Raw genomic sequence first — 135,907 nt, forward strand, 5'->3', positions numbered from 1 at the left:
GGTGTCAATGAACTAAAAGGGGGCAGAGAAACAGATAAATCTTGGCCTTTACTGCTTTAGTCCTTAAATACATAGTCCTTAAATATAATTACAATATATAGTATTTTTTCCCTAGGAATAACCAATTTAATTTGCCTTCAATTGAGTTTGAATTTTTAAAAAATATTTTGACTATTCATATTCATTTTTGTCTTACAGCCTGCATTTATAACCCTCATTATCTTCATTTGAAAGCACGTTATTCTTCACTGACGATGACAAAAATCCACGCTGAAAAAACTCAGTCTCTCAATTTTGCTACATAATCCTTTACTTTCTTGAAGGTGTTCTTAGACTGATCTGCAAATGAGCTTGGTAAAGTTTATTCTTTAAGAGTATTAAGAGCTGCAAGCTCTCTTACAAGAGAGGGAGGTAACGTGTATCTCCCCATCACAGCACTGCTCTTCTTAGGCAGAGACTGAAACTCAGTGAACATTAATTCCACTCCCAAATATCTAGTTTTCCTAGAGGGAGTGAAAACAAAATAGGGTAGAAACTAAGAAAAGCTGAAGATTCTAACCAGAAAACTTTTTTGTTACCATGTAATATTGAAATTACTGTAAAATTTTTGCTAAAACACATTTTTCAAAGACATTTTGTAACAGGAGTAACTGCAGTCCTGTGAGCTGGCCACAGAAAACTGAAGCTATTCCGGACATCTCTTCACCCAGAGAGGTAAAACTTCAAGGAAAGACAAAAGAGCATTTGGTTGTATCGTAAAAACCTATTCCCACACACTGAACCAAAGTTCCTTTCAAGTAATAAATTACTAATGATTTAAATATTACACATGTACCTACATTTATATTATCTAAAAATTATTTAAATCTGTTTTAAAAATATGCATACATGTGGAAATTCAAAATAACTTGTTAATAATGCACAATCTCTACATTACAATTATGTAAATTACAATCAAACAATTTTGAATCTGTTATTAACTCTCCTGTAAATACCTGAGTGGAAAGTGATATCCTTTAGATAGATATTCAATCACAAATTCTATGTAAAACACCATGCTTAAATTTCAATCTGTTTAGGACTAACAATTGGTTGAACTATCCCCACTTGATAATGTAAACATTTAGTTAAAAATTACTTTTGTTAAAGAATGTGAAGATTTTTAAAACAGCAAAAATTGCAAATCAGGAACTGAAAGGTACAATATTTTCCTAATACAAAAACAATTATGAGAACCAGAAATTATAGAATTGCCCATGGCAATTACGGAGATGTTTTTTAATAGAAATTTTTTAATTTTTTAAATTGTTAAAATATGTATCATCGCTGTTTCATCCAAGTTAATTTTCTCTGACAACTGTACCAAAAATTTTCATGAATAGACTAATCTTGTCAGATTCATCAAATTAACAAACATCCAGAAATACCACATGATCAAATACAAGTACTTAATTAACATTTAATAAAAGGCAGAAGGCGTTTTTTAAATGTTAAAAAGGCCAGGTTGTATTTCAACACTTTGGACAGAGGTATTGCTTAAGTGGCCTACTGGTGATGAAAAATATGTAAACATTTCGAGAGAGAATTTTTCAAGCTTATTTTACATCAAGTTATCATGAGATTATTCACATTTAACACAAGAAGCAAGCTTCCAGTAAACACTTTTAAAAGATATCCCCTATCTTTAATCACTTCATCTAACACTCCTTGTGGAAAGTATTCAGTGCTCAGGAGATGGGCAAGCTTTCTTGACACGTTTTCAAAATCACCTTGGGTCCTTGCAGCAGACTTTCAATCTACCACACTGGGATATTTGAAATGCCAAAGCCTTGACATGATTCAGTAATAAATTAGGTAGCTCTATTTGGATATGATATACCTAAACAGTAACAAAATTAGTATTTTTTCCAGTAAGAGAACTTACATTTACAAATGAATAGTCACTTGAACAGACTCTACGCTTGTTCCGATACACTATCACTGGAGAAGGGGAGTTTCCACTTTACAGCAGTTTGATGTATCTCAGGAGGAACTCAGAGTTATTCCTTCATAACTAACATATTTCCCCCCTAAACCATATTATCCAGTCTCATCACCCGACTGACACCTGACCATTTCTGACAGACAAATACAACCTCAAAGGCAAGAGGGCCCTGCCATATAATCAAAAGAACATGGCAGAATCTGAAGGTACCAACTACATTGGGGGAAAACACTCTGTCAACACTCTTGGGTATTTTGCTTAAAAAAAAATCTGAGGTGTTAAAAATATTACTTTAGAATCAGAATAACTAATAAAAATATGTTCTTCAAATATTTTGTTTTTCCTGTGGGAAAATATTTATGCATGGTAATCTAAGGGTAGCCCCACAAATAAGAACTACAAACTTGCTTGAATTCATCTATGCTCCATCTCATAAACCTGATCAATAAATACATTTCAGACACATAAATCGCAATTTTACATGGGAAAAGAAAGGAGACTGGTAACATGTACCTAAAATGAATTTAAATGTCCCACATCTTTTTATTAAAATGTACAAAAACCAGTACTTCTAACTCAAAAATATATCAAAGAATTATAAAAGATGCACTAAATTTAGAGTTTTACAGTTTATAAACTCTATACTAGTTAATTCTTAATAGGATCACAAAAAGCATTGATTTAACAAAGATCACAGAATTAGGGGGGAAATTATTTATTCTTACAGTCAATGTTAGGAAAGGCTAAGGCTGGTCTCTGATTAAAAATAAGCAAGTCCTGGTAAGAAATGAGAAAGCTGGGTTGAATTGGAAAGTAATCTGTAATTCTGCTTCAACTAAATTCCATTTTAATTTAATTTCTACCAAAATACCCAGTGGATCCTTCTTAAGTCATTTGGATAATCAGCCAATATTTTTTAGAAGAAAAACAGATATGATAGAAAGATTTCCACATAAAACATTCACCTTGAATTTTTATCTAAGATATTTTTACCTTGAATCTTTCTTTTGTTAAGAAAATTAAATTTAACATGGATGTGAATACCAGACAAAATACAAGTCAAAATATTAAAATACTTGTTTTAGATCCTGTCCAAAATACTTATCTTTAAAAAATCTTTTAAATCTAACAAGAACACTAGTAATGATTTATTTCCCAATCAAACATGTTTTAGTTTGTCCCAGGAACAGACTCTGACAAGGATTCAAAGACAAGAAGCTCATTTGGAATCCAGGAAACATTAATGAAGGAATGGGGAGTGAGACAGAGGAGGATGAAGATAAAGAACACACATTTAAGACTTTTCTGCTGTGAGCAACAAGGTCCAGTCCCACTGGAAACTCAAGGAGGCAATGTGCATCATGCCTCAGAGGATCACCAAAACTGGAATTATTATCCTCCAATACTTCCATCCATCACTGGCTGATAGCTGGCCTCCAGGGGCTTATCTTCCTAGCACTTCCACTCTGCCCTGTATACAGATGAGAAAATCCAAGGCAAAGTCGCAGGTGCTTGCAGGACACTTTATCATGGACTAGAATGGTGAGTGAGGCAAGTGCCTGCTGCAAAGTCTATCAGTAAGACTCCCATACCAGATAACTTAAATTTCATTTCTGTCATAATCTCATTACAAAGAAGCAGTGCAGTTTAATGATGTAAGCCACAGAACATAATTTTAAGGTGTTAAAAATAAACCTCCCAGCAAAGAAAACAGAAGGCTGCAGAGCCATTAGGAGAATTTTAACCTATTTTTGCCTGAATTAATCAAACTAGACATTTACATGAACGACTCCCATTTTTATTGAAGTTGCAAAACCCCATTATTATTCAATTCAGTAGGATATCTCAAATGGCCAGCACCAAAAACAAAATAACAGAATAACAGAATGGCATATAGTATTTGTAACCCACAGGACTGAAAATTAGAAGAGCTGAATTCTTGTCCTAGCTCTGATACAAACTAGCCATGTAGACGTATATAAGTCGTGTTATTTGTATGGACCTAAGGTTCTCTATCAGTAAAAATATGATAATTATGTCTGGCTTACTTATTGTTAAAATTCAGAGGGAAGAAAAATGTTATGAAACATTTTAAATTAAAAGTACAATATATTAAGTAAAAAGGGATTTTTATTATGGTCACAAAATATGAAAGGTCAAAGGCCCTTAGGAGTCATAGTATTCAATTCTAACTCATAGAAATAAAGAAATAAACTCTTCTCTAGAAGACAGCAGTGATTTATTCCAGCAAATCAGTAGGCGCTCCCTGGCAAAGCTGAAAATGGCTTCCAGTGCCAAGTTTCTAGCACTCCGTGGGCATCTTTCTACTTGACATCTGGCTAGACATGTCATGGGGTAAGCAGCAAAAAAGCACATTTTAATTAATTAATATAAAAACTCTGCAACACTTTTAAGTATCAGTAAACACCATAGGATATTGCAAAACATGAGCCAAGAATCATGGGCCAACGGTTTCAAATTTACCAGATCGCGTACATCACCATTCGTTTCATTTGGCATTACACAGACTTGGAATATTAAATCCTGCCATCTTTCAAAATTAGCGAGGAAGCTTGTTTTCACAACTAAAAACTAAAAATGGAAAAGAAAAGCAACTTTAAAAATACTTGCAATTAAAAGGTTTGTTTTCTGTCCTTTGGAAAACATTTCATGTGAAGAAGATTGCCTCCTGTTCTCCTTCTTTTAAAATTCAATTAATCAAAATTGAACAAACACCAACCAAATGTCTATTATGTGCTAGATTCAAATGATTAAATTTTAAATGGAAAAAACTTAGAAAAAATTTCCATTTGTAAAACTGTTAAGTTAAAAATACTTTTATTAGATCTAGTTCAACAGTCTAAATATTTGATTTTTAAAAATTCACAAAATTCACTGTCATATATCATTCTAGATTTTTTGTTTTCATCTTAATACTTTTTACTTAAATGTATCTAACATCACATTCAGTAAGTAATTCAGAGACTACCATGGTCAGAAAAATTAAAATATTTTCCAAAAGTTCACATTGGCAGATTTAAAAACCAGAACGTAGGTCTTATTCATAGTCGAATACACTTGGCCTTCAATAGCTTCTCAATAATGGTATTTATATTCTCTTTGGTTTCATTATCAGATTGACAGGAAAGAAAAAGACTACATCTAGTAAAGTTACAAACCTCACTTTACAGTATAAAATACGCATTTGAACATAATTTACAATTTGTATTAAAAAACCAATTGCATTACATTATGGCTTTGAAAATCAGGAGAAGTTGGCTTTTAAATTTTTTTCCATTGTTTTTATAGGGTGATTGGCCAAACTCTTACATTAGAATTACGCACACACACACGCACACAGAATAAATGTAATACACCCTGGGTACAAACCACTCTGGGATCACTGTAGGACCCTTGCACAAATGACAGATCTAAAAACCTAATATTGTTCACATACCCAACAACCAGAATATGTCAATGAACTCATGACAGGCAAACAAAACCCATCCAAAAGAGTGACTATTAATAGGCAGAGGCCCCAGTTACCAGCATTGGTGGAAGGTAACATCACCAAATACACAGCATGGTCAGTGATGACACTGTGACATGCCCTGCAGTTCTATTTACAGGGTAGGAGAGGAAGAGCACAGAGAAAACACCTGCCAGCTGCTGCTGGTGCCCCTTCTACTATGTTGACGTTAATAGCTATAAAAAGAACAAGCTCCCTCAATACCCTTTTCTGCAAATGATATGGCTCTGCTGTAGAATCAAGAAGAATCTGTGTTTAATAAAACTACGTTACTTATTCAAAGATCAACTTAAATTTAGTAAATGGTAGAACATTACCTTACAGTTAAATGTTTTAATTTTTTAAAAGTACATTAATTATTCTAAGGGTCCAATGTTCTACCACTAACAAGTAACAATCATCAATTTATAATCTGTGTTGAGGGTTAGTGTTAAGTGATTAAAATAATTTTTTACTTAAAAATTAGTTTCCTTAAAGAGTCTTATACAAATGAAGTAAGTTTCATTTTACTTACACTAATTCCCTTGGTTTTTTCCAGCTTGGTGACCCATGATTTTAGATCTACACCAACACTATACCAGGCAATGCTGAGGCTGACCATATGAGGGATCCTACTTGGGAGCCCCCCAGATCTAGCTTTTGCTTGAATACTTCCGATGATTTTATGAGAACAGAGTCAATTTTCACTTAGAAATTCTCATACAGAACATTAAATATGGAACCAGAAACTTCTACTTCTTACAATTGAATTTTCCTTCTAAACAACACAGAATAATTGTATTCCTCCTTACACATGGCAGCCATGCAAATATTTGAAGAAAACTCCCTCTCTTTAAACTTTTCTCCAAAATAAATCTCACTGACTTATTTGACTGCACGCCCCTTTCCAAGGCACTCAGGCCTTTCAGCATTCTGGTTGCCTCCCTAGCGTCCCTCGTAATGTGTGGCACTTAAATTTAACAAAATAATATAAAAGTTTTAGTCTGAATATCAGTGTGCATGTGGTATATTACATCTCTTAATCAACAACAGTTTTCTAACTACATTAGGCCTTTCGGCAACTACATCACAGCACTTCCCAAAAGCCAGTCTACGGACTGGAGCTTGATGAAGTTTCCAGTGATCTGGAGTAAATGAGAAAAGAAGAGGGTAGTAATTTTTCCATCAACTTAAAATTATTCAGGTTAAACAACTCTTTTATTCTAAGTGTTATGTCCTTCCTAAATACTGGGACTGGGAGTAAATAAACTGTTGGTGATACAAAATAGTAGTTGTTTTTCCAAAAGTCTTTACGTGTCAAAATAAAGTCTCACATTTCACAATCTCTCTTAAATTATTGGTTTAGTGTCCTAAAATGCTCAGATAAAAAGGTCCATTTGATCCATTCTTTACTACCATTTAGGTAGCCAAGTGCTTGGAATAATTTACATAATTTGCAATAACCAATCAGAACGCCCACTTGTCACTCTTAATTTACAGCAGCAAAGCAAACCTCCGATGGTCTCTGGCAAATAAAAGGGCTTCAAAGTGCTTTAACACAAGTTCCTAAGAGTTCCTAGTTTCCCTTACCCACTTCCCACTTACCTTTTGCAATTCTAAATAACACTCAAACCCAGCAAACTAGACTGCATCATATTAAGAGGGTTAGGATTTTACAACCACTTGTTGCAGTTTAAATTACTAGCCAATTATTTTAACTGCAAGTGAACTATACCATCCAGGGCCAGGTACAGCAAGCTACCAAGTATGAACCAAATCCAGCTCAGTGTCTTTTCGTGTCTGAGTGAAACACATCATCTATGGTTGTTTTTGTGCTACAACAGCAAAGGTAAATAGATGAAACAGAGACCATTTGGCATGCAAAACCCAAAATATTTACTAGGCCATATCCAAAATATTTACTTCGTGGCCCTTTACCCAAAACATTTGACAACCTTTAATCTAGAGTAATGAACAATTTGTTACCAAAGAAAAATTTGAGATCTGTAACAATAACCATTAATTAACTCAGGATCCCTACCAACCATATTGAAATATCTAAATATAAACACGAGAATATCTGAAAAGTCCTTTATCCTACTCTGTATGAAGATCTGTTGCCCACCCAAGATGAAGAATTACTTACCTGCTCACTGAGCTAATCTTTAACATACATCTCAAGAACTCACTAGTGAAATAGTGAAGAATCCATGAATACACTGCTCTGTGTAATCTAAGGTTTTAAAAAAATTTGCAAATAACTCAAAGTAAAAAAAAAAGAAGAAACTATATAGAACTGCATAATAATTTCCTTTACATTTCAGATTTCAAATTCAAACACTTTTAAAGGCACTTAAAGTAGGAAAGCTTAAGTTCAACAATTTAGGTAATATTAACCACATTAAATAGCACATATTGATTTTTCTTTTCTGTTAAAAAGACTTTTCATTTTCATGTATGTTAAGCTGAAATCAAAAGATAATACTTCTAATTCAATCATGTATATTTTTAACATGAATGACACCAAAATCTCTAAAGACTAAAGTCAGAACACTAAAGTGTTTTGAAACTGGAAGTGCTTAGGAGATCACTTCCACATTTCACAGACGAGAAAGTTTTGATATAACATGAAATATTTATGGTGAGAGGATTAATTAGTAGCAGAGGCAGAACTAGAACCCAACATTCAACTATCAATTTGGAACTCTTTCTACTTAATGACTAAGTATGAAAGATACACTCATATTTTAGGAAAGAGTGGATGATGTTAAAACATTCTAAAGTTTTCAATGCACAGTAAACATACTAATAAGGCTACTGCCCACTCAACCTAAGCAACCCTCTTGTGTTTTTTATTAAACAATCAACTAGAAAATTACAGAAGGAAAAATGATTCATTGTAAAGCCACTCATTAATTAGAATAGTCAAGAGAACAATCATTTGCTTAATAAACTGTCAAAGATTAAAAAAATAATAGTGGATAAGGAGCAGTATGAGTACTCATATATTGCTAATTTGGCACAAAGTTTCTAAGGGGGAATTTGGCCATATTTTAAAGAGCCTAAAAAGTTCTCAACATCTAAACCAATTATCCCATTCCCATGAACAGACCCTATAGAACTAGTCTAATATCGAGCTCAAATTGCACATACAAAGATGTTCATCCTGCTATTACGTATCATTGTGAAATATTAGAAACAATCTAATATCCAAAAAGAGAACGGGTTCAATTATGGTATAGTCATACAACAGAATATTAAGCAGCCATTTTTAAAAATCACATTTCCAAAGACATGGGGAAGTACTTATGATGTTAAGTTATAAAATGTAGGCTATACAACTATCTGGTCAATATAATCTCAATATTGTTATTATGCACACACACAAACACATAAACACATTCATACATATAAATAGCATAGACAAAGTCTGAAAGAAAATACAAAATATTGTTAACAGTGTTATCTCTGATAGTGAAATTGCAAATAATTTTTTCTCTTCTTTAGACTTTTCGGTATTTTCTAAATTTTCCATAATAATAATGTATTAGTTTTATACTCAGAAAACATTAAAAATTCATTTTATAGTCAATTCTGAAATTTTTATAGTCTATATAATAAATAAGGAATAAATATTTATAGCACTCGAAAGTGTATATAAATGACAGGAAATAAATCAGTAATATGTAAGAGTTATAATTTCCACACATGTATAAGTGGATAATTTTGAATCCAAAAGATAGCATTATTTTATCTCAATTCTTGCACATATAAAGTTGATATTTAGTAAATAAGAAATGCAATCTTAAAATAAAAGTGGTGCAAGGCATCTAAAAATTGTGCTATTCTGGCATAACACTGGAGATATAAACATTCTCCAATGTAATGAAGGTACCCAGTGTTAGATTCAAATAGGTATAATATATTACATGCATGGTGGCCAATAATTAACTAACTGAATTATACTTTTTCCCAAAGTGACTAGAATTGGTCTATGCTAAAGAAAGAAATACAACACCATACCATTATTTTAGTTGGAAGAGCCGCACCAAAAATTATGACAAAAAAATTTTAGAGCTATAAGAAAATCTGGTGGCTTTTTGTTGTTATTGTTAATGATTTCTTACTAAAAATTCAAGTCAAATTGCTTAGAGTACTAAAAAAGCATAGCAGTAGTGTAAGGTCTGCAATGATTTGAAAAACTTTAGATCATGCTTCAGCGTTTCCTCATTAGCAGACCACTGCCTATCGAACACGATCTTTGAAGGGAAGGACTACATCTATGCTCTTTTACCAATCTTGAATATACATTATAGTAATGACACTAAGTGATGCCACACACACAAAAACAAACTATATGTCATTTAAAAAGTTAACTTTAAAATATGGTTCTGATATCTGTGATAAAAAATCACATAAATATGCAAAATATAAAATACATCCTAACATATTTTTATGTAAGAGCTGAAGTTTACCACTTTTAACATAAAAATTCTGAGATGAATTAATAAAAACAATTTTCATATATACCACAGAGCAATAAGTTTAAATCAGACTATTTTGAGTTGTGTAGCCCTTTATTAGCAACTAAAATAGAAGGTATCTGTTGTACAACACGGGTAGTAATGGACTATAACTGGAGAATTATTATATTCTAATACAGATCATTTATAAATGCAATTTCTTTATTAAAAAGCTTCCACCTTTTTTGTTTGTGTACAATTTGCAAAACTATTCTGAAAGCGGAATATATGTGCACAAGTCTGCAAAGAGTGCAAGTTTAGGATATGGTCAATGCTTTACAAGTTACTTTCAAAAAATGCCACAACTGGGCCATTACATTGCCATCTTTTTTGATCAAATTATTTGATGCCAGCCTTCCTTCCACTGCCCTAAACTATAAAGCATTTTTTAATGAGTTGAAATTAAGGAAGGACTACACCTACTAGAAAAGAAGAGAAGAAAGTTCTATTAGTTTGAGGTTTCAGAATCCCCCCAAACCAGGACCAGGATCTTGGTAAGGGCTGGGCTGGGACCCCGAACAGAGAATGAGCATGTGCAGGTGGCATCCCTGAGGACTCAGAGCTTCAGTGGACCGTGAGTGCTCCGGCTGCATAACTCACTGAACTGTCTTGCCAGTTTCTACACTGGCTTGACTGGGCATAATTCAAAAAGGAAAAGCTCATATTCATTCCATTCTTCTGGAGCTCTGTGATAGCCTGGGAAAAGAAAAATTTGGTTAAAACAGACATCATAGGCTGGGTGGGTGGGCCAGATTGGGAGTAAAAGGGAGAAAACTGTACTTGAACATTGATTAAAATAAAAAACAAAAAAACAAAAAAACAACAACAGACATCATAGAAAAAAATGAGCCATCTTTGAATGAGCTGGTGGCTTAACTTTTCCCATTTCACAGCTAAAGCCTAGATTAGATCTCTTTCACTCTTCACTTGTTTCTTGAATATCTTATTACCTCATATTAAATAGGAATAAATGAGAATTTACTTAATTCTATCAAAGAAGTTCTCCTAACATAGCTTCTAGATAATATCAGTCACCTTCCACCCCTACATGTCCTTATATTTAATAAGGCCACTTAAAAAAAAAAAAACAAATAACTCATAGAATCTTTCTCTCTATTCTCTGAACTAAACCTTAGCTACTTCTACTACCTTGCGATGTTGTAGTCTTTTCTTTGTCTGACTCGGCCTAAGTTTGAAATGTATATAAATTAAGTTTCAAGAAGTATACCAGGATTTTTACTTTAATTTTTTATTGGTTCAATTATATAAAATATGATTTGATTCAATTCAGATTATTAGTGTAGCTTATTCTAGTTTAAATTTCAGAAATTAGTTTAAGCCCTTAACAGGCTTTTCTTCCAATTAGTCTATACTGAGTTGGAGAAAACCCTCAGTAAAAATCATAACACACGGTCTTTCACATCACATTAAATCAGCACTGACTGGACTTCCACGCCCTACCCTAGACTATTTTAGGCCACCTTACTTTCTCCACGATGTCTCTGCCTTTCCAAACAATGAGCCCACTGTGACTTTCTCCTCCCATTCCTGAGTATAACTTTCTTCATTCTTAAACAGTCTTGTATTTTCTTTCAGAAAATCCATACTGTTTTATTAGTGGAAAAATTAATGTTATGATCTTTTTCAAAAGCCAGCTAACCAAGACTTCTGCCTATTACCGCCATTCCTTAAATGAACTGTTCTTCTTATAAAGAGAAAAAACATATACATGTCACATATCTTGCTTTATTATACATATCTAAAGTTCAAGATCAAAACCTTCCATTTATTTTTAGAGTCTAGGACACTAAATAAAAACCAAGGAATCAATAAGAGCATATCTCCTGAAAGGTTGCTTTGGTTTATATTTATAAAGAGCATACTGGAATTGGCTGGGGATATAGAGAAAATGGGTTTGTATTCTAAATAACTTTCTGTATTTAAAGGAAAGTACTGGCCTGACTTCCTGTGATAAATAACTGTATTCAAGTAACCAAAACAATGGAAATTCAAATTCTCTTAAATGTACTAGAAAGAAAATTGACTATATGTACTTAAAACCAATGCTAATAAGGTATCGTAGATGCCTTAAGATATTTAAGATATTTTAAAACATCATAGGATCAAATGTTAAAAATCAAGTCTTAGTGGATTGAGTGCAGGCCTGCCAACCAAAGCATTGCGAGTTCGATTCCCAGTCAGGGCACATGCCTAGGTTGTAGGCCAGGTCCCCAGGGGGAAGTACATGAGAGGCAACCACATATTGATGTTTCTTTCCCTCTTTCTCCTTCCATTCTCCTCTCCCTAAAAATAAATAAATAAAATCTTCAAAAAAAATCGTCTTCCAAAAGATACTCACATTTAATAACACTCCAATGGGATGTCTTCCACATATAGTATTATGGTATTTCTTCAAGTAATTGCTAAAAGATACAGGGTCTAATTGTTCTATAATACTCATACCCTAGAAAGAGCAAGAGAGACAGAGAGAGAGAGAGAGAGAGAGAGAGAGAGAGAGAGAGAGAGAGAGAAAGAACAGAAATGAAAGAAAAAGGACACAATTTATTACTTCCCATTACTTAGAGCTAAACACCATAACTTTTCAATTAGAAAGAAGTATATAAAATGCATTTAAAAAACCTTGTGAAATACCAAGACTCATTCCTTCAAAGCTCATCTCATTATAGTCAACTTTCAATAATATGTATATTTTATTAATGGAAAACTTTTCATTTCCAACTTAGTTTTCCCTGACCTCCTTGTAGGTTTCTACACCACCTTCACTAGTTTTTACTGAGCTCATAATCCTCAAACATTTCACAATTTTATATTTTTCTTATATGAATATGTTTACAAAAGTAAATCTATTGTGAAAATTTTCATTGGAATCTAAAGTTAAATTTGATATATGCCTTTTTTTATATACACTGTATTTCTCCTACCAGTGGCATAAATAATCAAGAATTTATTGTAATTTAACTATTTTCATAACTATACTTAAATATTAACAGTGTGCAAGACATTTTATATTATCAGTAATTATGTGGGTTTGCAATAAAAGATACTACAAACTAAAAACAGTTTACATATTTTTAAATTGACTTTCAGCCCATATAAGATTAATAAAAGATTGAACAAAATAGGTCTTTTATGAACAACTTAAAAAAAAATTTATCTCTTTACTACTTTAAACAAGAATACTTTATCTTCAAGAGATTTGTTCAGAATGACAATTTTTAGACTGCCATTAAAACAACCACTACGACTCGGACACCTCCTTACGCTAAACTCCCTGCTCTGCTGCAAATGCACTCAAACAATGTACTCATGATATATTAACACAGAGCAACTTTAACTCATCTGAATCGGGCAAATAAAGTAACAATTCTCACTCATTCATACAGCAATGACCTTACCTTGTTTTCTTATTCTGGTAAAATAATTTACATTTGTTCTCAATATACTGGGTTAATATCCTCTGGGATAAATGTAAATGGTAGTTTAACTAGGGAATTGACTAATATATTGTGTAGTTTTTAAATTATATTCAACATGTTTTAACAAAACAAGCAATGTGTAAAAGCACCCAGAGAACTCAGATGAACAATCATCTGAAAAATGACAGTAATCAATAGGTGACACATAAATATTGCTGTGGCAGGATCAAAATTTAAATAAAGAAACTTTTTTTTTCAGAATATTCAAGTTCTTCAAAAACACCATCACATTCTTTTACAAATATATCTAAAAGACAGGCATATACATGTATAACCAACGTTCAATAGCTCCCACATCAATTAGCCACCCTCAGACTTTTCTGCAACCAGTGCTGCTTTCCCTGCCAACTTGACTACGAGGCTTCCACACCAACAGTCTCCACGGACATTTGCTGTAAGCCCAGAGACACACGAGCTAACTTAAAAGTTAACCCTAAGGCCCTGACCACTGGGGCTGCATTGGCTGGGTGTTCTCCAGCAAACCAAAATGGGCCTGGTCCCCGATTGGGGTGCATGCAGGAGACAACTGATCCATGTTTCTCTCACACATCAATGCTTCCCTCCCTCACTTTCTCCGTCCCTTTCCCTCTCATTAAAAACAAATAAATAGTCTTTTTTAAAAAGTTATACCTAAGATAAACAATTAGTATTATATTTCTGGTACAAAGAAAATCACATATTTCTAAGTCAAGAATAATACAGAAATGAATTAATAAATCTCTTTCAAAAATACAGATAATCAAGCTATGACTACCTAAACATTAAAAAAAAACAGACATTAAAAAAGGGTTAAAAACTTCAAAATTTCTAATCCTAGGCTCTTTCTCATTGACTACTCTGCTTGATAAAGTAAAACAAGACATACTAATAATTCTTTCAATAATCTCTTTAAATAATATGGTATACATATTATTATATGAGAACTTTTAATGCTCTTGGATGAGTTGTAAGAGAGTTTAAATAGAATCCCATTCACTAATAAATTATGTGACACTGAGGTTCCAATGTATGTATTAATGTCAAAAGCTCAAAGCACACTTCTGAACTTATCAAATTTATATGTTGAAATGAAGAATTCAAAGAGAAGGAAACTAACGATCCCACTTTAGAAGAGAAAGAATTCAAAGCAACTGACCAAGAACTTTCATACAGAAAGATATAAAGTTATAAATGCAGAGAAGACACTACTAAATAAAGTGTTCAAAATGAAGAGATAGTGGTTAAATTACAACAATAAAAAATTGTGAGAGGACAATATGAAGGATTAAAGTTAAAATTTTAATTTCCTAAAGTGAGTTATATACCTACCAGGGCAAGAATCAATTTCACTACACTCAGTTCTCTGAAGACTATGATAGTTAAGAGTTATGCCTTTTTATAAAGGAGAATAGTTTAAGGTGTTACACTGAAAAATTCATGAAGTACACAAACAACAGCAATAATGGTAATAAAACTGCAAAATGGGACATCCATTAACTAATAAAGAACACTGGCAAATATGCTTTTGTATATATTTATGTTTTGATGCTAACAATTTTGAAATAACATCACCAAAATTCCAAAATAATGGAAAGTAAAATGCTTCTCAAATATGCTTAATTAACTTTTCTATTTCTTAAAATACTGGAAGACACCATCAGTGAATCTAAGACCCAGGCAATTGGGAAGCTTCACAGAGCCTGCATACTGAGTATTTGTTCCTACGAGTTTAACCTAATGTGAAGCAGTGAAGCAGGTCACTTATCCATTCAACTCTAAAATACAAATCGGACTGGATTTATAAAGAATTTAGTAGCTTAGGCAAGAAATCCTCAGACTGAAAACTAACTCTTTACCTTGAGGGGGACAAGGGTGGAGGGAATCTAGCTATCACTGTGCTCAGAAGTAATGGGTAAAAGCTTGCAACATCAAATCCCAGTGGCAATCCTAACGCAAGGGGCAGTTCTAACCATCAGAACTGCAAATTCAGGACTCTGGCAAAATAACAAATATCTCCCCCTTTTAAAATGTTTATATAGAATAAAATATTTAAATTTTAATTTTAAATATCATCATCAAGAAAAAATCTCCCTCTGAAATAAACACCAAAGAATAGCAAAACTTTTTTAGAGGCTTTTCAGAAATAAAAACTGGAATCATGTCTTTTAACTATGAACACATAATTACCATATTTTTCAGACTATAAGACACTTTTTAACCACATTTTTTGCTTCAAAATTTTTCTGCTTATTTTCCTCCTCTAAAACCTAGGTGTGTCTGGGGTCCTCACTATAAGACACACCTAGGTTTTAGAGGAGGAAAATAAGCAGAAAAATTTTGAAGCAAAAAATGTGGTTAAAAAAAAAAGTGTCTTCTAGCCCAAAAAATGCGATAATCACCATATTATCAAATCAGTAGGACTTAATTTTTTTAAGCAAAGATAGACATTTATGTTGGAGAGATGGGTACACCTTTAGGGAAGACACATTCTGGTCTCTGTAAGAGGCATCAAAATAAAATCTTAAAGTGAAAGAAATTTTATGGGGGAAAAAATCACCCTAAAGATAGCAATGCTAAGAAGCAATGTACTATCTTAAAGATGATATATAGTTATCTTAAATCATTATCCAAAATAGCTATTTGGATGATGTTTTAAAAGTACAGCAGTGAAAACTATTAAAGAAACTATTGGTCTACATTCAAGAGAAAGAAGTATGAGCAGACAAAGATGAAAAATTTCACTTTCAAAAGAGCAGAAGAAGGGAAGATATGTAATTGAAGGTCAAATAAAATGAAGTGACTACTAATAAATGAATAAGGTAAAAAAGTTATAAGGATGACTACAATGACATTTTTCACATTCTCTCTGCTAAATCATAATTTGCCAATGTCCATATTGAAACTTTGGTCTACATCAAAAGTGGTACAGAAAAAGTAACCTATGACTCATTTAATATATATATATATAAAATATAGCTAATGTTTCAAGTGTTGATCCAAAAAGTTAGCAAAAATCACTGTCTTAAAATATGCTCTGGTTTCTTTACTGTAATTACTGAAATTACAAAGTACTAATTACCAAAAAACATGGTCAGTACCCGACTGACCACGACTTTCGGGATCTACAGCTCCTATAACTAGTTACCTTCTCTCTCCCCCATCCATCATTTGGAAGATCCAATTAGTTTCCTCATATACTACTTTTATTTCTTTATGTGTTTTTTTTCACATAATTAATTTATAAAATATTCAAATGCTAGATATTAACATTTTGTAATAAAAACAGCTATTTTTCTTTTATATGGAAAATACTTCCATTTATTTTCAAGCTTTTTAATAACTACATTTAGTAAGACTTTTCTGATAACAAAAATAACCAAAACTTAATAAACACAAATTTTGAACAGGTTAAATGTAAAATTTTATACTTAAAAATTTCTTTTCACTCTATCAAACTTTCCAAATGTATAATTATTATAATTAGAATTATTCATGTTTTTATAATACTTATACAGAGAACCATCATACTATAATTTGCTCTAAAAGACTATACATAGAAACTAAGATATTGGTTCTCAAATGAGTAAGATTATTTATAACATATAACACAAACCGACACCTTAATAAAGGAATACAGAGAAGAATATTTACCATTTGGTTATATAAATCAATTAAGAAAACACATTATATAAGAGTCTGCCTAGCCCTGGCTGGTGTAGCTCAGTGGATTGAGTGCCCGCCTGCGAACCAAGAGGTCTCTGGCTCGATTCCCAGTCAGGTCTGGGTTGCAGGCCGGGTCCCCAATGAAGGGTGTATAAGAGGCAACAGATCAATGCTTCTCTCCCTCTCCTTCTCTCTCCTTTCCCCTCTCTCAAAAAGTAAATAAATCTTTAAAAAAAAGTCTGCCTGACAGTGAGTATACATATGTACACATATGTATAAAAACATATATATGAGTATATAAACAGAGCTAACCATTCTTAATCCATTGATTCTAATTCCCAGAATTGACTTATGACTTGAATTAACAACACGCTAATAAAAGAACAGAACACTTATGAGCCACTTAAAAATTCTATAAATAAATAAATGTTTTAATAAATGGACCACAAAAGTCAACTCCAGGTCAAATGTCATATCAAATATTAAAATCAAGTCCTGGCTGGTGTGGCGCAGTGGACTGAGGGCCAGCCTGAGAACCAAAGGGTCGCCAGTTAGATTCCCAGTCAGGGCACATGCCTGTGTTACAGGCCAGGTCCCCTGTCAGGGGTGTGCTAGAGGCAACCACACATTGATGTTTCTCTCCTTCTCTTTCTCCCTCCTTTCCCCTTTCTATAAATAAATAATAAAATCTTTAAATAAATAAAGTCAAGTATATTAACATGAAGCAAATGCTTGATACTTATTCAGAAATTGTATTTCAAGCTATTTAAGTAAATTTTTTAATGTTATAGTCTGGTAACTTTGAACAGTAAAGTAAGGGAAATCACATGCAGATTTAGAAGTCACCTAAAGCTCACCAGTTTGACTTAAACTTTTTGAAATTTCAAAGACTTAGCTAGCAGAAAAGGCAACATTTTCAGGAAAAGTTAGGAGAATCATGCTAATGGTAATGATACTCACTTTTGCTGTGCCTCAAAGTGAAAACCAAGGTCTATCTAACTAATCATATATATATCAAGAGAGACAAATAAAACTAGCCCTCTTAATATAAACTAACAATCAACATAGAGTTAGCAGAAAGGCTAAAAGAATTGTTAAGTATGGATGTTATATATACCACAAATGTAAAATAACAAAGAATATGAAAGTATTTAAATGTGAACACAATTCTAGAGAATTGCAAAGGATTCTACTATGTTCACTCACTTAAGAACAACATGTAAGTCAATGTTTTGAGGAAAACATCTTCCTTATGCTAAAAGCATCATTCACTGATTTACAAATTCCTACATTTGAAAAATTAAATGTCGCCTGACTAAAGTTCTCAAGTGATTTAAATAGCTAAATACTGGAGAAAACAAGGACATTTTGTTCTTCAACAGATCAGGAAACACAGTGGTAAAAACTTACCTACAAACTATTTAAGGAGTAAAGATTTTGGGACTGTTTCCAAACTACAAAAGGGGATCTCCAGGGGTGGGCATGAGCAAGCCGATTTTGAAAAAGTTCCACAGACTTTTCAGTTGTAAAAACAGACTGATGATTAATGATTACTACAGCAGACAATCTCATCTCTGCCCTGGCTTTCATTACCATCTACCCTCTCTCCCTAAACCACTGCCAATGCCCACTGTTACCATTCCTGACACTGCTGTAGAACCTACTCTTTACACCAGCCAGAGTAACCTTTACCAATAATATAAATTACATCATCTCATGGCCCACTGCACTTACATAAATTTCTTACCCTGGGATATAAAGCCCTGCATTACCTGATTCCTGCCTCTCTCTTTTATCACAACTTGTGCCATTCTTATCCTTAACTACTACACTCCTGCAACACTGGCCCTTTTTTTCCCTTCTAACACACCAGCATCTTTCCCATCTTAAGGTCTTTACACTGGCAGCTCCTTCCATCTAGAAGGTCCTCCCTCAGACCACTACTTGGTTTGTTGTTCCTCAACATTTACATCTCAGTTTAATGTTCTTCTTCAAGGAAGTCTTTATACAATCGGCCCTGAATCATTAACTATCTCAAAACCCTTTTAATATTTTCTGTACAGCACACACCACTTTTTGCAACTAACGTACACTCTTACCTTTTTTTAAACAATGCGTGTCTCCCTCCCATTAGAGTAAACTTTCTATGAGATCATGGCTGCTTGTTTACTGCCACATCTCCACCAGCACCTCTGCTGTAAGTGCACTAAAAGATAACTGCCAAGCCAATGTACTTTGGTATTATAAAGAAAAACATTTAAAAAATAATCTTCTTTTAAAATTAGGTGGTGCCCTGACTGGCTTAGACATCATCTTGCAAACCAAAGGGCTGCAGGTTCAATTCCTGTTGGGGCACATGCCTGGGTTGTGGGCCAGGTTCCCAGGGGGTGGGGGTGGGGGGGCTGGCATGTGAGAGGTGACTGATCAATGTCTCTCTTACATATCAATGTTTCTCTCCTTCTTTCTCCTTCTCTTCCTATCTCTCTATAAACAAATAAAGAAAGAAATGAAATGAAGAAATGAAAGAAAGAAGAAATCAATCTTAAAAAAATAACTGGCAAAATAAAAATCCAAATACCTACCTGATTGACATCTTCACTTGGATATCTTAAAGGAAACAGGAAATATTCCTTAATAGGATTTATGATCTCTTTACCTCCTAAAAAATGTGGGCCTATCTTTTTGTGTTTCTGACCTAAGTGAACAGCCAACACCCTAGCAGTAGCATAAATAAGATATTTGGGAGCCATCCTTGATACTTTCTTCTCCAAGTCCTATCATAAATTTGTCTTTTAAATATACTGAATACATCCACTCTGTCCCTCTCTTCTACCATCACTTCCCCACCCACTTTCTAAACTACCATTTCTCACCTGAATTACCCAACTAATCTCTTCACTTCTCTGGCATCCCCCCTCCTCATTTGCTCCACTGCAGCTCAGTGATCTATTCAAATACGATCTAATTTATCACTTGCCTATTTAACATTCTTTAAACAGTCTGTTCTAGATCCTCTAGTATCATTTCTCACCACTCCCCCATCCATTCTTCCATTGATTCATTCAACAATATATATACTGAATACCCACTGACAGACTGATATAAAATGGACAAAGATGCTGATCTCATGAATCTTATAATCTAATAGAGGAAGTTATCACCAACAAATACTAAGTCACGGTCACATAGTAATAAGTACTAAGATGAAGAAAAAAGCAGTGTAAGTTCATAGAACAATTGTTCACCATAGGGGCACAATGAAAAATTGGCCCCAATGAAAACGTGGCCACGTTTTTGGATTGTTCCAATAATGAGAAGATGAAATTGGGGGATTTAGTTGGCGAACTCCAGGGATGCTGACTGTCCTGTAGGAGAGGCCAGTCCCACACACAAAGTACTGTTCTCATCCACGACACTTTCACACATCCATGTAGGTGAAAAACCTGCTTGTAATTATCTACCTCCTAATTCCATTTTATATACAAACATAAAGGAGTTTTATACAATTCTAATACATAGGTTTCCCAGGAATGGAATTACCTTATAAAGTAAAGATGACTGTATACTGTGTTTAGTTTACAACTTTACTAAGAATTGATCACCATTTGAAAAACCAATTCACTCAGTAATGCAACTTAGTCACAAATACAAAATGACTGTGTACGCTCCCATTTGTAGTGCTACCTTAATGATACCATGTGTATAAGCATCTAACTATTTCATTATGTCTTTACTAATAAAAACTGTTCCTGGGTATATACATTATTAAATATATGTTAATTTGTTATAAATTACTTTTATTTCATGTCTTTCTCATTAACCTTAGGGTATTTATTTAATTATGTATGTTGGAAAGTCATATGCGATAATTCATTCATTTAAAAAAATTTACTGAGCACCTACTTATGTTCAAATCATTATTCTAAGCACTTCAGATACAGTAGTGAAAAAAAAATATCCTGACTAACATAACTGTAATAAGTAAGTCAAATTTTTAGTTTGTTAGAAGAGAAAGCAGAGCCAGGTAATGTGAGTTGGGAATGCTGAATGGGTTGAGCACGTAGGATGCAAAAATTAAACAGGGTGGTCAGTAGGCCTCACTGGGAAGGTGAAAGCTGAGCAAAGCCATAAGGTAAGCGAGACAGTCAAGTGCAAAAAGGGGTAAAGCTTTAAGCTCGGCACTCATATGGCATTTCTGAGGAACAGCAAGGAGACCACTGCATCCACACTACCTCCTAAATATTTCTTACATCTCTATATTGTAGTAACCTCTTTTTAAGTCTGTTCAAAGACTAGACTGTAAGCTTCACTAAGTCAGAGGCCATGTTTTCTCTTTTTAATATCATCAATACTGCACAGAGTGCCAGATACACAGTAGACACCCATTAAGCATTTGCTGTATGAAGAAAATAAGTGATGAATGAACCAGAAAAGTTTTCTGAAGCAACTGATAACCAAACCTCAAAAAATATTAGAACTAGAAATCAGAAAAGAATTAAATGACTGAAATGACAATATAATAAAACCAAAAGAAAAGTCAGTAAACTAAAATCTAGACAAAATCCCAAAGGTAAAAAATATTAGGCCATAATTGTTAAAGTAACAAGATGAATTTAAATATAATAAAATCTCGTAAGTAACTTACTCATTCTGTCTCTTAATAAAATGATGTACTATGCAATATAATCTATCTATAAGATCAGACCCAGATTTCTTACTAAAATGTTTTATCTACTTTAGACTAAATATTCTTGTACTAAAACATATGCATAAAGCTTTTTTAACACAGTGGTAAAGTTGATTTTAACAAATCACAGACTTAAATGCTGACAGACAATTTAGAGACCAACTACTCCAATTCTCTCATTTTAGGGATGACAAGTTGAGGATGAGAGAATTCAAAGGATCTGTCAAAGGTCACAGCAAGTTAGTGATATACCTGCTAGGTTTAACATTCTGTTTATGAGTAGATACCAAAATAACTTACAGGACTTTTTAAATACTAAAGAAGCACTATCACTACCATACTACTTCAAGGAAAATGACAGAATCACTGTCTACTATATTCCTGGGCCAGGTAAAAATAAAATCATTTTAAAATTCAATATTTAAAATAAGAAACTGAAATTCTACTTAAGAAAAAAAAACTATATGGCCAAAAATAGAATTAAGTAATAAAATAAACCAAAAATTTGCTCTGGTTATTTCTGCTTAACAGTAAGTACTGGCATTAGTACCCTGTTGTCCCTAAAACTAACATACTCCCCCAAATAGTATCTAAAATCCATATCTATTTATTATTAAGTAGTCTCATTAACCAAATAAAATGAAGATGAAGGAAATTTCTAGTAAGAGAACAGGGATAATTTTTATAATCAATATTCTTATGATTACAAACTATATTTTGCACATTTAAAGATAAAGAATTATGTCCATTGTATATTTCACCATATTAAGTCTTGAATCACTAATCTGAAATTAAAGAAATCTTAGAGCATTAAAACCCCACACCTGAAAGACTTACCATTTTATCTAGATGTTCAATGGATCTATAAATCTCCCCCTGGGATTCATCATAGTAACTGTAACGGAACCTCTGACCTTGAAACAAATATCATGTACAAAATAAAATAGGGAAAAATTAGAAGCTAAAAAGAAAGCAAGCGCTTACCAAATAATTTCAGTTCTCAAGGAAGGCAAAGCACAGCTTAAGCCTCTGAGAGAATCATTCCCAAAAGCCCTTGTATATAAAAATAAAAGGCATATTTGGGAAGGTAATAAAGAAATGATATATCACCAGTGTTTTATGATGTTAAAACTATTTCAAATTATAAAACTTTATAGACACGAGCAATACAAAAGACTAAAGAAACAAAACAGCTTAAAAGTTAGAAGCATTGTTAAATATATTATATCAGTCTACAATGAAAAGTAAACCCAAAGAATATGATGCAAGAAAATTTGGTTTACGGGAACTGTCTCAGTGTAACAAGTCAACGAAAGCTTAGCTTTTGCTTACAAACGCAAAGATTTGATCTCTATTAGAGAAAAAAATGTGTAGATCAGAGATATATGTGGTTTCTGTGATTTTCATGACTTCAAAAAATTTCATCTCATTTTCGCAAAACTTTCTACTTAGAGCAGTATCAATACAAGTGCCTTAACACAGGATTCACAAAAGAATACAATAAACAGTCCTACTCTGACAATAAAATCTCAGTGAGGGTACAAGCACAGAACATTCAATATCTAGCTGTTCTCCAAACAGAGGGTAAACTAGAAGAGGCCCAAAAAGAAGACAGAAAACAAAATACTGAGGAAATAAATTTTTCTTCATATTGAAGTCATAGAAAAACCAAAAGAAACATATTATAGACCTATATAACTAATTGTGGATTGTTATTATACCGATTATGGTGCATCTAAACCTTTTTTCCAGCAACATCTTTATTTCCAAGAACTCACTACTTTTATATTTCCTTATTTGAAAAGATTCACCAAAATGCATTTCTAAAGGTATTACAACACACCAGTCATGCTGTGTGCACACACTGTGTCTTGTGGTTCATTTTTAGAGTAAGCTCACATATTCAATTATTATCCTCACACTTTGCTAAAAAATACCATCTTATAAATAACGAGCAGTACAAAGTTATAAAGCCCTTTTGATGTCTTTTTGGAAAAACCAGACATCACAGTTCTTAAAACTTCAGTTACCTGCTGATGCTGGTTATCTTTGATGGTCACCTTTCTACAATATACATATTTCCTTAACTGTCACATTTTAAATTTTCATATACATTACTATGTAGCACTACTCAATGTGGCAGTTCTTATTTACCCCCAAGAGCCATTATTAAGTCAATATTGAATCTTACAGGGTATCCTAGAATCAAGCAAGATGTTCTGAGACAATTATCTGCATTCTGAATATAAAAACCTCTTCTGTAAACACTGAGGCCCAGTATAGTCCTTGCACTAAAACAATTCTTAAGCAGTGACAGTTCAGCACTCAATGTCCTTATATTAAATAATTCATTAGACATTTTCTTTCAAAATTTAGGATTAAGAATAGATTTGTTTGTCTTTAAAGGATATATGTACTTCCTTCTACTTAGTAATAGAAAAATATACAAGTCACCCCATTTTCCCTATTTGCCAGGTAGCTGTCAGTAGGCTCAAAGACAAATCTGAAGTCTGTCACAATAATTCATTGATTCAAACAGTCATTAACTTTTACTTCAATTTCAAATTCTTTTGATAAAGCTGCCCAAAATGTTTGAAGGAACAATTGCATGAATAATCTTAGACGAGGAAATTCTGACTCAATGTCACTGAAGTAAAAGTAATATCCTTATAAGAAATCAAGATGAACATTCTTTGAACCTGACCTGCTTCAGGTGTATACTAACGCATTTTTTGCTCTTTCTTCTGGAGATAGCTGTTACTTTTAACTGTCAATAATCCCTGTGACCAGGAAATAACTGTCTTTTTGAAAACTACTCTTGGGTGCAAAGAAAAACACATGTACTTTGTGATCACCATTTGCAACTCAAAAGTCTGTTTTGTTTATCTCCAATTTCAGAACTACTACTGTTTCAAATAGTTGAAGGTGGCCAAACCTGCCTTCATCCTAAGTGAAATGGGTAACTATATTTTAAAATGTTGTCTTGCTCATATGGATCATTTTAGAGTAAGTTGCACTTAAAAACTACTTCTGAAGTAAAAGTACATAGAATGTTTGAAAACTAAAAATGCTAAATCAACATGTAACTTAAGACAAAATACACAGCAAATCAATGAGTCAATAGTTCGGAGAACTGAGTAGAAATATTTGATGAGCTCTAAAGAATCTATCTGTTAAGAAGCTAAATTCACACTACGTATAGCTACTACACTGAAAAAAATCTAACTTATACCAGCTCAAACTGTCTCACAATTTTTAAAAACTGTACAGATATTTTAAAATTATTCCAGTAATTTATTCTGGTCAACACACATACAGAAAGCATCTAATTTAAAACGAATAACTGCCATCATCGCAGCCTGTGCGTGTGTGTGCACGCACTAATATGCACTCGATTTTAGATTTGAATTTGAGTTCAAAAGATCTTGTTTCTAATTACTAAAAAAATAAGTTTACCAAGATTTTACTTAATAAGAAATAAAAGAAATGGCAATAATATCACAATGCTCTAATCATAAATGTACCTTTAAATATTTATTGCTAATTTATAATATATTACCATTTCATGTACCTCATGTGCAGACATAGTTTGTTTTACAATAAATATTTCTAACATTCACTAAAGCTTACCCACCTAAACTGAACAAAAAATACAGTTGCCTATGCACCTGGAGAACTGGACTTGTGTACTTTTACAAGTATGAATAAAGCATATCACATAGTAAGAGAAAATTACTTACCTGAAACTTATCCTTTCAGAAGGTACACTGGGAAAATGGATTCTCTGAGCCCCTGTTTCAACTCCAAGTATGAGCTTTCTAGCTTTAAGAGCCATTGAGGCTGCCCCTAGGGGCAGCACAAGCTTTGAACTCCCCTAGTGAGTATGTCAGTAGTTTCTTCAGGTGCCTTCCCTCAGTTCTTTTCAAATTCAAATGATGAGAGAAAAAATAACCCAAGAAAAAAAATCCTGTAAAGTAGAAACCTTACTCTTTGAGGGAAGGAGGGTAGCTCATTTGTGAATCCATTCCAGAGCACGCTTTCTGAGAAAAAGAAATACAGGTAAGTAATTTTCCCATCTCCAAAGGTGACTGGTGATTAATGAGTGGATTCACAGAGTGTGGAGAATAAGCTCCAGGGATGTCTGTTTCACACACAACTAATGAGGACAAACATAACAATGAATGGCACAAGAACCAACACTACTTTTTAAGTACCCCGAACAAAAAGTAAAAGAATACATATACTAGATACCTCAACATTAAGCTATACACTGGATTGCGGAATTCAACGAGGAGCTTGGAACACTAATCTATAAAGCCCTCAAAAGATCAGTCAGTAAGGCAGACTTTCAGACATCTGTCCAGTAAACATTGCACTGTTACACATTCACTTAACCCCTTTATGTTTATATGTTAAGACATTTTAAAATATTTTAGTAAAACTTAGAACCTTAGGAGGTAGATTGCTAAAGAATTAAAACTGGGGACAGTCATAATTGAAATCACTATCAAAGAAAAATATATATTTCACAAAGGAAATATATTCTGAGCAGCATCAAATATGGTGATCATTTTTATAAGCAAAATACTATAGCCCTTTCCTTCTGAAATCTTAGTTATAATGTAAAAGTATTAGCCTTCTCTCAAACTTTCAAAAGATAAAAAACCTATATATGTGAACTCATTATGTATAAATATCAAAGCTAGGGTAAGATATATTTCAGGAATTAGCTAACTTATTCCTTAACCAAACTAAATATTTACAAAGTAGTAATACCCTCTCTATCCCAAGAGACTAACAAGAGAATGGAAGAAGAGTATGCATGAGTAATCACTTTTTAATACATGTTAAAGTAGAAATCTGGATAAAGATATAAATATTTAGGAGGATAGTTTTTAATAGATGGCACATATTTATGAAAAATAAATTATGTAAACCTAGACAAATATAAGTTCCTAGGTAAAAATTCAAAATTGCTAAAGTGACATAAGTAAATTTTATTCTTATTTTTTAAAATAATGTAATTTATCATTGATATTTACCAAGTAAATTTACTGAAATTGACTTGTACTTAAAACCACCATAAAAGGAAAATTAAATGAAAGCATGAATCCACTTTTAAATAATCAGTTTCTGTTAGATCCAGTTTCACTTAGTAACTTCTTTAAAGCTAACTGAAAATTGTCACTGAAAGCTGTTAATAATCTAAATTTGGAAACATAAATTTCAGGGAGCTCAGGAAAACACAAATACTAACAGTATATATGAAAAAGAACAAAATGAAACTTAGGAAAATAAAATAAAAATCCCACTAATTACAAAAACTGAAATAGGCCCAGAAAAAATTCTCTTATTATAGAGCCATCCTATAGAATGTAGAACTTGGTTAAGTATACAAATTATAGGGACAACCTTATTTAACCAGGATAAAACTCAAATATTAGCAGCAAATGTCCTTTCTCTTATGTCACTCTTCCTGATAGTAACAGGAAAGATGAAAAGAAGTGGGATCGTTGTAAGTGTTAGCAGAGAAACATCATCCTGTTCAGCTAATAAGATAAAAGGCGAGAGTTAAAGTGCAGGGTTTTTGCAAGTGAATTCAAATGAGGGGATAGAAGAAGAGGAATACAAAATCTAGGTTCCCACCTTTCCCTTAGCTCCCCTCACCCAAGAAGAAAATGAGACTTTCTACTTTGCATCTCTCTAATACCTGCTTCAAGTCTGAATAAAGTTAAATGGGATCTGAAAGATGAACACCTTTAAAGCAAGATACACTTTAAAAAAAAAAGGAAGTCATTCATGTAAATGGACACTGGCTAACAAAGTCAACAAGGCAAAATTCTTTCAGCTACATCTAGGTCCCCCAACTGTCTCTCTCACCAAGTTTCTCACTTTGTGTCTCACAGAAGCTGGACAATACACAAAAGGAAACAATGACTAGAAGGGAAAAATGTCACTGCCAGTACTCTTAATATATTACTCAATAAAAATTTAAAAATTCCGCTATATATATCTGAGTAATTTTATCAACTGTACCATACTCCATTAATAGACTTTTCTTCAAAAAGCCAGCTATTTAGAAATGTAGAATGTGTTAAGAGTCTAACAAAAAAAAATTTTAAGTCTCTTAAGTACCTGAGGAAATGAATCTTTTCTGTGGAATGACTTAGAATTCAGTGTTATCAGTACTTTAGCATGGTAAAATCAAACTACAGTATCTTTAAAAAAAGAAGAAACCACTGAGTATTATCTTCATGAAAAAAGTTAGATATCTGAGATGGGAGTACAGCACTCACTAATTCAGAAAAGATGACTAGCGCCACCAAAGCACAAATCTGAGAAATAAGAAACAACTTCTAAGACAGTTTAGCCCATAACTAGCCAATGATACATATTACTTCAATAGGCATGTTAAACAAAAAATAAATCTCACTTTACAAGAATAACAGCTACTATTACTACTTTAGAAAAGAGACTACCAATTTTTGAATAGCATTCTTGCAACACCTTCAACTTACCCCCAAACCTCAATCAAGCTTCCTAAGAAGAATCAGCACAATGCTTTCCATACGTACAAAGTAAACACTTGATGGATATTGTTAGTGATAGTAATAGTGAAAAAAACAAACAGCTGGAAAAGTTCTATTACTTAACCACCAAACATAAATATAAATATGCTTTAGTTATGTTTAACATTCCACGATCACCAGAAAATTGTATGTGATAATTTAAATACCAAATTTTCAAGACATTAGATCAAATGACTTAAATAATTTTCTGAGAATCTAGGTAGAATGTAAAACAAAGTTCATTTTTCTCTCAACACGATACTTAAATACTGTGGTGAGGTAGGGTCTGTTTACTCTCGAATGCAGTAATGAGGTAAAAAGGACGATGCCACAGAAAAGAGCAGTGTTAAGGGTTAAGGTGTCCACTGATGTGCCACACAAGTTTATGCTGTGGTTGCACATGGTGCCAACCTAGCAGAAGGGCTGAGACACTGAAAAACTGTATCACGAGAACCAACTATTTAAATCATAGAGTGATTTAAAGTGATTCATAAGAGCCTTAAAAGTGAAGAGGGAAGGAGCAAATGCTTCATGAATTTTTAATTTCTAAAACATTATTACCAATGCAAATTTACAATACCAAAGAAAAATAGCCCTTTTTTCAATATGACGCACCTTAATTTTTAAGATCAACTATTACTAAACTTCAAAATTCCCAAGAAACTCTTTTAAGCATCTACCTAGCCCTCAGATAGAAGTAGAGTCACACCTCGGTACTCGTCGGTTCAGAACTCATCAAACCCTGGACCTGTCACATTTTGACAAGAAGAAAATGTTTCAGCACTCTGCACTTGCTCAGGACTCGTCTCACTTGCTAGAACTTGAGTGAGTCATGACGTCACCACACCAGAGAAAATGCTTCATCATTTGGTAATCAGTACTCATGGGTTTTGACACTCGTCACAAGTTCTGGAATGAATTAACAAGTACCAAGGTGCCACTGTAATATACTTATAACCACATAAAATAATGTCTCCCAAAGGTAGCCAATTGAATTTGTCATTAAAGACCCCTGAGAACCTCTGAGGAAGTATGGCAAAGTAGCACAGCTACCTAAATACTCTAAACAAGGGCTTTCAACCTCAGCACTACTGATATTTTGGGCAGAATAATTCTTCAATGTAGGGGCATTATTACAGGATGTTCATTGAGCAGCTTCCCTGGAATATATTCACTAGATGACAGCAGCATTCCCACTGCCCACCCACCCAGCTGTGATGACCGGACATATCTTGAGGCATTTCCAAATGCCCCCTGGAGGACAATCCACCCCAACTGAAAAATTAGTGTCTTAAATAAAAATACCACTAGGGAGGATGGTTCTCTTGAACTGAAATTTCAAGGCCACTCATAGCACAACATAAGAGAAGAAAATACCAGCCTAAATAGCTCAGGTAAATGTTGAATTAACTCTAGTAATGAATGGACAAGAGGTAAAAAGCCAGGGCTCCCTACATCTCACTGAGGATGTTTTTCACGCCATTCTAGCACTCCACTTTAAAATTTATGGTCTTATGCTTTATGCTTTCTTTATATAATGGAAGAAATCTGAAGGATGAACAGGTAGTGACACCCTTAAACCAATGAACACACAAGTCAAAGATACATCCTACAAGGAATAGTATTCAAAAATATTCTAGAACAGCAAATGAGCAAATTTTGTCCAAAAAATTCAAAAATCAAAATTTACTGAAAGAGACACTGATAAATATCTCACTTTCTTTATAATCTATTCACTGTGAAGCTTCCCTATTGTTTTAACTCAGAAAACAATAAAAATCACTTAGGAGTCCTTGAACTTATAAAACATTCCCAAAGAAAACATTTGCTAACTGCCAACATGTTACAATCTTTGGAAGGTAGCTTTACAATGATGGCAATCATGGGCAAAAATTAAGCATCAAAGGAATACAAGAAAGAAAAAAGACTAATTACAAAAAGAAAAATGTGGAAAAGGACTGTTATTGCACAGAGTGCTCTTCCATGTTCTAAAGAAGAAAATTTGTTTTATCCACCGAAAAATCAACTTCGGGCATCCACCATACAACTCTACCTGGAAATGGGGTTAAAAGATTTTGACTCCCACTAATATAAGTGCCTAAGCAAGGATGCCCTCACGGTGTGAATCCAATTATACCAGTCGCCTTTGGAAATGTCTCCATAATCCACTATTATAATCTGATCCTTTTTAAATGACCAAGAGACTTTTTATTCACTTTTAAACATTGCTGCTAAAAGTAAAACTTTCGAAGAAAAGTGACAGAGAACTGAAAAACAGCTTAGAATGAAAAGATACCTTTAACCACAGTAATATAATAGCTACCATGATATGTTAAAATCTAGAACTTACCCCAATGGCAGAAATCAGAAGAAACCACAAAGAGATTACTAGGATCCGCTAGATATTTACTGAAGAGTTTTCCGAATTCCTGTTCTTTTGACTCACTCAGAGCTCCAACCAGTACAGGAATAATGGTAAACTCATCCTTATGGCTTAAAGAAAACAGAAAAAAAAGTCACTTAAGAAGTATAAGAATAAAAATAGTTTCCAATTTGCACTAAAAAGTGGAACATTTATTAATAGTGGTAAAGATAACACATAATATTGTTGAATTCTTAAAATATGTACATTAAATGTTTAAGGAAGACCATTTAAAATGAGAGGTACAAGAGGTACAGAATACTCAAAATATCCATTTAAATTACAGAAATATACGATACTTCCTTAGATAAACAAAACTATTTTACTACCAAGTAGAGTAAGATCATCAGACCATCACCAAGTCATGTTTTCTCAACTACCCATCAAAGCTAGAATCACCTGCCCAATCCTTCTGCAATTTTAAAAGAACATTAAACTCTTCCTCATCTATTTTAATCCCATCCTATTATTAATATACCATCATTTCTGGCACTTGTTCTATAAACTTGCCAAGTGAGACCTACAACACTTAATATTGGCTCCCATAAAATTCACCAACTACACTTCCACCTGTACTAATAAACAGATACAGGATAGGCTGAAAATACAACTCAAATTTTTCTGGCGTCTAGGGTGAATATACAATTCAAGGAAGTAGCTATTATTTTCTAGCAGCAAGAAAGAGACACCATGGCCACCCACAATGTTTATGGCACATCCACAAGTCCCTTTTTCACTCTACAGATTGACAGATTTATGGAAAAGGAACAGCACAGATTAATAAAGAAGAACTATGATGGGCTATAGAAATAGACGTTTATCCAAACCTTTAAAATTTTCATTATAGTGAAATTTTACTTACATATATTTGATATTATTTATATTCTAAATGATCCCAGATTTGTAATTTTAGAAGCATGAAATCATGTTTGTCTAACTTGTTCTGAACAGGACTTAAGGAAGGGAAAAAATCACCATTACAATAAATTCTTTTTAATATGACAATCTGACACTGATGTAGGGCAAACAGAATTCATAAAAGGGTTCTTTAAAGTACTAAGTTTAAGTAGTCCCAAAAATAAATGTTAGCCCAGCTTCATGAAGCTAAATTCGGGGCACCCAAGCGCCTCCCCCATAAAAGCCCCCTTACCCTTGTCAATTGCGAAATAAACAGATCATACAGATCTCCAGTCCCTCTGCAATGCAGGGGCTCCTTGGGCAGAATCTGCATCTATGGAGTAAGAAAAAAAGAGGAAGCTGGCAGAGGAAGCTGCCTTGGAATAGTTCTTTCTCTGACTCTTACCAATTTGCTTAACAACTGCATGAGTGAACAGGGGCTCTTCAATAAATTAAGAGTGATTATCATTTCATAAAAGAGAATCTGAGCTCTAGCAAAAGTTCAAGAAGATTGTTATGACCTTTTCTAACTTCAAATACCACCTACATAAATAAATACACTAAGATCATCAAAGAGTTTGCAAGTAATTATGGCATGGCAGCAAAGCAGTTTTATAGAATATAAAAAATAAGAAGTCAGAAGAAATGGGTTCAAGGGCTATCTCCATCACATACCAATGTTAATAGCATAGCTAACTCACTACCCTAACAATTTCCTGATCTGCAAAATGATCATAATTACAGTGTCTATTTCATAAAACTGTTACAAAGTGAGGAATACTATAGAAGTACTCTGTCAATAAGTTGGCTCACTCTAAAGAAACGGGTCTTCCTTCCACAAAAGTCACCAAACTGTTCCATTTAACCTGTTTGAGTTTGCAAATTGATCTATACAGAGATAAAAGTCTCATACTGAGAACTCTAAGCTTTGATTCAAGATTCATCCATCCACTTCTTTGTCATTCTCCTTTTTAAACAATTACTTACTGTTCTCTATCCCCACAAAGCATAAAGTAGAAAAAAGATCATTAGACTTTGATATGTAATAATCCTAGGTTTTAGAATCAATTTTTTAAGTTGGTCTTCCCTAGTGAAGGAATATGAAAAACAATGTATAAAACTGAATAAACTGTCAAAGACAACCATTTTGTGCTCTAAAAATAAACTAAAAACAAACAAAAAAAAGATCAGAGTTTATTCAATGAAAATGATTGAATTTCTTGGGAAGAACAGTGGAAGCCCAGCATCTTAGGAGCTGTCTCCATCCCCCTGTTCTACTCCACCAACATGGTAGTTCCAGCAAGGTTGAGGATGGCTGTGAAAACCAGCACTCCACTGCTGCAGGGGGCTGACTTTGACTTAAAGCAAAGAGCAGAAAACCCACACCCAGCAGGAAGCAGAAAGGCATGCAACTCTTGCAGCCTGGAGGTTACTGTACCACTTGAGGCAAGCCACAACTATGAGGTCTACTTCGAAATGTAACAGGAAGATCCTGGAAAGGAGAGAGTCACAGCGAGCTTGATAAAGTCACACATTCTGAGATGATTGATGCCCTCCACACAACCCTGGCTAGGAGGCACTCCAAAGCTCCCCAAGAGTGCCAGTTAGGAGGGTAGGAGCATGTCCAAGGAGAAGTAGAGACCTGAGAGAGACAAAGCTCTCACACATCTGTGGCTGAGGTGAAATCTGCATGCATGCAGTGGACATGATGAGCAGAGAAGACCCAACAGAAAGTAAAGGACGCAAACTTGAACACAGCCCAAACTTTGAGTGTGTGGCCCAAAACCTACACAATCTACCAGCAGATGGTTAGAGTTAGAGTTAGGGCTACAGGCTCCAGGTATTCAAGCACAACTGCCAATGACTTAGTGCTTAGCTAAGCACTAAGCAAACCAGACACAGGGACACACTCTAGGAAGCCAAGGTAAAAATATAAGTTATGAATTTTTTAAAAACTGAGGTGATACATCAGTAGCTATATACTATGGTAGAGAGGTTCTGCAGTAAGAATCCATGAAAGTTACTTTTTTAAAAAAATGAGTGAATGAAAGAAACTTCCAACACCACCACCTCCCACAGAAAAAAATTAACAGAATCAGAATCAAGTTGCTATAATATACTAAGTAAAAATTCTACCTTTTAATATTTTATCGATTATGCTATTATAGTTGCCCCAATTCTTCCCCCTTTGCCTCCCTCCACCCACTCCCTCCCAGCAATCATGTCCATGGAACATGCATAAAAGTTCTTTAGCAACACCATCTCCTAAACTGTTCTAAACATCCTCCTGCTATTCTATTAATACCAACGTGTACTTCTTAATCCCTTCACCTTTTCCCTCATTCCCCCAAATCCCCCTCCCACCTGGCAACCATCCAAATGTTCTCCGTATCTGATTCTGTTTCTGTTCTGCTTGTTTGCTTTGTTGTTTAGATTCAATTGGTGACAGATATATATTTATTGCCATTTTGTTGTTCACAGTTTTGACCCTCTTTTTCTTAGTAAGTCCCTTTAACATTTCATGTAATTAATGGTTTGGTGATGATGAACTCCTTCAGCTTTACCTTGTCTGGGAAGCACTTTATCTGCCTTTCAATTCTAAATGATAGCTTTGCTGGACAGAGTCATCTTAGCTGTAGGTTCTTGCTTTTCATCCCTTTGAGTACTTCTTGCCAGTCCCTTCTAGCCTGCCAAGTTTCTTTTGAGAAATCAATTGACAGTCTTATGGGAACTCCCCTATAGGTAACTCTGTTTTTCTTTTGCTGCTTTTAACATTGTCTCTTTATCTTTAACCTTTGGCATTTTAATTTTGATGTGTCTTGGTATGTCCCTCTTTGGGTCCAACTTGTTTGGGACTCTCTGTGCTTCCTGGATACGCATGTCTATTTCCTTCACCAAATTAGAAAAGTTTTCTTTCACTATTTTTTTCAAATAGTTCTCTAATTTTTTGCTCTTTCTCTTCTCCTTCCTGCTTCCTTATGATACAAATGTTGTACGCTTGAAGTTGTCCCTGATGCTCTTTACCCTATCCTCGCTGGTTGTTTGTTTGTTTGTTTTTTAGTTCTTTTTCTTCTCACTGTTCTGATTGGATATATTTTTCTTCCTTATGTTCCAAATTATTGACTTGATTCTCATTTTCATCCACTCCACTGCTGATTCCCTACAAATCATTCATTATTTCAATTAGTATATCCTTCATTTCCAACTGGGTCATTTTTATGCTGTTGAAACAACCCCTGAGTTCCTTGAGCACCATTATGACCAGTGTTTTGAACTCTGTACATGACAGATTCTTTAACTCCATATTGTCTGGCTCTTTTTCTAGAGTTTTCTTCTATTCTTTCATTTGGGCCATATTTCTGTCTCCGCATTTTGGCAGCCTCTGTATGTTTGTTTCTAGGTATTAGGTAGAGCTGCTTTGACTCCCTCTCTTGGTAGCATGGCCTAATGTGGTAGGTGTCCCGGAGGGTCCGGTGGCTCAGCCTTCCCTATTACCCAAGCTGGATACTTCAGGTGCAGCCTCCATGTGGGCTGACTATTCTTTCCTCTTGTAGCTGAGTCTTGATTGCTGCCAGCAAGTTAATAGGATGGATTTACCCAAACCAATAAGCTGGTAGGACTGGCTGTGAACTACCTCCATCTGTGGCTTGTGGAGGTGGCTGGATGGTGGTGCTCCAACATGGTCTGTAACTATTTGCTGGGTGTGCAGGCTCTTGGGTTTCCTGGGTGGTAAAGGCCAACATCAGCCACCACCTGTGCTTTGATGGGACCACTTGGCATAAGCTATAAAGCACAGGTGCCAACCACAAGGACAGCAAGCCAAATCCGGCCCTCCACCTTGTTGTATCTGGTCCAGCACCTTGTTTCTACCCAGTAACAGTGCCGAGCCCTCACTTTACTGTTGAGTAGTTACATTTCTACAGTCCTAAAACTACATTTAGCCCTTTGAAGGCAATGGAGAGGCTGATACAGCCCCCGGTGAAAATGAGTTTGACACCCCTCCTATAAAGCACTCTGCAGATGGCTGCTGCTGGTGCTGGGCCTAGGAAATTTGAGAATTGAGAGTATAATAATTGAAATTGAAAGAGTCACTAGATGGTCTGAAGAGCAGATTCAATATTACATAATGAATCAGAGATAATAAAGATAAAATAAACTTTGCTGTCTGAAGAAGAGAAGAAAAGATTGAAGAAAATGAACAGAGTATTAGGGACTTGTAAATAAAATGAAAAATTCATGCCAAAATTCATACATAGAGAGTCCCAGAAAAGGAACAATATAGATATTAGAAGAAATAATGGCTGAAAATTTTCCAAATTTATTTAAAAACATTAATCTACAGATCCAAAAAATGTAACAGCCCAAACTAGGGTAAGTGCAAAGAGATTCCCACTTAAATAGACCATAATGAAAATGATGAACACCAAAGACAAAGAGAAAATCTTGAATGCAGCTACAGGAAAATGATTCATAACTTATAGGCTAGCCTTTCAACAAACAGTACTGGGATAACTGCACATCCATATGAAAAAAAGGTGAACTTAGAACTTCACCTCATACCAGAGACACACAAACAAGTAACTCAAACTGGATCACAGACATAACTATAAGAACTAAAACTACTGCCCTCTAGAACAGGAGTAGCAAACATCTTTTGAAAGGGGCCATCAAGTATATATTTCAGGTTTCCGGAGCCATACAATATTCGTAGCCAACTAGACAACTGTGACCATAAAAAGGAAACAGCCACAGATAATACCCCACAGGGTGGGGCAAACATAGGTTTACAGTTGTAAGTACACAAAACACAGTTTATTCTTGTATTATAATTTATTAATTATTGTGTTATTTTCCATACCAGCAACTGTAAACCTACCTTTTGCCGACCCTGTATATGAATGAACAGGTGTGGCCATGTTCCAATAAAACATTTACAATAACAAGCTGTGGGCCTGATGTGGTCTGCAAGCTGCAGGTTCCTGGTTCCTGTTCAAGAAGGTAAAATCTTTATGACCCTGGATTAAGCAAATATTTCTTATATATGAAACAAAAAACAGAATCTATACAAGAAAAATGAGGGGAAATGAATTCATCAAAAACTTTTCAACAGACACCATTAAGAAAATGGTAAGTTGTATGCTGGGAGAAAATCTTTGGATAACCTATAGCCAGAATATATAAAATCTCTTACAACTCAGTAAAAAGACAAATTATCAAATTAAAACTAGAGCAGAAATATATGAACAGACTTTTCACAAAGGAACACACACAAATGACTAATAAGCACCTGAAAAGTTGCTTAACTTTTCAGTCATAGGAGATATGCAAATTAATACCAAAATGCAGTTACATCACACATCTATCAAAATGGTTACAATGGAAAAAATTGATAACAGGTATTGGCCAGAATGTGGAAAAACCAAAACTCTAATGCATTGGTCCTGGAATATAAAATGGTGCTGTCACTTTCTCAAACAGTTTGGCAGATCCTGAAAGAGTTACAACATAGACTTATCATGACCCAGCAATTTCATTCCTAACTACTTATTCAAAAGAAATGAAAACACATCTTCATATTCAGACTCTGTATAAGAATATTTATAACATTATTCCTAAAAGCCAAAAATGCAAATGATCCAAATATCCCATTAACTGATGAATGGATAAACAAAATGTGGTATATTCATACAATGGAATCACAATTTGGAATAAAAAGGAATATACTGATACAAGCCACAACATGAATAAACCCCAAAAACAGTATGCTAAGTAAAACAGGACAGATGCAAATGATTACATCTTATATGATCCCATTTATATGACATTTCCAGAAAATGCAAATCTATAGAGACAGATAGCAGATAAATGGTTGCCTGAAGATGAGCAAGAACTCACCCTCAAATGGATACAACTTATCTTTTTTGGGTGATGAAAATGTTCTAAAACTCAATTCTGAAACTGGTTACATAACTGTATAAATTTACTAAAAATCACTGAGTTTTACTCTTATGTGGGTGAATTTTATAGGATATAAGTCATACTTCAATAAAGCTGTTTGTTAAAAAAGAAGATCTATCTTTGCCACTTGCAAGCCAGGCTACCAGGAGCAGATTACTGACAACTATCCCAAGCCTCAATTTTGTCTTCAGTAAAAATAGAATTAGTAGTGTTTACAACAATACTCTTATGAGCACTTTAAAAATATAGAGGAAAGTTTTATCCCTTCTTTGTCTGTCCTATACCTTACACCATGCATCAGAAAATTAATACACCTAAGATGTATAACATACTAAAAAGAATTGGTATCCCAGAACCAAAAGTGGAGCACTGTCTTTAAAACCAAACAGTATTACTGTGTTACCAATGCTCCTAATGGCACAGAACATGAAAAATCTAAATTCCAATGTAAAAGTTCTAATATAAAAATGTGAATTCTACAGTTAATATATCGTTAACTCTATAGTTAATAATACTAATTGTATATTTGGAAGTTGCTAACAGTAGACCTTAAAAGTCCTCATGACAAGGAAAAAATATAAATTCTAATTTAAGTGATAAGAGAATAAATTGCCAGTGTTTTTCCTTAATTAGCAGTACATAAATAATTTAAACTTTAAAATTAATGATGTTTTAAAACAGATGAAGTACTAAACAGCTATTTGCTTAATGAACATGAGAATTTTCTTCTCTCTACAAATTCTTCCAATTTCCTAAAGATTTTAGGAGTCCAAACTTCTAAAGGTGAGAATTAAATAAATCATAACTAAGCCAGTAAGAAGGAAAATTATCCTTATCCCCAAAGGTGCTAAAATTGTTGCCACAATAACACCACTATGTGATTTTGTTCTCCTCTCTTCTTTTAGATAGAAAATAAACACAGGGGAAAAAAGACAACAGAATACACACAGACAAATAAATGCCCTATACTACCTCTTGTTCATCCTTTTCATAGTGATAGAAACTGAATTTGTTCCATTACAACAAACAAAAAAATTCAGCTCTATTCCAGAGATCCTCCATGTTCTATAATTCTAAATAACCTCTTACTCACACACACAGGTTAATATTCAAAGTATAAATGGACAAAACCAAGGGGGGTGGAATCAGGGGAGGGAGGTGGGGATGGCTGGGGTGGAGGGGGATGGCGGGGGGAAAAGGCAGAAAACTGTACTTGAACAACAATAAAATTAAAAAGAAATGGAAAAAAAACAAAATTGTCAATTTACTTTAAAAAAAAGAAAGCTCAGAAACATATAAAGAAAATCCATGTTTGCTCTAAAATCTCAGTAAATAACAAAAAAGATTTAACTATAGGAATGCAAAAATAGACACATAACCACGAGTATAAAAGCCACAGAATAAGAACACATTTGAAGACAGCACTGGTCTTGTGGCTGTCAGTTAAGCTCAACAGAGGTAGAATATTCTACTTTTTCCTACACCCAGAGACGAGCCGTTCCACTGTGTTAAAAACTATCTTTACAAGAACAGATCTTACTTTTCCTAACACTTGAAGACCTTAACTGAGGCCACCATCAGAAAGGGAAGTTAAAATCTTAAGATTTAATAACAAGCCTAAGGTATAATAAGGGTTAGGATGGCACAGAGTAAGTGAATTAAAAACTCAGAAAGTTGGAATGGCAATATGGCAGCCTGGAATTGGGAAAGAGGAATGGGAATTCTGCAGGACAGTTAACATAGCAGGTCTGTTGCGCAATCTTTAGGAGGACCTGTTTGTAAGACCATCGTCCTCCACTGATATGTGAGAACTTGCCTTTTATTATGTTCCTTGCTTATGATGATTGAGGCTGTTTTACCCCCTCGAGACACTGTACCAGCTTGCCCAGATTCCTTATAAAAATGTGGTTATGGCTAACATCTGCTTTCCTTCTAGGAGTATTTCCTTCCGTATTGTGGCTAGTTATGCCAGCAGAAAAGTGCCTACATCACCAGTCCCCAATAAAAACTGGGACTTTGAATCTTAAAAGCAAGACCACCTGGCCAAAAACATTATATACATGTTACACTGATGGAGAAAAGCAGGTTCTATTCAGCCCACCCCTATGGAAGACAGGAATGTTGGAAGCCTGCACCTGGATTCCTCCAGATTCTGCCTTAATGTGTCTTTTCCCTTTGCTGGTCCTGCTGTGTATTTTATCTTTTCTAATAAATCAGAATCAGGCATACAACTGTGGTCTAGTGAGTCTCCAAATGTGAAACTCTCAAACTATGTTTTAAATGCAAAGTAAAATAAAAGAATCATAACTACAAGAATTTTAGGGAGTCCTAGAGAAACAATTTCTCTCCTCTTTGCCTCCTGATCAAATTTACTTTCAGACCACAATACAAACCTCCAGACTTGATGTAGAATACCCTCATTGTGAGAAAGAACAAACTAAAGAGATCTAGAAAACAGCAGGCACAGCCAAAGGGCGGAGGAAGGGAAGAGAAAGAGAATAAGATAAGCCAGCTGTAACAACTAAAATTAACATTTAAGTTGTTATACATTTTTATACCATTTGATCAGTTAAGTGCATCTTATGAGACTCTCAAAATTAATCTCAAAGGGTATGTCTTTCTGAATTTCCATTTGAGTAGGAACATTGGTAAAAATTTTATAAGGGCAAGCATATTTCAGGTACTTGAGAGCCATACATACTAAACTCTACCATTTGAAGCTCAACCATTTGATAAATAAATACATATTGAAAACCCTATCATGACTTGGCCAAGTTAACTAGAGGAACTCCAGTATTTTGTTAGAAATAAGTCACCATTTCCATGTCCTATGTTCTCTTGAACTTGTACTTATTGCTAGCTTTACACCTTCTCTGATAATGGGACACTATCAGGCCTTAAACTTTTCAATTTTCTTCAAATCATCTTACTCCCCCACATATAAACATTTACCAAGTTTTCTTGGTTCTAACATTTAAATGTCTTCCATAATCTGCTCACTTTGCCACCCCATTCACCTCTACCTTAGTTCAAAGCCACCATGGTTTCTTTACTAAACTATCTCTATCAATCTCTTGTAACTCTAGTCCACCCTTCATAGTACCATCACACCATGAAGGAGTAATATTCCTATAGGCAAGCTCTAATCATCTCCCTCCCCCCTTTGCTAAGGAACTTTAACTTGGTCTGTAACAATCCTGGAATAAAATACAAATAGCTTAAAATGATATTCAATGCCCTCCATAATCTGTTCCCAACCTATTCCAAATTTCTAATCCTGTCCCTCTTACTCTGTGTCTCTACAGGTCACTCACTCAAATGCTGCCAATCCCATGTTGGTATCACATATGTGTGAAAAGTCAGATAAGGTATAACATAACAAGAAGTGATAGAACCAATATCCAACTACAAATATTCATACATATTGAAAAAATTTTGTCTAACTATGCAGGCCAAACAAGAAACATCTCTAGACAGACCTCAGTTATTATGTAAGACTTTTTTAACTTCCACAAAGGTTCTATTTCTTTCTCCTTTAAGAAAACATTTTTTTCATATTCTTCACAAAGTGTCCCCCCCTGATATTTCCAGTACCCATCTGACACCACACAGTTATTACAGTATTACTGACTATATTTCCTATGCTGCATTTTACATCCCTGTGACTATTTTGTAACTATCCATGTGTACTTCTTACTCCCTTCCCTTCAATGTTTTCACCCAGCCCCCCAAAACCCCAGCCCTCTGCAAAACACTAGTCTGTTCTCTCTGCACCCATGAGTCTGTTTCTGTTCTGTTTGTTGACATTGTTCTTTAGATTCCACATATAAGTGAAATCATATTGTATTTGTCTTTGAATCACTTGTTTCACTTAGCACAATACTCTCTGGGTCCATCCATGCTGTTGCAAATGGTAAGATTTCATTCTTTTTTATGGCTGAGTAATATTCCGTTGTATGTACATACCACCACTATTTTCTCCACTTGTCTACTAATGGGCAACTGGTTTGCTTCCATATCTTGGTTATTGAAAATAATGATACAATGAACACAGGAGTACATATATTCTTTCAAATTAGTGTTTTGCGTTTCTTCAGATATATTCCCAAGAGTGGACTCACTGATTCATAGGCAGTTCCATATTTCATTTTGAGGAACCTCATGCTGTTTTCCACAGTGGCTGCACCAATCTGCATTCCCAACAAGTGTGCATAAGGGTTCCCTTTTCTCCACTTCCTACCCAACACTTGTCTGCCCACAAGGTTCTTAAAATAACCCTTGGGCTTTCGTATTCCTGTATTTTGTGTTTCCAATACTCCCTTTCCCACAAAAACCTTCTGAATCATTCTGTGAACATTCGAGCCATCATCAAAGTCCATGCCATCTCCTCCATTAAGCTTTCTCTGTGCTTCCCTAATTCAGCTATTATCTCTTTGCTCCCATGATCCCTTTTTCTGCTCCCATAAGCTCTTCAACTGCACTTATTACATTTTGAATTATATCATATTTATTTATATACATCTCTTAAGTCTCCTAATAAGGCTATCTGCTGAGGAAACACACAATGTGTGCTTATTTTTTGTATTTCCCATCAGTCCTTGCTCAAAGATTAGTACAATAAGGAAGCCAATTCAGATTAACCAAAAGCTTAAAATTTTTAGAGTAAATATCATCTTAAAATCAATCCAATTTTTACATAAATTAAATACTAAATTTTAAGCGGGAAAAATACTATTTGGGAACCAAAATGAGGTTTGTGTACTAGCCAACTTAATTACTCCCATGTATAAAATGCATTATTGTTAATTTGTGATTAAAAGAAAGATCAGAGACATCTGGCCAAGATGGAGTGGTACATAGATATACTTTGCCTCCTCACACAACCAAAAGAAGGACAACAACAAATTTAAAAACAAAAAACAACCAGGGCTGACAGAAAATCAAACTGTATGGAAGTCTGACAACCAAGGAGTTAAAGAAGAAGCATTCACCCAGACTGGTAAGAAGGGGAGAGGCAAGCTGGCTGCTAGAGGACCAGGTGGACAAAGCACTGGCTGGTGACCCCAGAGCAAGCAAGGCAGCAGCTGGTGGACTGGGCAATCCTACATTCGTGTGCAGATAAACTGGGAGGAACAAATGGGGAGCAAAACAGACCATGCAACCCAGGGTTCCAGCGTGGGAAAACCCCCAAACTGGCTGTAAAAACCTGTGGGGATTGTGACGGCGGGAGAAACTTCCAGCCTTACAGGAGAGTTTGTTGGACAGACCCACAGGGCCATTGGACAGACCCACAGGGCCCTAGAACAGACACAAACCCACCCACCCAGGAATCAGCAACAGAAGGGCCCCTTTTGTTTATGGGTAGCAGCGGAAGTGACTGAAAGCCAGCAGAGAGCTAAGCAACTAATATTGTTTCCTCTCTGACTCCTCCCCTACCCCCACACAGCACAACAAGGCAATGTGGGTTACCCCACCCTGGTGAATACCTAAGGTTCTGCCCCTTACAATGTAACAGGTACATAGAGACAAGAAAATGTGACCCAAATGAAAGAACAGATCAAAACTCAAAAAATAGAACTAAGCCACAAGGAAATGCCAACCTATCAGATGCAGAGTTCAAACCACTGGCAATCAGGATGCTCACAGAAATGGCCGAGTATGGTTGCAAAATAGAGGAAAAAGTAAAGGCTATATAAATTGAACTAAAGCAAAATATACAGGGAATCAACAGTGAAGGGAAGGAAATCAGGACTCAATTCAATGATTTGGAACAAAAGGAAAAAATAAACATTCAACCGGAACAGAATGAAGAAACAAGAATTCAAAAATTGAGGAGAGGCTTAGAAACCTCCAAGACAACTTTAAACATTCCAATATCTGAATCATAGGGGTGCCAGAAGGAAAAGAGGAAGAGCAAGAAATTGAAAACTTACTTGAAGAAATAATAGGGAATGTCTCCAGTCTGGCAAAGGAAATGGACTTCCAGGAAGTCCAGGAAGCTCAGAGGGTCCCAAAGAAGTTGAACCCAAGGAAGCACACACTAAGGCACATCATAATTACAATGCCTAACATTAAAGATAAGGAGAGAATCCAAAAAGCAGCAAGAGAAAAGGACACAGCTCCTATAAGACTATCAGCTGATCTCTCAAAAGAAACCTTGCAGGCAAGAAGGGGCTAGAAAGAAGTACTCAAAGTCATGAAAGACAAGGACCTACACCCAAGATTGCTCTACCCAGCAAAGCTTTCATTTAGAATGGAAGGGCAGATAAAGTGCTTCTCAGATAAGGTCAAGTTAAAGAATTTCATCATCACCAAGCCCTTATTTTATGAAATGTTAAAGGGACTTAACTAAGCAGAAGACATCAAAACTATGAACAGTAAAACGACAACAAACTCACAACTATCAACATCTGAACCTGAAAAAAAACAACAACACAGAAACAAAAACAAACTAAGCAAACAACTAGAACAGGAACAGAATCACAGAAATGGAGATCACGAGGAGTGTTATCAGTGAGGACAGGGAGGGGAGAGAATGGGGGAAAATGTACAGGGAATAAGAAGCATAAATGGTAGATTCAAAATAGACAGGCGGAAATTAACAATAGTACAGGAAATGGAGAAGCCAAAGAACTTATATGTACAATCCATGGACATGAACTTAAGGGGGAAATGCTGGTGGGAGGGGGGTTACAGGGTGCAGGGGAATAAAGGAGAGAAAAAAATGGGACAAGTGTAATATCACAAAAATAAAATATACTTTAAAAAACCACCACCAATCTCCAAAAAAGAAAGATCAGAAAAGAAGTCTAGTATGTCTTCCCAAGGAAGTACTATAGGTAAAGGAAAAAAAAGTATTGCCCCTACCCAAAATAGCAAGTATTTTTTAAAGCATTTAGCAGCTAATTTTCTTTAAAAGATTGTATTTATTTTTAGGCAGAGGGGAAGGGAGGGAGAAAGAGAGGGAGAGAAGTATCAATGTGTGGTTGCCTCTCGCACACCCCCTACTGGGGACCTGGTCTACAACCCAGGCATGTGCCCTGACTGGGAACTGAACCGGTGACTCTTTGGTTCACAGGCCAGCATTCAATCCACTGAACCACACCAGCCAGGGTACAAGTTTTAAATAATAGAATCAGAGCTATAAATTGTTAAAAGTTCTTCTGAGAGAAGGAAAATGATACAGGGCAGAAACTCAGATCTACATAAAGAAAGGAAGCACATCCGAAAAGGAATAAATTAAGGTAAAGTAATACCTGTCATTTCATTTTTCTTGTTCTGTATTGATCTAACAGTTAACAATTCATTCAAAATAATAGCAACAATGTGTTGGTAATTATAACTTATGAATAATAGCAATGTTATAAAGGACAAGAAGGAAAAATTCAGAATAATCTGTTATAAAGTACTTACACAGTGAGGCAGGCAATGCAGTGCTACTTAAAAGTACACTTACATGCCCTGACTGGTGGGTTGAGTATCATCTTGCAAACCAAAAGTTCGCCATTCAATTTCTGGTCAGGGTACATGCCTGAGTTGTGGGTCAGGCCCCTGTTTTGGTGGGTGGGGTGGGGGGGATGCAAGGGGCAACCAATTGATGTTTCTCTTGCACATTGATGTTTCTTACCCTCTCTTTCTCCCTCTCTCCCCCTTTCTCTAAAAATAAATAAAATATTGAAAAATTAAATAGAAGTACACTTACATTAGTTGTAAATGTATGCTAGAAACTTTATTGCAACCAGTAAAAAAAATTTTTAAAGAAAAAGCATAATTAATATGCTAGGGGTGGGGAATGGAATCATATAAAGTAATCAATTAAACCCAGAGAAGAAAAAAAGCCAGAGAAGACAAAACAGAAAGAACAAGGGCAATGAATAGGAGACAGTAATAAATATGGTAGATAGTAATACAGCTATATCAATAATCTTTTAACAGGCAAATAGAGAAGCTGTAATATACCCATAAAATAGAATACTATTCAGCAATTAAAAAAAAAAAAGCTACCAAGCCATAAAAAGACAATGGAACCAACCGAAAAAGGCTACAAACTGTGACTCTAACTATACGACTGTGGAGACAGTAAAGAGATGGATGGTTACTAGGGTTGAGTTGGGGAAGCAGTGCATAGGTACAGCACAGGGGATTTTTATGACAGTGAAACTATTCTTTGAGATACGATAATAGTAGATACATGACATTAGGCATTTGGCAAAACCCATAAGCTATATATCACAAAGACTGAACCCTAATTAAACTAGAACTTTAGATGACCATGATATATCAATATTGGTTCACCAATTTTAACAAATGTACTACTTAATGAAAAATGTTAATAACAGGAAAAACTGTTCAGTTAATAGTATTTGATACCATACAAAGGCATCTGATAGTAGTGTTCTCACTCAGGAAACTCAAACATATAATTAACTAAATAGAGATAAAAATTATATGACTTAGTTTAACTATCTGGGCAAACTATGCAAAATGAAGATTTTTTTTAACAGTCTAAGTCCCCCAAGAGTTATCAAATCCTAACCACACTGAATTAGTAGGGTTGGACAGAACTTTTTTTATATACACTGTGCTGTTTCAAGTTATCCATGTTCCAAAATATCAGCAGTAACAAAAAGTATTATATAGCTAAGAGGACGATATTTTTATAGTGAACATAAACAGTTTTACAGTGCCATATTTCTCAACTGAACATTTACAAAATTACTAAAGCATCCTATTTACTCTGCACATTTTTCTGCATGAAAAGCAGTCAAACTGGGACAAACGAATTGGTCTATAGCTTGACTGTGTGGATATATCATAGAATTTTATGCCATAAAGAATAGATTCTACTGTATGTACAGGACAAACAAAAAAGTTTAACTGTAAACAAGCAGTGAATAGGAATGAACAGGAAAGGAGGAAAAGGTAACTGAACAGAGTAAACTACAGAAAGAAATGGGGGAAAGGCGGAGGACATATGTAATAGTGGCAACAATAAAAAGATTTTTTAATGAAAAGTTGGGATCCAGTCCTGTTCATTTTAATAGTTAACTAGTTTTTTTCAAAATAAATGCTTTCTACACATCCTAGCTTAACTCTTAAATACAATTACATGCAACAGTAAAAATTATGAATTTTGATGGTAAATACATGAAAAAGGATCAGAATAATGTAAGATAACTCTTATTTACGTGTTTAACAAAAACTGAACAAATAAACACATGTAAGAATAAATCTTATACAAACTATATGCATACACATTTATATGTCAGTATATGCATAATTTTTACTATCAGTCCACACTGGTTGAGGAAGCAGAGAGACTGTTCATTTTGCACCTCTTGATGCTTTTCAAATCATGTACATGTATTTTTTTAAATGTCAATAGGGTTAAATAAGCAAGGGGATAAAGGGTTATTTTTCATTTTCTCCTTTATACTACTCATTTTTTAAAACAAAAGCTCTAATGAATATCATTTTTAAAATCTTTTTACTTATTTATTTATTTATTTTTAGGGAGGGGGGGAGAGAGAGAGAGAGAGAGAAACATCAATGTGCGGTTGCTGGGGGTTATGGCCTGCAACCCAGGAATGTACCCTGGCTGGGAACCGAACCTGGGACACTTTGGTTCCCAGCCCGCACTCAATCCACTGAGCTACGCCAGCCAGGGCTTAAAATCTTTTTAAAATAACACATGGTATTACAAATAATACCTTAGATGTGCAACTTTTTAAAATTTTTTTTCAAGAATTTATTTAGTTTTCAGAGAGAGGGGAAGGGAAGGAGAAAGAGAGGGAGAGAAACATCAATGTGTGGTTGCCCGTCGCACACCCCCAACTGGGGACCTGGCCTACAACCCAGGCATGTTCCCTGACTGGGAACTGTACTGGTGACTCTTTGGTTCACAGGCCCATGCTCAATCTACTAAGCTACACCAGCCAGGGCAGATATGCAACTTTTTAAAACCTGTAATGATTATTCATAATAATGAAAAATTAGGGAAAAGTTCACTAAATGGTCAACTGATTAAAGTATTAAATAGATCTATACTAGAAAGTGTTAAGTATACCTGACAAAAAGAAGTAAAAATGGCATGGAAATATGTTCATGATATGAAAACCAGTCAAAAAATGTTTACATCATTTTTGGAAAAATATTCAATGAAAGCACTGAAAATGGGAAGGTTGATATTAATTCATTCAATAATTAATTTTGAAATCCTTTTGTGTACCAGGTACTGTGCTGGGTACAGAAGATACAGAATAGCCCCGTGCCCTTCGACAGGGAACAGATTAGGTAACTACCAGAGAAGGAAAAACACACTATATGTAAGTGATTACCCAAAGAACTATTTAACTGCAGTGGTACTATATGTTAAGCTATCTACAAATATAATCACCAGAAATTCCTCCCACCTCTGAATGCTCATGCTACTCCTCCCATCAAAAGTAGAGTCTAGCCCTGGCTGGGCAGTTCAGTCGGTTGGAGCATCATCCTGTACATCAAAAGGCTGCAGGTTCAATTCCTGGTTGGGATGTGTACAGGAGGCGGTCAATCGACTTTTTCCCTCACACTGCTGTTTCTCTCTCTCTCTCTCTCTCTCTCTCTCTCTCTCTCTCGCCCTCTCCCTCTCCTTCTCCCTCTCCCCCCCCCCCCGCTTCCTCCCTCTCAACTATCCTTAGGTGAGAATTTAAAAAAAATTAAGTTTATTATTCTCTCTCCTCTTAAACCTAGCTCTGCAACTTGCTTTGATGAGTAGAATGTGGCAGAAGTGATACTGTACCAGTGCCGAGCCTAGATATTAAGAGGCCTGAAACCTTCTACTTTTGCTTTCTGGCTACCATGAGTTGTTATGTACTTCATGACAGATCATGGCTATCCTACTTGCAAGGGATATCATGGAGAAAGAAGCCCTTAAGGATGAGTGAAACAGTTGAAGATAGCATCAAGATGAGAATTAAGTTGCCTCAGTAGATGGCCAACATCACAGCCCCAGACGGGAAGACATCTTGAAGCCTTCAGCCTAAGTCAACCTGCCTCAAGTGGCAAATGAAACAGAAATGAGTTGTCACCACTCCCCCCGACCCAATTTTTAGCCCACAGAATCGTAAACAAACAAATAAGCACCTTGAGGCGACTTGTCATGCTGCAACAGGTGACTGTGCCCAAAAAAAAAAGGGTACATATTTGGAAAGGGCACTATTGTATTAATAACAGAAACCTAAAAAAGTACAATATTGGCTTTTGACTCACAGATGTAGACAAAAGCTGATAGGGCAACAAAGGGACTTGAAACTGAAAGAGCAGTTTAAAAAATTGCTATAGGAGGCTTGAAGAAGGGTGACTCATATATAGGCAGAACAATTAGCACACCTGAAGTCACACAAAGTCACATGAAGTAACTGGAAAGATTAAAAATATACCTAGTGAAACTGTAGATCAAGCCACGAAGATTTCCAGGCAAGGTATTCAAGGTGCAAATGGCTTCTTTATAGCCAAGTATGAGAAGGTTTAAGATGGAAAACATGAGCTAAAGAATTACAAGAACTTTTTTTTTAATGCAGCTGCCCCTTGAACATCATGGATTTAAACTACACAGATCCACATATACATGGATTTTTTTTTCAATAAATATGTACAATACTGTAAATGTGTTTCCTCTTTTATATGATTTATTTAGGTAACATTTTCTTTTCTCTAGTTTACTTAATGTAAGAGTACAATACAGAGTACATGTAAGAGGCAAAATAAGTGTTTATCAACTGTTAATGCCAGTAATATTCAACCAGTGTGCTGCAAGAATTTTCTAAATATGCAAGACCTGACTATTTATTTAGTCAGGCGTACTGACCTCTTTTCCCTTAGATTGTCAAAAAAAAAGACAAGAGTCAACACAACAAAAGCCGTCCAGTGCAAATGAATCAAAATTATACCTATGTTTTCAGTCAGTTTGGCAAAAAAGATGTATTTTTGGTGTGCTGCAGAATTTTAGTGACTATTTTATGTGTGTCATCAAATGAAAAAAGGTTGAAAATCATTGGTTTATTTTATTGGTAAGGCTTGTGATCAACAGTGGTTACGAGTTATTAAGTTTGGGGAGCACCAAAAGTTATGAGGATTTTCTATTGCACAGGGGTGGGTGTCCCCAAACCCCAGGCTGTTATCTCTGACCTGGAGGTGCATGATTGGAAAATAACTGTTTTTCAAAACTAGCCTTCACACATAGCAAAATACTGTCAAAGAAACAACATGAAGACAAAGATCAAATCCAGAGTGCTGACAATAAAACATGGGCTCATGTTAAGTCCTCAAAAAGCTTTAAGACAGTGCTGGCATTCTATCTCAGATGGGCAAATGGGCTCCTAAGAAACTTAGAGGGCCCTAATTTGGGATCCAAAGTAGAGAGAGTCCTGTCTCAGAAAGAAATGTGAATGTGACTTCTGGCTAATACAGCGATTTTCAACCTTTTTCATCTCGTGGCACATATAAACTAATTACTAAAATTCTGCAGCACATCTAAAAACATATTTTTTGCTGATCTGACAAAAAATGGGTACAATTTTTTAAGGATTTTATTTATTCATTTTTAGAGAGGGGGGAAAGGAGGGAAAAAGAGAGGGAGAGAAACATCAATCACACCCTGACTGGGGACCAAACCCACAACCCAAGCATGTGTGTCCTGCCTGGGAACTGAACTGGTGACTGATCCTTCACTTTGCAGGATGACGATGAGCAACCAACTGAACCATACTGGGCAGGGCAAAATAAGTATAATTTTGATTCATTCACACACAGCTATTATGTTGGCTGTTGTCATTTTTTTATGTGATAATCTAAGGAAAAAGAGGTCAGTGCCCTTGATTAAATAGTCAGGTATTGCATGTTTTAAAAACTTGGGACACACCAGTTGAAAACTGCTGATCTAACAAATGTGCACTTATAATCTGATATACAGAAAAACCACAAAGTGTTCGATGGAGTTCTATTAGTTTGGTGGGGGAGGGGGGCACTGTCTCAAATGAAAAGAGGCCTTTAGGCTCTTAAACTGAGGCATATATCATGCAGTCTGAAACTGCTATTCAGGTGTAAATAAGACCCATTTCAGGGAGTAGAGTCAGAGCCCAAAGGACCCAGCCACAAGCTGAGAAAAACAATGAATTGTAAAGCTACTACCAGAAGATAGAAGTAAACCATAATCAAGGATATTCCCTGTTCCCTGGTTAAATTTCAGAATTGCTTTGGACCAAATACTGTTACATACCTTCCATTCTTTCACTCTCCAATAGGCGTATCTACTGTGGTTACCCGCCCTTGTCTCAAAATTATATATTGAGTGTAAGGGGAGCAGGCCGTACCTTAGTTAACAGGTATCCAAATCAAGAGGAGCTGTACCCAAGGAATCCTATCCATATCTCAATATAATGCAGATCATAAGATAACGAACTTTGAACTTGAGATCATTATTGCATGAGATTTCTAAGCATCTTAGGAATGTGTACTGCATGCTGGAGAGATGTGAATTGTCCACCAGGGGAAGAGCTGAAAGTCCATCTGCAAAGATGGCTGCCAACGACTCCTGCTATTTCTCTACACACACATGCTACTCCACCCCTGCCCCATCAAGAAGTAGAATCTGTTTCTCCTTCACTTAAACCTTGGCTGACACTGTGTTCTGCTTTGAAAAACAGAATGCAGTAAAAACGATGCCACGTAGTTTCAGTCTAGGCCTTTAATAGGTCAAGAAAACTGTTTTATTCTCTTGCTACCCTGAATCACCAAGTAAGGAAACTGACACTATCTTTCTAGAGAAAGACCAAGAAGAGAAAAAAGCCAGATTTGAAGAACAATCCACCTAAAGAACTAATGAGGTGTCTCAACTAAAAGCTGCACTAAGGCTATCTTGGATGTTCTACCCTTTTTGAGCCACCTCAGTCAACATCTTGTGGCAAGGCATTCCCTGAAAAAACTCCTGACCCCAAAATTGTGAACAACAAAATAGTTGTGACATTAAGCCACTAGGTTTTGCAGCAATTTGTTACTCAATAACGGATAGATGATACAGGTAGTGAGTGGAGCAAAAACTACAAAAGTAAAGTATTGGGTACTTTGTAAGAGTCAAGATTAGGGATCTTAATGTAATCTGTGAGACAGGGAAGGTTTGCTTAAAAAGTGATATACTTAACAGTGGTTATTTAACACTATTTAATAGAGGAGAAATTATCAATAGGCATTTTTTGTTGGTTTTAAGCTTCTATTTTTCTAAAATTTTTACAATGCAAATGTTTTACTCTTGAAATAGTAACAAAAATGTTATTTTGTTAAAACTTCCTTAAGGATTTTCATGGCAGCTTACTCATTCTATTGTACTGAAACCTATTAAGTCTAAAATATTTATTTTCTAATGACAAAATATGTAAACATTTCAGCAAATAACAAAAGTTTTCCATTATCCTATGTAGCTGAAGAATGAAATGTTTCAATTTAACAATCCAAGAAATAAACATCCCATATTGCTTTACAATTTCTGAAGAATTAGAATATATTAAAATGCAATTAACTTAAAATGATACTGCTTATAATTTAGTATCACACTGATTCTTAGAAACTTCTCCAGATTTAGATAGTTCCTCACAGTTATCATTGTGAACAGATATCAATAACATAAAACTGAGAGGAGTAATACTCTGATAACAGAATTAAGAGAGGAAATGATCCAAAAAGACTGCAATAATGTACTAAAACCAACAAGTCAAAATTACAGAGAAGCATATGTGTAGGGTTAAAAAGAAATCAATCACAAATGTACAAGAGGATAAAATAACCCGGCTTAACAACATGAAGAAGCCTTAGGTTTCAGCTGACCACAGTACATTTGCCACAAGAACACAAAAAAAGGTTAATGTAATCTCAAACAAATACTGACCAAGAACCTAAAATGCACCACGTACTTTACTAAGAGAATACAGTGATGAGAGCCACAGAAGGAATAATCTCGTCACATTTAAAACTAGTCACACTACATAAGGAACATTAAGTCCATAGAAAGGAAATGTTTGAAAAAATGAGAGAAATGTGACCTATGAACAGAAGACTTTCTAATTTGAATATTGACTTAAAAGAAAGCTCTTAAAACAACTATTTCATTGTACCAAAATAAATGAATAACTACTATGTGACTGGCATTGTGCTAGGCACTGAGCAGTAAGTGGAGAAAACAGATATTGTGCCTGTCCTCCCTCTGCTTACAGACTACTGAGCACCCTATCATGGGAAGACCTTGAGCAGATACCAAACAATAACCTCTGAAGCATATCATGAAAGAGATTCATGTACTCTGTGTAAAGCTGAAATAAATGGCCTCCAATATTGTTCCCAAATCTAAAATTTTACTAACTTATAGCACCACACCATGAAAAAATATCTTATTTTAAGATAAACAAATGTCTAATGAGTAAAATAGCAGGCAATCCGACACACACACTCGAGATTTTTTAATATTTACCCCTAATAAAACAACCTGTTCAAGTCGTATGTTCAGCTTTCATAGACAAACTATTTAAAACCAACTTCAATCCACATTAAGAAAATCCAACCTCAAATTTTTATTTCATTTCAAATAAAAAATATTTTCCAGAACTGAGAAAATAAATTTGTATTGTTTTAAGTCAAAAAATGTTTAATCTCCTTTACCCTAATGATTATCTTACCCTAATTTAAAAAATTACAAAAATTAGTATTTATCATTTCTCTGAGAATTCTTATATTAATCAATATACCTTTCCATGGCTTTAGCTGTATAAGGCAAATGCATTTCAATACTGTGTTCATCTTCATCTGTCTGCAGAGACATGCGTTCAAACATTCCTGTCTTCCATAGTTCTCCGTAAACTAAAGAAATTTCAAAATATGGTAAAACAAATATATTAATGTATATCCTCATCCTGTGAAACTCCACCCAGTAACACAAAACTGCATGTTTGGCAAAAGACAGAAGCACCACATAATATTATCCTTCATTTTTTTCCTCCACTTTTATTTTTACAAAAGAAAAAAAAAACTAGCTTTTTATATACCAGACAAAACAATAATACATGTAAATAATTTACTCAAGATTTTTATGTTATATGGTTATGTAGGTAATAATTTAAATTTTTCATCAGCTCCCTTTATTGTATCAAAAATTACCTCCAGGTCTAAGCCCTTCCTTAACTTCAGCCAGCACACACTGACAAGAGCATAATTGGTTAGGATTCCTACTGAAATAAGGGGAAACCACTGGCCTGCATACTCATGAAGTTAATAATACAGTTTTTTATTTGTTTTGTCTGTTAACAAAATGTATAAGATTATTATTTCACACCTCAGGTTCTGGCTACAGTAAGAATAGAAAATGTCCACTAAGAATGCTACTTCCCTCAAAAAAAACAAAACAAAACAAACAAAACAAAACAAAAACATGTGGGATAAACCAGAACATAAATTCATGACAGTACCATGCCATAAATAACGTTAAAATGATCTGGTAATTCAGACCCTTGTGATAAATTACACTTCAAATTGAATACTGTACAGCAAGAAATTGATGAAATTTAATAAGTAAAAAAAGTGATAAGAGTGTTTCTGTCTTACCATAGACTGGACAAACATTCTTATAACTACAGCAAAGAAATGAGGTCACCAATATCAAAAAAACAAACTACAAATGGTGCTATGACTTTTTTCTACAAAAACATATCTGATTAAAAAAATCTCCCATTCCTTCTCTGGCAGGCTATCCAATAAAGTTTGTCCCCCAAAACCAACCAGGGAAAAGGCTAGTAAGATTCCAGCTCTATTAATAATATGTATTGTAATAAATTGCTAATGCTCCATGATATGAAAAATCCCAAATTATAAAAATTTAGGCCTAAAAAATATGGAAAAATGAGGTGACATTTCCTGTGTAAATGGCTTCTTTCACTCTACAGAAGTGTATTTAGCAAAATTTCTTGGAACAATAAGCATTCAACATACTTAAAATACAAATTAATGAACTGAAAGGATATACACCAAATCCGTAAAGGTAGTTATTGGTGAGGATGTATACTGAGTTCAGATGAGGGGTAAATTGTAAGTCAATTATGGATGATGAGTACATGAGTATCTGTAACACTGTTTTCTGTACTACTCTGTGGTTTTTAAATTATGCTCCACTATTCCTCCAAAAATACTCTTCAAAGTCAAAAAGTTTTACCTTACACTTCAATATATAAAATGATACCACATTAAATTAAAAAATGTGATTTCTGAAAGCTGATGGAAAAAATAAATCAAAATAACATTTAAAAAATAAATACATTTTATGTAGCACCTTTCTTTCAAGAGTCTCCTAACTACAGTCTCATTTTTCCCCATAAAAATCACCTGTGAGGAAGTCAAGGTTGTTCACTATTATCTACTTACAGCAAGGAAAGTGCTACACATAGGGGTTGACTAACATGCCCAGAATCTTGCATCACATTGTAACGGGCACTAATTTCGTGTCTCATAGCACAGTGAGTGCATAGTTCTTTCCTGAGTATACATGCAGCCACTACCGTCTGGAGACTAGCTGATCTGCGGCTGGCAGAAAAACTGTGGTTGTCTTTTAGGCATACAAAAGATTTCCTTTCTTTTTATTTTTTTAAAAATTCCTATTGGTATTCTATTACAGTAGAAACATTTTATTTCTTAAAACAGACATTACTTTTGATACACATAAATCTAATTTTTTTAATTAACTTGTAATTCCTATTTAAAACTGTTGGCTGTTTAAAAGTCGTATGATTTCTAGCCCTGACTGGTGTGGCTCAGTTGGTTGGGCTTTGTCCCATAAGGCGAACTGTCACCAGTTTGATTCCCAGTCAGGGCACATGCCTAGGTTGCAGCCAGTCATGTGTGATAGGCAACCAATGGATGTTCATCTCATACATGGATGTTCCTCTCCCTTTCTTTCTCCCTTCCTGTCCTTCTCTCTAAAAATAAATAACATCTTTAAAAAATAAACATGAAATAAAAGCTGTACAATTTCTACATACTTACTCTTTTGGTCAATACGAAGGTCATACAGAGGTGTCCTATATATGTCCACACTGGAAAGTGCACATCGAGAAAGGGGCACATGATGAGAAGGCCCAAGGATGAAAATTCTCCGGCTAGGAGATACACAACAAAAAACAAGAACAATTGCACTTCTACATAAACCTTATTAAATCAAAGAAAAAATAAGTAAATTTTAAAAATTACATGTAAAACTTTCTATTGATTGCCTACTGTTATGTTATGTGCTAACTGCATTCCCCTAAAATTCATGTTTAAGTCTCACCCACCCCCATGCCTCAGAATGTAACCATATTTGAAGATAAGGTCTTTCAAGAGGTGATGAAGTCAAAAAGAGGCCATAAGGGTAAGCCTGGTGTCGTGTAAGAAGAGGGAGAGACACCAGGGGTGCACATAAGCAGAGAGGTGACCACATGAAAGGGCATCAAGAGGACGCCCATCTGCAAGCCAAGGATACAGGCGTCAGGAGACACCAACCCTGCCGGCAGCTTAGTCTCGACCTTCCAGACTGCAGAACTGTGAGAAAATAAATTTCTGTTGTTTCACCTGCCCCGTTTGTGGTATTTTGTTACAGCAGCCCTAGCAAACCACTAATATACTACTAGTGATTTTCTCCTCAGTTAATTAAGTTCATTTCTTTATCTCTTTTTGTTGGAAGGCCTTTAAAAGAACCATGTTCAACACCTAGAAATACCAGTTACTAATTATCTACAATAAACCAACTTGCTATGCTTAAAATTGTCTCTGTATTCACAATGGCTGCAGAGTTTTCAATAACTATAGTAATTAAATTTTAAACATTTCAGCTATTAAATAAAATCTCAAAATTCTAACATATTCTAAACTTGCCTTCTAAGGTCTACCACAACTTTAATAAAAATCCATACAAAATATCACTACAGAGAAGTATTCTGATAAAACTACTTTAACAGAGGAAAAAAGGAACCTTGAGAATTCTGTGTAATAAGCTTTCTCTGTTCCCATTCAAATAGAAGTCATTCTCAAAAACAAAAAGAGAGACTTGATTATATTATTTTATACCATAGGTTAAAGAAAAGAACTGGGCTAAACAGCAGCTTAAATCATTAAATCGTTTTATCCTGACATCAAGAATAAAATTAGCCCTGGCTAGTGTGGCTCAGTAGATTTGAGCATCGGTCTGTGAACCAAAAGGTCACTGGTTCAATTCCCGGTCAGGGCACATGCCTGGGCTACAGGCCAGGTCCCCAGTTGGGGGTGTGCAAAAGGCAACCAGTTGATGTTTCTCTCCCTCCTTTTCTCCTTCCCTCCCCTCTCTCTAAAAATAAATAATTAAAATTTTTTTAAAATGATTAAAATCAACTTTCATTTTATCTCAAACATCCCTATAATCTAAATTCTAAAACTGTCCATATTCTCTGTTCTCCCAGATGCACAGGAACAAAATTTACACATATCACACTCACACACAAATTTACAGACCCAAAATACCAAAATCCTGAGAGAGAAGGGAACATACAATTGGCTATATACCTAGAAAATTAAGGACTACTCATTGTTCAATTAATGAACAAGACTGATAACATTAGCTCATTCCTTCATATCAAAAATTTGCAGTCCAAAGAATGTATGCTTTAGCAATATATTTATTTTGATAGAATTCTATTAACAGCCAAAAAATTAACCTATTGTCTGTTGTATGTTACTTGCTCTTTGGAGGGAAGAAGTGGAGGATAAGAAAGATGGACAAGGAAAAGGAAAAAGAAATTCTCAGTTCAGAGTACCAAAACCTCCTCAAGACGTCACACATGACAAACATATAAGACTGCACTATTTCTAGTCAGAAACATAATCTCTTTTCCTGTCCCACCCCCACTCATAACACTCACTTCTTCTCATCACCATTATAACTCAATAACCATTTCAGAAAGGAAAGATCAAACCTAAATTCCTAAATGAACAAGAGACACCACTATGTTCTCCTATCTTAACAGCACATAAACATCAACATGATTTTTTAAATTAACATCTGTTGTGGGATATAGATAAAGTGACTTGCCTAAGGACACGTATTTATATGAACAAGAATCAAGTATGAAAAAGGGCATTTTTATGTTTGAGGAGTACATTTCTATGAAATGACAGAGGAGAGGGATAGAATATTTAATACCAGAATATTCCTAGGAAAGCCAGGGTACTTAAAATATGAATAGGCTTTTAAAGTATCAATCTAAACTCAAGGTATAGATACATTCCGCAGGTAAATGTAACAAGGTTCTCACAGTGGCCAAAAGATGAATACTAATCCAGAAATTTTAAAGACCCAAGGTCAGCTTCAAAAGCCTAACTGCCTCCTCTAATACTGAGTATTTTACCTTGCTTGCTTTTTGACAAACCCAGGCTAGCTGAAAAGATGAAGACTGCTGAGGAAAAGAGCTTCCTGCAGTCTGAATTATCCAACTGATAATTCACCCAACGGAATCTTTCCAGGTTGGCAGAAATTCACCCAAAGGCAATACAGTGAAGTTCCACATGTGGTTAAGAGAAATGAAAAAGAGGCTTAGGTGCCATCAACAAAAAACCCTTAAAAGTGATATACCCAAAAATAAACCAAAAAAGGCTAGGTATCACTGAAGAAGAAAAAGTGTATAATATACCAGTAGTAATCACAAAATGGGTCTCTGTTAGCCCTATGCTAACAAAGAATATTAACACTGTAAATAAAAGATAATGCTTTTTTTTTTGCTAGATTGCTAGATCCATAAACACCTAAGCCATAGAAGTATTTTGGAGACAAATAAGTAATAAGCACATTAAATAAAAGCCATGCCACTTTCTCTCCATTTAATAAATTGCAAGTTGCTTTGTCTTTAAAGAAATTATTTTTAGCCCTGGCTGGTGTGACTCAGTAGATTGAGTGCTAGCCTGTAAACCAAAGGATCACTGGTTCAATTCCCAGTCAGGACACATGTATGGGTTGTGGGCCAGGTCCCCAGCAGGGGCACGTGAGAGGCAACCACACACTGATGTTTCTCTCCTCTTTCTCTTTCCCTTACCCTCTAAAAATAAAGAAATAAACTCTTTTTAAAAATGACTTTTAAATATTAACATGTCATCACTGTTGTTGCACATGTAAAAGAAGCTTTAATATGAAAAAATGGGGGAAAATCAGTAGGCAGTCTCTTAGAAATAAATGTAGTTCATATATAATACCTCTAGAGAATTCATATTTGTGTATTTACTTACTATGAGTGTCATCCATGCACCCAACAAGTAAGTTACCTGAGTGTCTGCCCCCATAAATACTCAACTACTTATTCTAAATGATGTAACACAAGTAATTTTTAAAAGTGTTTCATGGCAAGTGTAGACATTTTAACTAGAGCATAAAAATGTTAAATAAAATTCCTTCCAGGGGGGATGGAAATGGGAGGGAAGTGGAGAGGGCTGGGGGAGCTGGGCTGAGCTGGGCTGGGGGTAAAAGGCAAAAAACTGTACTTGAACAACAATTAAAATTTAAAAAAAAAAGAAAAAAAAGGATTCCTTCCTTTTTACCCTCTTTTTTGTCATGCAAGACTTTCTGAAAGATATGAATTAAGTTACTATCTAAGTATATCCTGAGTTTATTTTTAATTACAGTTTTAGTAATAGGAAAAGACTTTGCAACTATAAATATGAGAAAGAACTTAACTAAATGTATCCCTTTTAAAATTTCTTGAACAGCCAGCCAGAGTGCTATTTTTGAAACACAAATTGGATCCCATCACTTTCCTGCTTAAAATGTCTTTCAATGGCTTTCCATGGTAAGAGGATAAAATCCAAAATTCTTAAAACGGGTTCTAAAGTCTCAAATAAACTGGCCACTTTTTGTAGTACTCTTCCCCTTAAACACAAAACTTCCTGTACACCAGTCTTTTTGCAGTTTCTTGATAACACAGACAACTTTGCCTACTTCAAAGCCTCCACCCATTCCTTTGGCTTGGCTTAAAAATCATCCTCAGAGATGCCTTCCCCAAGACCTTACCCACAGACCTCACCACAGTCTAAAGCCAACCACCCTGTATCACAGCAGTTCTCAAAGTGGGAACTGTGAATGCAAGGACCTTTCAAGGGGCTCACAAAATCAAAGCTATTTTCATAACAATAAAGAAGTTATGTGCTTTTTTTCACTGTGATGACATCTGCACTTACAATACAAAGGTGAGGCTGGGTAAACCGCTGGCACATTAGAGCTACGATCAAGGTAATGCAACCAAAAAGTATTCTTCACCTTCACCCACACCAAGTTTTTTTTTTAAAGCCAGTTTCTCTTGAATACCATTTTATAAAATTATTTTGTATGACAAAATGCATTCAATTTGAGGTGATAAATGCATAAAACACTTCTACTGCACATAGGAGTACGTCTCATAGGAAAGCATTAATATGATTATGAGTTGTGAGTGAAACGAGACCTTTTTTCCTGGAACACAATTTTGATGTCAAGAACTGACTGTAGACAAAGTATGGGTATCCAATTTAGGTACCGTATTTTGCCATTTATAATTTGCACTTTTTTGCCCAAATTCTTGAGGGAAAAATAAGGATTCGCATTATACATAGGTAGTGCTAATTTGTTACAGGCACATAAAATCTCTTGTGCCTTGTATCTGTTCTTGTGTTTTGTAAGTATTTGTTACATAAAATTTCTTATACCATAATATGTTCAAAAGTAAATGCCAAAATTCCTTTATAATATAAAAACCAAGTATCTAAATATAAATAAATAAATAACTGAATTAAAAAATTAAAACAAAAGATTTATTCGTAAACATTTGGGCCAAAAACTGAGGTACACATATACACAGAGTGCATTATGCATGGCAAAATACAGGGGTTGGCAGAAATTTTCTAAGAAGATGAACAAAATGAGCCTGCCGCTTCAAAGAAAACATTTAATATATTTATTGCCAATGACAAAGTTGAAGCTTTTAAGTGAAAACTAGACTTCTGTAAAACTTCTATTCCTATGACATTGACAGTTTCCCAATTCTTAAAGATTTTTCCAATGACACTGGTGGTGATATTAACACGTGATTTTCTGACAGTGTATATCAACGTTTTAAAGATTTACATAATTCAATAAACAACTACTTTCTAAATGTTCCATGCCAGATTTTAAAACAATCATGCAAAGTTAGAAGATCCCTTCAAAGGCTAAGAAGAGTACAAAACATGACCCTGGTTGACATGTAGAAAACAGATTCGTGTGAAAGGTAAGAATGAAAGCTAATGGTATAGAATTTAACCTTCTCTCTTGGACTGTTCTTTATTATTTCTCTTTACTTCTCATAGGATGCTCCCAAAAGGATGCTCTTTGCTTTATCAAAAGACTCTGAAGACATTGCAAATCTCAGAGGGGGGCACTTTAAAGAGAATACAAATATGACTGTGAATTGCTGTTTTTAACATTGAGACCTTCAAATTTATTTATTCTGTATTCAATTATTATATACTATTTGCCAAAAATAAACTGACTACATCTTTCATCATTTGCCTCTCTTTTTACTAATCTCCTTTGTCATATTCTTAGTCCTTGGATCTCTTCCCTTTTTACTCTTTATCTTTTTCCTTCGAGTCTCATTTTCCACCGACTTAATTAACACGAGCTGTCCACATCTACCAATATTGGCTCTATATCTCTCTATGAATTCTAAAGCCAAATGTGATTTGGAGGTACCCTTCCAGCACATACAGTCATCAATAAAGATTCTGTCAAATAAAAAGAAGATTTGGAAAAAGCTGCTACATGTACTAACCTTGATGACAGCTGGTTTATAGGTCCAGGGTCAAAAAAAGGAAATTTCTGAAAATATTTCCAATCTAATTTCTATTTGTTCTTATTCATGAAATAATTTAGTTAAAATTGTATATTAAACATGTATTAAGATTTATTAAAGACACCCCTCAAAACACCAAAAATGGGGCAGGGCTAACCAAATCCTCATCAATTTGCTAACATTATTATTTTATTTATTATTTAAAACTTTCTAAAAATAATTCTAAAAAAAGACATGGTACAATGTCCAGAGCACACTACATAGAAACAAAAGAGAGCAGTTTATCTGTTTTAAAAAATTGAACAAATAGCTCAAAGGAAAAAGAGTAGGCTGTGGGTAAGATTTTCTTTTTCAACTTATGGCTGCCCTGACTTACTTCTTTTGAATGTGTATGCTTCATCTCTACTAATACAGATGCACTAGGATCACTAGAACTATTACTAACAATCAATACTAAACAGAATTAAGGTCACTGATTTTATCCATTCACACAGTGTGTATACAACTAACAATACAATCTGGACCCTTGCCCTGGTTCACATGTAGTAAATCAGCTAAATAAAATGCTGGTGAGAAAATTAAGTAATTTGCGTGGCTATTTCCAGCAGAAATTTTTGAAAGTTCACGTTTCTTATTTTAGAGAGTGATATACTAAGTTTTTAAAAGTTCACAAGTTTCTTATTTGGGATAGTAGTATACAACTCAGTCTCAATTTGCCAGAAAGGTTTTTTTAAAAAGATAATTTCAGAGCTGTCGTTAAATTATTAAACATTTATATGCTTCGAACGCCATGAGATACACTGTCAGATTCTAAAATAATTCAAGTAACTTATCCTGTCAATGAGAAATTATTCTTCTTTCATTAACCACAACTTAACAAGAACGATAAAGAATTTTAAATTAGAAAGTGACTAAAACAGAAAATGCCCACCTCCAGATTTTCAAAGAAAAATTTTAAACCAAAATATTTTAACTGTCAGTGTTCCTGGACCCAATTCTAATATGGGGATGGTTCTCCACATCTCCAACAAGCAATTCTTAGACTCTGCCTGGAAATAGCATCAGATTCCATAGGCATGGGTTCAGTCCTACAAGACTGCCCCCAGAACCCCCACTTCAGATGCCAGTTGGAAGCCCAGGTTGTAACGTGTACTTCTGACTGACTGGCTATAAATCAGAAGTTTCCATGATCCTCTCCTTGGGTTCAATTAATTTGCTAGAACGGCTCACAGAACTCAGAGAAACATTTTACTTACAAAATCACTGGTTTATTTATAAAGGGATATAACTCAGGAAAAACCAGTTAGAAGAGATGTATAGGGTAAGCCATGGGGAAAGGGACCGTAACTTCCACTCCCTCTCTCCAGGGTGCCACTCTCCCTTAGATCAACCCAGAAGTTCTCTGAAGCTTTCCTTTTAGGTTTGTGGGGCAGCTTCATTACTTGGTCATGACTGATTCAACCTCCAGGCCCTACTTATTCCCCAGAGGTCAGGAGTGGACTGAGAAGTCCCAACCCTCTAATCACATGATTGGTTCTCCTTGCAACCAGCCCCTATCCTTAGGTGGGATGCAAAAGTCACCTCCTTATACCTCTCTATAACAAGAGGAAGTTCCAAGGGTTTGAGGGCCTGTGAGTTAGAAACTGTGGGCCAATACAAATATACATGAGAAATACATTTTGGTCACCTGAATGACCAAATTTTTATTTCTTATAAATCACACTATCACATTAACATTGTAACATTTCCAGAACTAAACATTTTATGAATCTAAAGGAAAGTAAAAGCTAAATTTCCAGAACTAGACATTTTACCATCCTAAGGGAATGAAAAAATAGTATTTAACTTTCTATAACCTATAAAAGATATCAAATTTATAAAAAGTCAAATTCCTAATGAATTAGTATATGGTAATAATAAGTATGCAAAACAAATTAGTTCAGTGACAAGGCAGTTATAATTCCCAACATTACTCTGTAACAAAATGGTCTCTAACTAGATTACTTACGTAATAGATGGATCCACTTGTTTGTAAGCATGAGCAGCACAAGACCCACAGTAAGTATATCCTGCATGGCTACAAAACAAAATATTTTTAAACTTAAGCATCAAATTCAGAAATCAAGATATTCTGAAAAAAAAGACTTTGAAAGAAATATAATAACTAAGCTAAACATAACAATTGACTATATAGATTAAAAAGCAATGTACTAATAATGCAACTCCTAGACAATAATAACAACAACACATAATTGTTCTGTGTTCCAAGTTTAAATTTTAAAACATGTTTTGCAAATTTTTTGGTCTCAAGAAAAGTTAGATTTGGTGATATCCAAGGCTTACTTGAAGTTTCTAATGGAATACTAATGATATATGGACTTTTAACATTCCTCTTCGACAGCATTAACAGACTATTACATAACAATGATAAAACTAAGAACAAGTCAAATGAGACCAAAACAAACACCCTACAACTAATAACTCTCTTCCCTCCATGTGTTTAGTCCAAAGAGAATTTACTTGGCCTTCTGTATGTTATTTTCTCTCTTAACTACACATCCCTTCCATCCTACACATCTCAGCATTAAGAGAGGGTCTTTTATCACCTGTAAAATAACATTTCTGGAACTCATTTTTGTTTCTTGATTCATTCAAGTTACATGAGGCTAGAAACATTTTCCTTAGTGCTTTCTTATTAATATGTGGCCAGTGGTATACTGGTAAATGTTTAACAATTGGCTTCTGCAGAAAAAGAAAATGTATACATATACATATGTAAATAACCTTATAAAATTTTACTTCATTAGAAAACTATATACCACACAATTTACAAATAATGAAAAAATACTCTTTCTTTATTGCAAATTCCACATAGCCAACTGACTGTCACAGAATGCTTTCACTAATTTTAGCTAAACTCTTATTCATAGCCAAGGGATGGCGACAACCCACAAGAGTGAAACAATGAAGACATTCAAAAACTCGAATGACTTCTTTACTGATTAGATAATAGTTTTCAAATACTAGAAAGAATATTTCCTTTCTCACTTCTTTGCGTTATTAAGAATGTAAAGGCTACAGACACAACAATTTTAAGTTTAATTTGCATTATTAACCTTTCCCCATTACTTTCTTAAAATAGAAAATCAATAAAAACTAAAGCCCTAATTTGTAGCAATCTGCCAATTAATGTGGAATAAATCATTCCCCAACCATGGCTAATTTCAAGATGCCCAGTAACCTAAAAAGACAAAACATAGTATCAGAGAAAATATTTACAAAGGACATCTGATAAAAGATTTCCATCTGAATACATCAAAAATGTCAAAACTAACAACACAATACATAAAAATTGGTAACTGTTTTGGGAAGACAGAGTTCTGAAGACTGGTTGTAAAACAATGTGAATGTACTTATCACTGTACTTAACTGTTCATGCAAATAGTTAAAAATGTTTAATATGGTAAATTTTGTTGAGTGTACTTTACCACAATTTAAAAAAATTTAATAGGAAAGTATATAAACAGATATTTCATCAAAGAATACACAGAGGTGGCAAGTTAAGTACATAAAAGAATGCTCATCTCAGACTTCCGGCCAAGATGGAGGCATAGGTAGACACACTGTGCCTCCTCACACAACCAAAAGAAGTACAACAACAATTTAAAAACAAAAACCAACCAGAACTGACAGAAAACTGAACCAAATGGAAGTCCAAAAACCAAGGAGTTAAAGAAGACACATTCATCCAGACGGGTAGGAGGGGCAGAGACAGGCAGCCAGGTGGAGAAGACTAATGGCAAAGCGGCTGGCGGACCCAGCAGGGCGCGCAAGGCTGCAGCTGGCCGGCAAGGCAGCAGCGGGTGGACCTGACCAGGCAGCAGACTGCGTACCATGCAGTCCCACATTCGCGCACAGATAAACTGGGAGAAACAACTGGGGAGCGAAACAGACTGCACAACCCAGGGTTCCTCCACGGGGAAATAAAGCCTCAAAACACTGATTGAAAACACCTGTGAGGGTTGAGGCAGCAGCAGGAGAAAACTCCCAGCCTCACAGGAGAGTTCGTTGGAGAGACCCACAGGGTCCTAGAATGTACTCAAGCCCACCCACCCAGGAATCAGCACCAGAAGGGCCCAATTTGCTTGTGGGAAGTGGGGGCAGTGACTAAAATTTGGCAGAGAGCAGAGCAAGCACCATTATTCTCTCTCAGACCCCTTCCCCACATACAGCGTCATAACACAGGATGGGGGTTACCCTGCCAGGGTGAATACCTAAGGCTCCACCCCTCACTACGTAACAGGTGCGTCAAGACAAAAAAAAAAAATGGCCCAAATGAAAGAACAGATTAAAGCTCCAAAAAAATACAACTAAGTGATAAAGAGATAGCCAACCAATCAGATGCACAGTTCAAAGCACTGTGATCAGGACGCTCACAGAATTGGTTGAATTTGGTAGCAAATTAGATTAAAAAATGAAGGCTACACTAAGTGAAATAAAGGAAAACATATAGGGAACCAGTAGTGATGGGAAGGAAACTGGGACTCAAATCAACGGTGTGGACCAAAAGGAAGAAACATTCAACCAGAAAAGAATGAAGAAATAAGAATTCAAAAATATGAGGAGAGGCTTAGGAACCTCCAGGACATCTTGAAACAATCCAACATCCGAATTATAGGGGTACCAGAAGGAGAAGGAGGAAGAGCAACAAATGGAAAAGTTATTTGAACAAATAATAAAGGAGAACTTCCCCATTCTGGCAAAGGAAATAGACTTCCAGGAAGTCCAGGAAGCTCAGAAAGTCCCAAAGAAGTTGGACCCAAGGAGGAACACACCAAGGCACATCATAATTACATTAGCCAAGGTAAAAATGAAGGAGAGAATCCTAGAAGCAGCAAGGGATAAGGGGACAATAACCTACAAAGGAGTTCCCATCAGACTGTCAGCTGATTTCTCAAAAGACACCTTACAGGCAAAAAGGGGCTGGAAAGAAGTATTCCAAGTCATAAAAGGCAAGGATCTACATCCAAGATGGCTCTATCCAGCAAAGCTTTCATTTAGAATGGAAGGGCAGATAAAGTGCTTCTCAGATAAAGTCAAGTTAAAGAAGTTCATCATCACCAAACCCTTATTCTATGAAATGTTAAAGGGACTCATCTAAGAAAAAGATAAAAAAAACATGTATAGTAAAATGACAGCAAACTCACAATTAACAACCACACCTAAAACAAAAACAAAAAGAAACTAAGCAAACAACTAGAACAGGAACAGAACCACAGAAATGGAGATCACATGAAGGGTTAACAACAGGAGACTGTGAGGAGGAGAGAGGGGGAAAAGGTACAGAGAATAAGTAGCATAGATGTTAGGTAGAAAATAGAAAGAGGGAGGATAAGAATAGTATGGGAAATGTAGAAGCCAAAGAACTTATATGTACAACCCATGGATATGAACTAAAGGGGGGGAATGTGGGTGGGAGGGGGTGTGTAGGGCGGAGGGGAGTGAAGAGGGGGAAATGGGACAACTGTAATAGCATAATCAATAAAATATATTAAAAAAAAGAATGCTCACCACCATTTAGTCATCAAGGAAAGGCAAATTAAAACTAAAATGAGAGCCCTGGCCAAGTAGGTCGGTTCATTGGAGCATCATCCCAATACTCCAAGGTTGCAGGTTCAATTCCCAGTCAGGGCACATACAAAAATCAACCAATGAATGCATAAATAAGTAGAACAACAAAAACTAATCTTTCTCTATCTCTCTCCAATAAAAACTTTAATTTGAAAACTAAAATGAGCTACCACTAAATACTCACTAGAATAGCTAAAATTAAAGACTGACCATATCAAGTATAGCAAGGATGTAGAACTGAAACTCAGTTTGTACTTGTAGAAATGGAAAACAGGGTGGCAACTGCTTAAACAGTTAAATATACTCCTGCCCTGTGATCCAAGCCATTTTACTCTTCAAAAAAAAAAAGGCAATACGTCCACATCACAAAGATTTGTACACAATCTTTGTCCCTGTTTTATTTGAAATAGCCCAAAACTGGAAACAACTGAATGACCCTCAAAAGGCGAATGGATAAACTATCTGCAGTATATCCATACAAAAGAATACTCTTTAGCGATAAAAAGGAATGAACAACTGACATACTCAAAATAATTATGCTTAAAATGGCAAACTCAATAATGAAATACTCTGAGAGAAGCCAGACAAAAAAAGTTCACACTACATGATGCCATTTAAGTAACTCTAGAAAAGAAAAACTAATCTATAGTAATAGAAAATATATCAGTGAACGTGAAACGAGAATTACAACAGGGCACAAGAAAAATTGGGAATGGTGAGTATGTTCATTATTGTAACTGTGGTGATAGTGTCACTGGTGTATACATATTTCAAATTTACCAACTGTACACTTTACATATATGCACCTGTATGTTAATCATACCACAATGAAGCTCTATTTTTAAAATGACCCTCATTTGAACTAGGTTAAGTTGTGAATGTAGAAAGAGATTCACATAAGTCAACGACAGCAGTACAGGATAGCAATGTGCTTAATTGGGAGTTCAGTTATATAGGACATTAAGCACACTGAAATCACCAAGGGCTTTATTGGTCAGATTAATGGTAATCACTCTATCCAAGAGAGCCTATTAAGTTTCTTGATATAACAATACTTTCACAACACAGATCTAATCTTAGCCAAATGGAAATGTATGTTGTTCTATGGCTTAGCAAATACAGTTTTGCTGTCATCCTGCACTGATCTTGACACTCTAGCTGCATCAGGTACTCTATTTTATTTGATTATGTCCCCAGTCTTCCAGGGCTTAAGACCTCCATACTGACTTTTTCAGATCCCTAATACCTGTTCCTGATCTTAACATTACTGGCTCCCCCTTCTCAATTGAAAAATACACTATCTTGATGAGAATGCAGACTGGTGCAGTCACTGTGGAAAACAGTACAGAATTTCCTCAAAAAATTAAAGCTGGAACTGCCTTCTAATCCAGCAATACCACTGCTGGGATCATACTCAAAAGAACCTATGCTCCCTAATGTTCATAGCAGTGTTATTTACAATAACCAAGTGCCAGGAACAGCCCAAGTGCCCATCAGTAAATGAGTGGATCAAAAAACTGTGGCACATTTACACAGTGGAATACTATGCAGCAGAAAAAAAGACAGAACTCCTACCCTTCACAACAGCATGGATGGACTGGAGAGCATCATGCTAAGTGAAATAAGCCAGGTAGGGTAAGACAAATACCATATGAGCTCACCTATAAGTGGAACCTAATCAACAAAGCAAACAAATGAGCAAAACAGAACCAGAGACATGGAAATAAAGAACAAACTGACAGTGACCAGACGGGAGTGGGGGAGGAGGTATCAGGGGAAAGAAAGGAAAGGAGCAAGTCAAGGAACATGAATAGAGGATTCATGGACAACAGGGTGGAGATTGACTGTGGGAGTGGGGAGTCCGGGGCAGGGGAGAGCAATGGAGAAAATACTGGGACAACTGTTAACGGGGACAGCTCTTTTTTAAAAAAGAAAAAGGAAAATATATAATAAAAAATTAACTATTAAAAAATAAATTTAAAATACATACTACCTTACCTGGCCATTTAGACCTTAAAAACTATCTGCTCCATCTGGATTTGTTATGGTCTGTCTTAAACCCAAAATCTCAGATTGTGACACTGCTTTGCTCTCAGTTGTCACTTATTCCACACCTCTAATTCCCATCATTATACTTTAAACTGGCCCTTCCATCTTAGATTTGCTTTATAGACTTTAGTTGCTATTTCCCATTCTTTAATTTGAAGATCCTGACCCCCATACTCTGATCTCTAAATTAACCTGTCTTTCTGGTCTGAGCCTCTCCCAGTTTTACCAATCCTGTTCCTACCCAACTCACTTCTTAAATGTCAGAAAGGTGTCTTAGAAGCATTGGGTTCTTGAAGTATGTAAAGGACAGAAATGGTAAGAATAGAAGACCAAGGGCACAAAAAAAGATGAGCAAATGTCCAAGTGTATGATGTTGATGATAAAATATGAGACTGGCCTGACTGCAACAGGAAACTAATGCTAAGCCAGAGCCAGACAGGAGCTGGGGCTTCATAACACAAGTTACTGAAAAACTGTTGTATGCTCTTGAGCAGGGGAGTGACAATCAAAACTTTTGAAACAAAATTATTAGTCTAGTACTGAAAAACATGAGCACAGGGGACACATTAGAAGCAGGAGGTGGTAAGCACAGCTCTCTTGGAAACTGTGGCATGAGGTAATGATGCCATGGTCTAGAATGGTGTCAGTAGTAGCGGAAATGAGAAATAAATGCTCTATCAGGAGTTTCCAACCTTTTGGTGTCCCTGGGCCACACTGGAAGAAAAGTTGTCTTGGGCCACACATTAAATATGCAAACACTAACAAAAACTATGAGCAAAAAAAAAAAAAAAGGTTACAGTAAATTTACGATTTTGTGTTGGGCTGCATTAATAGCCATTGAGTTGGACACATCTGCTAGAGTATAAAAAGAAAAACTCAAATGTCTTAGTGACCAAGTACCTATAGGAAGACAGTCATGATCATAGTAACAACTAACATTTATTGACTGCTTACTATGCATCAGGCACTCTTCTGTGTAACTCAAAGCATTAAACTTATTTAATCCTCATACTAACACTGAGATGAGAATTATTATTTTTCTCATTTTATAGATCAAGAAACTAAAAGAGAAAGGTTAAGAAACTTGTTCAAAGTCAAAAATAGATAGTAACCCCAGGATTTAAAGCCAGGCAGTAAAACTCCAGAACCCATTCTTAACCACCTATTCTTTATATATTTGAAGGAACAAGGGAAGGAATCCACGGAGTAGGAAAAACAAGCCTAAAACCTGGAAGAATACTTACAGAATCATACACCCTATAAGACTATTATACAGGGAAGGACAACAGGTTTGAAAGCACAAGGTAAATATTTTACAAGAGAACTCAGTTCATGATTTCCGTCTTTCTAAAGTTGAAGACTTAAAAGTCTACTTTAAAGAATGACAAAATAGTTGTGAAGAGTGGAAGAGTCCTAATTTGGAGAAAGAATACATTGCAGAGTATTTTTTAAAATCATTAAGCATACCATCCCTCTTAACACCCATCATGAGAAAGTCATGAACAGACCAAGAACATAGTCAAAGAGAAAATTTCTAATAACTTTCCTTTAGGAAAGCCACAGTAATAATTATCAACTCTCACCACTGATCCTCTGTTCCTGCCACCCCCTTCTCTTGCTAATATTCTACATTCATATGAAAACAAGGTTTCACTAAGGGATCACTCCTAATAAAGAAGGTTTCACCAAGGGAACATCTAAGGGTTTTTTTCTTTTTTGCTTAATAGCCAGAAGACTAATAAAAATGTGGACTCTATAGATATTTAAGCATGCATCATAAAAGCATGTCACAGTCAGTCTTTTAAAAGCTATTAAAATCCTTAACACAAAGTCATTCCTGCTCACTTTTCCAGGTCACCCTGGCTCCAAATGTAACTTTTCATGAAGGCAAATACTGGGGTTGGCCAAAAAGTCTGTTTGATTTTTTCCATATGATGGCTCTAGTAGAACTTAGTTTTCTTTAACTTCATTAAAAACAATTTTGTTAGATTGTATTGTGACAGTTGTCAAATCAGTGTGCATTTTTTAAAAAACTTATCAAAATTAGTGAATTTTTGTGTAGCCATTTTAATATTAAAGATTGAAGAAATATGTAACATTTTGGGCACATTATGCTTTATTATTTCAAGAAAAGCAGAAATGCAAAAAAAGGTTTGTGCAATGTATGGAGAAGGTGCTGTGACTGATCCAACATGTCAAAAGTGTTTTGTGAAGTTTCCTGCTGGAGATTTCTCACTGAACGATGTTCCACAGTCGGGCAGACCAGTTGAAGTTGACAGCGATGAAATTAAGACATTAAGAACAATCAACGTTATCCCATGCGGGGGATAGCCGACATAAAATATCCAAATCAACAGTTATAGGTGAAAATGAAAAATGTGCCTTCCATTTTACAGAAAAACTGAATGGACTTTTTTGGCCAGCCCAATATAAAATTATATTTCCATATCTACAATTTGTCATTAGGCTAAACCATGTCTCTATAAACTAAACTGATCCTTCTCTTCACAAAGTACTGTTGCCTTCACCCTTGATTCCTACACAGCAGACCCTTTACACCATTAAGTCCCACTTCTGTCTAGAATTTCTGTGGCCCCACAGAGCAGCAATTAAATGAGGATACAAGGCAATGTCCATGATCATTCACTGGTTAAGTGACAGTTTCCCACACACCAACCTGGCAGTGTGGTATAATTTAAATTCCTATGTCAGGCAAAATTACCAATTACTGCATGACAAGGATTTTCACTTGTTAAGTCTCAGACTACCAAGGTTATAGGTGAATAGTATAAACCGTGAATGCCAAGAGTTTACCACACATTCTCTAAGAGGCTTTTCATTAAATATGATATAGGGAATAAAAGAATACTTACTTAGATTCAACAAAGTCAGGTTCTCACACTCCTAGTTCTACCTAATAGCAGCAAAATGCAAAATAAAAAGACTGGCCTAGATGAAATGAGAAGATTGGACCAGATGAAATAAAAAGACCTTTGATGATAACAAAAGTCTGTAAGATCTACTTAAGCTAAAATATGATCTCACAAGCTGGAAACTAAAATTAAAAACAACCTGCATGACAACTGGCTGTAAACAGTTTGCAGAGGCAGCAGCCTCCACACCACCTCTCTCAACTTTATTGTGCTGTACTTAGCCTTTATCATTTTCTTTCATAGGTACTGCTCAACGGCCCTGGAGAGTCCTGCTTCAGTAAAAAATATTAGTAGGTGGGGAAAAAAAAAAGTAACTCTGCAAAGGAAAATAACCCCCCCAATATGTCCAGGTTACATAGTCACTATTCAGAGTACTTTATTTTTTATAAAATGGAATCTCACAAGTATTAAATAAACAATACTTTGAGCTAAACAAAGTTATTCAAGTTAGTCAAGTCAAACAAGAATAAACTAACTACAAGTTGCATATCTAGAATTTTTAATGCTAAAATATATAAGGTTTCAGCTATTGCCATGAATAACCTATTAATATAAATAAGGATGAACACTAAACAAGCTGCATACCTTTAGTAACTTAAATTAACTATGTAATTCATGATTCATTGTCTTATTATACACACTGGTAGAGCTCTACAGGTATGCCTCACTATACACAAACTGGTATTCTATATAAACATTTATCTTCTAAATTTTTAAAAACTGGTTTTTATATTAAAAGTAATACATGTACACAGTAAAAAAGTAAAAGTGCCCCTTATTCCATATAACTCCTATCAGGTTAACTACTAACAAGTTAAACTTTATTTTAAATGTACAAAGAGGGCTTCAATATTTATAGGATCTGCTGTGTAGAAAAAAATTATTAAACAAGCCCCATCCCCAATTATCTGATTGTATTTTTATATTCAACACGTGTTTTCTTGTGATGCATACCTGTACAGCTCCATTCAAAGGGTTGCTAAGATATTCCTGCATACTGCAAGACAAACAATGTTGGCATTGTGGCACACTGGCAATGTGGTATCTGGCGGTCACGGTAAAAAGGCTTTTGGAACTCTTAGTTCATGAGATCATTTCAATATATTGTGTATCCCTGGGACACATGCTGTTTCCTGTGCCTCAAGATAAATAAGGTAGCTCTAAATTCAAACAAAGGATATTTTTTAATCATATGAAAATCTTTTGAATTCCCCAAATGTGCCTGCCTATATGTCAAACTCATTTTCACCAGGGGCCACATCAGACTCAAGGTTGCCTTCAAAGGGCCAAATGTCATTTTAGGGCTGTATATAAATGTAACTACTCCTTAACTAGGGGCAAGGAGCTTGGCATTGCCACCGCGTAGAAACAAGGTGCTGGGCCATATGAAACAAGGTAGAGGGCTGGATTCAGCTCAGGGGCCTTGTGTTTGCCCCTGTGGGTTAGAGTCATTAAGATTAATCAATAGTTAGTTTACGGGTCAATATTTATTCTTTAATGGTACCATTCTATTTAATCTACATCAATATAAAAATGAGCAATCTGCTTAAGCAATTTCAAAAGTGTGCTATCTAGGTTCTGTGTTTGTGTTTTTAAGGTCCCCCTTTTATGATTTATGTCTATAAAGCAAAATCTAAGAAAAGCTGGTTCCAGAGAGCCAGAATTTATAAAATTTAAAGTATGTTTTGATTGACTTAGTTTTAAATAAAAATATCTTAAAATTTTCAGTTTTTTAATTACTATATAAGCATATTCTTACCAAAAAAACCTTTATGTTTATATGAGTATAACAATAAAAAATGTGTTGCTTTTCTACCTAAAAAAAAAAGTAACTCTGCAAAGGAAAATAATTACTTCTGAAAACCATATAGTAAGACAAATTACTATAGTATATGTTCATATGTTAACAAAAATGGATATTGCCTATATATGCATCAACATTAGAAGGTCACTATATAGTAGAAAAAAAGCACACCATAGCCAAAACTATTTTCAAATATCCATTTTAAAACTTGAGGTAACTTGGTCCTGACTGGTGTGGCTCAGTTGGTTGGGTGTCATTCCGCAAAGTGAAAGGTCACCAGTTCAATTACTAGTCAGGGCACACCCCTGGGTTGTGGGTCAGGTAGGTCCCGGGTTGGGGGCGTACAAGATGCAGCCTCAATGTTTCTCTCACACATTGATGTTTCTCTCCCTCCCTCCCTCCCTTCCCACTCTCTAAAAATAAATAAATAAATAGCCTTTTTAAAAAAACTTAAGGTAATTTGGAAATCTTTTACAAATCAATATATTTGTAACTTAGGCTCATACATTTCACTTGCCAGGCCACTGCCAGTGATTTCAGTTTCACACTAACTACAAGAAGGAAACAAGTCTGGCTACTTTCTCATAAATAACTAACCTCAACTTAATTATATGTTGATTCAGCTCTGCTCCCACATTTATAACAAGTTTTAACTAGGAGAGGTGCAAACCACAATAGTCAAACACCAGCAAAGCAATGGGCAAGACAATACAACCTATCTCATGAGTTACTACAAAGAGATCCATTGTTTCTCACCCAATCAAGGGCCTCACTTTTACAAAATTCCCCTCTTATCCCTGTATCGATTTTTCTTTCTTCACTGGTTCATTTCATCAACATTATAACACTTTAATATCTTCCATCCTGAATAAAAATTCTCCGGACACCATATTCCCACTGCCCTATTTGCTTATTTTATAGCAAAATTCCTGGGGGGGAGGGGAGGGGACCATGTATACTCACAATCTTCATTTCACTCTCAGATTCTTTCTTGAACCTATACCAATCATGCCTTCATTCCCAACACCCCACAGAAATTGTTGTTATCAAGGTGAGCCAGCAACACCCACATTGCAAAATCCAACGATCAACTCTCAGCCCTCATCTTATTTGACCAATTGGCAGAATTTCACAGAGCTGATCCTCTTCTCCTCTGACACATTTTTCATCCTTTTGCCTCCCAGAGACGTCATTCATCCTTGGTTTTCCTCTTTGCTCACTGGTCCTCCTTCAATATCTCCTTTGCAAATGCTCATCTTCACCCTGTCCTCTACATAAAGTTGTTTGCCTAAGGGGCTTAGTCCTTGAACCTCTTCTCTTGTCTATATTTTATACCCTACTCAACCAACTGCAGCCTGTGATATATACACTGAAGCAGGCTGGCCCTTATTCCCTGTACTACAGTTCATATATCTAGCTGCCTATTTGAAATCTCTACTTGGATAGCTAATAGGCATCTCAACATTAACATGGTCAAAGTCAATTCCTAGATTTTACATGAACACTTCTACTCCCTACCTCCACCCATTTGCCCCTTGTCAGTATAAAAGCAACTCCATCCTTCCAGTTCCACAAGCACCAGAACTTGAAGAGTTCTCACTGACTCTTCTTCTATTTTACTGGTACTTACCTTAGAAATAGATCCAGAATACACTGCTTCTCATCACCCCCACCCACTAGCCCTTAGTCAAAGCCACTATTTCATCTCTTTTCTATACTATTGCAATACATGTCCTAAACTGGACTCCCTGTTTCCACAAAACTGAACATCCATACAGCAGGCAAAAGTAATCCTTTTCAAACCTAAGTCAGATTATGTCACTTTTCAGCTCAAAACTTCTCATGACTTGCCATTTCACTTGAAATAAAAACCAAACTTTTTATGACAGTCTACAAAGCCTCACTGTGACCTAGTCCCTGCTGCCTATCTCATCCACTCCTCTTTCACTCACACATGCCACTCCAGCTACACCAGCCTCCTTGCTTCTTCTCAAACACACTAAGCATACCCTGCCCTAGAGTCTTTGCTCTTGCTGTTCCCCAGCCTGAAGCCCTCTCTCTAGGCATCTGCGTAGCCTCTCTCGCCCATCATTTAGGTTCAAATGTTACCTTCTCAGACCTGTTCTCACTATCCTATATAAACTAGCAACTCCCTACCCATATTGTCACCCTCAATCCTCTTATCTGCTTTTTTTTTCTTCTTAGCACCCATCAGCACCTGACAAAGAATGTAATTGTTTACTGTCTGTCTTCCTCCAGTACTAAAATGCAAGCACTAAGAGAGAAGTGATTCTAATTTATTCAAAAAGCATCACAAAGAAGAGTACCTGGCATTTAGCCTGGTACATATTTGCTGAATGACCAAATAAATAATTGCAAGTCATTATGCTAAAAGTTTAACAAAGATTAGCTCATTTAATCATCAAAAAACTGTATGATGATACTATTATTCTGATTATATTAATGAGAGAAAAAGCACAAGAGATTAAATAACTTGTCCATCATAAAGCTTGTAGTGGTACAGTCAGTATCCTCTGTCTATTAATGAGATCGAGTGAGAACATACAAATGGAGTACCTAACAAAATGTCTGGCACATAAAATGCCTAACATTTATGGAATACTTATTACATGCCAAACATTAATGTAGGATCTTTACACATTTTTACTCATTTAATTCTCATATTGTTTAATAAATGGTTGCTATTATTATTTTCATTACTCATTATTTATCAGGGTACCAACCTTAACTCAATAAAAGTCATAAAAGATATTGCTGTGAGAAGGAACTCCGCAAACTCCAACTTTAGCTCTTCTTAGAAAAATGTTAACATGTGCTTAAAAAATGTGCTTTGAATATTAGCACTGTAAACTAAATCAAAATTAACTGGCTTCCTACCATACACAGGCACATCATTAATAATGTATTTGTCATCTCTCAGTTCTAAAAAGCCCCCTAATATTCAAAGACAAAATACGCAAAGATTTTTATTACAAAAAAATCTACTCCTCTGGAAAAACTCTGATTGCTACTCCATATTGCACCGTATTATGGTTAATGCATATTTTTCATTATAATTTTAAAAGTATGTGGATTAAAGTAGATCTTCTTAATGTTTAAAATAGAACTCACTCATTTATACAAATTATTACTGAAATCACCAAGATTATCTAATATAAATATCCTTCTGCTTTAAGTCAGTTTTATTACCAAAAATAAATTTTAAAATTACTGCACTGAGAAAATAAAGTGGCCAATTTCCTTTACCCTTGAGTTAAAGTCATCGGATTCATGAAATTTACTGAATGTAATTTTGTCAGCTCAGCATATCATTGGGGTTTTGATTTACAGCTCAACCAGCAGACACTCATTCTTTATTAACAATTAACATATGAAATATTCTGGGTAAAGACCCTTAAAACTTACGGTGCAATAATGGCTCTAGCAGGTCTTTTTGTAGACTGTACTTGCGAAAGCCAACCTTCTAGCTGTGCATTCAGCTGCGGTCCTGTGAAAAGAGAAAGAGGGAAATTGGAGTCAGCAAAGCAATGTACTATGGATAACCGTACATGACACAAAACTCACATTAAACCTATTTGGGACTGAAATACCTTAACAGATGGTGGAATTATCAGTTTGGATGTTAACATTTGAAAATTAAGCAACTATACACAAGGACTCTAGCAAGCAATATAGTATGGCCAAGTACTGAATAAACTACACTTGCTTTTATCTATTTGTTCAATTCCTGGTCAGGGCACATGCCTGGGTTGTGGGTTTGGTTCTGAATCAGGGCACTTATGAGAGGCAACCAATCGATGTTCTTCTCTCACACTGCTGTTTCTCTCTTTCTCCCTCCATTCTCCTCTCTCTAAAATTAAATAAATAAAATCTTTTTTTAAATGATTCATGTTGATATACAGAGTTGCAATTCATTCATTTTCGATGCTGTGCAGGAGTGTCCAACCCGTGGGCCCCATGCTATGAATGCAGCCCAACATAAAACCATAAATTTACTTAAAACCTTATTTTTTTGCTCATCAGTTTTCATTAGTGTTTATGTGTTAATGTGTGGCCCAAGACAACTCTTCTTCCAGTGTGGCCCAGAGACATCAAAAGGTTGGACATCCCTGCAAGTATTGTAATGTATGAATATACCCAAGTTCATTCATCCTCTGTTCACAGACATTTTGGCTACTTCTGTTTCACTGTTAATAGACAATGCTACAAACCTCTCGTAAACATGTGTTAAGAGTTTCCATGGGACTTATCTAGAAGTAAAAGTAGTGGATCATATCTTCAACTCTTAGTACGACATTGCTAAATTGCCCACTAAAGCAGTTGGAACAATTTACCCATCAGTATAAGGGCAAAACAGAATTAAGAAATTTAATTCTCCCTGTTAAAACTAAGGGAAAAGAAACCCAACACACTTTTCTTAAGAGCATTTTCTTTAGAAAACTTGTAATTGTACGATCTTTCTCTGCACCTTTGAAATGTACATAAATATTTTTAAAAGCTAAATAAGCTTCTAACCAGCACCCAGGGCTGACTTTCTCAAAGACCTGGTAGCCATCTCTTTGAAAATATGATCAAGGAAGACAGCTTCCCTTTCTGCCAGTTTCTGAGGAAGGACAGGAGCCCAATCTGAGTCGGCTGCCTAGCCACACAGGTAATTTCAAATACCTACTGCTATAAGTGCTTCTTTTTCCTTTGGATAAAGCCAATTAATTAAAGACAACACACACGTGTGACAAATGTTGCCATCAAGTCTTCTCACTTGAGCACTATCATAGTTTACCTTGGGAGCACACAATTGGTTGTATCTATGTACCTCCAAAACAGGAGAACTCTCTTTAGATCTTTGCAATCTCTTAGCAGATTACTTGTGATGTGAATAGCATTCTACATTAATGCTTATTCAAAAATAAAACTGTTGACTTCCGGCCAAGATGGAGGTGTAGGTAGACACGCTGTGCCTCCTCGCACAACCAAAATTAAGGACAACAAAGACCAGGACAGAAAATTGAACTGTATGGAAGTCCCAACGACCATTTATCCAGACCAGTAAGAGGGGCAGAGTCGGTGGCTGGCGGAGAGGGGTCGAGGCAGGAAAAAGCAGTGGCTGGCAGACCCAGGCATGGGAAGGCAACAAGCAGACCCAGTAAGGCACGCAAGGCAGCTGGCTGTCTGCAGTCACACATTCTCGGGCAGATAAACCAGGTGAAAATGGCCAGCGAGACAGACCGCACAGCCCAGGGCCCCAGCACCAGGAAATAAAGCCTAAAAGCACTGATTGAAAACACTTGTGGAGGTTGAGGTGCCGGGAGAGACTCCCAGACTCACAGGAGAGTTTGTTGGAGAGACCCACAGGGTCCTAGAACGTGCACAAGCCCACCCACCCAGGAACTGGTACCAGAAGGGCCCAATTTGCTTGCGGGAAGGGGCAGAGGGGACTGAAATCCGACAGAGAACAGAGCCAAGTGCCACTGTTCCCTCTCTGACCCTGCCCCCACATACAGCGCTACAACCCAGCAACTGGGTTGCCCTGCCTAGGTGAATACCTAAGGCTCTGCCCCTCACTACATAACAGGTGTGACCAGCCCCTGCCCCTAAAAATTGGCTCAAACGGAAGAACAAATCAAAGACCCAGAGCCAATACTTTTAAGTGACCAAGAGATAACCATATGTTTGCAAATTAGATGAAAAAATGAAGAATACACTAAGTGAAATTAAGAAAAATGCACAGGGAACCAATAGTGATGGGCAGAAAACTGGGACTCAACTCAATGGAGTGGACCAGAAGGAAGAAAAAAACAACCAATCAGAAAAGAATGAAGAAATAAGAATTCAAAAATATGAGGAGAGGCTTAGGAACCTCCAGGACATCTTGAAACATTCCAACATCTGAATTATAGGGGTACCAGAAGGAGAAGGAGGAAGAGCAACAAATGGAAAAGTTATTTGAACAAATAATAAAGGAGAACTTCCCCATTCTGGCAAAGGAAATAGACTTCCAGGAAGTCCAGGAAGCTCAGAAAGTCCCAAAGAAGTTGGACCCAAGGAGGAACACACCAAGGCACATCATAATTACATTAGCCAAGGTAAAAATGAAGGAGAGAATCCTAGAAGCAGCAAAGGATAAGGGGACAGTCACCTACAAAGGAGTTCCCTTCAGACTGTCAGCTGATTTCTCAAAAGACACCTTACAGGCAAAAAGGGGCTGGAAAGAAGTATTCCAAGTCATGAAAGGCAAAGATCTACATCCAAGATGACTCTATCCAGCAAAGCTTTCATTTAGAATGGAAGGGCAGATAAAGTGCTTCTCAGATAAAGTCAAGTTAAAGAAGTTCATCATCACCAAGCCCTTATTTTATGAAATGTTAAAGGAACTTATCTAGGAAAAAGAAAATAAAAAACATGTATAGTGAAATGACAGCAAACTCACAATGATTAACAACCACACCTAAAACAAAAACAAAAAAACTAAGCAAACAAGTAGAACAGGAACAGAACCACAGAAATGGAGATTACATGGATGGTTAGCAACAGGGGAGTGGGAGGAGGAGAGAGGGGGGAAAGATATGGAGAATAAGTAGCATAGATGTTAGGTAGAAAATAGACAGGGGGAGGGCAAGAATAGTATGGGAAATGTAGAAGCTAAAGGACTTGTGACACATGGACATGAACTAAAGGGGGGGAATGTGGGTGGAAGGGGGTGTGCAGGGTGGAGGGGAGGAAAGGGGGAAATGGGACAACTGTAATAGCATAATCAATAAAATATATTTAAAAAATAAATATAAAATAAAATTTTTTTCTTCTACCTTTAAAGAGAGGTTTTCTGAGACGGCAGGAGGTTTTCAGTTAAATTTTATTTCTACAACATCAGTATTAGTTAAAAATTCCCATTTCCCTATATCCTTATCAATGTTAGATACTCTCAGAATTTTTAATTTTTGCCAATTTGATAGGATAAGAAATGGCATACCTTTGATTCTTCTAATTTGTATTTCACAAATATCCATTGAGATTAATTGTGTGCTGGTTTGGAAATTATTTGGTATATATTTAGGACTTTACTCATAAAGAAGTCAAGCTTATAACACCCAACTATAAATTGTCAAAGTACAAAAAAAGTCTGATTCAGAATTAAACAATGTAGTTTATTTTTAAAACTTAAATTTAAGAACAATTACCAAAAATCTGTATGAAATAATCTCATTATTAAATCAAGGAAAAATAGTAAACTAAAATTTTAGCTGCCTAATAAATTTCCTATTAACTTAAAGTATATATGGTAAATATGTAAATATTTCCATATTACAAGAAGTTTGCAAAGCAGAAATTTAAAAACCCTGTAAGAGCAAAAAAAGTATCTCCCAAATAGGATGGATGCAAAGAGGCCTACTCTAAGGCACATAATAAAAATGGCAAAGGTTAAAGATAAAGAGAGCATCTTAAAGCAGCAAGAGAAAAGCAGTCAGTGAGTTCCCATAAGACTGTCAGCTGATTTCACAAAAGAAATTTTGCAGGCTAGAAGGGACTGTCAAGAAATATTCAAAGTCATGAAAAGTAGGGACTTATAGCCAAGGTTGCTCTACCCAGCAAAGAGATCATTTAGAAATGAAGGGTAGATAAAGAGCTTCCCAGGCAAGAAAAAACTAAAGGAGTTTATCATCACCAAACCATTATTATACGAAATGTTAAAGGGACTTAAAAAGAAAAAGAAGATCAAAACTACAAATAATAAAATTGCAATAAAGACATATCTATCAACAATTGAACCTAAAAATACAAACTAACCAAACAAGAAGAACAGGGACAGAATCAAGGCTAAAGAGAATGGTTGATGGCTGCCAAATGGAGATGGGAGGGGGTTGTGGGGGAATGCATGAGGAGGTAAGGGGATTAACAAGTACAAGTAGGTAATTACAGAATAGCCATGGGGATGTAAAGTACTATACAGGAAATGAAGTAGCCAAAGAATTTATATGCGTGACCCATGGACATAAACAATAGTGTGGGAATTGCCTGAGGGAATGAGAGGTACTGGGTGCAGAGAGACAAAGGGGAAAATAAAGAAAAAAATTAGAATGGATTAACATTTAATAAATACTAAACAATAAAAAATTAAAATTTAAAGAAAAAGTAATACCCTATAAGAGCAAAGAAAATATCTCCCAATTCAGACACCCTACTGCCACCAACTTCACTGACTTTAAGCACTAAACCAAGCTTTCTTATCAGTCCTTCTGGAAAAGGACCAATTTCTACAGAAGAATCCTAAGGTTAAAGACAAATCCCAATCAATTTATTCTTATGGTTGCTTAATTATTGGTCTATAGACTGTCAAGTAAAAAAATGAATCTGAATTCTTCCACAGAGGCTGATATTTGGCAATGTTATCCTTAATACATGAAGATGATGTAGAATACATGCTTTGTTTTTCAAATACCATTGGACTTAAAGGTGCACTGATAAATGTAAAAAGTTAAACATTGTTAAATCCCAGCAAAACTACACTATGGTTGTGAGGGACAAATGGGCATTTACTCCTTTGGATAAAAGAGCAGAAGTAGGTTCCCAAAAGATCAATGCTAAGGTATTTCCTTAAGAAGTAGATAATGAACAATGTGCTGTTAGCAATTCACTAACACTTCTATTTGAATCTCACTTGAATCAAACAATATTTCACTAACAAGTTTATTCACATGGTAACAAAACCACAAAAATATTAAACACATACATACAAACACACACCTCCTTTTCAGGAATTCCTATGCAACTAATTAACAGAACCATTCTAAAATATGGTCATCAAGTAAGCCAAACTTTTTTTCCACACTGTTCTGGTTGGCCTGTTCCTCCCATCCATCCTTACCCCCTACCCCATCCCTCCCCCTCCAAAATTCAGTGCTCTTCTCAATCTGAACAAAAATCATGTGTTCAATACTCTTCTCAAATAATGTGCAATTAAATCACCTGAAGATCTTATTAAAATGCTAGTTCTGATTCTATAGGTCTGGAGTAGGGCCTGAGACCCTGTATTTCTAACATTTTCCCTAGGGAATAGTAATGTTTGCTGGCCTATGGACCACACTAGCAGGTCTAGGCCAATGGTTCCCAACAAAAAAAGAGGTCCTGGACCCCAAAGACTCCACAAATTTATATGCATGCCAAAACTTATCTATAAATAAAGTACATGTCTAGCTAAATGTAAGATCTATCAACTATAAAGAAATATATATAAATTTAAAATGAAATTTTTTAACCTTTTTAAAGCATATATTATCTCAATCAACTAATAATAAAGATCTAGTATCCCATAGGAAATTCTGTGCTTTCTGACATTAAGAAGGCTCCTAGAGGAAGGGCAAGGAGGACACGCGTAGAAAAGCCCAAGAACCATTACAGAACTATCACTTAACTTTCCTAGAATTGATCTAAACTGCGTTTCAATTACCTTACGGCTTTATTTTCTACTAGCTATTTACTAAACTATTACATCATAAAGTTAATCATGACCAATAATGTTTTAATGTCACAAATAACATTTGGTTGATTTTTTTAATTGAATAAATATTTATGGAACAGCTATTTATGTGCCAGAAACTGATGTGGATGCTGGAATTACAGCAATAAACAAGGCAAATGTGGTACCTGTCTTCATGGAGCTTATAATTGTCAATGTCTTAAATCCAATGACAACTGGATTGAATGATGAAAGATCAAAATTTCAGACACCAGGGCATGCTAGCAAGAAGATACATTTGGTTAGGGGAAGAGCCTTCCAGTGTTGCTCGAATTATTCCATGTATATAGGGCAAAGAATGACCAATCACCTCAACCTTTTTACCATTCTTCTTTAAGCAGTTATCTGCCTATTGGCACAATAAACTCAATTCCTAAGACTGGTTAAGATAAAGTAACAAAAGACAAAGCAAAAGCAAAAAATATAAATCCAAACAAAGGGACTAATAAGACTGTAAGAATCTAGTATTTTATTATTAACCATTCTGTGAAATATGTTCAAACCAAACTAAGAAATACACTCTGACCAGTGTTGAAAAATATACAAGCAATAAGATTAACGTGCTAGACTTCTTTTAACAGTGGCCCATGGATCTTCAAATTTCACAGGCCAATAAAATTTCAAAAGAAATCTGGATACAATATAGGGTTGCCTATTTTTTTTATTTTACCAAGAAAACATATCAACCATTTATCTATGATCAGCATGAATTTATAAAAGAAATATAATGCCAAAGAGTAGAAGAGCACAATTTTAAGATAATTTCAATCCCTTAAACTGAATATATTTCACCACATTCCATTGACTCCAAGATACTATCAACATTAAGGTGTATCATTATTTCCTGTACCACTAAAAAAGAAAACAAACTCCCAAGTGAACTAGAACATATGGTTTCTTACAACTCAGGATTTTTTTTTCTGTCTTTATTGGAAAAGCTCTTTAAGCTTATTTAGACATGATTGTTCATCTAACACTCTTGTGTTAATACAAAAACAAAATCAAAATAGCCCTGGCTGGTGTGGCTCAGTGGACTGAGTACCAACCTGAGAACCAAAGGGTCACTGGTTCAATTCCCCATCAGGGCACATGCCTAAGTTGTGGGCCAAGTCCCTAGTTGAAGGCATGCAATCTCTCCCTCCGCTCTCTCCCTCCGCTCCCTCCCTCTTCTTTCTCCCTCCCTTCCCCTCTCTCCAAAAGTAAATAAATAAAATCTTTTTTAAAAAATCAAAATAAATTCAAGGTATTCTTAAATTTTTCCTCATATTGACTGATAATCTGATATCTAAATTCCTTTTAACTCAGAATCATCAGTGATTTTTGTTTTTCCATATCATCACCATCTGTACCATTTAAAGGAACAGCGATGCAATATTTTTTTAAGATTTTATTTATTTTTAGAGAGAGGGGAAGGGACAGAGAAAGAGAGGGACAGAAACTCAATGTGTGGTTGCCTCTTGCACACACCCTATGGGGGACCTGGTCTGCAACCCAAGCATGTGTCCTGACCGGGAATCGAACCGGCAACCCTTTGCTTCACAGGCCTGTGCTCAATCCACTGAGCTACACAAGACAGGGCCAACATTTCTTTTAAAAGTGCTCCTCTATTGTCTCTGAGATACTCATCTAAGAACCTGACATACATTGTCGAAGTCTCGATGCCATCCCTTTCTTGATCCTACCAAAAGGTATCCCCAGAAGATGTAACTGATAAAAGGTTCAAGAAGATAACCCAGAGTTGGTGATCTCTTCCATAAATGGTGTGTTAACTGAACCTCAGTGGGTTGCACTTGTCTAGGAATAGCAGCAGGGTTAATAACTGAGTTCATAAATATGAGAGGGACCAAAAAAAACCTGAAATTATCTTCTGGAGGGTGGGCCCCTTGTACTATAGGCTTCCCCTGCTAGATGAGTGTTCCAGGAACCCATCTGCATCAGTGCACCAGCTGGCATTGCTGTGAGAGGCTGCATTCAGCTTCAGTGAATTTTTTTTGAAGACTCTTTCAATGCATTTGCCCATTTCATAATTGGTTATTTACAAACACACCTGTCCACATGGTGCTGTGTGTTCAGCAGCAGTTTTTGACTAAATACGGCATGACCTCCATGCCCCACCCTCACTATTTACCCAATCTCACCACCCCCATGACTTTTGTTTGTTTCCCCTGATGAAAAAAGTCCTCAAAGGGAAACATTTTGCCAATGTTGACGACATGAAACAAAAAAGGGAGAAGAACTCAAAGGCATCAAAATCAACGAGTTCAAAAACTGTTTTGAGCAGTGAAAAAAACCATCTCAATAGGTGTACTGCATCTAATGGAGAATACTTTGAAGGTAAATGAAGTTTAAACATGTAAGAATAAATACACAATTTTTTATAAATAAATTCCTGATTTGGGAGCGTTCCCTCCTCATATGTAGGTAGTGACTACTACTGCTATTTTAAAACTGACAAAGATTTTAATAGGCCATTGACTATAAAACAACTCATTTTCAGAAATGCTAAAATCAATTAACTATAGTAGTACTGTGAAAATCACATTACTAATCACATGTGAAAATCACATGCACTACAATGTTCTGATATGTATTTCAATGCAGAAGAGTGACTAATTCATCAAAGACCAGCATTTGGGAAACATTTTCTCACAAAAAAAAAATGTTTCTGAGAAGATTTACCAACTATGACAATCTTATTTAATTTTAAAAGTAAATCCGTAACATTTCAGCTGTTCTCCTGAAATACTTTCATTGACACCCTTCTATGACCACATACTTAGGATTTATTGCTATGCCATTTACAAAACTTACTCTCTTATTTTTAGATGCATCTCAAGGGATGCTGTTTGTTTTTATATATCTAGGATAGGGCTCCTCACACAGAAGAAAGTTATATGCCCTTGGGAACACAAGAATACAAAAACTGTCACACTGAATCTGACCCCAAACTCATGTAGAGCAGTACTGCATCAAACCAAAAAAAATTGCTGTAAAGAACACAGATTGTTCTCCTTGATATAAGCCTCAAAGCTTAGGCCAAATCCAAATATCTTGGATTCCTTACTATCCTCTAATTTATTTAAACATTGTAAGAATTTATCTGCATTTTTAGCTAAACTCTAGTTCAGAATACAATCCATAGGGACAATTAACCATCCAAATGAACAGTCTTCAATGCATAACAGCCAACTAACATAACTGGCCAACTGAAAAGCACTTACCACTATTCTGCTCACTCATATACAGCTCTCAAAATTTTTATATAGTTAATACCAAGTCCACTGGCATTTCACGCCTGAAAGTTCTGCAAATTTGGAGGACCATAAGGTACACCTTCCTCCAGGTCATTTACAAAATTGTAATCTGAAAATAGGTTTAGTATTAATCCCTTTAATAGTCTATTAATTTGGATTTTCTATTACCACTCCAATTACCTGTAAAGGAATTCCCTATCAAATGATAGCATTAAATCCCTTGATAGTGCCTGGTTATAGTTATCTAAACTTTTTTCAGATTAAGATAATGATTTTTATGTGCCATTTTTCATTATTAAAAAAATATGTTCAATACCAAAATTGGAGAGATACATATTAATGGAGAAAAACAATAACCCCACAATTATAGAAAACACCAAAATTGTATTTTCCAAATTTCCTTCCAGTCTTTAAAATGATATACAACTCTATAACCTGCTTTTATTTACATAATATTTTAGCATAAGCATTTCCCTATATTATGAAATCTTTAAAGACATTTTGTGGCTGAATAATATTTCTGTTTTTTTTAATCCTCACCCAAGGACATTTCTTTTTTCATTGCTTTTAGAGACAGAAGAAAGGAAGGGGAGAGAGAGAGAGAGGGAGAGAAACAATGAAATGAGCAAGAAACACTGACTGGCTGCCTTCTTGCACATACTCCAACCAGAGATCAAACCCGCAACCTGGGTATATGCCCTGACCAGAAATTGAACCCACAACCTTTTGGTCCATAGGACTACGCTCCAACCAGCTAAGCCACACCAGCCAGGGCTGAATAATATTTTTTTATGTGAATGGATCAGTGCTTCTTTAAACATTACTTCTATAAATAAGATGTTTAGACTGTCTCTAATTTTTTGTATTATTTAAACAGTTCCATAATATGTATCTCTATTTCTGTATTTAAAATTATTTCCTTTTGGGATTCTCAAAAATGGAATTATTATAGACATCATTATGAGTCTTTTTAAGATTTCAATATATATATTCAAAATCATACCCAAAATTACATCCCTTCATAATCCTGCCCAATGCATGACCATACACTCACTACCCACAATATTTTAAAAGATTAAGTAATTTAACCCATGCCCCCTTTTGATAAAAATTAAAACTTAATACCCTACCTTAATTATTGCTATATTTGACACTTCAAGATAAATTAAACATTCTATCTCTTTCGGGAAAGCAATTTTAATTTCCAAGAAAAATTTTTTTTATTTCTAAAGATATTTATTTTTTACACGACTGTTGATTTTCCTTGCCAGCCACAAATTATCCATTACTAATGTTTAGCAAACAACTACCATTACTGGCCTTCACTGACAAGTCACATTTAAACCAAGCCTGCTACGCTGCATTGTGCTGCTGTTTTAATTTACTCACAATCCTGAATATTTTTTATATACTTCTTCAATTAAATTTTTTTACTAATGGGGTATAATTTTTCATCCCTTTAAAAAACATACTTCTTTCTCCTGTAACAGTCAAAATGTGGTCTTTAGACCAGAATATTCTAATGTATTTATTTAAGAGAGTGATCCGTGTCTTACTTACCCCAGGGCTATTTCATCACATTCTCTGGGGATGGCAACCAGGAGTTTTTAACAAGCATCTAACAAGCTCTCCAGGTGATACACATTAAAATGTGAGGCCCGCTGCCCAAAAGAAGTTTATGTGCACATGCTATATGAATGAATAAATATATATGTGAATGAATGCAGCTAACAGGTTACTGGCTGGTTTATAACTGAGATCTTTCATTGTAATACAAAACGTTAGCAATACACAAACATGCGTTTTTACCCCCAAACTACTTTGAAGCCATAAGTGATCCACTGTTTTTTAAAATCACATAAATTTATTTTTAACAGTGTTTCCAGCTTCTCATTTCAATTAATGCCTTCCCAGCTTTTCCTTTCAATCCTGATGAAAGAGGAAAATGAACTCAGATTCATCAACACTAAGTGGTACAACCACCCACATTCTCTTTCTAATCTTCTGTCTCAGTCCAAAACTTCAGAAGAATTTAGTAGATGAACAATACAACATCCACAGTCATTACAAAACTCCCATGTTCCTATTTGTAACTTCAACTGAAGTGTCGAAAAGATGCATGTTTATACTCTAACATACGATCAAGTACTTTAGTGAGGGAAATACAAACCTGGATCATAAAAGGTAACCACCTAAAGTGGTCAAATGCTTAAAGTTGGGTCCACAATATTTCCTTAATGCATTTCTAACCAGGAATCTTTACTTTCTTCCAATTGCAGCTAGCATAGCTTTTTCCCCTTTGGGTTACAATCATCCAGTTGATGCTAGTGAATATGCACCATTTAGTACCAAATCCAAAACATAATCTGTGAAAAAAATAAAACAAGTCTGTCTTATTGAAAAGAGTCAGGACTAGGATAACACCTCCCACACAAGGTAACACTTCTCAGGAAATTGCTCAAAAATAAGTTTCTTGAGATAAAAAGTTAGAATTTTTATTCTTCATATACTTTCACCACAGAACAGACTTGTAGACATTACCATATTCTCAGCCTATTCTGTATAATTCAGATTTTCTTCTGTAAGAGTTCTCACTTACAGAGTTTGATCAAAAAAGTAGATCAGGCCCAGTAGACTACACCAAATGAAACATGTAATACAGCTGCATACATGTGAACTGATAAAACAAAGATCTAAAAAGTCTAAGCAACCACCAAAATAAAACTGGTTACATAAATTTTGGTAGATCCATAAAGTAGAATATTTGGCAACTGGAAAACAATGAGGCAAAATTTTATGACCCTCTATGGAAGACATCTTAATTGAGAAAGAAAAGAAAGCATGGTACACAACAGAAAGTACAATGGCTCGCCATTTTTGTGTGTACATATATATATATATATCACACGATTATATACTAGTTTGTTATTTGTGCAGAATATCTCTGGGTGAACTCAAAAGATGAACAGTGATTGCATCCTGACAAGGGAACTAGGAGTAGAGGGAAACTGTACTTTTCACTGTACACTTGTTTATATGTATCTTTTGCATTTTGCACTATGTACATGTACTACCGACCAAAAATTAAGTATAAAAAATATGGTGCAGTCACATAATATAATACCATGAAGTGATAAACTGTGATGCTGCAGGCATGCTTATCAACATGGAATAAAGCCTCTAAACACTAGATCCAACTAACAACAAACCACTGTTAGACCTAACACAATACTTAACATTAATAATCTAGGTTAACTCAGTAAAACCAAACAGCCGAGAATTGTTATTTGACCAATAATATACACATCAGAGTAATGGGATACATATGGACCAATATGACAAGATTTCCCTAGTAGCAAGGAGGGCCCTTTTTTACTTCATTCCCCTAAGAGCATGGCTATCACCAAATTTCTGGTAGGTAAAATCAGAGAATATACAAATAGGCTATAAAAGAATGATCTAGAAAAGACAGTAAATATCTTATTAATATTTTTTTATAATTCTCCAATGAACAAAATGTAAGTTTCAACAGTTTGCATTACTTGGGTTTATTTTTATTTTTCGGTTTGTCTTTGGTCTAGCAAGGACTTCAGTTATGCTTCACTCTGACTACTCCAACAATCATTTACCAGAGAATCTAGAGAAGTTAAATTGCTTTTTGAAGCAATTAACTATAATCTAATACAACTTTTGTTTTCGTATTTTTTGTGGTGGCATGTTTAAGGCCTGTTTCTTCTTTCACTAAGCACTAGTACTGCATGTGCCAGCTCATCCATCTAAACAATTACATTTCTGATTTTGCAACCACAAAATGCAAACAAAAAAAAAATCTCAGCAAGTTCTCCCTTGATAACTAGCCAAGAAAACACTCCTGATGCAGACTGAAAGTTGGGCCTGCCAGGTATCAGATATGCAGAAAAGAAAATGTAGTCGGGCATAGCAACTATCAACACAAAAGGCTTTTTCCAAGAAGTTCTGAGATTGATGGTTTAGGGCAGGGGTGTCAAACTCATTTTCACCAGGGGCCACATCAGTCTCATGGTTGCCTTCAAAGGGCCAAATATAATTTCAATTACTTAATAGTTAAGGAGTAGTTACATTTTTAGACCTAAAATTATTTCGGCTCTTTGAAGGCAACCGTGAGGCTGATGTGGCCCCCAGTAAAAATGAATTTGACACCCCTGTCTTAGACTATCAAATTTAAAACTAACAACCCCCCCAAAAAATCCCACAGACACACAAAAAAAGCCATCCAGTGTGAATGAATCAAAATTCTACCTATTTTTTTATCAGATCAGTAAAAAATACAGTTTTTGGTGTGCCGCAGAATTTTAGCAATTAGTTTATGTGTGCCATAAAATGAAAAAAGTAGAAAACTTTTTCACTGCCTTAGACAACTGTCACTGGCACCTTCTTTTGTACCAGTACCAATGATGGAATTAAAGACAGACCATGAAGTTTGTTTTAAGATGGGGGACTTCGACTTGGACACACTGAAAGTTTTAGGAGACAATAACACAACCAGGTAAAGATGTGTAGTTGGCAAGGAATAAGAGCCTTAAGTGCAGAAAAAGGGATCAAGGGCAGAAACAGATTTCAGAGTCATTTAATTAGGTGGTTAAAGACAAAAGGATGGATTAGAACCACATGAGTGTGTACGGATTGATGATGACAGCACAAATGTTAAAAACCTACGTCTTAGAATACAGACACTTGGGCATACAAGTAACAAGTTGAGCCAATGAGGGAGAAAAGGGGTGAGGCACAAGAGAAAGGGGCAAAATATTGGATAAGGAAAGCAAAGAGATTAGATCTTCAAGATTAACAGAATCTAATTCAATGCAATGAATGAGAACAAAGAAATGCTAATCAATATATCTAGTGATTATGAGAAATCAGTAACCTTAGAGTGATTAGTTTTCAGTGATTCATGGTAATAATTTAGTTTACAATTAGTTGCAGACACGATGAGATGCAAGAAAATGAAGAGCAAGTTATACCAGTCCAAGAACTGCAAGCAGCTAACACTGCCTCCTTTTTCATCTCTAAGTTGCCCAGTTTGAAGTCTCCAACACCTCAGACACATCAATGCACTCACTATAAAATATAATCTTAGGCATTAGCAACTATATTTTTATATCTCACAACAAAGAAAGCCATCTAGTAATATCACGATAAAGTCAACGTCATTCAGGCATGCTTTTGCAATTTTATCCAAATAGATAGCAGACAACCTCAATATAGAAGTGCATTTTTTGGAAGCTAAACAGTTTCTAAGATTTTCTCTACACATTCACACTAAAAATGTATTACAAGTTAACAATCCTGCAGCTAACACTACAGAGCTCAAGCCTGTATTTCATGTTATAAAGGAGAGTGGTAATTAAAAATACTAGCACTTGGTACTGGCAGCACAGCTTTCATCTAAGGACATCAAAGCAACTTTTAAACATCTATTAATTATGGCCTTTCTAAACTATCCTGTTTGCTACAGCAGAACACAAGCAAGAACATGATTACATTCTACCCTGATGACACAGAAAACATAATTTAAAACACCTGTGATTAATATTCAATGATTACAATAGATGGGGATATAACAACAGAAGTTACTTTGGATAACATACCTCAGAATGAAAAGTAAAATCTCAATTTGAACTTCAGTAACCATCACGCAGAAAAATTTAGAAAAGAACCAGACTAAATGCTCTTATTCTATTAATATTAAAGATTTGTTATATAAATACTATAAACAAAGGAACAAATGCAACAAAAGTATACCATCTTCAGCTATTTTGATATACTTGATGTTCAATTTAAAAAGGGGGTGATAATACAGAAGAAAAAACTGCAAACTAGGACAGGAAACAAATGGAATCTAGAGAGTGCCTACAATGTGACAACACAGTACTGAGTTCCTTAAAATGTTATTCTTGGTTAACTGTCACAGTAAACACATGATATAGTTATTATCTCCAGCTTACAAAGAAACAAAAAGGCAATATTTTCTCAAGTTCATACACCTAATAAATGGTAATGCCAAGATTTTGAGCCATGTTTGTCTCCCAACTGTGAGGCTGCCCTGCTACATAACACATTGCCTATTCTAAGAAGCAAGTGATCCACATTATGGTACTAGCTTTCCAACACACCTCAATTTCCTGTTTTGTAAAATGAAGAGGGCCAACTTAATGTCTGCAATTCTAGGTTACTGTCATGTACTTAAGAGGCAGAATTGTTTAGACTGATGTTTAAAGGGAAAATTATCAATCATTTGTATGCATTTCATTAGGTCTGCCTCTTATGCCACAAGTTTTCATTCTATGCTTTCCTCGGTGTTATATCAGAAAATAAGAAAGTCAACATAGGAATGACAGAGCAAACACCAAGAACCTCATTCCCAAAAGTAAGAAAAAAAACTAAAAAAATTAAATACTATATAAGACAATTTAATGACTCTTAAGAAATTACAACTTGGATTGTTGAACACACAATGCAATATACAGATGGTGTATTATAGAACTGTATACCTGGGACCTATGTAATTTGATTAACCAATGTCACCCCAATAAAAAATTTAAATTTTAATTAATTTTTAATTTAATTCAAAACATTTAATAATTACAATTAAATTTAAGAAATTATACCTTCCTTAATAAAAAAATCCTGAAACAAAGCCTTTTATGATAAGCTTTGAAAATTATGAATCTCAATGTATTTTAATCATTAAAAGGTTCATCAGAGGGCATTTTATTAATTGCCAACATTATTTAGAAGACTTAGATACTTTGATTTTAAGAGAGTTAAGATCAGCCCTGGTTGGGTGGCTCAGTTGGTTGGAGTGTTGTCCCATACACCAAAAGGTTGAGGGTTCAATTCTGGTCAGGATACATACCTAGGCTGTGGGTTCAATCCCCAGTTGAAGCATGTACAGGAGGCAACTGACCAATGTTTCTCTGTCACACTGATGCTTCCCCGCCTCCCCCAAATTAATAAACATATCCTCAGGAGAGGATTTTAGAAAATATGTACTTTAAAAAACAGAAAGTAAAAATCCAGGCTCCTTGGGAAAATGAATTCCACAGTGGGGGCAGGAGATGTAAAAGAAACCTGGAACATCTTATATACCAAATACGTCAACATTAACTTAATACGTCACATTAACTGAATCAAATGGTGACAAAAATTCTGTAAAGGTTATTCTGGGTGTATCTATGAGGGTGTTTCTGGAAGAGATTAACATTTAAATCTGTACACTGAGGAAAGCAGATTGCCCTTCCTGATATGGGTGAGCCCCATCCAATCAGCTGAAGGCCTGAATAAAACAAAAAGATTGACCCTCCCGCCTCACAGCCTTTAAGCTGGGACACTGGCTTTCAGGTCAAAAGGACTCAAGAGTCAGCTTAAAGGGTCACCCACCGGCTAAATACGGAACAACCTGAGTCTCTTTCAAACCTGTACGTTCACAATGACACTTCAAAAAAAAATTTTACCTATGGTTACCACTGGATAATGTTAGGGAACCAACTCATTATTTTGATAACTGGTAAATAAAGGAAAATAATCAAGCATTACTTGTCCTACTTTTTCTATATGAACTACTTCACTTAAACTAATAATTGAGGACAGGAAGTATTCATTAAGTTAACTATTATAGATAATAAATGAAGGTAAAATGATAAAAAAAAAATCACCACTTCGTAAGCCCTACTAAATGTATAGCTCTAAACAATGACCATGAATGGCTACGAATTTGAGCAAACTGACAACCAGGAATTCCCTACTTCCAGATAAAAATACAAGAAGTCTAGAACTTCCAAGTCAAGATGGAGGCATAGGTAGACACAACTATGCCTCCTTGCACAACTAAAAGAAGGACAATAACAAATTTAAAAACAAAAAACAACCAAAACTGACAGAAAATTGAACTGTGTGGAAGTCCAACAACCAAGGAGTTAAAGAACACACATTCATCCAGACCAGTAGGAGGGGCAGAGAGGATGGGACAAGGCAGCAGCTGGAGGACCCTATGAGGCAGCGGTCCCACATTCGTGAGCAGATAAACCAGGAGGAAAAACTGGGGAGCAAAAAAAAAAAAAAAAACCAGACCAGGCAACCCAGGGCTCCAGCGCAGGGAAATAAAGCCTCAAGCCTCTGAATGAACACACCTGTGGGGGTTGAGGTGGCAGCAGGAGAAACTCCCAGCTTCACAGTAAGTTCACTGGAGAAACCCACAGGGTCCTAGAACATACACAAACCCACCCACCCAGGAATCAGCACCAGAAGGGCCCACTTTGATTATGGGTAGCAAGGGAAGTGACTGAAGTCCCGCAGAGAGTGGAGCAAGAGGCACTGTTCCCTCTTGGACCCCTCCCCCACATACAGCCATCACGACACAGTGATGTTGGTTGCCCCACCCTGGCAAACACTTAATGCTCCGCACCTTACTATGTAACAGGCAAGCTCAGACAAAAAAAACATGGCCTGAATAAAAGAACAGAGCAAAGCTTCAGAAAACATACAACTAAGTGACAAAGAGATAGACAAACTATCAGATACACAGTTCAAAGCACTGGTGATCAGGATGCTCACAGAAATGGTTGAGTATGGTCACAAAATAGAGAAAAAAGTGAGGCTATGAAAAGTGAAATAAACAAAAATGTACAGGGAACCAACAGTGAAGGGAAGGAAACCAGAACTCAAACCAAGGATTTGTAGAAGGAAGAAATAAACATTCAACCAGAGCAACATGAAGAAACAAGAATTCAAAAAATGAGGAGAGGGTGAGGAACCTTCAGGACATCTGTAAATGTTCCAACGACCGAATTATAGGGGTGCCGGAAAGAGAGGAGGAAGAGCAAGAAAAAAACTGAAAACTTATTTGAAAACATAATGAAGAGAGAACTCCCCCAATCTGGCAAAGGAAATAGACTTTCAGGAAGTGCAGGAAGCTCAGAGAGTCCCCAAAAAGTTGGACCCAAGGAGGAACACACCAAGACACATCAAAATTACATTAGCCAAGGTAAAAATAAAGGAGAGAATCCTAGAAGCAGCAAGAGATAAGGGGACAGTCACCTACAAAGGAATTCCCATCAGACTGTCAGCTGATTTCTCAAAAGACATCTTGCAGGCAAGAGGGGGCTAGAAAGAAGTATTCAAAGTCATGAAAACCAAGGACCTACATCCAAGATCACTCTAGCCAGCAAAGCTATCATTTGGTATGGAAGGGCAGATAAAGTGCTTCTCAGATAAGGTCAAGTTAAAGGAGTTCATCATCACCCAGCCCTTATTATATGAAACGTCAGAGACTTATCTAAGAAAAAGAAGGTCAAAACTATGAACAGTAAAATGATAACAAACTCACAACTATCAACAACTGAACCTAGAAACAAAGAAAACAAAAACAAACCTAAGCAAACAACTAGAACAGGAACAGAATCACAGAATTGGAAATCACATGGAAGGTTACAGCAGGGAAGGGAGGGGGGAATGGGGGAAAAGGTACAGGGAATAAGTAGCATAAATGGTAGGTAGAAAATAGACAGGGGGAGGTTAAGAATAGTACAGGAAATGGAGAAGCCAAAGAATTTATATGTACAACCCGTGGACATGAACTAGTAAGGGGTGGGGGGAAATACAGGTGGGAATAGGATGTGTGGGGATCGGAGGAGGGTGAAGGGGTAAAAATGGGACAACTGTAATAGTATAATCAATAAGATATATTTTTAAAAAATACAAAAAGTCTAAATCTGATCAAGTCTCTAAATCTAGGATGTTCAGTACTGGAATCACTAGTCACATGTGGGCAATTGCAATGTAACCAATCCCAATTGACATGTGATATAAGCATAAGATACCAGAGTTATAATATTTAGTACAAAAATGTTAAATATATCAATAAATATATTGGTTACATGTTGAAATGATAAATTTCAGGCATAATGTATTAAATAAAATACATTAAAATCTATTTCAACTGTTTTAGTTTTTTTAAACTGAATACCAGAAAAATTACAAATAACCAATGTGTGGCTCAAATTTATCATTTTTATTTTATTTATATTGGACAGGCTGCTATTAGTATATTTATAAATTTTTACAAACTAGGAACAGAAAAACATATTGACCACCACCACAGAGATCCAAACAAAATCTAAGCACCAAAATCCAGGCTATGGAAATCACTAAAAATAAAAATGCCCAGTTTCTTCAACAACAAAAAAATGACATAGAAATGGAAAAGAAAGTGAGACAGAGGTGGAATGTGGAGATTTAAAGAGTTAACATCAGCCCTGGCTGGTGTAGCTCACTGGATTGAACGCAGGCTGCGAACCAAAGCACTGCAGGTTCGATTCCCAGTCAGGGCACATACCTGGGTTGCAGGCCACGGCCCCCAGCAACTGCACGTTGATGTTTCTCTCTCTCTCTTTCTCCCTCCCTTCCCTCTCTAAAAATAAGTAAATAAAATATTTTTTTAATAAATAAATAAATAAACAAAATAAAGAGTTAACATCAGGAAGAGGACAAAGATATCCCTTCTCTCAGCACTGCTTTCAATATGGTGCTTGAAATCCTAAGTAATACAATAAGATAAGAAAAGAACAGATATACAGATTAGCAAGGAAAAATAAAAATTGTTCTTCTAAGCAAATGATATGATTATCTATGTAGAAAATCCCAAAGAACTGACTAAAACCCCCCTCCTAAAATTACTAAGCAATTATAGCAATTTTGCAAGACACAAAGTTAAAATACAAAAGTCAATCACTTTTCTATATACGAGCAATTAATAAGTAGAATTTGAAACTAAAACACAATACCATTTATATTAGTATACAAAAAATGAAATATTTAGGTATAAACCTAACAAAGTATATATAAAATCTATGAGAAAAACTACAAAACTCTGATGAATGGATTCAAAGAACTAAATAAATGGAGAGATATTTATTCCACATTCACAGATAGAAAGACTAAAAGGTTTTTGCACAGGAAAGGAAACCATCAACAAACAAAAAGACAACCTACTGAACAAAAGAAGATATTTGACCATGATACATCAACCAGAGATTAATATCCAAAATTAATGAAGATCTCATACAACTCAACACACACAAAAACAAACAATCCAATTAAAATATGGGCAGGGGACCTGAACAGACACTTCTCCAAAGAGGACATACAGACATATGAAAAAGATGCTCTATATCACTAATTAACAGAGAAGTGCAAATTAAAACCACAATGACATCACCTCGCACCTATCAGAATGGCTATCCAATAAATCAACAAATAAATGTTGGCAAGGATGTGGGGAAAAAAAAGGAACCCTCATGCACTGTTGGAAGGAATTCATATTGGTGCAGCCACTGTGGAAAACAGTATGGAGTGTCCGCCAGTGGTTGTCTCTGGGTGTCAAATTATGGGTACATACGTCTTTTGGCCATCTCTATACATTCTAATTTTTTCTACAGTAACCAAGTAATTTTATGATGGGGGGAAAGTTTTATATAAATATAGGATAATACAAGACTTCCATTCTATAAAGGAAGATGAAAACAAAAATGAGTATTAGATTATAAATGACATAATTTCACTAAATGAAATTGCTATGTAAGATATGTTAATAGGTCCCAATCATTTGGCAGTAAATCAATAACAAGTACTTTTAATAGAAATATAATTTGGGACTTCCGGCAAGATGGAGGAATAGGTGGACGCACCATACCTCCTCTCACAACCAAGATTAGAACAACAATAATTTACAGACAGAATAACACTCAGAACTGACAGAGGATTTATCTGAATGGAAGTCGGACAGCCAAGAAGTTGAAGTAGACCCGTACATCCAGACTGGTAGGAGAAGACGAGCTGGGCGGGCTCGGGTCCACGGCGCGCGGAGGTCGGGGAAAACTTGGTGCGAACTCAGCGCGACAGCCATCCGGGGGCGCAAGACCGCAGTGGGGGTCCCTGAGTACGCAAGCTGCGGCAGGCAGACCCAGTGAGGCGGCGATTGTGGACCAGGTCAGAACTCGCAGCCCAGGATCCCAGAGAAGGGACTGAGATCCCAGGAGAACGGAACTACCGCCATTGTTTCCTCCCATCCCCGCCCCCACATATAACATCACACTCTAGTGACTGGGGTGCCCAGCCCCGGTGAACACCTAAGGCTCCGCCCCCCACCGTAACAAGAACGACCAGACCGGGAAAAAAGGGGGAAAAAAAAGGAGAGACAGGGAGAGACATGTTTCCAACAGAACAGATCAGTCCCCAGGACTCATCCTTTTGAGCGACCAAGAAATAGCCAATTTATCAGATGCACAGTTCAAAACACTGGTGATAAGAAAGCTCACGGAATTGGTTGACTTTGGGTGCAATTTAAATGAAAGGATGCAGGTTACCATAAAAGAGATGCAGGAAGATACACGGAGGAGAGCCAATAGTGAAGGGAAGGAAACTGAGTCTCAAAACAATACAGTGGAGCAGAAGGAAGATAGAATCAACCAAGCAGGAAAGCATGATGAAATAAGAATTCAAAAAAACGAGGAGAAGCTTAAGAGCATCCAGGACATCTTTAAACGTTCCAACATCCGAATTATAGGGGTACCAGAAGGGGAAGGGGAAAAGCAACAAATTGAGCACGTATTTGAACAAATAGTCTTCCAAGAAATCCAAGAAGCTCAGAGAGCCCCAAAGAAGTTGGACCCAAGAAGAAACACACCAAGGCACATCATAATTATATTAGCCAAGGTAAAAACGAAGGAGAGAATCCTAGAAGCAGCAAGAGATAAGGGGACAGTCACCTACAAAGGAGTTCCCATCAGACTATCAGCTCATTTCTCAAAAGAAACCTTGCAGGCAAGAAGGGGCTGGAAAGAAATATTCCAAGTCATGAAAGACAAGGACCTACATCCCAGATTACTCTATCCAGCAAAGCTTTCATTTAGAATGGAAGGGCAGATCAAGTGCTTCTCAGGTAAGGTCAAGTTCAAAAGAGTTCATTATCACCAAGCCCTTATTTTATGAAATGCTAAAGGGACTTATCTAAGAAAAGAAGATAAAGAAAAGACATGTATAGTAAAAGGACAGCAAACTCACAATTATGAACAACCACACCTAAAGCAAAACCAAAAGAAACTAAGCAAACAACTAGAACAGGAACAGAACCACAGAAATGGAGGTCACATGGAGGGTTAGCAACAGGGGGATGGGAGGAGGAGAGAGGGGGAAAAAGTATAGAGAATAAGTAGCACAGAATGTAGGTTGAAAATAGATAGGGGGAGGGCAAGAATAGTATGGGAAATGTAGAAGCTAAAGAACTCATAAGTATGACACATGGACATGAACTAAAGGGGGGGAATGTGGGTGTGAGAGGGGGTACAGGGTGGAGGGGAGAGAAGGGGGAAATGGGACAACTGTAATAGCATAAAATAAAATATATTAAAAAATTAAAAAGAAAAGAAATATAATTCATTAATGAAACAATTGATTTCTTTAATGTGTGTTACTGTCTAGCTGAAGGTTTTTAAATTTTGTTTTGCTGTTTACATAGTAAAAGTTCCAAAATAGTTACTATGAAATTAATGTTCTGATCTCTATTCTCATATATTATCTTGACAAGCCCTCTGAGGAATTAACCAGGATATTTAGACAATAAGAATCAAAACACACAAGTGTCAACCAGAAGTCAGAAATTTTACCTGTGTGTCTTGATCTGTGGCTCAAGAGCCTCACATAAGAGAATTAGTGATGTGCTTAATAAAAACTGAGATTCCCAAAAGCCTAACCCAAAAAGACTGAATCAGATTATATATGAAAGTATCAAGCCAGGACCTGGCTAAAAGCACTTGCAAGATTATTTTATTTCTTCCTATAGACCTTAAATATCATCCACCAGCCAAACCGTGACACCATCACATATCATTTAAACAGTACCGGGTATCTCATCTTGTGAAGTAATTCTGGTTATCTGAGTCTGTCTCACTTGGCAATAGGATGCATCTACACTTGAGTTTCTGGCTTCAACTACCACCAAGGGTTCCAGGGCTGCATACATCCAGGCTGGGCTGACTGCAAATAGCTTCTACTCTGGCATCACCAACTCTACTCAGGAGCTCTCAAGCCGATCTCCTGACCTGGAAGTCTCTGAATCTTGCACTGCCTACAGTATTACCCTAACAGTATTAGCAGACATCCATCTCCTGGCAGCAAACAGCCTCTGTTCTATTAAGTGACCAAACTGCAGAGCAGCAATTTTCAACTGATGTGCCACAAGAGGCACACAAGCATACCACAAGAATTTTTAAAACATGTAATATCTGACTATTTAGTCAGGGGCACTGACCTCTTTTCCCTTAGATTATCAAATTAAAAAATGACACAGCCACCTGGCCAGGTAGCTCAGTTGGTTGGAGTGTCATCCCATGCACCAAAAGGTTGCGGGTTCAATCCCCAGTCAGGACACGTACCTAGGCTGTGGGTTTGATCCTCAGTCTGTGTGCAAGCAGGGAAGGAACTGATAAATGTTTCACATATCGATGTGTCTGTCTCTCCCTCCCTCCCTCCCTCCCTCCCCCTTCCTTTCTTTCCAAAAACCAATGAAAACATACCCTCAGGTGAGGATTAAAAAAAAAATTTGTGTGGCACACAGGTTGAAAATCCGCGGCTTTAACTAGACAAAGCTGGGGTTTCAGGAAAATTCTCATCTCCAGATCTGTGAGACAGAGATAGGATTCAGCAGACAATGTATATTGTAATACAGCTGCTACTGGACCCAGTCAAGTAAAAGCCTACGCTCCTCCTAAACCCACACCCTACCACCTAGACACATAGGACACACCACCCAGTTCTCTAGAGTACTTAGCTTACACATCCTTTAGTGAGTATCTAGAAAAGGCAGAAGTATCCTATTTCATTTCTCCCCCACCTCTCCATGTGGGCTCCGCACTAAAAAAACAAAGTGTCTTTGCCTAGAAACAAAGTATCTCTAGAGAATGAAAAGGAGAGAAAGTTCACTGCAATAATCAGCAGAGAAAGGAGTCTATGCTCTCAAACATATTTAAATGTGGTAAAAACTAAAATGCTGGAAAGTCAAAATATATAAAATATAATGATTTCATATTAAGTCATTAACAAGCCACATTTCTAAAAATTACTAAAAATATATACTCATATGTTAAAAGTATAAAGAGAAAAACAAAAAAGAATCCACAATGTCCAGGGAGGCAGAGTATATATACAAACCACTTTCTCTTCAGGCCCATAAAGTGTAAACAAGGTAGATTTAACATCCAGGGTCTTAATATAGCTAATTTCAACTACTTTTACTGAAATCAGTGTTCCTCAACTAAACATTGAAGAGCGGGCATATAAAGTTGCAAAAGAGGAAGCAAATTCTCAGTTTAAATTTTTTATTTTTTAAAAAATTATAGATTGTTCTATTAGGGTTGTCTCAATTTTATCCCCTTTACCCTCCTCCACACAGCAACACCTACACCCTCAGGGAATCCCCACACCATTGTTCATGTCCATTGGTCATATCCATTGGTCATGAGCAAAGATCTCTGGCTACTCCATTTCCTATACTGCACTTTACCTACCCATGGTTATCTGTAACTACCTATTTGTACTTCTTAATCCCATAGCCTCTGCACTCATTCCCCTCATGTCCCTTCCCATCTGGCAACCATCGAAGTGCACTCCACTCTCCATAGCCATGATTCTGTTTCTGTTTTTCTTTGTTTTTGTTGTTGTTGTTGTTCTATTACAGTTGTCCCAATTTTCCCCTGTTGCTCTCCTCTGCCCGGCCCACCTGTTCTTGTTTGCTTAGTGTTTTTACATGCAATTATTGATAGATATCTATTTATTGCCACTTTATTGCTCATACATTTAATCTCTTTCTTAAGTCCCTTTAACATTTAGTAATGGTTTGGTGATGATGAACTCCTTTAGTGTTTTCCTTGTCTGGGAAGCTCTTTATCTGCCCTTTGATTTTATTTATTTATTTATTTATTCCCCACCCACGCACCCACACATGCACATTTTGATTCTGTATGATAGCTTTTCTGGGTAGAGCACTTTTGGCTGTAGGTCCCTGCTTTTCATGACTTTGAATATTTCTTGCCAATCCCTCCTAGCCTGCAAAGTTTCTTTTGAGAAATCAGCTGACAGTCTTCTGGGAACTCCCCTGTAGGTAACTAACTGCTTTTCTCTTGCTGCTTTTAAGATTCTCTCTTTATCTCTAACCTCTGGCATTTTAATTATGCTGTGTCTTGAAGTGGGCCTCTTTCCATCCATTTTATTTGGGATTCTCTGTGCTTCCTGAATTTGCATATCTATTTCTTTCATAAAATTAAGGAAGTTTTCTTTCTTTAATTTTTTCAAGTGGAATTTCAATTTCTTGCTCTTTCTCTTCTCTTTCTGGCATCCCTATGATGCGAATATTGGACCAGTTGTTGTCCCAGAAGCTGCTTACCCTATCCTTGTTTTTTTTGGACTCTTTTTTTTCTTCTTGTTGTTCTGATTGAACATTTTTTGCTTATGTTCCAAATCATTTATTTGATTCTTGGCTCCATTCACTCTACTGTTGTCTCTCTGTAAATTGTTCTTTATTTCAATTAGTGTATCCTTCATTTCTGAATGGGTATTTTTATGCTATTGAGGTCCTCATTAAGTTCCTTGAGCAACCTTATAGCCAGTGTTTTGAAATCTGTATCTCATAGATTGTTTATCTCCATTTCATTTAGCTCTTTTTCTGGAGTTTTGATCTGTTCTTTCATTTGGGCAATGTTTCTTTGTCTCCTCATTTTGGCAGCCTCCCTTTGTTTCTATGTATTAATTAGGCAGAGCTTCTTTGACTCTGTGTCTTGGCAGTGTGTCCTAATGTGGTAGGTGTCCTGCAGGGTCCAGCGGCACAGCCTCCCCTATTATCGAAGCTGGGTACTCGAGGTATGCCCTTTTTGTGGGCTGAGTATACCCTCTTTTTGTAGTTGAGCCTTGACTGCTGTTGTCAGGGACTGGCTGTGACCACTGACCACCAATCTCCACCCTCCGTGGTGATCAACTGTGCAGGGGCAGGGTGGAGGTGCTCCAATGTGGTCTGTAGCTGTCCACTGGGTGTGCAGGCTCTGGGTTTCCCTGGATGGTTCAGGCCAAAATCAGCTCTCACCTGTGTCCTGCTTGGGGCCACCCTGCCTGAGTTATAAAGCAATCTGCAGATAGCTGCTATTTGTGCTAAACTTTGAGGTTCCTAGGCACATCCAAGTGATGAACCTAGGCTGACTGTTGCTAGTGCCCGGCCTGGGGCCACTTAGAAAGAGGTATGGGGGTAGGGGCTGGGGGCTCGCTGAGGCTGACTATTGCTTGTTTGGGAGGATTTAGGAAGTTGTGGAGCATGAGCCAAGACTAGTCATTCATACAGAAAACCCACTGTTAACAGCTTGGTTGGGCCCACAAGTTTGGTGGGGCAGAGCCTCAGGGGATCTCCAGGGTGGGGCAAAGAGTGTTAGCCAGGTTGATGAAGTCTCAGGTATTGCACTGGCCTGCCAGTTCTGTGGCTCTATGCAAGGACGGCTCAGAAAAGGGACAATGGCCTCTGCCCACCTTTCTGTCTGGGAGAAAGCTGTCCCCCAGCTTTCGTCTTGATGCCAGATACTTCAGTTCCCCCCTGTATGCCACTGGTACCTTTCAAGCTGCTACCCCGTTGCTGGAGCTCAGAGAGAATGAGCCTGTGTAAGTCGATATATGAGTTCATTAAGAGGAATTCTTTGGAACTACAGTAGTTTCTTCCACCAACTCAATCCCTGCTGATTATTGCTCCAGATGTCATGGGAACTTACCTTCTGGCACTGGAACCCTGAGCTCGGGGACCTGGTGTGGGACTGGGGCTCCTTGCTCCTGAGATATCCCTCCTGAATTTTTATCCACCTCACGTGGATGTGAGACCTGTCTATTCTGCCTCTCTGTCCCTCCTATCAGTCTTGCTGGATGGGGTTTCTTTAATTCTGTAGTTTTCAGACTTCCATTCAGTTTGATTTCTGAGAGCTCTAAGTGATGGTTGTTCTACAGTGTAGTTGTAATTTTGATGTGGTTGTGTGAGGAGGCAAGCGATGTTTACCTACACCTCCAACTTGAACAAAAGTCTAAAATTTTTAAATAGAGTTGAAAGTAGACAAGCATTCAAGAACAGCACAAACTAGCTGAACTGAAAAGCTTCCCCATGTACACTCCAAATTCAGAAGGAAATATGTCAAACCTATAAAGAAGATATTTTCAAAACCAATATAAGGTATTCAAGAAGACAGCTCTGATGTATGAATAATTAAATATATCAAATGTCAAGGGAATATCCATTTCTAAACACTTACAATATCAATTATTATGATTTTTAAATTTTTGCAAGTTTATTTGAACCAAACTGATGACATATGCCAAAGAGCAAGCTCTCACATGCTCCACAGAATTACTATATTCTTGCTATTTATATAGATCAACACAAAACACACCTTTTTTTCCTTTTAGCATCCCAACCTTTCATTTCCTGATGAAATAAACCCCCAAATTTTCCATAAGGAAGTAAATCTTGAGATTATAAACTCGTCATTTATAAGACAGGATGAACAAAATGAAAATATTTATCAAAAAGCATTACTAATGTTGCATATATGGCTTTTTATCCTCTTTTTCAATAGCAAGCAATTACTGAGCCCCTTATATTTATAAGACACTAATTACAAAAAATGTATCAGTGACAACCATTTCCATCAAGAGCCTTACCTAGTTGGGGAAACAGCTGAATAACACAAGGTATGATATACCTTGTGCCCAAGGGGAGATTTAAGAGTTCAGAAGGAAAAATGCTTGGAAGAAAAATGGACTCAAATTAGGTCTGAAAGTTGAACCAGGGAAGCAGAAAAGGACAGGGTATTTTCAAACAGAAGGAAGCTATGAACAAAAGCAGAGAAGTGGAAAAACAATTCCAGTTGCATGAAACAACGGCTTGCCGAGTACAGAAAAAGCTAGAAAAAATGACTCCTTAAAGTCTACATTAAATAGTTTGCTTGTTTTTCCACATAGACAAACCATGGTAAGCCACAGAAATTTCTTAGGCTTGAAAATGTATTTTAATTATTAGAGCAACATACAGAAACATGTGCACTGTACAGTTTATGCAACATGCATGACTAAAAAGTTTAACTTTACGTATTTTAGATTTTTAAAGATTATCTTACTTTTATTTATCTTACACTATGAAACTCCACAAAATAAAATGTTTTACAAGTCATGTGATTTCCTAACATTTATTTTCAAATAACCACATATGTTTAATAATACAGAATGGTAATTTATGAAAAGCCTTGTACAGGAAGCAACATGGTATGGTGGCTTTGAGCTCCTACTGTGGAGCCTGCTGGTTGGGACACCAGCACAAACTCTGTGACCTTAAACAACCTAAGCCTCAGCTTTTTCACATGACTGTTATGCACATGTCAAAACCATTTTCATGGTAATACTAAACACATTACTCACTTTCATCACAGTACTGGCATTTGCCTTGACAGTCAAAAGTAACTGTAGGTAAAACTGCTGGTAACTTATTAGCAGTAGCGTCAACCATACTGGTAATCACTGCATTCTTCATTACCACATACTACTGAACTTAAAAAAAAAAAAAAAACAGTTTCATTTAAGAATGTCTTTGATGTAGCTATAGCTGTAAATATTACGCATTTTATCAAATCTCAACCCCTGAGTACCCACTTTTTCATATTCTGTATGCTGAAATCAGAAGTATGAATGGTTCTCTCAAGGGAAAACACTTAAATGACTGAGTTGCAAGCCTACCAAGCCACCTTATTACGGAACGCCATTTTTCTTGAAAGAACAACTGACAAATGATTGGTACTTAGTCTTGCATATTGATGTTTCCTTAGAAATCAACAGTGAGTCGTCACATAAAACAAAACACTTGTCAATATCTATTGCTAACTATATAAGATTCAAGCTTTGAGAAAATTTTACAAAATTGTTTCTCCCATTGTAGGCTTAACACCTTCCCAAATCAGAGACTTTTCTGATGAGAATGGTGATATCCATAAATGTGTTTCCTTGACAATAAATAATGAAATATGTAAACATTTGGAAGATCTGAATAACCCAATGAACAAATATTTTCCAAATGACTAATACATAGTGTTAAAAAATCCTGCACAGACCTGCCCAGGTTTGGCTGAGGCGTCCATCCAGTACACCAAAAGGCTGCAGGTTCCATTTCTGGTCAGGGCACATACATAGGTTATGGGTTCAATCCCAGTCAGGATGCGTATGAAAGACAACCAATCAATGTTTCTCTCTCACATCCATGATTTCTCTTTTTCTCTCAGTTATTTCTATCTTTTTCTCCCCCTTCCTCTCTCTCTAAACTCAATAAACATATCCTTGGGTGAGGAGATAGATATAAAAAATCATGGATGGAAGATACATTCAAAGTAGAGGACAACTGGTTTTAATAAAATCTCCCTTACTATGATTTCAAATTCCATATTGCAATTAATCTTTCCAAAACTACCTTTAGAGGTACGCCATTAGACTGTATTGACAGTTTCACAGCATATTAAATATCTGTAACATTATATGTCAACTATATTTCAATAAAAGAGTTTTTTTACACTACCACTTGGGTTTTAGTATAACATCAAAGGATATTCATAATTATGTGAAAAGTCTATTAAAATACTATGCCCTTTTCCAAATACATATCTGTATGAGGCCAGATTTTCTTCATATGCTTTGAGTAAAAGAACCTATCACAACAGACTGAATACAGTAAGAGCTATGAGAATCCAACTGTTTTCTATTAAGCTAAACATAAAGACAGCTGCAAAAAAAAAGTCATAAAGGCCAATCTCATATTTTCCTTGTTTTGAAATAGACAGTGATTTTCAAATGCTACTTATTTTTACATAAGTAGCATTTTAAATGAGTTTATTATTGATATTTTTAAATGACAGATGTTGATAGACATAACCTACACAAAACAAAAGCTCTTTGGAGTTATCAATAATTTTTGAAGAATGTAAAGGAATTCTAAGACTGAAAAGTTTGAAAACAACTGCTGGAAATCTAATAATATTTTATTTTAGTATATGTGCTGCCGAAGCGAGCACATAATATTTTATTATTTAGCTATTCAACTCTGGATCACCTTACTGAATGGATGATAAGTATATTCTTTTGAAGTACCAGAGCAAGCAATGACCAAAAGAGAGATGTGATAGGTAAAATAAGGATTCTCTGTTATAATATGAAAGTATCTTCAATTATTAAATTTAAGTACAAAAAAGCAAGGAATAAAACAATTATATAATATGTTACCATTTGCTTAAAAAGGGGAGAACATGATGCCCGATGCATATGTGCCTGTATATGCATAAAAAGCCACTCAGCTGACATTGAAGAAGTTCATAAAAGCAATCGCCTATAAGGGAAAGGGGACATGGAATACTCGGAACGATATAGGAATGACACTTCTCAATGAATACCTTTAATTGTTAAGCCATATGAATGCATTCAATTTTTAATTTAATCTAAATCTAATTTAATCTATTTATAAAATAATCTTAAACCAATATTCAGCCATAATTCAAATATATTTTAATTTCTAGGTTACTCTGATCTCGGGGGAAAAATCTTACCCTCTTTATAGGCACTGAGGCAAAATAATACAAAAGGTACTTATGCCAGAAGAATAACTGCTGGTCAATCTGAGTTCTAGGACACAAGAGGGAAATAATTTTTAAACCTATAAATAGACCTGTTATCTGAAAAAAAAATGCAAACAGTAATGAATATTCTTGTGAAAACAAGTTATTTTATTAACTCTTTTATGCCTAAAAGATGTCCATGGTGGAATTAAAACAAAATTAGATTTGCACAAGAAAATATCAGTGAGCTTGAAAACAAAGAAAAAGAAATTATCCAAAAGGAAGTACAAAGAGTAAAAAAGAAAAAACAGTAATTCTCAGTGAACTTGGGACAATATTAAGCTATCTAACATACTTTTCACTAGAATCTAAAAATCAGAGTGTGAAAAGAAAAAATATGAGATAATAATAAAGAATATTTTCCCAAACTTGCTACAAACTATAATCTACAGATCCAAGATACTTGGTGAATCACAAACAGGATAAACTCAAAGAAAATTATTCAAAGGCACATGATAATAGCAAGAAAATGGTAATAAGTTTTAAAAAATCTTAAAGCAACCAGAAGAAAAAAGACACATTGTCCTCAGAGTATTAAAGATTTTAAAAATCACAGAATTCTCAGGAGCTATGCAAGCCAAAATACAATAGGACATTTATAAGCACTAAAACAAAACAAAAGTAATGTCAACATACCCAGTGAATTCAATACCTATCAAACTACCTTTTGAAAATGGGGCAAAAAAAACCCTACAGTAATCAAAACTGTGTGGTACTGGCACAGAATAAACACACAGATAAACAGAATAGAACTGAGAGTCCAGAAATAAACCCAAACATTTATGTCCAATTGATCTGAACAGTCAATGGGGAAAGAACAGTCTCTTCAACAAATGGTGCTGAGACAACTGGACATGCAAAAGAATGACGATGGACCTCAACCTACCCCATATTCAAAAACAACTGCTCCATATACAAAGCTTACTGTAACTCAGAATGGATCAACAACCTAAATGTAAAAGCTAAAACTACAAAATTCTTGGAAGAAAATACATTATCTTGGATTTGCCAATTTTTTTTGAAACACCAAAGCATTAAGTAACAAAGTGAAAAACAAATAAAACTGAATTCCATCAAAACTAAAAACTTTTGTGCACGAAAGGATATTACCCAGAAAGTAAAAAGACAATCTATAGAAATGGAAGAAAATACTTGCAACTCATATATCTGATAAGGGATTAAATCTTAGAATATATAAAGAATTCTTAAAACTCAGTAATAAAAAAATCAACCCAATTAAAAAAATGGACAAAGGATCTGAAGAGACATTTTTCCATGTATCGTACCTAGTGGCCAATAAATATAAGAAAAGATGTTCAACATCATTAGTCATTAGAGAAATTCAAATCAAAACCATAATGATACAACTTCACACTGAAAATGTCTATTATTAAAGTAAGTAAGTAAGTGTTGGCAAGGATGTGAAAAAAGGGGAAACCTCATTGGTTGGCTGGTAGGAATGTAAAATGGTGCAGCTGCTGTGACCGCTCAGTGGTTCCTCAAAAAGCTAAACCATGTGACCCAACAATTCTACTCTGAATTAGATTCCCAAAAGAACTGAAAGCAGGAATGCAAACGGATACTTATACATCCATGTTAACCAGTACTAATCACTAAAGTCAAAAGATGGAAAACAACCAAAATGCCCATCAGCAAATGAATTAATAGTATAGTATATACATATCATGGATATTATTCAGCCTTATAAAGGAAGGAAATTGATACATTCTATAACATGTATCATCCTTGAAAACACCTTAAATGAAATAAACCAGATATAAAAAAGACAAATATTGTATGACTCCACTTAACAGAGGCACATAAGCAAATTCATAGATAAAGAGAGTAGAATAGTGGTTGGAAGGGGCTGAAGGTGGAGTCAATGAGGAGTTTGTGTTTAATGGGTATAGACTTTCAGTTGGGGAGGGTAAAAATATTCTGGAAATGGATACTGGTCATGGTTGCAAATAACATGAATGTACTTAATGCCACAGAAGTGTATTTAGAAATTGGTAAAATAGTAAAAAGTGTCTTCGTATATCTGGAGCCTTGCCAGATAGTTCATACTAACAATGCAATTTACAGTGAACTATTTTCATTCAACTGGTACCACACTGTATCTCCTGGGCCATACTGCATGAGTATGACTTCTGCAGGAGGAGTCACTAAGGTGCTGCTCCTTACCTACATGACTGACCCCCGTAAAACCCCTGGAAACCAAGGCCAAAGGGAGCTTCCCTGGTTGGCAATTCTTCATACTTGTTGTTACACATTGATGGGAGATTAGTGCTACCCAAACAACTCCACTGAGAAAGAACAGCTAGACGCTTGTCCAGGTTTCTCCTGGACTCCACCATATGCACCTTTCCCTTTTCCTGATTTTAATCTGTATCCTTTCTCTGAAATAAACCATATCTATCAGTGTAACAGCTTTTTTGAGTTCCGTGAGTCGTTCTAATAAATCATCAAACCTGAAGGTAGTATCAGTGATTCCAGACACAAACAAAAAGTATTTACCATGTAAATATTAACCATAAGAAAGCTGGACTGGCTTTATTAATATTAAACAAGAAGCACTTCAGAACAAAAAACATTACCGGAAATAAAAAGGTACACACATGATGATAACGAGTCAACTCATCAAAAATACATAATCCCAAACATGCACATCAAGTAATAGATTCAAAATACATGAAATAACTAATCAACGAAACTAAAAGGACAAAAAAAAGAACAATTCAACACTGCTCTCAGGAACTGACAGGAATAATAAGTGGAAAATCAATAGGGATTTAAATACAGTAATACAACTTAAACTAATTAGCAGAGAGCATTCTACCCAACTACAGAAAACACATTATTTTCAAATGGACACCAAACACTCACCAAGACAGACCATGTAATGAACCATAAAACAAGTCTATTGTTAGTCATCCAGGCCCAGGGAGAAACCAGAGGCAACATTTCCTAAAGTTATTTGACCATAAACCCTTTTTTTGCAAAGGTTTCTCTCCAAGGACAACTGTTTCTCAGAACCCTTGGGAAAAGCTATGCTACCCATTTTCAACACCTCTTCCTATTTCTCCTCCTAATTGTGACTAACAAAATAAGGGACTGAATTAAAAAAAAAAAAATGTTATTTCCTTGACTACCCAAGCCAGAATTAGTCAATCTTATGAAGTACATGCAAAAATCCTAAGACAGGAATAAGCTTGACATATTTGGAGAACAGAAAGGGGCCAGAATGACTAGAAGGATCTAAGTGGTAGGAGATGAAATCAGACAGTTAAACAAAGCCTTGGTTGGAGTATAGTCCCATTAATACTGAGGTTGCAGGTTTGATCCCCAGTCAGGGCACATACAAGAATCAACCAATGAATACATAAATAAGTGGAACAACAAACTGATGTCTGTCTGTCTGTCTGTCTCTCTCTCTCACTCAAATCAATTTTTAAAACCTAAAAAAATAAAATAAAATTACACAGAGGTGAGAGCATGTAAGCCCTTCTAGGCCCTAAGGATTTTGAACGTTAATTCTAAGTATGATGGGGCTTTTTGAAAAAAGAATATTATCTCATTTACAATGTTAATGAATCTTTCAAGCTGCTATGTAAAGAAAAGAATGGAAACTAAGCAGCTGGTTGGGAAACTTTGGCAATAGCATGAGAGGTGGCTAAAACCAGAGTGGCTTAGACCAGACAAATGTGTCAGAGAAAAAAATGCCCAGGCAAGTCTACATAAATTGTGTTGAGATGCTTTAAAGCATTTTCTTTTCTTGGATCCCAAGACAGCTCATTCTCCAATTCATGAGATGCTTAACCTGCTTCCTTACATGATCAGTCACCTCCCCAACCTCTTCAAGTTGGGAATGTTTGAAGGCGCAGTCACTGAACCTATTTTTTTCTAGCTACTCTCATTACTATGGTGATTTTATCCAAACACTTGACTTTAAATAATAATAATTCAATTTTATATCTCCATTCTAGGCCTTCCCCTAAACTCTAAACTCATGCATACATTGACTAAATCATAAACATCTCAAATTTAAGATAACCCAAAATTGAACTCCTAACCTACCCCCTCCAAACATGGGTCTCTTAAACCTCCCCTCAGACTGTATCAACTCCATTATTACACATACTCAGGGATGAACTTTAAGGGATATCTAAGACTCTTCCATTCTCTCACCCCCCCCCACTTCAAGTCTGTCAGCAAATCTTTTTAGCTCTGCCTTCAAAACACATCCAGTAACCAACCACTTCTTACCCTCCTCCACCGCTATGACTCAGTCCAAGCCATCATCATCTCTCACTGGGAATACTGCTGTTTTTTTAACTGTTCTTCCTGGTTTTCCCTTGCCACTGCCTATGCCACTCCCCAACTGTAGTCTACTCTCAACATAGCAGTCAAGTGATTCTAGTAAGTTTAAATTAGAGCATGTCATCAACTGCTCAAAACCTTCCAATGGCTGTCTCACTCTAGTAAAAATCTTACAATGGTCTTCAAGGCCTAGTATCATTTGACCACAACATCTTTGGGCCTCAGCAACAGGCATTTACCTCCTGACCTCATATCTGGCTACTCTGCCCCAGGTCACTTCATTCCAGCTTCAGTGACCTACTTGTCTGTCAAATACTGCAGGCCTGCTCTAGTCTCAGGACCTTTGAACTTGCTGTGTCCTTGGGCCTAAAATTATCTAGAATGCAAACCTGTTCTTTTACCTACTTCAAGTCTCCACTCAAATGTCATCTGGATAAAGTCTTCCCCTTCCATACTGTTTAAAATTGCAAACTTCTCTCATCCTTTAACAATGCAAATGTGCTAGCTCTGCTTTATTTGCTTTATAAGTTTATATAGCACTTTCCTCTATCAAAAATACTACCTATTATACTTATCCACTTTATTTATTGCCTATCTCCTCCAACTGGAATATAAACTCTAGGGATTTTTGTTTGTCTCATCTCCTGTTACACACGAGCTCCCTAGAGCAGTACCTTTCAAATAGAACTCAGGTTGTTCGCTACTAATCACTGACTGTTAAATAAAGCCTCTCCAGAAATGCCAGGTTTGTTAGGCCCAATTCAAATTCTGGGATTAATCTAACTAAAATACACCAATTCCTTTGTCAGTATTTATAGTATATGTATAATAGTCAAAATTCATAAATGTTTTTAGTTTTGTTTTTTTAAATAATCTAAGATATTTACCTGACAATTATAGATTGCTTACTGATTCCAAATAGTTCAACTTCTTACCCTGGCATTAGTATAAATAGAAAGAACAGAAGGTTTCAGCTACAAGGCCTAGGTCTAGCATTTACCAGTAGTGTGACTCAAGGCAATTTATCCTCCTCCTAGTTTCTCATCAGTAAAACACTAAGGTGGGGGTGGATTAAAGACCAGCCTGCCTTAGATACCCCACACCTAATCATATTATTATTGTGGAAAACAAAAATGTATGAGAAAATGCTTTATAAACTATAAATGGCACACAAGTATGAGTTAAATGTGCATAATGCATTCTGGAAAAACCTCAAATGGAACAGAAAAGTTCAGTGTTTGAGGCAGCCCATCCCACCACACCTCCCTGCCCCTAACACTAAACTCTACTTTCGGAGTTAGACTGGCTCTTCCACTTACTGTACCTTAAACAAGTTACTCAACCACTGAGTCATTGTTTCCACATCCATAAATGGATACAGTACCAACCTCACAGCATCCTTTTGAAGATTAAAGATTACATGTACACATAAGTAACATACCTATGGAATACAGCATTTTTATTTGTTGCTGTCTTGTTCTGTCAAATGGAGAAAAACCCAAAGGCAGGCAGTATAACCTACGCCCCAGAGATAGGAAGGATGATTTTGACTTGCAAACTGCATGTGAAAGGACAGAAGGAAAGTGAGAAAAAGCTAGAGGTAATCAAACAATAATTTTAACAGTTTTCCTATTAAATTTCTTTCCCTCTTTCCTTTCTCTAAGATAAAATAATAAGCTGAGATGCAAAGAAAAATCAGCTTACAGAAAATCATATTTAGTCATCAAAAAAGTTCATTTCAAAACTAAATATTATATAGTCTTTTCTCTTCAAAGGAGAATAATTCTAATAGTCAGTTTTCCAATTTCTCAACTACCAAATACATTCTGACAATCTAGAACTCAAGGTACATACCAAAAAAATGAAAGTCATGTTTTTCCAACTATAGAAAAATCCTGATATAGCTGTTCTGTTTTTAAATGACCAAATAAACAAAAGCTTAAAAAAACTACAATTTAGATGTGTATCATACAATCACCAAGAATTCTTGTGAAATCATTCGACTTAGATATATTCCCTCAGTTCTATGACAAGAGCAATTATCAGATGTACCATCAACATAAAAACCATTTTCCAAGGGGGAATCCTTCCCATATTAAATATGCACTTAGATAGATATAAAACACACCAATTTCATAAAAGATTAAATTGTAACAGGTCCCTTTGAAAAGCCGAAAATGTTTTATTTCTTGATCTAGGGTCTGGTTTCATACAGTCTGTTAAAGTTGTGAATACTCATCGAAGTGTATACTTAATTTATATACTTTTTGTAAATGTCTACTTCAACAACAACAAAAAAATCTATTTAATGTACTACTACAGACAAAGCTGTCAAACAGATGAATTACTGACCTAATATGAAAGGTAAAAATAATAGCAATTTTAAAGAAAACACAGGAAAGTAACTTCATGACACTACAGTAGGCAAAGATTTTATAAATGAAAACAAAACAGCAATAACCAACTGATAAGCTGGACTTCTGTAAAATCAGGAACTTTGATTTACCATGACATGAAGACCCTGAAAGATCTAACTACAAAGTAGAAGATACTTGCAATACATATATCTAACAAACTGCATCCAGAATACAAAAAGAACTACAAATCAATATGAAAAGTAAACAGCATAATTTTTTAAAAAGAATAAAAGATTTAATACTTCAAAAGCAGAAATCCAAGTGGCCAATCAACATGGTGTCCCTAATATGAAAAAGTGCCCAACTTCATTAGTCATCAGGAAAATAAAATTAAAACTACAGTGCAAAACACTACACACCCTTCCAGAATAACTAAAAATACAAGTTAAAAGAACTGACAATACTAAGTGTTGACAAAAATGTAGAAAAACTGAAACTCTCCTACATTGCTGGTGGGAGTGTAAATTTGTAAAACCACTGTGCAAAACTTTAACAGAATCTATTATGAATGAACATACCATATAAACATAACCATGACCTAATAATCCCACTAAGATGTATACACACAAAAATGCATGTTTACCACATAAATACCATAACAAAAATGTTCATAGCAGCAAAACTAAAAACACCCAAATGTTCATTACAGTAGAACACACAAACTGTGGTGTATTCACACAATAGAGGGCAGTAATGAAAAGGCACGAACAATACAACGTGGATTAATGTCACAATTGTAATGTTGAGCAAAAGAAGCTCAAATTAGACATGTTAATACATGATTCTACCTAGAGAGTTCAAAAACACACAAGTTTTCTACAGTGTTACATTGCAAGGTGCACAGGGGTGTGGAGAGTGAGAATTGCCATACCACTGTTTTAGAGCTGCATGCTGATTACGTGAATGTGCCTATTCTGTGAAAAAAAGTTCAATGACATGTAAGTCACACTTCTTTTTAAAATCATACATTGAATGGGGTGCTCAACTGGTGGACCAGGATTTCTAATCCTTTCTTATCATCAAGATTCTGCACCCTCACCATGGTCAGAGACTTAACTGAAACAGTCCTATATTACGCACCCCCCTTCAGGATTTAAACATCAATATCTTTGTCCATGTCTACCATATGCCAAGCACTCTAACATTCATTTATTCAAATACCTATTGAATAACTATTATGTGTAACCTGTGCCAGCTACTTAGGGTACAAGAAAATGAGGAAGACATGGTCCCTGGCTTAATGTCTATCATCTTATAGAAGACCGCATACACAAACTACAAGGTAAATATATAGAGATAAGCACAGGATATTACAGGAGCACAAAGGACCATCAAAACACTCTAGGGGAGGAAAGACAGCAGGGTAAGCTTCTTGGAGGTGTCAACACCTGAATCTTTAAAAAGTGAGTAGGAGTTATCCTGACAAAGTGCATTCCAACATAGGAAACAGCTTGGTAAAAGCACAATGATAAGAAATAGTACAGTGTATTTAAAGAAACAATGAACAGCTGCTAGATATTGCTTAAGGATAGTAAGGCAAGAACTGGGATGGGTGGGGGGAAGTGGCCAAGGAGATAGGAAGATGCCAAGTCACGAAGGGAGTTATTAGACCTTAACCAATTGACTAGATCAGACAGTGAGGTTTATGTAAAGAAATTATGTGGTCAGAGAGATTATACAGGGAGCAATGCAGAAGATGGTGTTAAGGGGGATAAGGCTGGCAGAAAGAAGGCCAGTTAGGAGGCAGTTATAACTGTCCTGAAGGAGATAAAGGGGCCTGAAATAATGAAATGAAAGCTGTCATAAATCTGGAGAAAATATTGAGCACAGACATATTATGCTGCTGGTCTAGAGATCATACTTTAGCCACGCTAACCTACACTAAGGGTTGGCAACTTTCTTCTGCAAAAGACCAAACAGAAAGGATTTTAGGGCACATATGGTCTCGATTGCACTTCTTGGTTTTTGTTTTTTAAACCCTTTAAAAATTAAAAACCACTCTTAGCTAGTGGACTTTATTTTTATTTTAAAGGCAGCAAGCTGGATTTGTGAGCGCAGTTTGCTGATCCCTTTACACCCGTAAAGAAGTGAGGATTAACCTTCCTATGAGATTAATTTTCCTAAAATGCTACTTGAGTATCAGTCCCCTACTCAGAAACTTCTCCAACAGTCCTGACTGCCTACTGAAATCAAATACCTACGATGCATAGCATTCATACACCTCTATGCTCTAGCTCCAAGCAGGCAGATGAACTATACCCCTGTGTAAATCTTCCATTCTTATTAAAGTGACCTACTTACATTTACCTGCCTCTGTATCTTTGTTGTGTTCCCCCATGTTCTTTCCTCCTTTCCACACCTACACAAATACCCTTCCTTCAAAGCACAATTCAAATCCTACAATAAAGTAATTCCACCCTCCTTCAACCTCCTAAAAGCACTGTCTCAATTATTCTGATACTTTCTTGCTGTCTTGAGCCTACTTCAAATAAACTGTATATTCCTTCAGGGCAAGGAATAATGTATACTTCTCTCTACCAATGGATCTAGCTTATAACAAGGGGTAAATAAAAATGAAGATATATGTGTATATGTATGTAACATACATATGTATATACACACACAATTCTTTTTCTAAATCAGCGGTCTACAGAAGCCAATGTGATTTCACCCTTACCTTGTATCAGTAATTGAACACTAACTCCACAGACACCATTTGAATGCCACAGGAACCACAGGCTGATAATCCACAAGTACATTATTCTCCTACTACACGTTTTTAGGACTAGTTTATTAGGGAAACAATAATAATAGAAGTTGAATTTTTCCAATGGACAATGTTATCAATATAAGTACATTGGGATAAATATTAAATATAGAAGTTACTATACCAAGTCAAAGTTAACTTACCTTATTTTTTATTTTTAAAATACAAAATAAAATTTTACAACTACATTGTTTTAAATTCACCCTTAATTATTACTCACATTTAAAGTTACACACATGTACATATACATAAAACACACACAAAACCCACACCTAATCTGAAGTTTTTTTAACAGTCAAGTTCTCGGTCACAATTCAGATTACCAAAATGGCACTGATTTCATTCAGAACTTAGGGAAGAGAATATATTTTAAGATTTTAAGAAAATAGTCCATTTTAGTTCACCACTGTTAAATAGCATCTATAATCATACACTGTTTTGAGCTGGATTAACGGATTCTTCCTCTACTTGAGACTACTGAATAAGTGTTTTTCAAGTCTGAAGTATGAACTATGCCGTATTTTACTACACAAAGAATGTTCAAGAATCTATAAAGATTCCTCCAGAATCATTTGCCCGCATTGAGAAGCCAACTAACAAAAAAGTTTAACAGAAAGATATTTTAAAAAGCAAAAGAAATTAAACAAGAGATGACCATGAAAGTGAATATTGAGACTTTTTAACTCTTCAAAACACACTGAAGAAAGCTTAGTAATTTACAACTCTGAAAAGACTGTTATTCTTTGATAAATGTAGCGTTAATAATGCACTCATTGGAAGACAAACCCAGGGACCAGGGATTCCCATTTCTCGACTCCTGTTCTGCCACTGACTTAGCATGTGTTGGGCTCATCCCTATACTGTGAACAAGAAAAGCTTAACTGACATCCTAAGGTTGTGAAAATTGATTAAGTGTGTATGAAGTACTCTAGAACCGTGAAGGAAAGCCACTGTAACCATTAAATGTCACTTAGTTAATATAAAACTGTACCTCTCTGTTAGGCTTGTAAATCCAATCATCAAAATTCTTTTGTGTCTTCTTACACAGCAAATCTTCAGTGAGTCAGTAAAGTACATGTATTTAATGAGCTAGTTTAACAACCTCAGAGAAGGGACTTTTCTTCCAAATCTGTGTTTGCTCACAAACTCTGTCACTATCCAACAGAACTATTTGCAAAGGGAAACATGATCCGACACACATTAAACCTGGGTCTAGTTATTGATAAGCCGATACCAAATGACTGAAAACTATTGGAAATCACAGTGGAACTTTGTTAACAGAAATGTGACGCCTGAAAGTAATCCCAGAAAACAGTCATACTAAAAAAAGAGCTTTATTAAAGGGAAAGCCCCTACACATTTTTAAAGAGCTGGAAAATGATTTTAGGCAGTGTGGACAGAAGACAAAATTCACTCAGAACCTAATCTAATTTGCCAGGGAGCTCCAGCACCTGCTAGGTGTTTAGCGACTAGAGACTGATGAGTTTGCTCGCGAAAAGCGCTGATGCCATCTCCAGCTGCCCCTCTCGTGAATGACAGTAACAATGCAAACACTGACAAAGAGCTGGGAGGCTACCCCGAGCCTCTGCCTAGCAATACTTCTCCCTACCCCCAACACACAGAGTACAAATCCCAGCCAAGGCCTTCCTCTCCGGACCTCGCCCGCGGAGCCCTGGTCTCTAGTTCGGCAACGTGGGCAAGTTCTCCCGTTCGCTCCGTTCCAGACAGCTGAGCTCCCTAAAGGGGAGGGGGCGCTGCCGCTCTCCGAACTGCTGGAGGGAAGGAGACACTTCCTCACCGCAGACGGCGGGCACGGGCGGGTGTGCGCGGACACACTCGGAGAACTCCCGGGTCTCGCACCGCCGGCGCGGAGGCACGGAGCGGGGAGGAGAACGCGGCCCTCCTTCCCCAGGAGGCCGGTGGGTCGCCCAGCTCCGGGTGGCGGGAGCGGGGCCCGGGATCCCGGCACACGGTCTTCCCCGGGGTGGCAGCGCTCGGCCGCCCGCTTCCCGGGAGCCGGGGGAGGGGGCAGCAGGTTCGGTCCGGGGCACAGGCAGCGCATTCTTCCCTTATGCCCGGTCTCGAAGGACGGCGCAGGCGGCCGGGCGGCAACTCTCCCAATCGCCCAACTCAGGGGTGAGCGCGAGGGCGACTGGCCCCGGGCTGCTCGGCGGGATGCCACCACGGTGGGGGAGGCGGCGACGCCGGCCTCGGGTCCGCTCCCTCCCCACGCGGTCCCCGGCGGAGGCCGTCCGCGCCCAGGTCCCTCCCGCCCCGCGCGGGGCAGGGCCGCCGACCTCGGCCGGGCGGGCGCGGGGCCAGGCGGCGGCGGCGGGCGGGCGGGCCGGCCGGCCCGGAGCCCTACCTGAGGCTGTGTACCAGCTCCCGGCGTGACTGGCTTCCCGGCAGACCACTCGGTTGGACATCTTGGTGCCTGTGCCGCCTATGGTGCACGAGGATGAATGAGGAGGCGGCGGCGGCGGCGGCAGCGGCAGGAGCGGCTCCGCGAGGGGACGAGACACCGTGGGCCCAGCCCAGGAGGAGGCGGCAGCGGGGAGGGGATCAGCCCGGCCCAGGAGGAGGAGGAAGAGGAGGAGGAGGAGGCGGCGGCGGCCCAGGAGGAGGAGGAGATGGCAGCCAGGGCGGTGGCAGCAACAATCACCTCACACTCCGGCGACCGCCGGAAGATGGGGCCCGCAGCGGCCTCACCGAAGCCCGGAAAGCCCTGGCCCGGGCCCCCAGAGTCGCCGCTGCTCCCCAGCCGGGGCTGGTTCCGCCGAGCCGCCCCCGCGGCCCCCTCCCCTCCCAGCTGGCCTCCCGGAGCCACCGCCGGTGACCCCACCCCCGTGACTCCGCGCCCGCCCCCTCCCCCCACCCCCCGCGGGACTCCCAGCACCCACCCCCACCCCGGGCCGGGCCCTGCTGCCCGCCGGGCCGCCGGCCTCCTGGCCCCGCCCCGCCCCTCCTCCGGCCGCGCGGCGAGGTTAAAGGCGGAAACCGGACAGGCCAGACGGCATCTGGGGCCGAGCGGCCCCGCGAGGCGGCGGCGACGGCCGCCGCAGCTCCGTGCACACAAAAGCCCAGGGCCGGGGCCTGAACCGGGGAAAGCAGACCCGGAGAGGAGCCAACGCTTCCTTACTCGCCACTCTAACGGGTCCTGCCCACTGAGCATGCCCAGCAGCCGCTGCCAGCCCCGCCGAGGAATCTCACTGTGCACGCTCCGCTCTCCGGGCTTTAGAGACAGCAGAGGCCGGGGGGGGGGGGGGGGGGGGGGCAGGACGCAGCCGCAGGGCAAGCCCCCTCCCCCAGCCAACTTCCTTAAATGAAGAGCACCGGGGGCCCGCAGAGGCAGCTTTCCACCGGGAAAAGTCCGCCATCTACCTCCTTTTCCGTTTTATACACAGGAATTCTTACTGCACTGGCAGTCCCAAGGTTTCACAACTAGGGACGCCAGTCTGCGGCACAGGCAAGCACATGGTAGTTCGCCTGTGGTCCAGCAAACGCTGGTTTTTGCTTCACAGAGCCACCCTCACCACCCAATCATGGCTTTGACACTGTAAACATTTACCCTGTTTCATGTTTACCTGTAGGTGCATGTCTTCACTCCCTGACTAAAGTGTGGTATAGCTTGCCTCAGTTTTTCTCATCTACAAAATGGTAATAATCCCCAGGGTGTCCCTAGGATTACAAGTTAATATATAGAGAGAAGGACCGAGTACACATACAGCAAACATTTCCAACCCTCCATTATTTTATCAACCCCAGTATTCCACGTAAGGGTCAGGGGCAAAAAATTCATTTAAAATTATATGCCCTAGCTGGTGTGGCTCAGTAGAGTGAGTACCGGCCTGTGAACCAAAGGGTCGCTGGTCCGATTCCCAGGGCACATGCCTGGGTTGCGAGCCATGTCCCCAGTAGGGGGCGCGCGAAAGGCAACCGCATCAGGATGTTCCTTTCCCTCCGTTTAAAATAAATACAATCTTTAAAAAAATAAGATTACAGAAGAATCACAGCAAAGTAAGATATCTTGGACCTCCAAGGAAGTGTTGTTCTGAAGTAAACCATTGCAAAACTGGGAAGAGAGAAGAGAGAATGTTGTGTACCTTCAATGAAAAATTGGGGGTTAAGAGCCATAAAACTGTTGTATCAGAATTTTACAGTAAACGATCTTCGGTAAAGTCCAAAACAGAAAACTAGCTGACATTCCAACTGCCTAATATTCAAGTTTCCCTAGTGCCGTAATAATACACTTTTTTTTTTAAAGTTACTATCCTATTCCTACACCTCACACCTTTTTCAGGCACAAGGTCTTGTGGGAGATCCCACTCCTAAACCCTGGTCAAGTACTAGAACACTTCTGACTTTCACGCATTTTTCTACACTGTTATTAGGCTAACATATCTCCACTGAATCTATATATATATTTCTTAACTAATGTTTAAAGCTCTCACTTCACCACCAACCTGCCCATATATGAGATGGGGGGAGGGGGAGAAGAGTGCATGCCAAGTAGGGATTAACAGAAAAGGAGGGCTGGAGCTCTGATTCTATGGTAACTTCCTGGAGTACTAAAACTCAGTCATAACTGATGAAATGGTAAACTTCATTGTAAATTTCAAGAAAAGGAAACTGCTGATATGGTTGGTAGAGTGTTGTTAACAGGTGATAGCTCTTGAAGTTAATTATTGCTGATTCTGTTCATATGGCCTAAAAAAGGAGGGGAGGAGACACTGGATACAATGAAGCTTCCTATTTCAGGCTGGTCAAATTAGAAAGTCAGATCTGAGTAGGTCTGATCTGGGCATCTAGTTATTTAACCTTTTCAAGCCTGTTTTCTCATCTGTCAAATGCAAACAGCAGTAATATCTAACAAGCTTGCTATAAGAATAAAGGTAAGTGAAAACCATTTATAAGCTCTTCTTTGTTATTATCCTGTGCCCCTAGCAACAATCCTAAATGTCATTCTAAACTAGTAATCTGCCCTGGCCAGCATAGCTCAGTGGATTGAGCACTGGCTGAGAACCAAAGAGTCACAGGTTCAATTCCCAGTCAGGGCACATGTCTGGGTTGCAGGCCAGGTCCCCAATGGGGACCACACAAGAGGCAACCACACATTGATGTTTCTCTCTCTCTTTCTCCCTCCCTTCCCCTCTCTAAAAATAAATAGAATCTTTAAAAAATAAAAAATAAACTAGCAATCTAATTTAGAATTGTTTCCATCCTATTAAAATGCTCAGTTGGAGGCTTCTTTCCCCAAAAGACTTTTCTTACTAGTCAAACCCAGTAAATACCATACTGCCAAGTAAAGTGAAAGGTTAGAGGAACTTCCATTATTTCTAGAACACTCTCAATATATCCTACCATTACTACTCCTGCCCATTTTATTCTGACTACTTTATTCAAAGGCAGTCCCTTAAAAGAAGTAACTTGAACCTATTCACTTACCCACCTCCTTAAATTAAGATCTATATAGTGCAAAACACCAGGAGAAGCCTATTTGGCAATACTGTACAATTCCCATTTTATTATTAACAATTTTCATTATACTGTATCCTCCAGGGACTGGGTTTGACACTCCATAAACATTATTCATAGTAAAGGACAAGAAGGAAATCTTCATTAATAGAGTCCTTACGAGGCACAGACCTTCAATAAATAAGGTACCACTAGTTCCAAAACCCAACATTAATAACCCAAAACATCTGCTGAAATAGCAGATTGGGTATTTCCTGCATCAGTCTGTACTAGCAAATGACCAGAAACCACCACAATGTCCATCAATATGAGACTTGTTAAATTAGGACATATCTATACATATGTACCCAACAAAATGTATGAGATGGTCCTATATGCTGGTGTGAAAAAAAGTTCAAAAAAAATTTAAAAAGCAAATTGCAGAACATGTAAAGTATATCATTTGTATAAAATACGTACTTACATTCTTTTTTTAAATGTTTATCTTATTAAGATGCTTATTTTTTTGTATCACTTACTGATTTTTTAAAGATTTTATTTATTTATTATTAGAGAGGAAAAGCGGGGAGAAAGAGAAAGAGAGAGAAACATCAATGTGCGGTTGCTGGGGGTCATGGCCTGCAACCCAGGCATGTACCCTGACTGGAAATCGAACCTGCAATGCTTTGGTTCGCAGCCCGCGCTCAATCCACTGAGCTACACCAGCCAGGGCCAGTACTTACATTCTTGTACACTTGCATATACATGATACTTTTAGAAGGATATACAACAAACTGCTAACAGTAATTGTTAGAGATGGCTGAGGTGCAAGAATGGAGAAAAGATTTAACCTTTTAATGTAACATTTTGTGTATCTTTTGAATTTTGTGACATATATACCTATACAAAAAATACTGTTTCCATCTTTAGGTTTGATTTTTGGAATCTACATGGCAATATTAAATTGGTCATTTTCAGATTTTATTTATCCACAACTGCCAGTTTCAGGAGCCCCCTAATTACTAAAAATCCTGTATCAGAAATATATTCTAGGATACCACAGAGTTTTGAACAAATCAAGGCTAAGAGAAAGTTTGCATACAGATGCTTTTTTGATTTCAATTAAAACTGGTACTCTAACTTAATCTCAGTCAACTTTGCCTTTCTTCTTTAGAAACCAAACTTCTTAAGTGACATTTATTAAACACTTACTATGTACCTAACACTGTGCTAAGTACTTTACATATTTGATGATTTTTATAAGATGAAAATTTGTTCCTTTCCAATTTTTTGGAATACATTTTGTACAGAAAGCTTTTTCCAAATTTATTGTTGATATTATTTAGGATTCCCAAAGATGAAATATAACTGAGTCAAAAGATTTAAAGTATTTTTTAAAGCAGACAACTTATTTTTCTAGAAGAAAATTCTTATTCATTAGTGACTACCCCTTTTATCTCTGATTACCTATTTTCCACCATATATAGGGAGGGCAAAACACAGTTTATTCTTGTATTATTATTTATTTATTAATTATTATATTATTTGTATTATTATTGGTATTATTTCATATCCTTACTTATATCTTTTAGGTAATGATGGCTGGTAATTTAACCAACGATCAATGAAAGTAGATTCTTGCCCTGGCTGGTGTGGTTCAATGTATTAAGGACCAGCCTTCGGAACGAAGGATGGCTTGTTCGTTTCTGGTCAGGGCACATGCCTGGGTTGCAGCCCTGGTCCCCAATAGGGGGTGCTCAAGAGTCAACCACACACTGATGTTTCTTTCCCTCTTTCTCTCTAAAAATAAATAAAATCTTCCAAAAATAAAATAAAATCTTACTCTACCTTCACAGTCTGAAACTGAAATTTGTAAAAACAGATCAAAATATTGTATTATCAATATAAATATTTTAAGCTTTAAAAAAATGTTGTCATTTTATGATTCCCTACTGTGACTCAGTTTTTCAGCTACCAGATAAAATGGCTTCTGCTGTACACATATATGTGCAGATTAATTCCCCCCTCACAGAAAAAATTTAAGCCCACCTGAGAACATTACAGCAGAGTATAATATAGGGAAGGTAATATTATATTAAGCTGGATTTGAAAATTGTCCCAAACTTATTTCCCCTGTAACCTTCAGCAAGTTAACCAAATCTCACTTCCCTCATCTAAAAATGAAGAATTAAAATTAAACCTGCCTCACAGAATTTTGAGGATTAAATAACAATTCACATTAAAAGTATTCAGCATGGTCCTGGACAGATAACTCAGTTGATTAGAGCATTGTCCCAATATGCCAAAGTTGCAGGTTTGATCCCCAGTCAGGACACATGCAAGAAATCAACCAAGAAATACAGAAATTAGGTAGAACAACAAATTGATGTCTGTCTCTGTCCCTCCGTCTCTCTGTTCCTTCCTCTCTCAAATCAATACATTTTTTTAAATGCACCCGGCACATGTTAAGTGCCAAGTGCACTACCAACAAAAGACATATATATTCTCAGCGCTTACTAAAAACAAGGTATCAATTTCAAAATTGAGTAATTTAAGTATTATCTCAAAGATAATTCAATGGAACACTGGAAGTAATGGCAGCATTATGCAGAGTACGGCATTATTTCCTAGTGATCATTAACCGGAGTATACCAGAACATCTTAGCATTTTGAATGCCCATTCAAAAGCCTATGGTCTCTCCCATTTGAATCAGGCTCTCCAGGGTCCAGATATATATTTATACATAATATACCTTTTAGTTTTAGTTTTAAATATAACTTTTTAGTTTTTATGTATATATTTATATATTTAAAGATCCTCAGTCATTTTTAAAAAGTACTAAAGGTTCAAGCTGTCAAAAGGAAAAAAGTTCCCCAAGTGTCTGATATAAAGACTGAAGAACTGTTAAGATAAAATGATAAAATTACTGATGCTTTAATAAGAGATTACCAAATTGTACTTACTCAACTGCTAAAATATCACTAGAAAGACTTGGGCAGATTAAAGTATCAGTTACCAAATAACCAAAATAAATTCGATGGAATGCTTGTGAGAAGTACTTATAAACAGATTGCAGTATTTCCAGGTTTTTCCTGTTCAAATACTCAGGCGTGCAGGCATAAATCAAACCATAATCTCACCTCCCTGCAAGTGTCACTCCCACTGCCACTGGAGTTGTCTTTGTATTAAAGAGAACAGTAATACATATCTCGTCAGCATTACATTTCTAACTTCACCTTCATGCATTTAGCTTGGACAGTTTTTAATATGCTTCCAAAGCAGGGTGTCTCAACCTTAGCACTATTGACATTTTGACACAGATAATTCTTAGGGAGAGGTAGTGCACACAGGAAGTCCAGTGCATTTTAAGATGTTCAGCATTATCGCTGGTCATTACCCACTAGGTGCCACTAGAACTCCACTTTACTCCAATTGTGACAACCAAAATGTTTCTAGACAAAGCCAAATTATCCTTTGGGGAGAAGCGGAGAAATCACTCCGAATTGAGTACTATTGCTTTACTGAATGTTTTTCCTTCCTCTCTCGAGACAATTTTCTCTTTTCTTAATGAGTTATCTCCATTTCTTCCTACAGGACAAAGTGAACAGACCCAAAAAAAGGACTGGCTGGTTTTTTATTGTAGAAAGGAACAATGATGTTAAGTAGCACAAGTACTCCTCACCTAGCTATGAGCAACATATTGATAGAAGTAGGTGTGAATGCCCATTCAAGCACTTACCAGTGTGGTCTTGAGCAAGTCACTTATCCTCTCCAAATCTGTTTCCTCATCTGCAAAATGGGAATAACAATATCTACTTTGCAGAGTTGCTGTATTAGAAATAACTTAAGTAAAATACTACTGTGCCTGACGTGTACTAGAACTGCAAGGACAACTATTACTCTATTATTACCATAAATGGTGACAGCATGGGAGGACATCATATACCCTCGGCAGTGCTTACACCAGAATGCACTCCAACTGCACTGTGCATTAGAGCCACCTGTGGTAGTTTTTAAAAATTGAAGATACCCAGATTCCACCCTCCAAGAGGAACAGGAACAATGCTGAAAAACACTTGTGATTTTTTAATATTATGCTAGAGTCGGATGTATTTTTATGCTGTTGTAAAACCCTGCAGCATTCTCAAATACAAAGCAAGTCATAAAAGTAATTGAACCACATAAATGTTTTACCATAGAGAACAAAAACTACATTGCAATAATGACATTTAACAGTTTATTTTGAAGGTCATTTTAAAAACAAAATTAAAGACAATCTGAGAAAAAATTGCACATAATACACTCATTAAATAAGTATGGTGATTAAATCAAAATAAGGGAAATATGTTTTCTTCTGCAACTCCAGTAACAAGGTGTTGTCCTGAAGGTTCTTATACTTTCAAAATGGTTGTGCGGGTGGGGGGGAATCATGGCAATTAAAGCTGCCTCTTAATCATGTAAATCTATAGTAGAAACCAAATTTTTCTGTTCTTCCCAGTAAGTCAGTTTCGATCTTCAAACTGTGCCTTGTTTTTTAAAAGATATGATGCTAGAAATTCAATGGGATTTGGTGGTCTGTAAAGGAAAAGAAATCCAAAATTTAGAAATTTATATTCTAGATGTGTTCATTTAAATATAATTTCATAATAAAAATACGTCTTTTTTTTTTAATTTTCCAAGTCTTTTTTTTTTTAAAGATTTTATTTATTTTTAGGGAGGGAAGGAAGGGGGGGAGGGGGAGAGAAAAAGAGAGAGAGAGAGAGAGAGAGAGAGAGAGAGAGAGAGAGGGAGAGAGAGGGAGAGAGAGAGAGAAGCATCAATGTGCGGTTGCTGGGGGTTATGTCCTGCAACCCAGGAATGTACCCTGGCTGGGAATCGAACCTGGGACACTTTGGTTCCCAGCCCGCGCTCAATCCACTGAGCTACACCAGCCAGGGCTAAAATACATCTTTTAAAATTTAATTTTCTTTTTACACTCAAAGGCCACTTGTAGTGTAATAAATATAGTAAATGATAGGCAAGCAGGCTGGCCAACAGTGTAGTTTAAAGGGATTAATATTGCTGTATGAATGAAATCTGCTTATGAACTCAATTCTAAAACACAAGTTTCAAAAATGCACTAAAAGGGAATGATGATTATGCCGGGGGAAAATGACTTGAAGGGATCACAAGTGAGGGTGCTGGGGTGCCGGCAGTATTTTGTTTCTTGATCTGAATGCAGCTCACATAGGCATGCTTGGTTTCTGAAAAGTCATCAAGCTGTACATACACCTGTAACATTCTTAATTTTCTGTACAAGTACTGTCCTTCAATAAGAATTCAAAAACAATATAAAAAAATGGCTCTAGCATCACCATGACATTTAGATTAACTCCCTAAGTGACTAATCAAAGGAAGCAGTATTCATTTGAACAGATTCTGTTTTCTTTTTAAAAAGTCATTTCTGCCCTGGCTGATGTGGCTCAGTGGACTGGGTGCCAGTCTGTGAAATGAAAGGTTTGATTCCCAGTCAGGGCACATGCCTGGGTTGCAGGCCATCTCCCAGTTGGGACTTGTAAGAGGCAACCAATCGATGTGTCTCACACACATCAATGTTTCTCTCCCTCTCTTTCTCCCTTCCTTCTCTTCTCTCTGAAAATAAATAAAACCTTAAAAAAAAAGAAGTGACTTCTATTTTTCTTCAAATAATTGCAATCAATTGAAATCAATTCTAATACTGCCACCACACAGCACACCTGAGAAGTTAAACATATTTTAAAATTAAAGGGGCCCTGGCCAGGCAGCTTGATTAGAGCATTATCCCAACACGGCAAGGTTGCAGGTTCGATCCCCAGTCAGGGCACATACAATAATCAACCAAGGAATACACAAATGGAACAACCGTGTGTCTCTCTCCCCCCTTCCTCTCTCTAAATTTTAAAAAACTAAAATTAAGGGTGTTATTGAATATTTATCACTTTTACATAAATTATTCTTGCCGAGAAAACAAATCCAAAGATGAAAAGTGGAAAAAATACCTTTTTAGCCCTACAAGGAGAAGACATATTGAGAATCAATTCATAGTGATCTCCAAATATTCCTTTAGTACTTTAAATAAGCTTTTAACTGGCTAACATAGACAACATTTTTCAAGAGTAATTAGATAAATCATTTTGCCAGACTCTTTACTTAAAAATTGTATTTACTAAGAGCATATTCCTTAAAACTATAAAATTTTTTCTTCTAGCATGTCAAGTAATATCAAGATTTCTAATTACTAGACTTTTTTAAAGAACAAAAACATAAAAAGATGTCCATATTTCATCTCTCAGTAGTATAGCTATAAATAATAAATCCTATTTTATAAATATAAAACAAATATTCAATGTTTATCATAATTTTACATAAAGAAATTAATATACTATTCTAAATCAATAACTCACCCTAAGTATAAGGCATAACTCCATCAAGTTCCTTATCAAGTTATATTGGGTTTGCTAATATTCATTACTATTCTTTGACTTAAACATAATGTGTACCTAATAAACGATGACTAATGTTACTTACAAAAAAAAGCTTATGGGATTTGCTTACACAAAAATAATTTAGGTAGAATTGCTGGGGAACTGTATGCACAGAAAAGAGAAAAATCATAATCCTGTTAATAAAGAAATGTAAATCAAAACAATTTGGCAAAAAATGTTTATAACACTCATGCTGTTGAGGCTATGATAACATTGGAAGACTTTTAATAATAAACTTTTGGACATAAGTATGATACTACGTGTCAGATACCATAATGGTAGTCATGTCCTTTGAACTAGCAAACCACTCTTGGGAATTTACCATAGGAAAGTAATTAAATGAAAACAAAAGAGGTATTAAAAAAACAGATAAACTGCCTGGTGACCTATAATAACAAAGGAAACTGAATTGAAATTTCCAACAACGAGAAAATGGCTATTTTAATTGTGGTACTACTATAATTTAAATTATAATCATGAAGTCTATGCAAAGATATACAAAAAGATTTATGTTATTAACTTAAGTAGAAAAGAAATGTAAGATTACCTATACACTGCCCTTGCTGGGTGCCTCAGTTGGTTGGAGAGTTGTCCCCACACACCAAAAAAAAGTTGTAAGTTTGATCCCCATCCGGGGCTCATATAGGAGGCAAGCAATTGATGTTTCTGTCTCACATTAATGTTTCTCTCTCTCCCTTCCTCTCTAAGAAAACATATTCTTGCCCATATTCTTGTGGCTCAGTGGATTGTCAACCTGTGAACCAAAAGGTCACTGGTTCAATTCCCCATCAGGGCACATGCCTAGATTGCCAGGGCAGGTCCCCAGCTATGGTGTGCAAGTGGCAACTAATCAATCCATGTTTCTTTCACACATGGATGTTTCTCATCCTCTCTCCCTCCATTCCCCTCTCTCTAAAAATAAATAAATAAAATCTTTTTTAAAAAATCCTTGGGTGAGGATTAAAAAAATTACACATATATTATGATTATTAATCTTTATGACAAGGCATATATATGATCAAAGGTCTCACAGGAAAAAAAATGAAAGTATCTGAACTGAGATTATGACTGACTTTAAAAATACCTTTAACATCCATGAATTCTTTACAGAGGAAAAAAACTACATATAGCGAACGATATTTCAGTTAGAAAAGCCTGTATTTTGCTTTCTCTGGTAACTCCTCTGCAGACGCTCTCTTACCTTTCCTTTGCAAGCACAGCAAGCCCCTGTAATAAGATAGGCACAACAGTCTGATCCAGGTAGGCACGCGTTGGCAAAGACTGGAGATCCACTTTCTGTTTTGATGACTTTTCTGCATTAATCTTCTCATTTTCCACTATCCTCTATTGAATTCAAAAAACATGCATGAATATTACAAATACTTATTTTGAGTGCTAAACAAAAGTTAATGAAAACACGACACTAATAGAAAAGGCAAACCAATGACTAAAAACTAGTATTGAACTGCAAATCCTCTGCCAAAATAAAATCAAACCCAACTCTAAATTTCACTCAGGCCTGTTCTCTCTGAGAGCACCATGATATCTTTCTTTTAATGTCATATGTCCAGATCCTACTCTTTCTAACTTTCCCCTCTGCCCTTTTAGAACTAAATACAAGTCCTCCTTTTCTTCACGAGAATGCCTTCTTGCAGTGTGCTTCCAAAAATCTGGACACGACACTGTAGCACTGAATTACAGTGAGAAAGCTAGTCCTATTTCAATTCTTTCATCGCAGATAATATCAAGGACCAAGTTTCAGTTTGGTGCTAATATGTCTTTAACACTTCTGTTAACACTTGCTTAACTCTTTCAACACAGAGGGCAAGCCTCAGCCTCAGGGCCTTCCATTGGCAATAGAATCCAGCTAAAATACAATGTCGGGCACAAATAATGCCCCCTTTTTTTTATCATGAACTTTTATTACAAAATCATAAACATGTAATTCTGTAACATAACAATATCACACTCAAGCATACCAGATGACATTTTAGGTGAAATGTTCAAATTAAAACTATAAATTATTACGCCTATATTATTACCCCTAACAGCCACACTCAAGCAGGCATTACTTCTGCCAGACCCTGTATATTAAGCACTATTTTATATTCAGTTTTCATTTTTATAGTTACCCTCTATCTGAGAATACATTTTTCATTTATGTTTCTTTTTTAAATAAATGCATCTATGATTTTTTAAAGTAAATAAAGAAAAAATAGTATGTAAAAAGTAGCAAAAAAAAAAAAGGGAAAATGACCAGCATGGAATGATAACGACAGTGAGGCCGACATGATGTTCAGGAGACAGTGACTTAGACACATCACTCCTGGGAACCCCCACATCTGGGGCCTTTCACATGTTCATCTGACATCCAGAGTGCCAAAAGCTAGTGAAAATTTTGCCCTCTTTTGAAAATTTACCATTTTAGAAATGTAGAAATAAGTAGCCATCTAAAACACAAAACAATATTAAGAGCACTTCCATTTAAATAAACTTCTGCTCCAAACATACTCAAACTGAATATAAATAAATAACAACAAACACTTTCCTATATTATTTTTTAAATTTTATAAAAAGGGAAAAATACCCTTAATCATATACCTACATAATATATACCATGGTTTCCAAGGACACTTCCCATAACTCTGTCAGGCAACTATTCTAGGTTTGGTTATAATTTTTCAATCTAATTTGGGGGACCTAATAAGAAAATCTTCTATACCTAATTAATGTATAAAATAGCTATTTGTTTGCCCTTCCGTTACTTACTGGTCATTACTAAATTTCAACAGATAATACCTTGTTGGGAACCACCCTGCCTGGTTTCAGAAGCTGTAAACCCCCCATGGCTAAGGCTGAAAGAGCAACCTTCTTACCATAAGCCACTAAGGAGACAAAGTTTATCTCCCTGGCAAGAGATAAAAAAGCTTCTGCTCCTTTTTCTTCACCCTGCCTGGCCCCCAATGCTTGATGGGTTAGCCAATGACAGGTAAGATTCCCCAAGGGGGGAACTACCTAAAACAGGCATAGTCACTGGAAGGCCCCAGGGAAGGACTTGGGAGGCTATAGCAAAAGGTGGTGATGGACCCTCACCCCTCAGCTTTGACATAGCCTGAGTCCTCACTCTGTCTGCAAGAAGTCTCTTAATCTCTTGGCTGCCTTACTTACCCTGCCTGACTTAAGCCTGAAACAATGATAAAGGGCGGTGAAGCCCTGGGGGGGGGGGGGGGGGGGCGGGTCCCCAGGTGATCAGGCCTAAGAAAGAATGCATAAAATCCTGTGAAACCTGCTTTGCTAAGGATGTTCTCCATTAAATGATAAGGGTCTGAGCAGGAATTAAGTTTGTTTCCCCAAGTTTTGTAGCCCTTTAGCTAACAGACCCTGACTCACAATAAGCCCTTGTAGTTCTTTGTATGCTATCTATTGTTTGATCCTTACTGCCTGACAATGATTAATGAGCTTTACCTGTATTCCTGTGCAAAATGAACCCAATAAAAGCCCATCAAGGAAAAGGTTCCTGGCCCTTCCCACTTGAGATGGGCCACCTTTCCTCCCCAAGCAGATCATGTCTTGGCAGACTTATTCTCATCTGTGGTGGCTGGAGGTGGGGAGGGTTGGGGGTCCTGAGGGCAGGGCCCCCCCACAATACCTGACAAACTAGTCGGTTACATAACATTCCAATCATTGCCTTCAATAAGAAATAGCAATGCCTAAGCAATTCCTTTAAATCCTATAATAAACTCCTTGACCAAATCCTCTCATTTGTTTCATTCAAATATTTACTGAATATTCACTATGTGCCAAACTGCTCTAGTTAATTTTAGTTGTCAAAATCTTGTATTAATCTAAAAATACATACATCTCCAAACTACTATAATACATAAACTATTAACAGTATAGAACAAAGATCACACAAAGAGGAAGATGAGGTGAGCCTATGACTGCCCAACCCCTGTTTCCTGCCTTGAGAACTTAACAGGATGCAGTGCAGGAAAAGGAAACCAAAGCAGAACCCCAAAATTCAGGGAGATTAACCCATCTAGCATGTGCATGGCAGAGTACTGAAGAAGAGTCCCATGGAGAAGAGACAGCTGCACAGAGAGGAAAGGGCTGCACAATAAGACACTAAAGAGACTGCCTTCCAGCCTTCCAGTGAGTACCTGTCAACCTGTCGGTGCACAGGTGTGAGGGAACTACCCAAGGTCAGGGAAAAAACTGCATGGAAGGAGCAGAAGGAACAATCCCTGGCACTAACACCTATGTACTTCACTCACAGCCAGGAGTACTTCATGTTTCTGTGACCTAGAATGGGAAAACCTCATAATACACGAAGCATTGAGTAGAATACAGAAGAAGACGAAATAAAGTCTAAACCAAAGGCTGGTCTGGTCCCACTTAACGAAGCTCAAACCTCAAAAGGAGCAAATTGTTTCCAGCCCTGGTTGGTGTGGCTCAGTGGACTGAGCACTGGGCGGCGAACCAAGAGATCGCCAATTCAATCCCCAGTCAGGGTTTGATTCCCAGCCAGGGAACATGCCTGGGTTGTGCGCCAGGTTCCCACATGCGGATGAGTGAGAGGCAACCATTTGCATACTGATGTTCCTCTCCCTCTTTCTCCCTCCCTCTAAAAGTAAATAAATAAAATATTTTTACAAAATTGTTTCCAAGCAACTTAAGTCCTAGGACAAAGTTCAATGTTTGAGGCCCTGACCCAGTAGCTCAGTTGGTTAGAGCATCATTCTCACACACCAAGGTTGTGAGTTTGATCCCTAGTCAGGGCACATACAAGAATCAACCAATGAATGCATAAATGGGTGGAGCAACAAATTGATGTGATGTTTCTCTCATTCACTCTCCCTGATGAGCTACTGAATAAAAATTTTCTTTAAAAAATGTTTGAAGGAATACAAAAACAAGTACCCAATGAGGTAAAATTGACACTGCAAGGCAACAAAGAAGAAGGAAAATACTACTGTAATAAGGAGAAAAATCAATCCACAGAAAACCCAGAAATGCCACAAATGATAGAACAGGCAATTTCAGTAAACCAGTTATTATATCCCCTATGTTCGAGAATATACAAGACAGCACAAATAAGTTAAACAAAATACTTGAAAATAATTTGAAGTAATATTGGCTGAAACTTTTTGAAATTTCATGAAAACAATAAACCTACAGAGCCGAAAACTCCATAAATCTTAAGCACAAGAAACATAAACATTTTTTAAAGTACACAAGGGTACATCATAATCAAATAAGTTGATTTTAAATAATCAAATTATTTAAATCTGTAATAAAATGTTAAAAGTACCAAGAAAAAAGGCATTCAGTATGAAAAAGCAAAGAAAGGAATGATAGCAGACTTCTTGTCAAAAGAAATGTCAGTGAGAAAACGAACAAATCTACACCTAGCAAAAATACCTCAGAAACAAAGACCAAATAAATGACCTTTTCAGACATTCAGAAGCTTAAAGAATTCCTTATCAGCAGACCTGAACTACTAGAAATGTTCAAGGAAACCCTTCAGGTGGAAGGAAAATAATAACAGATGGAATATGGGCCCAATGAAGAGCCCAGAAATTGTGAGTAGGTAAATGTGAAATATTCCTTTTTCTTACTGTTTAAGTGTATTTAAGGATAACTAACTTTTTAAAGAAAAAATAAAAATAATGAATTGTAAGGCTTATAACATATATAAAAGTAAAATATGATAATAACAGAACAAAGGCCAGAAGAGAGGAACTGAAAAATTACTCTTTTAAGATTCTTATACTATAAATAAAAAATATATACTACCACTTGGAGGTAAATTGTGCTAAATTAAACTTGCACAGTACAAACCCTAAAGCAAACATCTAAAAAAAATTGTAACTAAAAGGCAAAAAAGGCAATCAAATGTAATCATAAGGGGAAAAGCAACA

At 36.3% G+C, this 135,907-nt stretch overlaps 3 protein-coding genes across 7 annotated transcripts in view; all 3 read right to left on the reverse strand.

Moving 5' to 3' along the window:
* Window positions 1-10,050: 10,050 nt before the first annotated feature.
* LOC114499315 (protein MEMO1) lies at window positions 10,051-120,842 on the reverse strand. 4 transcript variants are annotated; one of them, XM_028515385.2, is made up of 9 exons: window positions 120,394-120,832; window positions 77,404-77,485; window positions 63,569-63,637; window positions 55,745-55,857; window positions 53,461-53,572; window positions 30,761-30,903; window positions 22,679-22,755; window positions 12,375-12,479; window positions 10,157-10,711 (listed from the first exon to the last, which is right to left on the reverse strand). In XM_028515385.2, exons 1-9 carry the CDS (start codon window positions 120,452-120,454, stop codon window positions 10,580-10,582), a joined length of 894 nt encoding a protein of 297 aa, XP_028371186.1. In that variant the 5' UTR covers window positions 120,455-120,832; the 3' UTR covers window positions 10,157-10,579. The 4 variants fall into 4 exon arrangements, with proteins under 4 accessions (XP_028371188.1, XP_035883700.1, XP_035883699.1 ...); XM_028515387.2 differs by lacking the exon at window positions 63,569-63,637 and having other exon boundaries at window positions 10,051-10,711; window positions 120,394-120,835; XM_036027807.1 differs by lacking the exon at window positions 30,761-30,903 and having other exon boundaries at window positions 10,051-10,711; window positions 120,394-120,451.
* LOC118501433 (elastin-like) lies at window positions 120,472-121,250 on the reverse strand. Its single transcript, XM_036029954.1, has one exon. The coding sequence runs from the start codon at window positions 121,198-121,200 to the stop codon at window positions 120,472-120,474; it is 729 nt and encodes a 242-aa protein (XP_035885847.1). The 5' UTR covers window positions 121,201-121,250.
* A 6,456-nt stretch (window positions 121,251-127,706) lies between these two features.
* The window catches only part of DPY30 (dpy-30 histone methyltransferase complex regulatory subunit), a 10,562-nt gene continuing 2,361 nt past the window's right edge, over window positions 127,707-135,907 (reverse strand). For both annotated transcript variants that reach the window (XM_028515645.2, XM_028515646.1), the window contains exons 4-5: window positions 131,188-131,330; window positions 127,707-128,058 (exon numbers count right to left, since the gene is read on the reverse strand). In XM_028515645.2, coding sequence (XP_028371446.1) covers window positions 127,986-128,058; window positions 131,188-131,330 — 216 coding nt within the window. In that variant the 3' untranslated portion in view covers window positions 127,707-127,985. The remainder of the gene's footprint in view (window positions 128,059-131,187; window positions 131,331-135,907) is intronic.

The sequence above is a fragment of the Phyllostomus discolor genome, chromosome 6 (assembly GCF_004126475.2).
Source record: "Phyllostomus discolor isolate MPI-MPIP mPhyDis1 chromosome 6, mPhyDis1.pri.v3, whole genome shotgun sequence".
In the NCBI taxonomy this organism is placed as follows: Eukaryota; Metazoa; Chordata; class Mammalia; order Chiroptera; family Phyllostomidae; genus Phyllostomus; species Phyllostomus discolor.

Bases quoted from the DNA above. Each gene is read 5' to 3' on its own strand.
- LOC114499315 (XM_028515385.2), bottom strand. From the start codon at position 120,454: ATGTCCAACCGAGTGGTCTGCCGGGAAGCCAGTCACGCCGGGAGCTGG. The intron at 30,904-53,460 runs GTATATTGATTA...GTTTTCTTTAAG, and splicing joins ACAGCTAAAGCCATGGAAAG to CCATAAGGATGAGTTTACCA. The intron at 22,756-30,760 runs GTAAGTTCTAGA...ATTTGTTTCAAG, and splicing joins TTCTGATTTCTGCCATTGGG to GTCAGAGGTTCCGTTACAGT.
- LOC118501433 (XM_036029954.1), bottom strand. From the start codon at position 121,200: ATGCTCAGTGGGCAGGACCCGTTAGAGTGGCGAGTAAGGAAGCGTTGG.